This window comes from Pongo pygmaeus, chromosome 2, assembly GCF_028885625.2.
Source record: "Pongo pygmaeus isolate AG05252 chromosome 2, NHGRI_mPonPyg2-v2.0_pri, whole genome shotgun sequence".
NCBI lineage: Eukaryota > Metazoa > Chordata > Mammalia > Primates > Hominidae > Pongo > Pongo pygmaeus.
Window position 1 is genome coordinate 149,737,018 of NC_085930.1, and position 144,179 is coordinate 149,881,196.

Here is a 144,179-nt window from a genome sequence, read left to right on the forward strand (position 1 = left end):
AATCAGGATAGCGGCCAGGCGCGGTGGCTCACGCCTGTAATCCCAGCACTTTGGGAGGCTGAGATGGGTGGATCACGAGGTCAGGAGTTCAAGACCAGCCTGGCCAAAATGGTGAAACCTCGTCTCTACTAAAAATACAAAAAATTAGCCGGGCATGGTGGCAGGTGCCAGTTATTCCAGCTACTCGGGAGACTGAGGCAGAGAATTGCTTGAACCTGGGAGGTGGAGGTTGCAGTGAGCTGAGATGGTGCCACTGCACTCCAGTCTGGGTGACAGAGCAAGACTCCATCCAAAAAAAAAAAAACCAGGATAGTGTTTTTATGTGAAGGGGAGGCAAAAAGATGGGCTAGGAAAGGAGCACCCTGGAAGATGTAGGTGTTGGAAATGTTCTAGGTCTTGGGTTCAGTAGTGGGTTCATGTGTGTTCATTATGTTATGAATAAATACATGAATTAATAAGTCCCATACTTGGGCTAATGTTGACAATGTGTCATGATCAACGATTATGACTAATTCGATTCTGATAATTCAATACCTAAATGGAAGACAGAAATAGAGAGAGACAAGCCAATGGAGCTAGTCTTTCTTCCTTTTTTCCTCCCTCCCTTCCTCCCTGCCTGCCTGTCTTTCTTTTCTTTTCCTTTACCTTTAATTATTCCACAAACATCTACTGTTTGTCAACCGTATACCATGCCCCAGGCTGATAACTAGGAACACTGGGATGAATCAGACACAGTCCTGCCCTAAAGAGTCACCATGTGATGCAAGAGTCTGACAATTCCCCAAAGGTTTTCAAGGTGCTATGACAGATGTAAAGCAACAAGGTGTGGTAGAGCTTACAGAAGGGGCCCTTAATCCAGCCTGGGCTATTTGGGAAGACTGTGGAGCTTTCTGCTTTGAGAAATTAGCAAGAAGAAAATGTGGTTGGGGGTGTAACAGCTATAAAAATGAAAAAGACAGCCTTGCCCTTGAAGTGCTTATATCTTGGGGTGAGGGACAAGAAAGGAGGTCACAACAGTGGGACTTGGGGTTGTGAGAGAGGCAAGCACAGGCTTGAGATGCACATAGGAGGGCACCGTGCTGTGCCTGCAGTGTTAGGAAGGCTTCCTGGAGGAGATGACATGTATACAGGCAAAGAGACAGAGTATGAATTAGAGTTACCTGGAAAGTCTGTACCAGGAAGAAAGGTAAGCACGTACAACAGCCTGTGGCAGGGAGAAAGAGCATGGAGGAGCTCAGGGGGCCCCACTGTGGCCTGGCCCAGAGCGCAAATGAGAGGAGGTGAAACTGGATGGGTGGGCAGGGAGCCAGATTCCATGAAAAAGCATGAAAATTATCCTGTGGGCCATGGGGTACCTCCGAAGGGAGTGGCAAGGGTGATTTTTCCTTCCTGAAGAGAGCCCAGCAGTAGAGTAGAGGTGAGGGGGCTGCTATAACTGCTAGGGAAAGAGATGGTGATGCTTGGGCTGTAGAGAGGAACAGAATTTGAGAGCTGAGCACCTGATGGACAATGCTGCATGGCAGGCTGGGCTCAAACAGGGTTGCTCCTGAGGGGTGGGCAGAGGACATTCAGACCTCACACAACACAGTTCTGTCTTGCCACAGACCTCCTTGGAGCAAGCTTCAAGCTCCAAAATTTCTCAGAACTGAAAGTTTTTCCTCCAACTTCTGTAAAACCATGGCTAGTACTTTTGCAAGACAGAGAAGGAGTCCAAGATTTCAATAGCTAAAAACTGGGAAGTAGACCGTATACCATGTCTTGTGGGAGCAAAGGCAGGAGGAGTGAGGTTCACAGCTTTGCTTTATCCAAGTGGTTCTGGACCCCTGACTCCAGCAGCTCCCTACTGGACCTTCTGCCCTGGGCATTACTTTGCCTTAGTCCAAAAATCCCATGAATGCTACAGATCTTGGTCTACTCCTGAGAAGTAGAAGGAAAAAGATTTATTGTGCACCTACTACACTACAAGCTACAACCCACAACTGTACTCTGGGGACAGTCTTCTGTTCCTGTTTACAAATGAGAAAGCTAGGACCCAAAGGCTTGGAATTGAGATTCAAGCCCAGAGCTGTCTGACTATGCCCATGCAATACTGTACATTCTTTAGAGCAATACTGTGGCTAGTTTTTCACGGTTGTATTTTTAGACTCACTCTTGGACAGTTAAGAACATCTTGTATTAGTTATCTACTGCTGAATAACAAATTACTCCAACATTTAGCTGATTAAAACAACAAACATTTATTATCTTACAGTTTCCATGCATCAGAAATCTAAGCACAGGTAGTTGGTTTCGGTGATTCACAATCTCTCATGAGGCTGCAGTCAAGGCATCACACAGGGCTGTAGTCTCCTATGAAGGCTCAGCTTGGGGGGCAGAGATCTGCTCCCAAGTTCACTCATGTGGTTATCAGCAGGTCTCAGTCACTCACCATACGGGCCTCTCTCCACAGTGCCACTGCAGGATATGGCAGCTGGCTTCTCCAGGGAGGTGATCCCAAAAGAGAGCAAGAGTGTGTGATCAAAACAGAAGCCACAGTCTTTGTATAACCTAATATTGGAAGGAACATCCCATTAGCTCTGCTGTATTCTGTTAGAGAGAAGCAAGTCAGTAAGTCCAGCCCACACTTGAAGGGAAAGAGTTTACACAAGGGAGTATATGCCAGAAGTCAGGGATCACTGGGGGCTATTTAGAAGCTGCTGATCTCAATCCAAAGAATTTTAGTAGCCAGGCTGTCCTGGCTTCTCCCCAAATGGCAAGTTGTTTCCCTTGTTATCCAGAGGCTGGAGGATTTGGGGGTCTACAGGGACACAGTCGGGCCCTGTTTTGGCCCACTCCTTTGTGCCTGGGGCAAAATCTCATTGGGAAAGGTCAGTGTGGTGAACCTAACTGGAGCCCCCAAGGGAGGGGGGGAGTTGTTTTCTCAAACTGTGGCCACTACTCCCTCCCTCCCTTGTCCTTGAAGCTACCGTGATGCTTCCCAGCAAAGAGTGGGAGCAACGGGCATCCTCCACACACACACCCAGCCTGTCAGCCAGATGGGTAGAGAAACCATCAGCATGAACGTCTTCTTTACACTTTTCTTTGCTTCTGAGCTTCTTTCCACAAATTTTCTTTTCTTGCTCCCCAACCACATCCATAACCCCCACAGTAGCTCACAGTAGAGGTGCTCCAGGAGCTTGTCAATAGGAGGTAGGAAGCAAAGACACCAAGTGTGAATGTAGGTCAGCACTGCCACTTAGGGCAGTTCAAATCACATTCACTGTCCTCAGCATCTATCCTATGCTGGTGCAGGGCATCCAGAGATGTGTGAGGTACCTATACTTGCCCTCCAGGGGGGGCTCACAGTTTTAGGAGGGGCAGACATGCAAACAGACAGTAATGAAACCTTAGAATAAGTACAATAAATACGTGTCAATACACACTTTTGTCACCTCATCATGGTTATCTTGGTTCATAAAGCATCATCTTATGCTTAGACTATTACAATAGCTGCCAACCTGGTTTCCTCCATCCATCCATCCACTTGGCTGCTAAGAGGTCTTTCTGGAGTGCAAATCCGACAAGGCCACTACCCTGGTTAAAGGCCTCCCGACGTTATGGGGAAGGTCAAGCTCTTGATACAGTCCCCACCCAAGACCCTAGACACCTACCATCCCTCCAGTTCCGTCATACCCCCTCTGCTCATAGCACAGGCTCTGTGCTGTGATAGGTAGCTCTCCAGGTGACCGTGTTGTACCCCTGCCTCCAGGAGCTAATTCATGTAGACACATTTACTAGGAAACATTCCCAGTTGCCCTTTCCAGTCTGACAAATTCGCCCCAGAACCTCTCTCAAAACGTTTCCATCACAGAGTTGCATTGTCTTTACTTGTTTTCCATGTCCTTGATGAAATGGGCACTCTGCATCTAGACCCTTTGCCTGGTACCTGGCACAGAGAGGGATTGGGTCAGCAAATGACTGCGTAATGGACCTGAAGTCAATTCTGGGAGCACAGACGAGGGCCACCAAACCAAGAACTTTTAATTTCCCCAAGGAAGCGCAGATACCAGAAGCACCCTCGCGGCTTCTGTTTTGGCCACGCCCTTTTCCTCATCGCTCAGTTCAGGCTCCCAATGAGGCGGCCCACCATCAGCGCTGGTAGAGCAAAGAGACCGACTTCCTGCGCCTCGGGTGGGAGGGGAACGCTCCTTGAGCAGGTGCGGTATGAAATTGGACTTTAAGAGATGAGTTGGAACCTGATCTCAAAAATAAAGTGTGGACATGTGTGTGTCTGAGGAAGGGGGATAATAAACCACCCTCTTTTCCTCCCGGCTGCTATTTCCCACGTGCGTTGAGTAAAGGCACCAAAGCTGCCTAGTGACTGGGTGTCTCCTCCCCGTCAGGGGCACCCACCCTGGCGCTCCAGGCGCGCTTGAATGAATCCGGGAGGACCCGCGCGCATGAATGAATGCGAGAGCTAGGGAGTGAGCGGGCGAGCGGGCGGGTGAGTGAATGGCGACTGCGCCGCCGCCTTGGCACAGGGCCGCGGGCGCGGGCTCCACTTCCCTCTCCCGCCAGCTGGTGGCCTCGAGAAGGTGGCGACGCCGGCAGCGGCCCGAGCTGGGACGGCCGGGGCGCGGGATGGTGGGGGAAGGGGCGTTCCCGGCGACCGCGCCTTCAGCGGCTATTGGATTAGTGGCCTTCAGGGATGAGCTCAGCCAGATCGGCTTTCAGCTGCAGCCTCCGGGCCGGCCGGGAAGGCGGGGAGCGGGCGGCGGCGGAGGAGGAGGGGGAGGCGGCGGCGGCTGCAGCATCCAGAGCTGGCCTTGGCGGCCGGCGCGCCCCGCGCACAAAGGCACCCAGCCCCAGGGGAGGGCGATGAACACACCACATCCCGGGCCCAGGCCCCAGCTGCTGCTACCGCTGCGTGCGCTCAGGGCGCTGGGGAAGACGCCCGGCGCGCCGGGGGCCGGCGGCCAAGGCGCGGCCCGTGCGCCCTGAGCGCGGGACTCGTCGCCCTCCGGGTCAGGCGCCAAGCTTCCAAGCGGCTAGAGCGCGGGCCTTGGAGCGCCCCCAGGATCGCTTCAGTAAGGCGCTTCCCCACTCCAGGCCCGACCCCCGGCGCCTGAGCGCCAACTTCGCCAAGAACGCTCCTAACTCCAGGCCATCCTGCAGCGCAGAGGGGGCGCTGCTGCGGGGCATCAGCCGTGAGGACGCGCCCCTGGCCGTGCGGAGAGAGCCGGCATTTGCGGGTCACTCGGGCGCCCCTGAGTGGGCGGCGGCGGCAGCAGACGCCTCTCCCGGGAGTCCAGGACCTGCCAGCGCTGGGGATTCTTCCCGAACAGGCGCTTGCCCTCTTTTTTATGGTGAGTACTCTCCAGCTCCTGGTGAGGGGCGCGCGGGGGCCGGGAGCCGAGATCCGGCTGCACGGACTTTGTGCGGGCCAGCACTCGACACAGCTGGCGCTCCTGGCGTCCCAGTCCCAGAGAATTCCTCTCTGCAGGCTGTGGCAGTTCGAGATGGTTGATTTGCGCGCAGCCCTGGGGCGTTTGGGGCCCGGCCCTTGGTATCATGGGTTCTAAGCCCTTTGCTTCTCTGCGTAGTGGACAACGCACAAAAAACTGCCACCCGATTCACCCGCTTGGGTTTGGATCCAGGATCCGTCACTCACTGGCTGAGTGACCTTGGACAGGGCGTCAAACCTCTGTTTCCTCATCCGTAGGATGGGAATGATAATTGTGCACATCGTATAGGGGTATTGGAAAGATCTATGGGATGGTGCTCGTAGGTAGACATGTGCCGGGCACACAGGAAACACTCAATCATATGTTAGCTAGTATTATTATTAGCTTTGCGAGCCCAAGCTTGTTATCCAACTTTCCGGAGCTGCAGCAGTTCCCTCGTCCGTGTAATGGAGACAATAATTCCTGGGGGTCTGTTCGTCCGGGGTATTCGGAGAGGTGGAAGTAAAGCACGGGTCACGCAATAGGCACCGGTGGCTGTTGTTACCGTTTATTCCTGACGCTGGGGCAGTGAGGTTGGTCGCCTGGCCCGAGAGCGACTCGGGGACCAGTTCCTGGCGTTGCTTGAAGACAAACTTGTCTATGCTCGGGAAGGGAGGGGGTTGGGAGCTCAGGAAACCCTAGGCGCAGGGCTCTGGGAAGGAGGGAGGGGGCCAGAGCCTTGAGCGCGGCAAATGTGTCCGCCCTGGTGGCTCTGTACGCGCCAGGGGCCCCAAGCCAGGAGGGGACGCCGAGCCCCCGACCTCTGACTGGCGGGAGAACCGGGGGAGTGGCTGCTCCCACCGGCCCATGGCCAAGCGCAGACTGCTGCCGACAGGAAGGAGAGGAGGGCACTTCTGTACCGCTGTCGCGAGAAGGTGGAGAGTTCTCAGTTCTGGAGTCAGGCTTGGGTTCGAATCTGTCTCCACCCCCAGCTCGCAGTGTGACCTTGGGCAAGTTCTCTAACCTCCCCCAGCTTGGTTTCCTCTTCTGCGCCCCACTCTCCTCCTTGGGGGGTTGGGGGATGAAGACAGGAGTTCCCTCATCTCAGACTCTGAGCCCTCTATCCTCCCACCCCCTTTCTGCCCCCCTGCCCCCCACCCCCGCAGTTTGATGAGCTTAAGTCTGGAAGACGTAAAATTTGTAAAAGCATGATATAAACATCCTTTACTCAAGGGCATATTCCTCGGAGACACATACCCTCTAATTTATTCCATTTTTAAAAATGGTAATGAAAAGAATTTAACCCACTTTTGGCAAACCACAAACAAAATTCAACTTACTGGTCCTTCTACCCAAATATCTCTCCAGTTTGTATTTTTCGTTTATTTTAAAGATACATTTAATGATATAAAAATAAAATCTGCAAGGAAAAAAAATCACCAGAAACAGTCAAAAGATACATGACAAATTGTCACATATGACATATGCCACTCCTATCACAACAGGCTCATCTCTTTAAATATGTAAAAGATTCCTGAGGTCAACAAACAAAATATCAAACGGGCAAAGACACAATTCATACACGCGAAATAAAATAGAAATGATACTAAAACATATGACAAGACGCCTTACCTCTATAAGAAAAATGCAAGTTAAAATTACAAGATTTTGTTTTTAATGTGTCAAATTAGCAAGTAGTCATAACCATTTATCAGAAGCATCTTTTAAAAATGTAGATCACATTTCTCCCTAGCTCAGGACCTCCTTAAGGCTGCCACAGAGTAAAATCTAGATGATCCCAGGGGTCCTCAGGTCTGGTACTGCCCTTCTCCACCTCTTCCTCACCATTTTCCTCTACCCCCTACCCACCCTCCTAGCCTTCTTCGTTTTACTCCAACACTTCAAAGGCTCATTCACTTGCTATTTCCCCTGCCTAGAATACTTTTCCTCCTAGTTTTTCATACAACTGAAACTTCCTCATCATTTATGTAGAACTGACCTTGGAAGGGCTTCATTTCTATCCCAGAAAGTGGCCAAGCTGCAGTGGCCAGTGCAGAATTCCTTGCCCTTTTGGGGAAAGACCTAGTACAACTCACCATACAGGAATTACTTAATTTCCCCTGAGCTGCCCGACCTGTTGTCACACATCCATGCTCTCGAAAGGTTTTTTTCTCTGTTGATACAGGAGTGAAGGGTCTCGGGCATGAAAATCAGGGGAGTGGCAGGCCCTAGATGGAGATCACCAGAAGTCTCTGCCTATATATGTACTATATAAGTACATAGTATGTACTCTTGATTTATGGGAACATGATCATCTGTGGCAAGAAAAGATCAACTATAAAAAATTTAAAAACCAGCAACACATTTTTAATAAAACATGGTTCCTACATAAGCCAACTAATTTATTTGCTGCTGATCAGTTCAAGAAATAGGGATTTGTTTTGAGGCTATAGGAAAAACAGTTGTGGGTGGTGTGCCCTTTGGGAAAGAGGTGGTATACCTCAAACCAGTTATCATGAACTTTGTGTGGAACTTTAGAAGAACTTTCCTAAGCAGTGTGGATTGCATGTGATTTTTGCTTCACACATTGAGTTCAGAACTTACTCCATTTAAAATGTATACGCGTGGTGGCTCATGCCCGTAATCCCAGCATTTTGGGAGGCCAAGGCGGGCGGATCTCAAGGTCAGGAGATCGAGACTATCCTGGCTAACACGGTGAAACCCCGTCTCTACTAAAAATACAAAAAATTAGCCAGGTGTGGCGGCTTGTGCCTGTAGTCCCAGCTGCTGGGGAGGCTGAGGCAGGAGAATGGCGTGAACCCAGGAGGCAGAGCTTGCAGTGAGCCAAGATGGCACCACTGCACTCCAACCTGGGCAACAGAGCGAGACTCTGTCTCAAAAAAAAAAAAAATGCAGGAGGTATAGAGTGGCTAGTCCTCCTTCAGTCTGACAAGCACTTCTTAATGCAGCCAGAGGTAACAGGTACAAGGCTGTGTACGAGTATTGGAGATAAAGGCTGGTTGGGCACTGGCTCCACTAAGAAATGCAGATATGGTGCAAGAGATAGCAGCAGGAATCAACAGCTAAGATGAAGACAAAGTGGGATGGAGGGCAGAGGGTGCAGTGGGACGTAGGCAAGAGGACGCAATGGGGCGGAGGGAAGAGGATACAGTGGGCTGAGGGGCTGCCACGGAGGGGTGCCCAGTTCTGCTTCTGCTAGAAGGGACAGGGGAGTGAGAGAATGTCAGCCAGGTCAGAGAAGATGGGAAGGGTCCCAGGATGTGCTGACGAGGAGAGTCTGGCATGACTGGTCTGAGGTGGGCCATGATGAGAGACAGTGTGGAAGAAATAAGAGCAGCCTGGAGGGCCCCTGGGTGCCAAGCAAAGAGGTGCAGCTTCTCTCTGGAGAAGCTGCCTGGAGGGTTGAATGAAGAGATTGGTGGGTGTCTTGGTCAAATTTACCTGTTGGCAGCATGGAGAGTGGGTTGACGGGCAAACACTGGAGTCAGGGAAACCTGCTAAGAGACCAGTGGAGTAATCCAGGCAAGGTCTGAACTAGTGGAAAGCTGATGGGGTTGAGTGGTGGGGACCGAGAGACGGGATCCATGGCAGGAACAGTGACATGCAGAGGAACCTGGTATGCGAGAGAGGGAAGAGGCCAGGCTCAGGCTAGGACCTGCAGATTCCGAGGTGCACATGGACCACAGATGTCCCACAGGGCTGAGAGTGTGGGTGTGCCCATGGTAGGAGGCTTATGATGGAAAGAGGTCAGCTGGCCTTACAATGTCATTTGAAACAACAGGCAGGCAGGACTGGCCAGGGGCTTCTAGTAGGTAGGTCTTGTGCTGAGGAGAGAAGGCAGCACTGGAGACCCGGCTTGAGAGTGTTTGCACGGGGCTGGAGATGCAGGTCATAAGAGAAGATGCATGGAGAGAGACAGTGAAAAGCAGAAACTGAAGTTGAAGCAATGGACTTGGGGGTGCCCCATTGATGGGGTAGGCAGGAAGACACTGGAGCCAGGAGGAGGCAGGAAAGCTGCTGTGGTAAGCTCTACACTTCAATGTGCTGGTATGTGTGGTGGGAGACGCTGGAGCAGTGCCAAAGTCATCCATCTGCCCTTTAATGTTGTGAAATGTCGTGTATGGTGAATTGGAGCTCTGCTTTCTCCAGGAGTGAGTGGGCCTTGGCCCGGTTTACTGACCACAGAGACATTCTACCTGTTATCTACCTTCAGGAGACATCTGTTATCTGCATTCTATGAAATGTGCAAGTTGTACAGATTCCTGGGGCTGGAGCAGCTCCCTCCCCGATCCTGCTCCCTTTCTCCTCTCTTCCTCTCATCCTCTCTCCTTTCCTCCTTAGTATCTCAAAAATGCCCCGAGAGATACTGTAGGCTTAACAGAGGGATCTTCAGAAATCCCAGCAAGTCCCTGTTATGACCTAGCTCAAGCCAGAGGCATGAATAGTTCTGCTTTTCTTTTAGGCATTCTGTTTCCAGACAACCAGTTATACCAAGTGGAGAAGGTTCATCTTGGGAGGTAAATGAGGGGTTGGACGCAAACCTTATCATGTTTTCATCATCATTTTCCCCAGAGGGCTTCATTAAATGGCACCCTTCCCATCTTCTCCCTTCATGCTTTGACCCAGCCCAGACATGCTGGGCCTCAGGGAGGCCAGCTGCCCTGCAAACAACCTCCACATGTGCCTGGGGCAGGCCTCTGGGCTCAGGGGTAGCTGTGGTGACCGGGCTGGCCCGGACTGCACGTGGCCTCGCTGTCTCAGTGGTATGTCTCTTTCAAATGACCTTGCAGAGCTTGCTGCCCTGGTCACAGCCTAGCAAACCTCCTTCATCCCATTTGCTGCTCTCCTTGCTGGCTGACAGCCCAGCTTGCACCTTGGGCGCCCCTGGCTTAGTCACGCGTGGGAGGATTCCCATGGAAACCCCAGGAGGAGGAGAGGCTCGGGGAAGCCTCATTGATTCTCGCTCCAGGAAAACAGGCGTGAGATGATTCCACCTGGAACTGGACAGATGGCTCTCTTTGTGAGCTCTTGGGGAAGAAAGGGCTTGCCCAGCCAGTTGTAGCCTGAGCTCCATGTGTGTATAGCAGAGAAAAGCTAATGAATGCCTATGAACAAAACCTTGGGGGTTGTTTAGTTCATACATTGTTGGTGGGTTCATTCTGAATGAGCATCTTTGATAAAACAGCCTCCCTACTTAATATTTGCACAAGAAAAATCTTAAAAACATTCCAGTTAAACTAAGGTCAGGCACCTATCATTGGTACCTTTGCACAGAGTCAAAAATTGAAAAATAAAGACATGAAATAAATAGTCTGAGCTCACAGTGCTCTGCATTCCCAGTTCATTCTTAGGTATTGGTTCTTTCTAAGGCAGTGTATTGCTTTTCTTCATTTGTTCATGCTTGTGCATTCCATAGACGTTCACCCACCACTTTCTCGAAGCCAGGTCCGTGGGGACTCTGATGAGGCAGACCCGGCCCCTGCTCCCAAGTTGCCCCAGTCTGATGGGAGGGAGGCAGCCAAAGAGACATCATGTCCCCTTGTGATAAGAGCTGTGGTGGGCACAAGTACAAGGGCTCTGAGAGCACAGGGGGCTGGGGAGATCCCCAGAGGCACTAATATCTAATATCCTGAAAGCCTCAGAGAACCTGTCGAGGATTTTGAGCAGGAGCGTGATTAGATCAACTGTGTACTTTTACAAGTGCTATAGTATATATTTGAAAGTAATATGCAGTCTATAAAGGAATTCCAGTGGTATCTAACTGAATTTCTTTTTACAGTCTTTGTCATTATTCAGATCTCTCGTGGAGTCTGACCCGTTTGGTGTAGGCTGTCTCCCTAAGGGAAAGTGGTTGAGTCTTATGCTTTTCAGCAGCCTGAGATCCCCAGGGCAGGCATCATTACTGCTGCCTAGATGAAAGAAGAAGACTTGCCCCCACCTCTGGCTCCAGCAAGTCCAAAGCCAGAGGCCACACAGAGAGAAGGGCATTTCACGCAGTCACTACCAATCCCCACAGCAGTCATGTCTTCTTGCAGACCCCGTGCCCATTGAGCTCAGCTAGACAGGCCTCTGTGGCTGTGATTTTGGGTCCCAGGCCTCTGAAGACTGTGCATCATATTTTTCAAACTAATGAGGTTCCTTAAACAGTGTGGCATTGCCACTTCATGTCTCCTCATTTCCCTGTCGGGTAGGAACATCTGCTAGGGTCCTGGGAAGAGCAATTAGCAAATTAGAGTTTTTGTTTTCTTGCTCAGCCATGATTGAAGCCCCAGAGCAGATCCTTCTGGATAATGTCATTAAGCATCCCCATCCAAGCATGACGTAGGAAATTTTGGTTTTGGGGGAAAGTGACGGAGGCACCCTTTGGCATTCTTCAGGATGCTGGCTGCTTACTGGGTTGAGAGATGATGGTATTCCTGTCAGGAAGGTGGATCCTGTTGTATGTCCCATGTGCCTGGCCCAGTGCTGCATGCTGTGGTGGAGATGAGGAGAGGAGAAATGTGCTAAGTGCCCACTCCCTCTGGCTGGAGAGAGAAGGCAGGGATGAGCCTGACTTGGCCACTGCTGTGTCCCTTGCTCTCAGCTGCACAGTGCCTGGCACTGTGTTCACTAAGCATTTTTTGAACGAATAAATGAGGGTTGGAAGAAGGGAAGGATGCAAAGCAGTAGCTAATAAAGGAGTATACTGGATACAGCCAAGAGTCAGCTGCTCAGGAGTGAGAGTCCAACTGTGATAGTGGCATTACTGGGCTTCATGTCCCCATATCCTGACTTTAGCCCTGGCCCTTTCTCTGCTTCATCCTCTGAAAAAGAGCAGAGCATGAGCCCTCCCTGAAGCCCAGCACAACCTCTCCACAGTCCATATGTGTGTTCTGCCCCATGTTCAAAGTACCAGGCTTGTGTCTTGCATGGAGGGAGTGGTGCAGTGGCTGGGGGCACAGAAGTGCTAGTGAAAGCTTCCTGCCATCAGAGGAATGCCCTCAAGGTAGAAAAAAGCAGATCAGTAAGGCCTGAAAGATGTCCCCCTGGCTGGCTCAAGGGCAGACAGAGGTACAGGGCAGGCCCCTGGATGCCTACTGGATCAGGGCAGGCTTCCTAGAGGAGGTGGAGCTCACCCTCATGGACTAATTGTCTCTCAAAGGCTCCACCTCCAAATACTGTCACACTGGGGCTTTGTGTTAGGCCATTTTTGCATTGCTATAAAGAAATACCTAAGACTGAGTAATTTATAATGAAAAGAAGTTTAGTTGGCTTACGGTTCTGCAGGCTTTACAGGAAGCACGGTGCTGGCATCTGCTTGGCTTCTAGAGAGGCCTCAGGAAGCTTACAATCATGGCAGAAGGTGAAGGAGGAGAAGGCATGTTACACGGTGAAACAAGAGCAAGAGGCGGGGGTGGGGAGGTGTCACACACTTTTAAATGAGCAGATCTCTCTCCAGAACTCAGTCACTATCCCTAAGACAGCACCAAGCCATGACAGACTCACCCCCATGACCCAGACAGCTCCCACCAGGCCTCACCTCCAGTACTGAGGATTACAACTCAACATGAGATTTGAGCAGGGACAAATATTCAATCTATATCAGGCTTCAACATGTGAATTTAGGGAGGACACAATCAGTTCATAGCAAGGCACATTCAAGTGGTGAAATGGCAATGTTGGAACACATCCACAATTTAAAAGAGCACTCATCACTTACTGGCAGCCCTGTGATGTGCCAGACTTTACAGGTGTCTGCTCTGATACTTGCAAAGGCAGGTGAGCTTAGCACATAGTTAGCAGCACTGCCAACCAGTCTCAGAGAGATTAAGTCCTGGCCTGGGGTCCAACAGACAGGTGGGGATTCATGTCTAGGTCTCCTGTCCTTCATTAGATTGCCCAGCTGCTAGTTTCCCTTAATGGCTTGCCATTCATGGACATGAGCACTCTGCTGTGCGCCCTGTACTGGGGGAGCAGCAAAGGGGCTGTCTATTTACTTGCCCACCTTGTCACACCACAGTGTGAGCACTCTTCAGGATCTCTGCCTGCCTCTGGTAGGGACAGAGACTTTGAGACTATGATTGCAAAGGAGAGCACTGGGCCCTCAATGACCCAGTATGGGCCAAGCCAAGTACTAGTAAGAGGTCTTCCCTGGGGCTGCTGTTTGGCTGTTGCTTTCAAACATGTTTAAGTGTCTTTTCAACAACAGCAACTCCAAAGTTGGCATGGTTGTGTGCAAGGATAAAGCAGTTTCCCTTAGAAATTTTCTGTGTGGGCCACACAGAGCTGATTACAGTCATTGCCGTGGAGAGGGCATTATTCTAAACAACATGGAGGAAGAAGTAAGAGCACAGGTTTGTCATATGGTAACTCTGGGGTTGATCCCAGTCCTGACACTTCCTGGCTGTGTGACCCCAGGTTATGCAAGTTATGCAACCTCTCTGAGCCCAGGCTGCTATTACAAACAGTGCTGCATATGTATGCATGTGCTGTGTACATAGGTAGTTTTGTGCATTTGAGAACACATCTGAATAAATGCTGAAAGTAGAATTGCTAGGTCAAAGGGTCTGCATATTTGCAATTCTGAAAGATGGTGTTAATTTGCCATTTGCCGAGGCTAAACCAGTTTATATCCACTTTAGCAATGTATGAGTCTGTCTTCTGTTCCACACATTCTCCAAGCATGCATTATCCATTTTTTTGACCTTTAATAAGCTGATAGACAAAAATGGCATTTCAATGGAGTTCTAACTCATTTCTTTTTCAGTATACATTGAGTATCTTTTCAAAGGAACCATTTGTTTTTGTGTAAACTGTTGATATCTTTTCACATTTTGTACTTGTATTCATTTGTAGGAGTTTGTCATATATTTGTTGGTAATTTGTGTTGCAAATTTTTTCCTATGTTAAAACAAGTCTAACTTCTTTTACAAGTGCTTTTAGCTACACCTTTTTGTTATTTCGCATTTTCATTTCTTATTTTACATATCTCTGTCTTCTCCCCCATTAAATGATTATATGGTTTATGTTTTATGTGCTTTTAAAAATTTAGTTACTTAAGTCATGCATTTAAAGTATATTTAGTAATATGTGAAAATGCAAATTACATAATTTTTAGGTGAAATAATCTAAATAAAGACCCATTTTACCAATTTTTAAAAAGAAAATTCATTATAATTTATAGACAAAAAAAAAAAGAGAGAATAAAGCGAAATTCCTCCAAAAGCTGACAATGTTTATATCTGGTTAATGAGATAGGAGAAAGAGGTGAATTCTAGTTTTTGTCCTTTTTTTGTATTCTCTAAAATTTAGATATTTATTTAACCTTTTCTAATTAGCGAGCTTTATTTCTTCAGAATAGTTTAGATCTAAAGAAAAACTAAACAGATAGTACAGAGAGGTCCCATATGCTCACTCCATTTACCATCCTAGTTTCCCCAATTATTAGCATTTTACATTAGTATGGTACATTTATCACAACTAATGAACCAGTATTGATACATTATTATTAACTTATTTTAATAATTAATATTAATAATTAAGTTATTATTATTAACATATTTTTTCAGATTTCCTTTTTTTCTCAGATTTCAGTTTTTACCTAATATCCTTTTTCTTTTCTTTCTTTCTTTTTCTTTCCTTTTCTTTCTTTCTTTCTTTTTTTTTTTTTTTTTTGAGATGGAGTCTCCCTATATCGCCCAAGCTGAAGTGCAGTGGCACGATCTTGGCTTACTGCAACCTCCACCTCCTGGGTTAAAGCAGTCCTCCCACCTCAGCCTCCAAAGTAGCTGGGAATACAGGCATGTGCCGCCACACCTGGCAATTTTTTTTTTTTTTTTTTTTTGTATTTTTAGTAGAGACAGCATTTCACCATGTTGGCCAGGCTGGTCTTGAACTCTTGACCTCAAATGATCCACCTGCCTTGGCCTCCCAAAGTGCTGGGATTACAGGTGTGAGCCACCAAGCCCAGCCCCTAATATCCTTTTTCTGTTCCAGATCCCACTCAGGTTACCACATTATGTGGAATTGTTAGGTCTCCTTAGGGCCCTCTTCACTGTGATGGTTTCTCAGACTTTGGTTCTGATGACCTTGCTGGTTAGGTCAGGTATTTTGTGGGATGGCCTCCAAATAGAATTTGTCCTTTGTTTTTCTCATGATTAGAGTGAGGTTATGGGTTTTGGGGAAGACACCCAAAAGGAAGATTTCATTATATCATGTCAAGGGTACATACTATCAACATGATAGATTAATATAATAGTAATATAATAATATAACATAATATGATACATTACATGATTAGCTTTAATAGTTTATATGTTTTATTGGTTTTGTTTTGTTTTTGTGGTAGTTTTTCCCAAAGAAGCAGCTCTTGAGTTTTTGCTTAGTTCTATTATTTCCCTATTTTATTATGCTCCATTCATTTTTTAAAATTTAATAGCATAAATATACCAGCCATGATTTCTTCTGAGAACTGTTGTAGAGGCACCCCACAGGTTCTAGTATGTGGAATGCTTTTTGTTATTGTTGTATTCCAGATATTCTGCGATTTCTATATGGATTTCTTTTTTGATCCGAGTTGGGGTCAGGTTGTTTAAAGAATTTTTAAAAATGCCCAAGTGATAGGATTTTGTGATCTATAATTTAGTGATTAATTTCTAGTTTTCCTTCTGTGTTATCAGATACTGTATTATTTTTGCTTTTTTTGAAGTTTTATTTGTGACCTAATATATGGGAAAATTTTTTTGATGTTTCCATGAACACTTGAAAAGAACATGCAGTCTTTGTTTTCAAGGTATAGAATTTGATGAACACATTAATTAGATCTGTCTTATTAATTATGTAATTTGGTTTTTCTATGTCTTTGCTTAATTTTGGTCCACTGGTCCATCATGAGCTAGAAGAGGGAAATTAAAATTACATGCCTCTGATGTGTGTCTGTCTAAGGCCCCTCCTTATATTTCCTCTAGCTTTTGCTCTGAATTTTGGTGCTATTTGGTGAGTTCAGTCTTCAATTGTGGATCGCATTCTTTATTAAGTATTCTTGTCTCAGTTAAAAACTTTTGTCCTGAAATCAACTTTACTTGCCTAATATTAAGATTACAGTGCCTGCTTAGTTTGAGTTCACACTTCCCTGTTATGTGTTTGCCCTTCCTTTATTTTCAAAATTGTTAAATCACTTTGCTTTGGGGAATGTCTCTTATATGTAGCATATGGTTGGGGGCTTTGTGTTGTTCCCTAGTCTTATAATCTTTTTTTAGCAGTTTACTATGGCCATTTAATGACATGGTTAATATTTTGGTCTTAGTTTTACTATCATATTTCATGCTTTTATGCCTTTTTGCCTCTCTTGCTTTCTAACAAAATCTTTCAGTATATGATCTGTTTTATTTTGTATTATGTTCAAGGTTTGTATTTGCAAGATGTGTATTTTTATTTTTAGTTCTGGAGGTTACCTTTATAACTAGGCAAAATGGATTTAATCTTTTGTTGAGACCGTGCTAGGTGTCTCCCTTCTGAAATAATCAATCACAAAATTAGTTTACAAATTTCGTTCCCATTTTTACCTGCTTTGTGGCAGCTTTTTTCAGGTGAGTTTGCTTGGTTTGCCATGTTTTGTCCTGTTCATTTATTCCTTTCTTTCTTCTATAGCATCTTTGACTATATCCTGTGCTCGTTCCTCTTTGAAAGAGGTGAACCTTCTTGGATCAGCATTTTGCAGGAGACGCATGTGGAGGAGGTACCAAGAAGAGGGCAGGATTGCTCCCTGGTTCCCAGGAACTTTGTTCACAGGGTTGTCGTAGTGACTTCCTTTAGTCTTTGCTTCTACTCTGTCAGCAGAGTTCTGCAGCTGTGGGCTTCTCCCAATTCAGAGCCCTCCTCTCACTCTGCCTTGCCAACACACTGCTTCCTGTGAAGATGGCGGGTCTGTGGTTTCCTCTGTTGGCCCTGCCCTCCTCTTCCCCCAGGGTGTAGGAGGTAGCTCCCACTACCAGACCACATGCCCTGTTCCCATTTTTTTCTAATAAGGGATCATTAGTTTTTTCCTTCAGGGAATGCCAGCTCCCGGCTGGCTCTGCCAGCTTTCTCTGAGATCTGCCACTACAGGTGTCTTCTCTAGGTGTTTTCTCACAGTATTTTTGATCTTCACTGCTTTTGGTAGCCCTTACCTGTTTTTGGCAGCCTTTCCTTATAAGCTGTGGTTCAGGTTATAAATCTGTTCTAGTTTGCTGAAGAAGGAGCTTGCATTTCTTTTGTTCTCCTGGATTTTGGGTGATTTCGGATATGAAAAGGAGTAACTTTATTCTGCTATCTTAAAACTACCTAGTGTTGCAAATTGTTATGTGTTCTGGTATTCCCTCAGATTGAACATTACCCAGAGCTCTCGGAATAGGGTCAACATCTGCTGAAGCTGGGATCTGACAATAGAAAGGGAAGAACATGAGAGTTAAGAATAAAATGGAATGGTGAAAAACCCACAGGATACTTGTCTGTGCTGTGTGGCAGCAGAGTTCTTTTCGTCCCTACCTGGACTTTGGCTAGGGGTGCACCACTGTCTGGGTGGGAGGTTGAGGCCGGGGAGGGCAGGGCATGAAAAACACCCATCCATCTCCTCATCTGGCTCAGGAGAAGTTGTTCTGGGCCCAGCAGCTCTCAGGCCAGGGAGGGGAGGGCACATGCCTCTGCTCTGGACAGGGCTTGGCTCTCCATCTCTCTCCATACCCAGGGCCCGTCCAGGTAGTCCGAACTCCTTGGGTTCTGGCTGCTTTCCTAGTGATGGTGGCCAATTCCTTCTCCATAAAAACCAGGATCCTGTCTCAGGGAAGGCAGGCTGGGATCAGTGCTGTTAATGGTATTTACATGACCGAAGAAAGAGCTCACCCATCCAAAGGGAGGGGATCCACAGGGGATGCCCAGAGAACAGAGCCAGAGAGGAAAACCTGTTGGCAGAGTTCCAGGACCCTTTATATTATGGTCTCTCAAGTTCCCCCATCACCAGAGGGAGGTGTTTTATCCTCACTTTACTGGCAAGAAATCTGGAATATCCAAGAGGCTAGGAGGATTTCCTGTGGACCCGCAGTAGGAGATGGAGAGAGGGATTTGGATGCAGTTCTGTCTGGCTCCAGAGCCTGGACACCAGCTCCCTTATCATTCCTCCTCACCTCTATTGACCTCCATTCACCTTCCCTTGGAGCCCTCACCCCATCTTCCCACGCTGCCTGATTTCCATGTCCCTGGTGACCCTGCTGCACCCTTGTTCTGTGTCTTGCCTCTCAAGCCTGGCTACATTTTAGGAGGTTATTTAGGGTCCCCAGGACTCCAGGGTTGGGAACCAATGGGCCACACCCTACAGCCCTGTGTCTTGAGCAGCTGTGTGCCCCCCAGCCTTGGCACAAGGCTTGTCCCCTGGGATCAAAAGCACCTGGGTTCTCATCCAGGCTCTGACCTTGAGCAAGTCACAACTGCTCTGGGCTCATGCCTTATTTCTAAAATCAGACTCCCTATGATTGTTCTAGGTCCGGAACACAGACCCTGAAGCCAGATGACCTCGGTTTGAATCTTGGCTCAGTCACTTATTTGTAGTGGGACTTCGGCTAATCGCTTATCCTCTCTCTGCACTTCAGTGTTCTCATCTGTAAATTGTGAATAATAATGTATATCTCTTATAGGGAGATGTTAAGGATTAAACAAACTAATAAACATAAATAATTTAGAACACTGGCATATGGCAGGTGCTAGATTAGTGCCAGATATGAGTGTATGAATTATTACTATTATTGTGCATGCAAAGGGCTCAGCCAAGGCATGGACATAAATGAAGGGATTGGCAACTGGCTGCTGATGCTGCTGCTATAACCCGTGCCCTTTGCTTCCTTCCAGGAGCTTGGGCCCCTGCCGCAGCCCGGTAGAGGCTGTGGAGGTCTACCGTCCGGAAGCCTGGTTCCCAGCCCCGTGGCCCATTCCTGGCTACGGGGAGTGGAGGCTCCCACGAGGTGGCGGTGGCCTGCAGCGGCCCCCTCCCTGCAGTGAAGCATGGGCCAGAAGCTCTCGGGGAGCCTCAAGTCGGTGGAGGTGCGAGAGCCGGCGCTGCGGCCGGCCAAGCGGGAGCTTCGTGGTGCAGAGCCCGGGCGGCCGGCGCGGCTGGACCAGCTGTTGGACATGCCGGCGGCGGGGCTGGCTGTGCAGCTGCGGCACGCGTGGAACCCCGAGGACCGCTCGCTCAATGTCTTCGTCAAGGACGACGACCGGCTCACCTTCCACCGGCACCCAGTGGCCCAGAGCACCGACGGCATCCGCGGCAAGGTGGGCCACGCCCGCGGCCTGCACGCCTGGGAGATCAACTGGCCGGCTCGGCAGCGCGGCACCCACGCTGTAGTTGGTGTGGCCACGGCCCGTGCTCCCCTGCACTCCGTGGGCTACACGGCGCTGGTAGGCAGTGACGCCGAGTCGTGGGGCTGGGACCTGGGCCGCAGCCGCCTCTACCACGACGGCAAGAACCAGCCCGGCGTGGCCTACCCGGCCTTCCTGGGGCCCGACGAGGCCTTCGCGCTGCCCGACTCGCTGCTCGTGGTCCTGGACATGGATGAGGGCACACTCAGCTTCATCGTGGACGGCCAGTACCTGGGCGTGGCCTTCCGAGGTCTCAAGGGCAAGAAGCTGTATCCGGTGGTGAGTGCCGTGTGGGGCCACTGCGAAGTCACCATGCGCTACATCAACGGCCTTGACCGTAAGTTGTGCTGGGCTGGGGGGCAGGGCTTTCAGAGGCTGCCAGGCCCTAGGGAAGCTGGGCAGGCCACACCTCCATCGCCAGTTGGGAGGATCCTGCAGTGTGGAGGAACGGTCAGGACCTGGGTTTCGATCCTGACTCTCTGCTGACTTGGTGATTTGGGGCTGTGCCTTAGTTCTCCCATCGGCAAAAGCATCGCAATGATAGTAATCTAGCTCACAGTTGTAACGATCAAATAAAGTAATAGTAATCTAGCTCACAGTTGTGAAGATCTGGATAACATGTGTGAAGTGCTCAGAACAGTGACTGGCACCCAATAGGGGCTTTGAGTGTTGATGCCAATTACCAATCTTCCAGTCTGTACAAAGGTTGTACCAAATGACCCAAGCTAGTCACAATGGGAAGACAGTGACAAGTCCCCAGTCCCTGCACTTAAATGCCATGTACTCAAGTTATTGATAAGTAGTAAGTAATGATAACCATCCTTTATTGGCCACCTTCTGTATTCGAGAGGCTGAATACCCCAATTCCGGCACTTACGGGCCATCTGTTAAAGGGGGCAGCTGCCTCTCATCTCCAGCCGACTGTCATCTCATGGGAATGAAAACCCTGGGTTGTGGAATCTTGTGACTTTTTCCAAGAGAGCCCAGAAATCTAGATTGTGTGAACTGTTCCAATTTTTAAAGTTGACAGCTGCTGAAAACTCTATATGGGCAAACAAAATACCCTTGCAGGCTATAAACCAGCCCACACGCTGCTGGGGTTGACCCCTGACAACTCTACGGCTTCCTCTCATTTAATATACACAACCATCCGGCAAGATAAAAAGTGTAGGAACAAAGACGGTTACTGGTTTTGGGAGGGAGTCACTCAGGGAGACAGGGTGGCCTCTGGACAGAGGCACACGTGGCTGCCTGTCCTGAGTTGAATCCCAGCTGAGGGGCCAGGAGCCAGGAACTTGTGGGCTTGCACACTCCCCAACATCAGCCCACTAGCACCCATCCAGACTTCCTGCCACACCCCCAATGAAGCTCGCAGAGGTGGAGCTGAAAGCTAGAATTTCTAGTTTATTCATTCTAAATAACAGATGTAATTACCAGCCCCTGAGGCAGATCCTCCTTTTAGAAATAAGAAAACTTAAGAGCAGAGCTACAGAGAGCCGGAATCAGGGTTCCCCCAGTTCTGATGGCCCTGAAGTCCACTCTTTTCCTATGTTCTCCCATTTAGGTGAGGGACTGAGAGTAACACTCCAGAAAAGAGTAACACTTCTCCAGAAAAGAAGTCAAGGACAAGATTTTACTCAAGCAAAATTTACATTTACTGGAGCACAGGAAGGGGACATTTGATAGTTTCCAAGGGTGGCAAGCTAAAGGAAAAGTGGCTGCTGGTATGCTCAGCACTCTGGTATAATTGTCGACATTCTTGCTCACATTTTATTTCCATGGTTGTTGCCTACAATTGCCATTGAATGGCAAAATGTTGTTCCATTTTCTCTGTTTAATGGGTTAAATCTAGGAACTGATGATTATGTCCCTGAGAAGGGCTAATTTAGTCATCACAGTGCCTTGTGGAAAGTGTCTGGAGCCTTCTGAGACATAGTGACCAGGCAAATCCCAGCGGTGAGAAAACTAACAGAAACAACAAACAATCTTATTTAATGGAATTGGAAAACTTATTTGCTGGAATTAATCACTGGACTAGAAGAAAGGCCTTGGTGTACCAAGACTCTGGAGTCTGATGTGACTTATTTCCAAGTGCTCAGTGGTTTTGTGTCTTTGGTGAGTCATTCTTACTCCTTAAGACTCACTTTACTCGTCTGTAAAATAGGATAGTATCAGGTCCCCTTTTTGCTGCTGTAAGCTCTTGTGTGGTAGCACCAATAATATGGTAGCTGAGATTTAAGGCCTGACCTTGACACCCAGTGGGAGCTACCAGAGCCAACAGTTATACTTCTGTTGTAGGCTTCCTCTTGGCTATTAATTCACACTTGGGTTTTATTGGTTGCCTGGTTTTCAGGTACAAAGCCAAGGTGCTAACAGGGTTGCAGCCTGTGGGGCCATGCATATTGGGATCAGGAGCAGGGACCTACCTCAGGGAGATTGGGTGGGGAAAGGCAGTTGTGTTTGGGGTATTTTAAGTTTATGGGTCCTTCAGGTGGTTGAACAAGTTTGGTGGAAGTAAAATGTGAAGTGTTCTATCCTCCTCCTTACTGGCAGTGATTTTTCAGGTTGGCTGAATCTGGAATACTGAATCTAGGAGGAAAGAGAGGCCAGATGTCATGGGATGCAAGCCTGGAGCATCTTCCATTCAGTGATAGGGTTGGCTTATCTGCTATGGTACTAGCCTGTTCTCTAGGTAGGGGTAATGTTCTCTATCTCAGACAGGGGTGTGACTGCAGAAAAGGGAAGCTTAGCTTCTCTGGGCTTGAAAGTCCTATTCATGGCCAGCCTGGGACAATCTCTGACTCCAGAGTGGTCCATAGGAGAAGCTGCAGTGGAGTCTCGCAGGGATAGTTGGGAAGGGACTGTGTGATGCCTATAGCCTGTGTTCTGGGCTGAAGTCCACCATGAATCCCTAGGTTTGGGACTAGTTTGGCTCTAGGGAGTCCCTAAGCAGGGAAGGTGACCCAAGGTGGATCCTGTGGATGGAAAGGATTCTGAGTTAACGTCGGTTGTGGACATGGTGGCAGGTCCCCAAACTCAGACTTGATTGGGGTGTGAGGGACCAGAGTCAAAGACATGCTTGGAAGCAAAAGGCAGGCCAGGTCTCTGGGGTTGCTTCCCCACAGGATCATAGGAGGAGAGAACTCTGCCCGGGGCACCTCACAGAGCCAGGTCAGACCCTGGCCCCAGCACTCAACAAATGGCTGTTGGCGATTTTCTCCTCTTTCTGAACCTCAGTGTTCTCCTTTGAAAAAGGATGAGGATGATAAAGCTCACCGGCACAGAGCAGACACAGCAATTGGTGCCCCTGCATTGATTAACTGGGTGAACTGAGGCAAATTCTGGGGTTCACCTGTGGCTTAAAGCAAAATGGCCTTAATAGAGGCTTTTCCTCTAACATGATGAAAGTGAGGTAATGGATATCACTTTCTCAATTTTTGAATTTTTATTACGGTAAAAGCAAGACTTAGAAAGGGCTCACTACATTTAACTCTGGAAGCATGTATTTATTGAGGGCAAGAACTCCTGGAGGTGTGATTTCCTATTGCAAATGCATAACATTGTCAAACCTTCTGCAAGTGGAATTGTTTTGCTACACTGTGGAGTGAAATGGCTCAGCGTCTCAAAGCTAACTACAAAGAGCTGCAGGACGCACAGGGGCCCTGCCATCTAAGTGAACTGAGAAGTATGGAGCCGAGGCCAGGCAAATGGAGAAGCTGTCCCAGATTGTCCAGGGTGCAAATAATAATAATAATAGCAATAACAGCAACAACTAATACTTATGTAGTGTTTAGTCTGAGTGGGTGAGGGGGGGTGGTATTATAAACACTTTACAATTTTTCTTTTTTTTTTTTCTTTTTGTTTTTGTTTGTTTGTTTTTTAGAGACAGAATCACACCCTGTCACCCAGGCTGGAGTGCAGTGGTGCAATCATAGCTCACTGTAACCTCTCACTCCTGGGCTCAAATGATCCTCCCCTCAGCCTCCTGAGTAGCTGGGGCTACAAGGATATGCCACCACTCCTGGCATATATATAAATATGAATGAAACTGGCTCAGGAGGTAATGGCTAATTTTAAAAAAAAATTGTTTTGTAGAGACAGTGTCTCACTATGTTACCCAGGCTGGTCTTGAATTCCTGGCCTCAAGCAATCCTTCCACCTCTGCCTCCCAAAGCACTGGGATTACAGGCGTGAGACACGTCACCTGGCCATTTTGCAAATTTTAATTAATTTAATTTTTGTAATGACTCTTTGCACTAGTGCTATCTATATTATCATCTTCAGTGTATGATGAAGAAATTGAGGCACAGAGAGCTTGAGTAAGTTGCTGAAGGTGACACTATGAGTAACTGAGGGAGCCTGGATTCAAATGGAGGCACACACGGGCACCTTGTGGAGACATTTACCCTCAAGGCAGGGAGAGAATGCGTAGGAGCATCTGCTCCATCTGACTGGTGACTGTGCAGCCCAGGGCCAGGTCCTTGCCTTCAGCAGTGAGTTTGGGCGAGTCCCTGAGATGCTGTCCCTGTCATTTTTCCTCCTCTGGCTGGCTTTACCTCCAGCCCTCAAAGCTCTTGGCTCAGCATGGAACTCTGCAGGGTGTTCTGAAATGCTAAGTTGTATAAAGGCATCCCCAGCAGTGGCCATGGATCAGGCATGCTTGATCACTAACGGGGGAATGTCACTGCAAATGTCTCGACTGCTGTGAGGTGTGGGCCCCTGGGGTGGGCCAGGCCTTTGGAATCTGCTCTGGGCTGCTTTCTGGAATTGCTCCGTGGCTCCCCAGCTCCTCTCTCCACATGCTGGCGGCGGGAGGGCTGACAGAACGGCTTTGTCTCACATCTCGGAGTTCTTGGGTGGTGAGTGGTGTGTGAGTGACACAGGAAGCGGAGAGGAGTCTCAGACAGAGACAAGCGGACTTGGGGTCCCTGGCAGCTTTGATTTGGGGGTATTGATGACACTTTTGTTGGCTCCCATCCATGTTCTGTGCCCTGGGCTTAGGGTTTTACTCATTTTTTTTTCCTTTTCGTCGCAATAAGCCATGAGGCAATGTGACTGTTATTATCCCCATTTTATAGATGAGGAAACTGTCTTGGAAAGGTAACAAATTTGCCCAAGGCCACACAGCTAGCCAATGACACAGCTGTGCTTATACCCAGCTCTGCCTCCTATGCCTGGGCCAACCTGCCCAAGCCTGCCCACCGCTGAGCATGGCCTGACCCCACAGAACGGATGCCAGTGTCAGGGCTGACTTTCACAGGGTGGAGCTTGGAAATACAGGTATCTTGGGCCTAACTGGCTGAGAGGGCTTTCCCCCTGCACGGAGCCGAGGAAGCTATATTTCCAGACGTCTTTCCTAGATGGTTTAATTGATCTGCCAACAAGTATTTATTGGCTCAATGGCTGAGCAGAGGAGGCTGGCAGCTAGCCAAGGCTTCTGGTATTGATGAAGGCCAGAGAGAGTTTGCTCTCACGATGACTACAAGGACACCGTCTCCTTGCCAGAGCTGCACTCAAGACCTTCTCCCGTGCATCTCCCGGGGTAGTGAGGTCCTCCCAGCCTCCAGGACATCTGGACTTGGCTCCTCTGGGCCTGGTCGCCCCTTTGCCCCCATCCCTTATCAATCTGTCCTGACCCCAGCTCACCCCCAGGCCTCAGCTGAGGACTCTGGCTCTGCATGGGGAGTTTAGCGCTGACTTCTCCTGCATCTGCAGGGTTCACTCATTTTTCCACCCATGCATAGGCCTTCTTTCCCCAAGTGGTTATGAAGTTCCTCAGGGCAGGGATGGAGACCCAGGAGGTATGCATGGTGAACTGGGAAGATTAGGGACGTCATATGTGCCTATTTACTTGATATCGCTTGGATATTTGTTTCCTCCAAATCTCGTGTTGAAATGAGATCCCCCATGTTGGAGGTGGGTGTTGGTGGGAGGTGATTGGGCCGTGGGGGCAGATCCATCATGAATGGCTTGGTGCCCTCCTCGTGGTAATGAGTGAGTTCTCACTATTAGTTCATGTGGGAGCTGGTTGTTTAAAAGAGCCTGGCATCTCTCTTACTGTCTCTTACCATGTGACACACCTACTTTCCCTTTGCCTTTCGTCATGAGTAAAAGCTTCCTGAGGCCCTCAGCAGAAGCCGTGCCATGTTTGTACAGCCTGCAGAGCCCTGAGCCAAATAAACCTCATTTCTTTATAAATTACCCAGCCTCAGATATTTCTTTGTAGTGACACAAAACAGACTAAAACATGACTCTTGAAAGGAAAGCTGTGCATGTGGCAACAGATTTAAATACAACCAAAGGACGTATGGTGAAATAACCCCTCCTCTGTAGCTCGGCCCCCCATCCCCTCCTGCTGGCAGCCACTATTACAGTTTCTTGTCTTTCCAGAGATATTTGTGACAGATAATTTTTAGATTATACTGAAAACATTCCCCTGTATCTTGTTTTCTCCCTTCAATGGACCTTGGCAGTTATCTCCTATCAGTTAATGTAGAGCTGCTTCATTCTTTCTTAGCAGTCGCATGGGTCCATGATATGGTCGTGTTATAATCTAATTACTTAGATCCCCATATTTGGACATTTAGGCAGTTTCCAATCTTTGAGCATACATTTTGATCCCAATTGAAATTTCCTTTCTGCCCCCTCTAGCTAATTAACATCCCCAAGCCTCAGTTTTCCCATCTGTGCAGTGGGAATAATTATATGTACCTTGTAGAGTTGCTGTGAGTATTTGAAGTGATGCAGAAATGAAGCATGGCCCAGCATGTGGCTCACAGTAGGTTAATATTGATATGTGTTCCCTGAATTTCTGATTGCGGTGCTGAGCTCATCTTGTGCACCTGATGAAGGCTCGTGAATGACTTTGTTTCCAGTTTAAAATACAGTAGAATCACATTAATTTTTTCTCTGTTTAAAATTTATTAATTTGATATTAAGGAGGCTTCAGACACATTGTTGGATTAAGATTATTTGAGGTGTCTAATTCAGCCAGTCCTTACATAGTGTGTAGTCAGCATAAGACACCTAGCCCTTTACTTCACAGAATAGGCCCATAATGTGTGTGTTTTGCTTTTCTGTTGTTGCTGCTGGTGCTAATGCTGAAAGTGGTGGCTCTTTGCTGTGGCGACTGCATCTTGGCCTTTTCAACCACCCTATAGCAGCCCTTGCAACAGAGTACATAGTCGGTGCTCAGTAAATGCATATTAATGTCCTGGCCTCCCACCAACTGAATAAGCTTTTCTTTCCTCTGCCACAGGGGGACTTGATTCACAGTTGGCTGGAGCAGAGGGGCTGGCTATGAGCTGCCCCTGAGTGACCCTTTTCCCACCTCTCATTGTGTCCTGTGTACAGCACATCTGTCCCTGCACACAGGCGAAGCAGAGGCTGCTTGATGGGTTAGGCATGTCAATGCAGGATCCTGACGTTCAGAAACTGCCCCCTACCCTTTGTTTGAAAGGAACAGTCTCCCAGTTGAAAAAAGGCCTCGATCAGATGCTGTGGCCCTTCTCTGAAGGAAGTTTTCACATTAACACAGTCATAATTAGGTTCATGGAAGTCTGGCTTGCAGAAAGGTGGCTTTGAAATGCAGGTGACAGCATATGAAATCAGGCTTAATCAGGACAAGCATCACCGTGGGCCACAGCATGGTCTTCTGGGAAGAGCAGGGTTCAGGGGTCTTCCAGCACTGGCTTGGCTTCAGTCCTGACTTGGCTTCTAATTAGCTGTGACCCTGAACAAGTCATTTCACGCCCAAGCCTTCATTTTCTCATCTGAAAAACAGAAACTTATTTTGCTACGAGGTGTCAGGATCATGGATTAATATATAGAAAGTGACTGATCTAGTGCCTAGAACATAGCTACTGAAAAAGCGGTAGGTTTAAAAATGGATAATTATGACTATTACTGCTCTCATAAATTGGTAAAATTAGTTATTAAACATAGAAATCATTATGGTTATTAAATTTTTGTCCACACTGTGAAACTGAAGGATTTCACACTAGGGAATCTGTGATGGTTTGGATGGTCTTGGACTCGTTTCTCTCTAAGATACATGATGGAAATGCCACCTGAGGTTCAGAGGCCATTGTGAGTTTGTTGCAAATGAGCTGGGAGTGTTTAGCCTTCCCTGTGAGCGGTTTCAAATGTTTCCAGCTGCATGTCTTATTCAAGTGTTTCTCTAAAAGGCCGCAGCTCCCAGTGGTGACTTGCCTGGGTGGACATGCATTCACAAGGATACCCAAATGAGCAGCACCTTCACCAGCTGTGTGTAGGCAGACATTCAAAAGGGATGAGCTGCCAAGGTGACGGCCCTGAGGGCCGGCGTCCACCTCTGCGAAAATAGTGACTTGGTCTGGTTGTGGGCTGGCCATTATTGGACCTTTGGGAAAAAGGGAAGGGGAAGAGGTAAAGGGTCTCACCTTTTCAGGCCCTGGCAGAAGGGTGAAGGCAAAGGCCCCAGACACAGGGATAGAAGAGATGGTATCTGGCAGCCAATGCAAGACCCACATTTTACAGATGGGAGCTGACTGGACCAGAGAGCCGGGAGGCTTTGCCCAAGGTTACCTGCCAGTTAGTAGCAGAACCTGAACTAAAACCCAGGCCTCCAATTCTCCTTGAAAATGTTCCCCATCAGAAACAAGGGAGTGAGAATTCAATGCAGTCTATGAGTCTGTATTGAAAAACACAGCTGTGGGAGGATGTAGGAGCTTAGGAGGAGAGTGATTAGGGCCGGGGGTGATGCTGATGGGTCGGACGGACTTTCTGAGGGGAGGCCTTGGAGCTTGGGCAGAGTTTAGACCAGTGTCTCCCCACAACACACACAGATGAAGACCCTCCATGGCTTCTCAGTGCCTCCTGCACGTCAGAGACCCTGTCCTGGCTGCTGCTCAGACCATACAACCAGGGGGTTAGCACAGTCACAGATACCCAGGTAAGAACTGGTCTGCCTGTTTAGTACCTGCATGACCTGGGCATAAGTTTCCTAACTTTGCAGTTCCTCGGTATCCTCACCTGTAAAGTGGATATAGTGATGGCACTTACCCCATAGAGTTGTCAGCAAAGCTTCTCAAACCTCAGTGTGCATTCAAGCCACCTGGTGACCTTGTTAAAATGCTGATTCTGACTTAGTAGGACTGGGTCAGGCCCAAGATTCTGCATTTCTAACAAGCTCCTGGATGATGCTGATGAAGATGTAACACAGAGCAAGGGCCCCAATCACAGCTTATCCCCATGCCCCACCATCCACCTGTCTACCTTCCATGCTGAATGATCCTGCAGCCAAGCTAAAATGCATATTCCAGCCGGGCGTTGTGGCTCACGCTTGTAATCCCAGCACTTTGGGAGGCCAAGGCAGACGGATCGCTTGAGGTCAGGAGTTCGAGACCACCCTGGCCAACACGATGAAACCCTGTCTCTACTAAAAATACAAAAAAAAAAAAAAAAAAAAAAAAAAAAGCCAGGTATAGTACACATGCCTGTAATCCCAGCTACTCGGCAGGCTGAGGCACAAGAATCATTTGAACCCAAAGGTGGAGGTTGCAGTGAGCTGAGATCGAGCCACTGCACTCCACCCTGGGCAACAGAGTGAAACTGTGTCTCAAAAAAGTAAAAAAAAATAAGATAAAATAAAATGCACATTCCTCTGTGCCTTGGTCTGTGTTGCCCTCTTTGTTGGAAATGGCCCACTTCCCTGATTCCAGCTCAGCCTGGCGTTGCCAAGCCTGGCTCTGCCTTTGTCCTTGCCACCTGGCTGACTCCAGACCAGTCTCAGGCCTTGCTTGGCCCTGCTCCCAACAAGGCAGCTATGCCTTCTGCATTTCCTCCTTTTCACGTCCGGCCCCACTTCCCTTTCCAGCTACCAAGTGACTCCATTTATGTGCTCTGGAACCCAAACCCTGGAACCCAAATTCTTATGTTGCCAATGCAGTGTACACGAGTAAATCCACACTCTTATCCATGAATGTTCCTGTGAGGGTGACTTTGTTTGGCAAGGGATTACTGGAAATGGAAACAGCTCTTTGTTAAACAGTCATTGATTGAGCACTCACAAAAGGCCAGACACTACCCAGCTCCACCGCCTTGCACGAAGGCTCGTCAGCACCCTACGCAGCGTAGCTCATTTAATCCCCACAGGTGAGGAGAAGTGCTGGTATCACAGTCCGCACGTGTGGAGATTGGGCCTGAGGGAGATGAAGAGCCAGCACTTGCTTGGGAGGTGTCTGTCCCGAACTTGAGTCCAGGCCCTACTCCAGCACCCACACCTGTAACCTCTGTGCTACTCAGGGTCACATTGAGTCTTCAGTGGTTTTGCAGGTGGTCCCCGGCCTTGGATTGACTGTGCTTAACAGGAGTTTACTGAAGCCAGCATTGGCAGCCCCCAGTACCACAGCACTTAGATACCCTTAAATACAGGACAGCAAACTGCATTCACTCTGAACTCTTCTGACTTGCTGATGATTCTGAGTGGGTGGTGCTGGGAAAGCATTGAACAGAGGAAGCAAATTTGCCGGGTCGGGGGATGGGGTTTAAGTGAGCAGGGAGAGCCAATGGCCTGCCAGGCTGGCGGCAGCCTTTATTTACAAGGTTGGGAGCCAGCTGATTTGCTTTGGTTAAGGCAAGGGGGCGGTTAGCGTGAGTTACGGCCTCGCCCAGACACTAATAAGGCTGCTTGTCTGAGGCCTTCCATAATTCAAGCAAAGGCTGTGCCGCTTAATGGCCCTTCTTCGTCAGATCTTCCAGGACTCGGTGCCTCCTTAATGATTTATTTGCTTGGGATGAAATTAAGCCAAGACAGTGTGAGCTTGGAAAATACTGCCGTGCAGGCTCTCCCTGGTTCTTCATCCTTCGCAGCGGCTGCTTTCTATAAATAGAGCCGTGAGTTCTGCTTCGTGACCCGCCTGCTGGGAGCCCCAGTGGGCACCTGGTGTCTCCCATCCCTCCTGTCTCCCAAGCCCATGAACTCACTAGTGAGCAGCAGGGGGCTGGAACTGCCAGCAAAGACCTTGTCATCGTCCCAGCTTTGAAGTCATTTAAGTAGATGCTTCTGAGTCGATCCAGGGAGCCACAGCTGACTTCCAGATCTTGCCCTCTTTGTTGATGTTTCTCCCTCAAATGCAATTCATGAGGAGGTCCCAGGGTGACAGCGTGTTTGCTTCTGGTGTGTTCTGGAGTAGAGGACAGCTCTCTGCCTGATGTTGGAGCCTCACGAGAAGGAGCATGGGAGATCCCGTTCATCTCCTAAGGGTGAGGGGTCACCTTTCTGGAGTGAGGGGCCACGGGTCACAACTAAGGGCCACTCACAGTGCTTATGCAGAGTCCAGGCCAGGTGCCAAGAGTGGGAGTGGGCTGTTTAGTGAGGGCTCCTTTGGAAGCCCACAACTCACAAGTTGCCTCAGGGAAGTGGTGAGCATAAGGCTGCATGTGGATTGTGGGAGGCGGCAGGTGGTCCAGGAATGAGAAAGCTCTCAGGCACTCCATCACTGCATCAACTGCACATCTGCCGTGGTCTCCCCCCATCTCCTCTATCTTTTCTGTTCCCTCATAATTTGAGGTGCCCCTTGGCTCTGGCTCACGGTGGCCCTGGCAACTTTAATAATGTGCTAGCTGGCATGCTGTGTTCCCAGATCTTGGTTTAAAATCCTGTGAGTGTCTGATGGGCCCAGTGCTTCTCCTCAGGTGCAGGCAGAGGCTCCTATTAGCCCTCCGGTTGGGATGGGCCTAGCTGCTGGTTCCTCAGCTGTGGAAGAGCTTGGCCCTTAGCATACTTGCCTGGACCTCAGTATCCTTCAGGGCATGTGGAAGACACAGATCTCTGCTGTCTCTCACCTGCCGAATGAGAAACCCTTGTAGTGGGGCTTGGAACGTGTGTGTCACAAGCTTCCCAGTTGACTTGTGCCATCAGTCCCTGCACTGGCCAGAAGTCAGCTGCCTGGAATGCCTGGCCGGAAGGAGGGTGTGGGGAGTGCAAGATCCTTAGGGCAGGGTATGATGGAGGGAGCCACAATGCTCCAGATTCCCAGGAACCGGTTGGGGAGCTCAGTCCAGGGCAGAAGCAAGGATCAGGCTCCCAGTATTGGCTGGAACAAGCTTGGGGGACCTGAAGATCCTTTCCATTGACTCTGCCACCAAGGAAAGGTGTGTTTAGCAGAATTCAGTGGCTTTCCTCTCCAAAGGGAAAATGTGTCCATGCAACCTAAGTACCAGTAGTAGGTGCTCTGATTTGAAAAAGCAGCTTCATTTCACTGTTTCTTCCTGGTGCCTCCTGAGGGGCCTCTGGGTTAAGCGCCAAGCACTCTGCCAAAAGCCAGGCCCTCCGCTGCAGTTCCAGGAGGTGCGGTGCTCTTGTGTGCACCACTTCTGCACCCTCAAGATTGTGTAGTACAGCCTCAAGTCCTCCCAGTCACTGCCCTTTTCCCGACAGCAGGGACTGGGCTGTCCTATTTCTCCTGGCATGTAGTGGGTTCTGTGTGTGTTTGTTGAATGAGCTGCTGCATCACTCAGAGGCCACACGGTAGGATGAAAAGCACATTTGGGGCCGGGCGCGGTGGCTCACGCCTGTAATCCCAGCACTTTGGGAGGCCGAGGTGGGCGGATCACAAGGTCAGGAGATCAAGACCATCCTGGCTAACATGGTGAAACCCCGTCTCTACTAAAAATACAAAAAAATAGCCGGGTGTGGTGGCGGGTGCCTGTAGTCCCAGCTAGTTGGGAGGCTGAGGCAGGAGGATGGCATGAACCCGGCAGGCAGAGGTTGCAGTGAGCTGAGATCGCACCACTGCACTCCAGCCTGGGCTCCAGACAGAGCAAGACTCCATCTCAAAAAAAAAAGAAAAGCACATTTGGTTGGCAGCAGAGGCCCAGGGAAAGAGCGCCCGTTTCCCACAGCATCCCACAAAACAGAAAGAGTAAGACAAGCTTCTTACTGAAATTTTGAAGAAGGGAATCCTGAGAAATTTCCAGTTAGCTACTAATAGTAAATTGAAATTCATTGCACCCTGCCCATAGCTACTTAATTTGATATGAGTGTAAAGAAGCCATTGCTGTTTCCTCAATCACATGCAATCCTGCTAGGTCAATCGGCCAAGCAGCATGGGGAGGGCAGTGACACCCAGTCATCTATCCCTGCACCAGTGTTTATGAAGGACCTGTGGTGTGCTGACCCTTAGCCGGGAGCCGGGAAGCAGTGGTGGGCAAGGCAGGTCCAGTTTCCACTCTCATGGAGGAAACAGAGTAAACCAAGAATACATGCTTATGAAAATGCAGATATAGAACAAAGTTGGAGAATATGATAAGGGAGGGAAGTCAGCTGCTGCAGTGGCCTCTTTTGGGGGAGAGGCATTTGAGTGAGACCTAAATGATGAGGTGGAGGGAGCTATGTGAAGATCTAGGGGAAGAGCGAGTCATTGGGGACCAACAGGCAAGCCTGTGGCTGGCAGGGCTGGGGATCATGGAGGGCAGAGTTGGGGTGGTGAGGCTCAGGGGTCAGCAGCAGGGAGACACCAGCATGTCTTTCCATCCTTCAGACTCCAGTCGTTCCACTATTTTTAAAAAAGTTATACACAATCTCATTTTAAAGAAGTAATTCTTACTACCAGTCTCTTTTCCACTGGGACAGGTCTCCCCTGGTGCTAAAAAATGGCACGTTGTTGGAACTTTGGTCAGGGTGGCCTTTGGTTGAGGTGGATGTGGCCATTTGCATTTTACAGACAAGTTGATTGAGGCCCAGAAAGGTTGAGAGACTCTCCTAGGGTTGCACCATGAGTGGTAGAGCTGATTTGAACCTCCATCTTGTGCTTTTCCATCTTGCCATTGCTCCAGAAAACTGAATTCCAGGCTTTTTAAGAAAGCATAGAGTTCCCTGGGTCTACTAAGAACCATCTGGCAGTCCAGCCAAGAAAAGGGGCCTCTGTAAAGCAGTGAACTCAGCGTGAGCCTCGGTAAGTCTCAACTCTGTCCTGTTCTTGGGCAGGGCATTTGTGTTTCAGTCTTCCCTACCTGGGGCAAGTGAGTGAACCAGGGCTTGGAGCCCACCCCGACCTCTGTAGCTGTGATATAGGTCCCCCACCCTGTCCATCATGCTGCAGCCTCTCCACATTCTTGGCTGGACCCTGGGAAGGGCAGCGCCAGGGCAGGGCTCTGCTTGGGTAAGCTCTGCCTTCCCCTTTTGTCACCTGGGATGGTGGAGCTCAAGCTGGCCTGGGCCCTTGTCACCACCATGCTGGGCAAGCCACCCAGGAGAGAAGTGATGAATTGAGGGCTTGTATTTCCTTTTTGGCTGACACAGGCAACCTCCCTTGGATATTTAAGGTGTTCTGCCACAGTGGACTGTTCAGATATGTGAAAGTTAAAAAAGCATACTCAACCTGAACTGAGCTGTTGTACCCAGAGTCTGGTGTGGGGTTATAAAAGAGGCAGGAGGTGGACAGGTCCTGGAAAGAGCACTTGTCTGGGAGCCAGGAAACCTGGCCCAGCGGGCTCCAGCTTGCCCACTTGCTCTGTGACCTCGGGGAAGTCAGCTCCTCTCTTTGTGCCTCAGTTTCTCCACTGCAAGGAGGGGATTGGATAAGATGACCTCAAGTGGTCTCCATCATTCTGCAGTCTCTGAGATGGAGGGACTGCGCATCTGAATTTTTTGGATGACAAACACTTTACACTGTGATGCTACATCAGCTCCACATCTGCCCTATCCAATGTGGGAGCCACTAGCCCTAACCATATGTGGTCGTTTAATTAAAATCAAATGAAGTTAAATGTTCATTTACTTGGTTGTGCTACCCGCATCCAAATGCTCCACAGACACGGCTGGTGGCTGCCCTATTGGATGAGCCCATGTAAACCACTCCGACCGCAGCTCAAAGTTCTAGTGGATGGGGCTGCTTTAGAGCCACTGGAGAGGGCTAAGGAGCCCCAGAGAGAGAGCACAGGCCTCTGTTTTTGCCATGGGACTTCTTCTGGGCCAGTGGTCAGCCGAGTGGCTCCAGGGCCCAAGGAGCGAGTTCAAGTGGGGGCGGGTGTAGGAGAAAGATTTAGCCCAGATACCAGCCAATGAGTGTCAGGCTGCAGGACCAGAAAACCTTAGGAGAATGTCAAAGGTCTTTGGTGGTGGGGGGTGGCCACTGACAGGAGGTATGCCAGGAATGCTGAGGAGGGCCTGGGGGACAGCAGGGGCCAGGAGCTCTGAGGGGGGAGGGGCAGCTGTGCAGAACACAGCGGCAGTTCTGCAGCAGGCCTCTTGCTAGCTCTGTGTCCTTGGGGACATCCTTGAGCCTGCTGAGCCTCCATTTCTTTGTGGGTGAAATGGGAAAAATAAGAAAGAGGGCTGTTATGGAGATGAAAGAAAGCAAAACCTGTGAAAGCCCTTTGTAAATGGCAAAGGCCTGGACGGCGTTAGGGGCTACTTCATATGGCACTATTATTTATCTCAGCTTGTAATCCTAGACTGTCCTCAGTTATGATTTTAAGGTTCTGGGGTGTCCATCCTGTCTTTCTGATGGGGCTGTAGACCATTTAGAGAAGGAGACCAGCCATGTCCCTCCTGTATCCCCAACAGCCATAAACAGCGCTGGTGGCCGCCGTGTGGGGAGCACACGTCTTTCTCTTTTCCTCCTGACCTGGTGGCCTTTCACCAGGCCATATTCCTGCCCTGAGAGTTGTTGAACACATTCCTTGTCCCTGACACATGTGTGCATCTGGCTGGGTCTGGTTGTCATTTGCTGAACCCATGGCCCATCGTGAGCTCCACCACATGAAAACAGTTCGGGGGCAGAGGTCAAAGGCCAGAGCTGGGCTTTGCCAGGTCTCCCAGGGAGTGCGCCTGGTGGGAGGTAGCCCAGTGCCAGGCTGCATCAGGTGGCCCCTCCCCAGGCTGGGCCAGGCTCTCATCTGCATCCATGGTTGGGAGGTGGCATTTCTGGCTGACTAATTGATGATGGATTATCTGCTACACTCTAGCCCTGGGTGGGTTCATTGCTCAGGTCTGGCTTTGGCTTTTCGTGAGGTGCACACCACAGACATGCAGAACACAGAGAAGAGTTTGAGCCCTGCCAGATAAACTTTTTCTGTCACAGAACTGCTGTGCTTTCCAGCAATATTGGCGGTGAAGAAAAGCCAGAGTAACCATTTGATGATTATCTCCTTGCCCCAACCCAGGTGCTATGTATGTATGTATGTATGTATGTATGTATGTATGTATCTTTCTATCTATCTATCTATCTATCTATCTATCTATCTATCTATCTTTCCATTAAATCTTTTTAGCCCCATGTGTGGAGTGTTAATAATATCCCCATTTCACAGATGGGGAAACTGAGGCTGTGAGAGGCTGAAAGGTTTCAGGGCCAGAACTAGAATTTGGACTCTAGTCTGCCTGATTTCAGGCTCAAAGCCTCCCTTTCAGAATGTCCTGAGGGCTCCTTTCTTCCCCTGCTGTCTTCACTCTTGACCATGATGAGCTGCACCAGGCTTTCTAAGTATCTGAAACGCTCTACGCCATCTCTGCTTTCTTTGTTTGGCCTCAGCGTGGTGATCTGGGCTTCCTCAGATTTGTGTTTAAGGCCAGGTTTTGCTGAGCTGTGTGACCTGTGTCCACCATGGACCTCCCCAGACCATGATGAGCTGCACCAGGCTTTCTAAGTATCTGAAACGCTCTAGGCCATCTCTGCTTTCTTTGTTTGGTCTCAACGTGGTGATCTGGGCTTCCTTAGATTTGGATTTAAGGCCAGGTTTTGCTGAGCTGTGTGACCTATGTCCACCACAGACCCTCCCCCAGGTGCCCTCACTAGAGTGGGGGTGCCTGGCTGGCTTATTTGATGGAGGAGATAGAGGGCTAGAGTGACACATGCATGGCTTCCCCAGCTGGTTTGGAGGGCCCATGGGGACTGTATACTGTGATTTTTCCAAGGAGACAATCACTGTTGTCTCCACACTGCCACCCCCCACCCTCTGTAGAGCCTTGGATGGTCCCAGGGCGTGTCCAGCAGAAGATATGAGAAAGGCCCGTGCCCCACTTGGGGCTTAGGTCTGCCCCTTTCTCTGGGCAGGGCCAGGGAGATGACCCTTTTGTGTGGCACCCAGCAACAGAGCCTGCTTCTCCACATCCCCCAGCAGAGGAGTGCGACCTCCCAGCCCTCAGTGCAGCCTCCACATCCCCCGGTGGGCAAGTCTCTGCCTCCATGCTTCTGCTTGTGCTGTGCTCCCTGCCTGACGCTGGCTCACTTCTCCACCTGTCTAAAGCTGTGCTTTCTGGAGGCCCCGAGCAATGCCACCTTAGTTTTTAAAGTCCTCTTTAACGACCTTAGTCCATATTGCCCACTCTGTTCTGTGCTGCCGGAGCACATTTGCAGGGTCTGTGGGGTCTTTATAAGGTATGGCCCCCTTTTTAGTGAGCAATCCTCACAAGCCTTTCTCTGAGACTCCTTGTTTGACTCTGGCCCCTGCTTACCTCCCTCCCCTCTGAACGCCAGAACCCTCTGGAGGCCCTGTAGGGTAGAGGGGAAAGACTGCAGTTGGGCAGAAAGCCTGGGTTTGACTCCCAGCTCTGCCACTGCAGGCTGTGGGACTCTGCTCTTTGGCATCATCATCTGCAGAATGCGGCTAATAATGGCAGAGTGAGGTGGATGAGGCCGCAGTGTGGGAAGCCCGGCGTCGCTGGGTAGAGCTCATGTGGATTTACCTCCTCTCCCAGAGAGTAACAGCATCTGATGCAGACCCAGGGGGACAGTGGGCACACGATAAATACTTCTTGACTTTTTAAATACTTTCTTTTGTGATGTTTCTTTTAAAAGCAACCTGAGGCACTTTATGGCCTGGAGCAGAAGCACAGGGCTTGCTCAGCCTCTGAAGGAGCCTCTAACCGTCTCTTCCCTCCACCTCCCCCACACCCCTCTCCTGGCCTCTCTTTGCCCTCACCCTCATGCCGCCTGGGTGGCTGCACTGGCCTATAAATCAAACGGGTCCCTGGAGACCTTTGACCCAAACCAGATGGCTGTACTATGCCAGCACAGAGTAAGCTTAGCTTCCAACAATGCTTGGCCCCCCTCCCCCTGCCTGCCCTGGGGCTTGGAACTTTTTTAGGCAGCTGCCCTGTCAATCACAAACACTTGGTGATCCCGGCCCGGGCAGCAGCTGAGGGCTGTGACCTCTCCAAGACTTCAGGGACCATCTTGGAGATATTCCATTAAGCCATATAAAGATCTCTGGAGGGTCTGTGGTGTCTACTTGTTATGGCACAGGCATTAACCTGGACCAATAGACCAAGCTGGCATTCCCTGTGCTGCTGTCTCTCCCTCCTCCTCCTCCAAGAAGCTTTTCTGCACTACGGCAGCTGCTGGAGATTCTATAGCTCAGAATGTCTGACCCCTCCAGATGCTCATTCATACCTTGTTCATTCTTTTGCAAACATTTACTGTGCTTCATCTGCCTGGGCCCATGGGGAAGATCAGACGCTGCCCTTGTGCCAGTAGGTCCCAAAGACAGCTATGGATACAGAATTGTAGGAACTGGTCATAGGGGTTGTAATTGAGCAGGAAGGCCAGGGCACTGTGGGAACTCAAGATGGATGCACTGCAGTGTCAGAATCCAGGACAGCTTTCCAGAGAGGAGCACTTGAGCTGAGTCTTGAAGGATGAGTTGGCATTTGCCAAATAGATAGGGTGGCAGAAGGGTGCTTCAGACAGAAGGAACAGCATGTGGAAGGAAGGTACAGGCACAGGATGGGAACCAGCTTGATGGATTCAGGGACCTGCAAGTTGGACAGCATGCTGGAAGTACACCTAGGGGAGAAAATGAGGAGTTGGAACCGTATCAGTGAGAATTAGATCTGCTTGTTTGCAACCAAAAATGCCTAATACTGTGGGCTTAAACAAGAATTTCTCTCTCATGGAAGAGAAGTTTGGAAGCAGGCAGTGCAAGGATGTTGTGGGGCTCCATGATCACTGCCCCAGCCTCCTTCTGCCTGCTGCTCCACCTTCCTACCTGTGGCTTCCATTCCCATAGGTACCTCATTGTCTGGAATGGCTGCTAGAGCTTCAGCCATTGCACCCACATTCCAGGCAGCAGAATGGAAGAGCTAAAGGAGGGCACATGACTCATCTTTTAAAAGATTTTTCTGAAATGCCTTACTATGCTTCTGTGCATAGCCCAATGGCCAGGACACTATCACATGACCACTTTTAGTGCAAGGAAGCTGAGAGATACAGTTCTGATCAGTAGGTGCTGCCTAGAGCACTGTTCTGCAAAGGATTCTGCAGCCCAATCTTAACTTCTGTGGGAAAGAACACTGTGATCAATTAATGATGCCTCCCTTTGGTGTGAGCGTGGAGCCAATAGCATGTGTCTTGCTGGTCTTCTGCCAGAAGGTCCTCTCCCTAGGGATTCCCAAGGTTTGGTGCAGCTCCTGCAAACAGAGCTGGCACATAGCCAGCCATCCCCCAAAGCCCCAAAGCAGAGCGGAATTTAGGTGAAGGGTTTCTTGGTGCTCTGCAGTCTGATTTTATTTCTGATCTGCAGCCTCCTTAAGGCATCCATTGCCCTTCAGCAGGGCTTGCGTCTGCAGAATGGTCTGTGTGGTTGGAGCATGAATTAGGAGGAAAGAAGGAAATACGATGTCACTAATGTAGCTGCAGCCTCATCCCCTGGTGAGAGGTTTTCCAGAATGCGATAATACAGAAAGAATTTGAGGGAAGTTCTGAGCCATTTTATTTTCACACCTGGAAATGCATTGTCTTTTGGTTTAATTTCATTCCTGCTGTGTGTCACAGCCCAGTTTCCTTAGCTGTGAAAGGGGGTAATACTACCTTCCTTGAAGGGTTTTTGAGAGGATCACATGAAATAAAAGAGGGCAAAGCAGGTGGGAGACACAAAGGGTAGCAATTAGGTGCAGAGCTTGTGTTCAAACTGCCTGGGTTCCAGTCTTAGCTTTCCTGCTTGCTTGCTGTGTGGTCCTGCATCTGTTACTTAACCTCTCTGTGCTTCAGTTTCCTTGCCTGTAGAATGGAGATGATGATAATAGTACCCACCTTATGGGGCTGTTTTGAGGCCTGTACATGTGACATATACATAAACATAAGCACACATGGCACACAGTGTGGCCATGTAAGTGCTAATGGCTCTTTGGCCATGGTACAGTATTTGGATCCAACAGGTCTGGGCTAAGATCCTGGGTAAATTACTGTTCTAAGCCCCAGTTTCTTTATTTGAAACAAGGATAATGTGACTTACCTTGCAGAGTGAGGATTACTGACAGAATAACTGTAAAGTCCTGACACATAGGACATACGCAATAAGTAAGAACTATGGTGAAGATTATAAAATAATGATACCATGTCCCAGGCTCTGTTATCAGCACTTTATATGTGTCACCTCTTTTATCTCATAAGAACACTATAGAGGCAGGTGGTGTTAACATTCCTCTTGGGGAAACTGAGGCATAGAGGCTTGCCCAAGGTCATGTAGCTGGTAAGAAAGGAAGCTGAGAGTTGATCTCCTGGGTCAGCTGATCTAGAGCCTGTGCTGTCCTGCTTGGGAACACTGATTCTGCAGAGGAGCAGGCCCTGGGTTTAAGAGCAGAAGGAAGGGGATAAAGGTGGCCCAGAGTTTCAGGGCCAGCTGCCTGGAAGATGACATGCACACAGCACAGAGGACTAGGGCTTCTGAGCCTTCACAGCCAGATTTGCATGCAGGACCCCGACCCTTATTCAGGAGGATGAGCTCTCTGAGCCTATCTTGAGGGGGGCTGTCCTCCTGGGGATGGCATAGCAGGCAGTGTGCACAGCAGGATGGCTGCAGTAGGTTGACAGGCCAGGAGGAGACCTCTAGGAGGCCTGGAGCATGAGGCTGCAGAATTTAGACTGGCTATAGGCAGTGGGAGCCATGGGACAGTCTGGGGGAGCATGATGAAAGGCAGGTGTTAGGAGGATTCTCCTTTAGTGAAGTGGTAGGAAGCACCAGGGGGCCTTGGACAGACAAAATGGAAGAAGGTGGAGGGAGGCAGGCCACATAGGGAGGTAACCCAGGAAGAAGGTCCCAGTGTGGGGTAAAATGTCCAGCATGTGCTGGGGGAGCCCCCAGTTGTAGGGTCCCAATGACGTCAGACACTGTGGCAGCTGCTTCACATCCATGATCTCATTTGATCCTTAAATAGTCCTGGGAAGTGTGTGTGATGTACCCATTTTCCAGAGGAGCAAACAGCCTCAGAAGGTCAAGTGGTGGCTTGAGGTTGCAAGGCCAGGGAGTGGCAGAGCTGGACCAGGGCCCAGGGCTGCATACCAAGCCACAGAGTCCTGCATTCCCCACGTGCCCACCAAGGCAAATGCGGGCAGGGGAGAGGAGGAATGGGAGGGGGTGATGGCAAGTGTCTCTAGTCGCCTGTGAGGAGTTGCTGCCAGATGCGTTCTGGCCTTGTCTGTGGTAGGGGTGGGGAGTGGTGAGATGCTTCTGTACTTCACAACCTTAAATGACAGACTTTTCTTTGGGAAGCAAAAGTTTGGTTGGGCTCAGTGAGCAGGAAAATGCAAGTGACCCCTGAGTGGAGATTTAAAGCGCTGTTGGCCATTTAGGCAGCACTGTGTTTAATAGCTGAGACACAGCATCAGGGTGATAAATCCGCAGTGTGCTGTGGGGTGGAGAATGGCCCAAGGGGGTCTCCCTGCTCTCTGAGTTCCATCTGGTCCTGAAACTCCTTCCCCCAGGGCTGTCTTGGAAATGGACCCAGGAGCTGCCCACCCCTTCCCCTGGACTGCAGAAGCTGTTAGTGCTGGCTTCAAGGGAAGTTGTTGCCAGCGGTACACAGGGACACAGAAAAGGGCACACAGTTAAATGTACTGCATACATCCATGCTACAAAAAATAATGCTGGAAGGTATATTCCAAACAGGCTATTGACGATTACTTCTAGGTGGCAGGATAAGACGTGAATTTTCCTGCCTCTTTGTGCTTTTATGTACTTCCGAATCAACACATACAAAAGGATATAATTGTGAAAATTCTAAAATGCCTCTATCCCCACTTCCTAGCAGACTCTTGGGGTGCCCCCACCACATCCTCTCAGCTCACCTGGTTAGGTACTGCTGTGGGCATCAGTCAGCTTTGTTTTCTCCTAAGCTGCAGGTAGCCACTCAGCCGGATGCAGGCAGCACTGGGATGTGCAGGGGAGTTAATACCCTTGGGGACACCCCTCAATGACTCGGAGACAGGAGTCCATGGTTAAGTGCCCCCAGCTCCCCAGCCTCCAGCGGGACAGTTCTGAGGTCCATCCTACGTAGATGCTCAGAGCATCCTAGTGAATGAGCCCAGGATGCCCACGGTGGTATGCAGCTCATTCATGCATTCTCTCTAGTCTTCCTCCCTTCCCTGTCTCACTTTCTCCGTCTCTCATTTTCGTCTCCTGAGATCCTCCCACAAAGCTATCTGCACCCACATCTTTGTCTCAGGAACCCAAACCAAGGCCCGCTCTGACCAATTTCTCATAGAGCTCCACAGATATATTCTAGGCATATATAAGCACATCTATGTCTATATCCAAACACTGATATATACACTTTCTTTTTCACAGAGTACAAACAGGGCCACACTGAACTCACCAGTGTGCAACTCGCTTCCTTCATGATTGAATGAAACATTGCAGGAGGAATTTCAGGCCAAGGAGCCCTTCCTGGCAGCGTCAATCCTGCTTAGCAGGTCACCCCCATCCTCCAAGGTTGGGACCAACCCAAGCCAGAGGCTACTGGTCCTTAAGGAAGGGGTGTGTGTGACAAGTTTTTGCTCTCTTCAGGTGGACGAGGGTCCAAACACTGGCTGACCTTTCCCCACCTGCACCGGGAGGCCAGACTAGAACGGGGATTTGCAGCCACAAAGATTGGTCAACACGGTTCCAGCCCATACATCCAGCAGGGGTAGAACAGTCCAGTAAGGACCCCAGGTGCCCACAGACCTCAGAAAGGAGACACAGGACACAGAGGAGTCAGGGAGTGAAAGGAGGGCTGTGCAGAGGAGGTGACGCTCTGAGTCCTGAAATCTGGGTATTTGCCTAGTGGAGTAGAGCCTGGAGGAGAAGGAGGGGCCTAGCGGGAAGGCAAGGCAGGCCAGAGGCTAGTTTGAGCAAAGGTGGAGGGAGGAGGTGAGTGTGGGGCAGGTAGACAGTGAGCAGAGGTGGTGTTTCCAACGTCTTGGCCTGTAGTTTTCCTGGATGGCAATGAAGTCTTTTATCAGACTTTCGCAGCCAGGCCTGTGCCGGCAGCCTCAGGGTTGAGAACCAGATGAGATGATGGACGCATTTGGACAGAACCTTTTACCTTATTCTTTGGGGAAATTTGTCAAAAGCCAGTTATCTTTGCAAAACCAATTTTCAGGGATTTCACAGAAATCATTTCACAATTTTTGGGTGTTGACAGCTCTGCCATTAATCAGCTAGGGTGACCTTGGGAAAGTCACTCTAGGTCCTGCTTTAGAATTGCTTTTTTTTGTTGTTTTGAAAGAAGCTGATAAAATCTTGCAGTGGGGTGGGGAGATCTATGAACACTTGTCTGGCTGGTGTTGGCCACTCCCTCCCTCCCCCGTCCCTTGTGTTTTTGCTCCTGCCTCCCTTCCAGACTGCTTATAAATGAAGGGAAATGCTAAGCAGAACAGTTCTTTCTCATCCCCTCTTCTCTCCCTCTCTTCTCCTGCTTCCCAGATTGGGAATGTATTAATATGTTGGTGTTAGCCCAGAATTTAAACTCCCAACTCTGCCACCATATGTCCATGAGAAAGTCCGTTTTTAAATTCACTGAATCTGCACATATTAATTGAGTACCTACTATGTGCCAAGCACTATTCCAGGCACTGAGGACACAAAACAGCAGGGACAAAACAGACAAAAGTCTCTGTCCTCATGAAGCTTATAGTTTAGTAGGTGGAGACAGAAAATCAGTCAATAAATGAACAGTAAAGTGTTAGCTAATGATAAGTGCTGTGTAGAAAAATAAAATGGGGAAGGAGCTGGAGTGTGTTGGAGGAGGCTGGGGCTTCCAATTTTAAATAAGATGGTTGAGAAACTCGTGGAGAAAGTGACATTCAAGCAAAAAAAACTTGAAAGAGGGGAGGGAGTAAGCTATGTGGGTATCTCTGGGGAGGGCTATCCAGGCAGCAGAAACTGCATGTACAAAGGCCCTGTGGCACATGTGTTAGAACCCAAGAGCAAGGGAGAGAGGAGCAGGGTCTGAGACCAGAGAGAAACCAGGCACAGAGGTTAGCCGATCAAGGATGATATTTGGCTTTTTCTCTGAGTGAGATGGGGGGTCACTACAGACTTTTGAGAAGAGGGGTGGCATGATTTGCCTAGGTTTTAAAGGGATCACTTTAACTGCAATCTTGAAAATAGACCGTAGAGGGGCCAGGGCCGAAGTAAGGAGGCCAGCTAGGAAGGAGGCTATTTCAATAAAGGTAAGAGATGCTAGTGGCTTGGATCGGGATGGCAGCAATGAAGATGGTGAGAAGTAGTTGGATGCTGGATTTATTTTGAAAGTGAAGCCAACATAATTTGCTGTAAAGGATAAGAAAAGAGTCAAGGATAACTCCAAGGTTTTGGGCCCAAGCGACTGGAAGGATGGAGGGGCCATTCACCAAGATGGGGAAGACTGTAGGTTGGGGAGTGGCCAGCAGGGGCTCAGATTTGGACATGCTATGGTTGAGATGCCCATCAGACATCCATGAGGAGGTTCTGTGTGGACAGAGCTCAAGCATATAGATTTTTAAAATAGCCATGATGTAGCATGAAATCCCCTGGCGAAGGAGGGTGGCCACTGAAGAGAAGAGGTCCCAGCACCAAGCCCTTGGGCACTGTAATGCTTAGAAACCAAGGCTCAGTTTCTGCTTCTGTAAAATAGGGATAAAAGCCGTAACCACCTCATGAGCATTGTCATGGTGATAAGTGAGACGGTACATGTAATAAAGTGCATACAGTAAGAGTACCAGAAACATGAGTTTCTATTAATGACAGAAATTGTTGTTTCAACAAGCATAATGCTGTCTACTTATAAGTGCTTTTCAACTTTTGAATCTGTTTTCTATTATTTTTGACCATCAAAACTGTCCTGAGAAATAAGGCAGGACATAATTCTTCCCATCTGACAAGTGAGAACCCTGAATTCAGAGAGTGTAAGGGAAGTGCCCAGATCTCCACCACATGTTGGTGACAGAGCCAGGGCTGTCATGGAAACCCCAGACTCCTGCTTCTCTGATCTCTCTGCCACAGCCTGTAAATGCTGACAAATGACTTAATTAAAGTAGTGCAGGTGCTGTTTGCCAGCAATAATGTGGATGCTGACTTCGCTCAGGACAGCCCAATGGTGCTGCCCACTACAGGTGGTACCAGGGGCCCAGATTCATGCTAAAAATGGCCAGGGAACACAGGCTGCAACCTACAGAGGTGGTGACAGGGCAGAGAGACTTCCTTTTGTCAGACAGTTTCCTTTTGGAAGGCAGATGAGCAGGTAGAGCTCATTCCCTACCAGCTCCCTTCAGCAAAGCCTGTGTCTCTGGAGCCTGCTCAGCCCAGATGCTGCTTTTCTCAGTAGTCATTGTAACATGGAACACAGCAGGGAGCAAACTCTGGAGGAAGCTATGAACCCAGAGCTGGCAGCATGGGGACAGGCAAGGTCTGGGTTTGTGGGAAGCAGAATGTCAGTTTTGAATCAGACAGAGCTAGGTTCAAATCTCAGCTTCCTTTATCCTGAGCTGGGAGACCTGGTGCAAGTCATTTCACCCCTCTGAGCTTTGGCTTTCTCTTCTGCAAGATGGGAGGGTAACCCTTGCTTCTCAGCATTGTTTAAGGATTAGAAATAACAATGTAGAGTGAGGGGCACAAACAAGGCCTGCTAAATAGTAGATATTATTATTAGCATTAGCATTAGCATATTAGCAAAAGACTTCCAGGGTGAAATCAAACGACATTCAACCAAAGCCCTTCTCCTTCACTAACCATATCTACCATTCCTGACTATCAATAAATGATCAGTCAAGAAGCATTCATTAGAGCCGACTACACATAAGGCTTTGTTGTTGATACAACTAATATCTCCATGTGCCCCTGTGCACCAGGAGTGGGCCTTGAGGCTAGGATGGAACTGGACTCTGCCAGAATAACTCTGGGCAGCTGGGGCCTGCTCAGGCAGCTACCACCTTTGCCCAGACACCCACCCCTTCCTGTACTGCCCCACCAGCTGGCCCTTTAGAGGCTTGACTGGCATGGGGGCTCAGGCTCTTGCCGTGGGGTTTACTGCTGCTGAGTCAGGGTGAGCAGCCTGGGCACTGTCCCAAGGCAGGGAACGAGGAGGCAACATTCCCTGCACAGGAAGAGAACCTTCCTATATGGCAGTGCACACTCACTGTCTTATCAACTTCCTCACACCTGCGCTGCTGCAGGGAGGGACTGCTCTCCTATTTTACGAGGCTCAGAGGGGTGAAGTGGCATGCCCAAGACCACGCAGCTGTTTCCAGGCTAGTCTGATGGCTTGGGCTCTGCTCTTTTTCTTCTGCCTGCTTTCTCCCTCCCCAGGCCTTGCTCAGAGGAGGCTGTGGTCACACCATGGTTGCTGGCCTGCAGTACAGGCTTCCGGGTGGCTCTGGGAAGGGGGTGGCAATGGGGCTGAGACCGCCTGACAGGAAAAGGTGTCAGAAGCCCTATACCTGGATGGGATGGGAAGAGGTGGTGGAAGATGGGGCAGCTGCAGGGATGTGGGAACATTTGCAGAGGGAGTGCGGGGAGACGAAATGTTTCTCTTTCATAAGAGAGTCTGTAGAGAAAAAAATCAAAGCTTTTTGGAACTTAAACCTAAAAATGCCAGCTGAATATGATAACAACAATAATAAAATATCTAGTAATGCCATACATTGAGGTAAGCACTTTTCATATTGTCAATCTTCCCAGCAAATCTGCAGAGTTGGCCTTAGTTTCTTTTGCACTTGATAGCTCAGAGGGGTCACATAACTTGCCCAAGGTCGCCCAACTAATAAGTGACAGAGCCAGGATCCAAACCTGGATCTGTCTCATTCCAAAACCTTACTTATTCTGCCATACCGAGGTGTAATGCATCACAGTGTTTGAGCTTAGGTGACATAGAGGAGGCCCAGAGAGGTTAAGCCGGGCTTGAGACCCATGGTGGATTAGTCACAGCCAGTGAAGCTTCCGGTTCTCCAGAGCCACCTTCCCACCCTGCGGCGCTGGAGAAGGGCCATGCCGGCTGCCAAGGCTCAGCTGTGCTTCTCTCCCTTCATCCCACATGCATATTAATCACACACATAGACTCTAATGAGCAGTTCAACCTCTGCAGCAGGCTCAGAACAGAAGCCAAGGGTCCTCACCAGCTGGGCATGAAGAGCCCTGTGCCCACTCCTCCAGCCCTCCAGAGCCTGAGCCATGCCTTGCTGAACTCCAGCCTGAGCTGTGCCTTGGCCCCCTCTTCTAATACCACACAGATCTCCCATGTGACCTTGTTCTGGTCACTGCTGTGTTCTGAGCCTCTGTTTCCACCTCTGGGAAGTGGAGGCTAGCAGCACCAGCCCCATGAGATGTCTGCAAAAAAAAAAAGCCAGCCAGGTCCCAGTAGGCAAATTCCCCACTGGCCTGGCCTGGTTCCCTGTAGTTGTTGGCAGCTGGGAGTGCTTGCTGTATCTCTAGAGCGGTTTGCCACAGCCTTGCTGCCTGGGGTCGGCTGGGGCTTAGTGGTCTGCCCTGAGGCTGACACTGCTTATGTCCACCTTCTCTTCCTCCTCTGGCTCCCACAGCTCCCAGTCTCCTCCCGCCATGGCCGTTCTCACCTGACTGTGAGCCTAGTTGGTCTGTGTACCTCTGGCCTCCAGCACTGGGCCAGCACAGAGCAGGTGCATGGGAACTTGGTGAGTGAATGAGTCATTGCATTTGTGCCCGGCTGTTTCCAGATTTGCACTGGCTGCTGTGGGACATCCAGGGGAGAGTCTCTGCTCCTGCCCTCTCCAGGTGACTACGGGGAGATGAGGCAGTTCCTTATCTCTGTCAGTCGCCTCGGAGGGAGCTGAGCTGGACAGCTGTTGCATGCGCTGCTGTGCCCTGAACTCGGAGAATGGCTGGTGAGAGACTCAGGGAAGGCCTCTTAGAGGAGGCAATTTTTTAATGATGACCTGAAGAGAACATGGGTTGGATATTGTGTTTACTCCTGGGCCTTTTTTTAACCACCCCCAAAAGTCGTGTAACAAAACGCTCTCAAGTGGAAACCACGTTATTGCACCCTGAGGAGGAAGCTGATTGCCTGCTAGACTGAGATGCTGGCTTATTTCTTGGCCTGAAGGTTTTCCCTTGCGCCCTGCCTGCCCCCCGCCCCTTTGCCCCCTGGGAGCGGCCCTCAATCACTGTCTGGAGGGTTGGTGTACACATTCTCCAGCCCCCTCACCCTATCCCTTGTGTTGGCTCACCCTGTAGCTGGCTGAGGACAAGCCTCTGCTGCCTGTGCTTCCCTTGTCTCCGAGACCTCATCCATTTTCTCTGTGGCTGCACTGCTCCTCCCAGAGAACATGGGAGATTTAGAAGTACCTTAGAGGCCACTAGGGATGCATTGTATCACATGAGAGAAAAGGCTCCACTGGCTGGCGGTGTATTCTGCTGCCAAACGGGGCGTGTCTCGTCGGTCCCTATTTGAGTTAGAGGTGGGGAAGAGGCCGAGGCAGGCCAGGGGTAGGGGTGAAGACCACTTCAGCCACCGTGCAGAAAGGTGCCTGCGTCCTAGGTGTGCGGGTGATGCCGCAGCCCTCCGCAGTCCCGGGAGAGTTGCTGTGCTGCCGAGACTGCGGAGGGCATGTTCAGGAAGGGATTTCCGGGCTACTCCGAGGCGGAAAATTTGAGACTATAAGCTCCTCGACAGCTGTGTCTTCTGTATTGTTTGGGTCGCTGCCTGGAGCACCATGGCTACAGAATGAATACAAATGCATAATGGAAGAGGCTGTCCTGGGGCGCAGAACAGACTTATTCATTCCCCACTCACCCACCTGCTCCCTTCCCGGCTCCCCTGAGACTTTGCTGGGACTTGGTGTTGTCAAAAGTCATATAAATCCTAATGTCATCTGGCTCTATTGTCCCTGACTGCCCCAGACATCAGGCAGAAGAAGGGAGTTTTTACTTTTCTCTGTGAAAAGGATGGATGAGGAGGGCCTGTGCCCACCCAAACTTTGGGAAGCTGCCAGGACCTGGACCCCTTGTGTCCTGTCCCCTCGGAACATTCTGGAAAATCTATCCCAGTGCTTTCTGCTTATGAAGCTGGGCCTGAGGCTAACCAGGGTGGAGCTGGCACTGTGGGCAGAGGTACTGTCCCAGGATGAGGGAGGCCCAGGGAGGAGATGTGGCAGAGATTATTGGAGATCTTGGATCCAGACTCAGTGGAGAGCCAGGAGACTCCTGAGAGTAAGTCTGGATTGGGGCCCAAGGCCTAGATTTGGGCAAGAAGAGCACAGGTCTTCCTCATCCATCCTTCTTACAGCTAAAAGTAAAAACTCCCTTCTCCTGCCTGATGTCTGGGGCCGTGGGGGACAACAGAGCCAGATGATATTAGGGTTTATATGACTTTTGCCAACACCAAGTCCCAGAAAACTTTCAGGGAAGCCGGGAAGGGACCAGGTGGGTGAGTGGGGAAGAGCAGAGGTAGGAATAACGCCTGAGACAGAAGAACCAGAGGTACCTTCTGCCTCAGCCAGAAGCCTTTTATATGCTTCCATGTAGAAGAGAAGCCAAACCTAGAATGCAACAACCTCCCAGGGCCACAGGGGGAAACAGCTAAATAGTTGAATAAGATGGCACATGAGTTTACTGACCAAAGGAGGTACATGACTTGTTAGACACTTGGGACCTCCTAAAATACAGATTGTAGTAGGACCCTCACCTCCCATCATCTGGACCTTATATTTCTTTTGATGCAGCCTCTGTTAGTCTTAGCTAATTGAACAGCCAGCTCATATTGACCAGTCTCAGAGAACTTGTGACTTTCTGTCATGGAACATATTGCCAGGACAGCTCTCCCTGTCCTGCCAGCTGGATTGATTTCCAAGGCCTAAAAACAGGACTTTACAGTAATCCCTAATGGGTTCCATCTAACTGCACTATGCCAGATTTCCTAGAGTATGGAGACCATTTGGGTTTCTAATTCCATATTCTTTGTGCTGTCTCTCTTTTTCCAGCATGTGCTGCTCACGCATTTGGTAACATCATAGTAAACATATTAAAGTATATAGCATCCTACATTAAACATAATGGACATGTAACTGTGATCCAAGTTGCACGTGACTTCTTGACATAATGCTTTTTTTGGTAGATGTTTAATTAAAACATATTAATTTTAACTTTATGATTTTCTTTCAGTAGTTTTTGAACCAATAAGTTCACCACATGTCTCAAACATTTTTTAAGGTCCTTGAAAAACATGTAGTCCAGAGCCCTGTGCCTGAAATGAGTGCCTCATTTCAGGTTGAAACGGGCCCATGGTTGAAACGGCCCCTTGCCTTCTCCCTGGCATCCTGGTCAGCTGAATGAGCATCCCAGCCAACCTTCCTGTCTCTGGTTTCCTTGTCCTCAATCTATTGTCTTTGTGCATGACTTCTAAATTCATCATCCTGAAATACCCGTTCTTTCCATTTTCACCCTTTCTTGACAGTCTGTGATGGTGACTGGAACCAGGCCATGCCACTCAGCCTGCATGGGGGCTCTCCATCAGCAGCTCCCAGCCCCCATGTGACCCAATGTCCCTCTCTGCCCTTACATAGGCCATTGCTGTAGTCTGGCCAGGGCCTTTGTTGGCCCTTGGACCCGCCATGCTGATTCCTTCATTTCCCCCATTGTTCCTGCTCTTACCTAGACTGAGAATGGGAAGAGCTTCACTAGACCCAGGGATGGTATTTCAACCAAGGCTTTCAAACTACAGAAACTGTTTCTGAGACTGCCCATGTTTTTCTCCAAATTCACACATTTCCCATATTCTGTTTTTGTTTTTGTTTTTGTTTTGAGGCAGAGTTTCCCCATGTTGGCCAGGCTGGTCTTGAACTCCTGACCTCAGGTGATCCACCCACCTCAGCCTCCTGAAGTGCTGGGATTACAGGCGTGAGCCACCGCACTCAGCCACACATTTCCCATATTCTTGATCCTCTCTGAGAACTATCTCCTAATGCCTCTTCACTTTGACTTTCTGCTTGTTTCTCATAGAGTAGAGAGACTGGCCTCCCTCCTGTTCAGTGAGGAGGAATGGTCTCTGGGATATGCAGGTAGCTATATTTGGGAGGCAGGACCTGACAGGGAACTCAGATGTGGCTGGTCCCACAGAGCAAAAGGTCAGTGAGCCTCTGATTCGCTGGCAGATTGATAATATTTAATAATTGAAATAATTTTAAAAGAAAGTGTAATAACCAATAATAAGAAAATTATTGATAATAATAGTGACCCTTTAATGAATAGCCATTGTATTGGAGTTCCTAGTCTGAGCACTTTACATACATTGCCTTACTTAATTCCCACAATATTTACATGAAACAAAAACAGGCTCAGAGCAAATACCAGAGACATCTGAGGTCACATGGGCTGGGAGGACAGCTCAGGCCTGTCTGGTTCTCAAATCCATGCCCTTTCTTCTTCACCAAACCATTTTCTTACTAACCAGCAACTATTTGCCAGTTTCTAGAGAAATGCAGTGTTCCACCGATCCATCTAGTCCTTCACCGGTACCAAGTGATTTTAATTACTGTAATGCTATGGTTAAAAATCTGTTTTAATAGCTGGTAGGACCACTCCCACCTTACTCCTCTTTGCTTTAGATAGTTTCTGTTTCATCTTTTGTGTTTGTTTTCTTGAAGAATTTTAGTTAATTATTTTAGTATGGTCCTCACAAATCCTGTTGGTATTTTTATTGAGATTATATGGCATTTATAGATTATTTTAAGGGATCAATGATATTTTTAAATTGCTGGGTATGCCAATCCAAACATAAATGTCTTTCCATTTATTCAGCTTTTGTTTTATCTTTTAGTATATTTAATTTTTTTCTTACAAGTCTTACATAATTCTTGTCATGTTTATCCCTAAGTATTTAGGGATATAAAATTGTTTTTATTATGAAAGAAGCCTATCTTTCATTATATTTCCTAACTTGTTATTTGTCTAGAAGGAAGCTGATGATTTTTTGTTACCAATTTTGTAATTATCTGCCTCACTGAATTCTACGTTCCTCTAGGAGATTCTTTTTTGATTCTCTAGGGTATTCTAGGCATACCATCAAATCTTCTGCAGATAACGACAATTTTGCCTTCTTTTTTAATATAATTATTTGGCTAATACGTCTAGAACAGTGAAAGGTAATAGTGGTGTTGGTGGGTGTATTAGTTCATTTTCTGCTGCTAGAATAGAATTCCAAAGACTGGGTAATTTATAAAGACAGAAGTTTATTTGTCTCACAGTTCTGGAGGTTGGGAAGTCCAAGAGCATGGCATTGGCATCCAGCGAGGGTCATCCCATGGCAGAAGGTGGAAGCGAGCACATGAAAAAGAGACCAGATGGGGGCCAGACATCCTTTTATCAGGAGGCCCCTCCCAAGATACTAACCCACTCCTATAGTAACAGCATTAACATATTTCTGAGCGTGGACCCCTCAGGACTTCTTACCTCTTAAAGGTCCCATCTCTTAATACTGTTACAATGGCAATTAAATATCGACATGAGTTTTAGTGGGACATTTAAACCATAGTAATGGGATAATATGACTTTTAATGACTAAATAATATGTCACCATTTGGTTATACCATAATCCAATTAATGTCCTTTATTTTGTATGTATAGATTGTTTATAATTTATAAGTAATATTGCAGGGAATGCTCTTACTTATACATTTACCACCCATGTTATTTATATCCGTGTGGTAGATTGTTAGGAGTAAAAATGATGAGTCAAGGAATAAAACTGTTTTTGACATTGCTGATGCTGAATGCCATCTGATTTCTCAGAAAAGATTTCTTTGTTAACCAAAGTGTATACCTCAAAGCTTCAGATGTTGGTTAGTGCCTTGCAGAATCTTAGGATAGTGAGGGGATTTCCTTAGAAGGGAATTTATGTTGTGTGAGCTTGTATGTTAGTCTTGTTGGGAAGGTGTTTTATTGTGAGCTTAGATTTAGTTAAGAACAAGACATCGTGGCACCAGAATGTGCGGGTACTGAGGCCATCCCCCCAACCTGAAGTCAATCAAACAGAGCCTCTGTTTACTTCTTTCTGAGAATCCCCTTCCATTAGGGACTGTTATAAACCATGCAACCATCAGACACATGCCCTAGTATGGTCTTGACTGGTCTTGTCCAAGCCCAAGAAGCCACCGGTTCATGACAGTGGCTGTCATCAGCCATACGGCAGCCATGTGGCCTCCTCCTCTGGCTCCCCATGGCTCTGCCCTCTGTGCTGACTTTGCACAAGTGTCTCATTCTCACTCATTCTCTCTCATTGTTCTCTGGTGGTCAGCCCAACTGCCCTGTAGTCAGCTGTTGGGCTGTGCCCTATTCTTCCCTGGCAGCTCTTGTCTTCCCTTGCAGAAAGTAGACAGAAGTGTTATGAGTTGATTGTGTCCCCTGCAAATTCATATGTTGATGTCCTAACCCCCAGTACCTCAGAAAGTGACCTCATTGGGAAATGAGGTCACTGCAGATGTAATAAGTTAAGATGAGGTCATCAGGGTGGGCCTGAATCTGCTGTGACTGGTGTCCTTATGGAAAGGGGAAATTTGGACATAGACATGCCCACAAGAAGAACACCCTGTAAGCATGAATGCAGAGACCAGGGAGATACATCTATAAGACAAAGAAAGTCAAAGATTGCCGGTAAACCACCGGAAGCCAGGGGAGAAGCATGCATGGAACAGATTCTCTCTCACACTCCTCAGAAGAAACCAACCCTGTAGACACCTTGATCTTGGACTTCCAGCCTCCAGAACTGTGAGGCAATAAATTTCTGTGAAGTTACACAGTCCGTGGCACTTTGTTACAGCGGCCCCAGGAAACTGATACACAGGGTTAGGGTGCATCTCCTCAGCCAGTGTGAAGCAAAGGTTCTCCACTGCTCAGGAATGACTTGTCATGGTGGCTTGAACAGGTGAGGCCAAGGGTGGGGAGGGGGCAGGAGGGGAGAGGAGAGAGAGCCTGTGGAGTGGGTACCCTGAGTCCTGGGGTGTGGTAGCCCTGGGTATGGGCAGGGGCCTAGGGAGAGAAGGGAGGGTGCCCTGGTACCCACATTGTAGCCCTCTGGTGAATGCTTGTTTTATAAACTCAACAAAGGGTCCCTGTGAAGTGGTTGGAGGCCCCTTTTCCAGTGCCCAAGACAGATAGCTGCCCCTCGGGTAGCGGGGATGCATGATGGCCAAGAAGGGAATGGAAACTCCCAGACAGCAGAGGGCTGGGTCCCCCTGACACCTGCAGCTCTGTGAGTGTGGAAGGATGTGGTACGAGTTGTCATGGGTGAATGGCACTGGCCCAAAAAATGCCACCTGGACCTTCTGAGGCTGGCAGTGAAGGAGCCCCCTGAGGAGAATGGTGGGTGGAGCTTAGAGCCCAACTCTTGTCCCCTTGGACACTGCCACGGCTCCCACCAGGTTGACACTGCCATGTTTTAGTGACCTGGCCAGAGTGATCTGAGGGCCCACCATTTGCACCTCCCCTCAGCATCGCACTAAGGCTGGGAGGTCAGGAGAGACAGACCTGGCAGGACCAGGGGCTGGGAACCTTCTTTCCATGATAGCACTTTTGTCTTCAGCCTGGGGACACCTGCCAGGTGGCCCCTGCCCAGCTCCTCATTCTGCAGCTGGGGAAGAGACTTAGGAGTCCAGCTACCGGGGGAAAGCCCAGCTCTTCCCCAAGCTAGTTCTGGAACCATGGCTGAGTTACTCAACCTCTTCAAGCCTCTGTCTTCCCATCTGTAAAATGGAGACAATAATCCCTGCCTCACAAAGTTCTCCTAAGGATTAAATAATAGAATGGGTATAAACTGCCCAGGACGGTGCTGGCACACAGAGGTGATCACCATCAGATGGCTCTTATTATTACCTGTGTAATATTCCCCAAATGATGGATACCTAAATTCTTTCCCATGTATTAATGTTTTTACCTTCCCTTAAGCTAAACAACTGACAGCACACTTAATAGAAGATGCACTGATAACATGTTGCACATCTTAAATTAGTCATAATAGGTTCTGCACTATTCATTTCCGCGCACCAGCCCTCGCTCACTGGAGACTTGTAGGTTTCCCTGAAGCATTTAGAGAGATGCTTGTAAAGTCATCATGCTTCCCTGAAGGCAGTACTCCTTCTCAAGGGCCCTTTCCTCCGGGAATGCTCCTCTAGCCCCACATTTCATGCCTTTCCAGTTGTGCAGTGGATTCTCACATAAATCACCAAAAGTTCTAATAGTTTGTTTATTCATGCTTTCATTGATTCATTCATTCCTTCATCAAAGAGTAGGAATTACTCAAGCAATAAAGGTGTATCCAGGCAGAAAGAGCAAGAAATCGGAGTTATGAGAGGGCTCGGGGTCTTGGGCAGCTCAGTGTGGATAGAGCTGGAGTGAAGGTTGTAGTCACTTAGTAACTGAGTAATATATACAGAGCAGGTACTGTGGCCAGGCCCTGTGCTAGGTACTGAAGATAAGGCAGTGAACAGGTAGCCAGGGATCCTACCCCATGGAACGTACAACTTAGCAAGGAAAACATACAACCAATTACAGAAATTAGCCTGTGGTTACTAGTGTGCAGGGTGGCATGTCGGGAAGGTAGATGGTCCTGGGAGAGTGTATGAGTGGGGCCTGGTCTGTCTTGAGAGCCAGAGAAGGCCAATCTAAGGAACCTCTAAGCTTAGAGGAGGAATTAACAAGTGAGCTGCCTGTTTGGGGGTGAGGGATGAAGAAAAAGGTATTCTAGGCAGCAGCAGCAGCATGTGCAAAGGCCCTGTGGCAAGAGGGAAGCTGGCACAATTTAGGAACTCAGGTGGCAGGTGGCATGCAGGGAGCATGGCAGGAAAAAAAGCTGGAGAAGCAGGCAGGGTCTCACAGAGGATAAAGGAACCAAGCAGGAATGGAAACTTTGTATATATGAAAATTTTTAGTAAGGATAAGTTGGGGTGTGGACAAAATTGCAGACTTACTAACAGGTAAGTGGCCCCTTTGAGATGCCTGGAGGTCAATGTGGTTGCTCAAAGAAAGCATGGCCAAGAGGAGAACACTGCCTGGCAGAACTCCTCAAGCCCTAGGGCAGCCAAGCCTGCCCATGAAGAAGAGGCCACATCTCTGCCTCTACCTCACACTTGGACTCCAGGACTCCTCTCTATTCCCAGACCCTAAAAGAGGATTTCCTGCAGCCCAAACCAGATACAATCACTTACAAAAAAAGGAATGGCTCCCAAGTGGCCGCGCCTGTCCTGGGTGCTGCATAAAGCTGTTTGACATCTCTGTTTTCCCAATACCTAATTGTTAGCAACAAGGCTTTAGGAATCCCAGTGGCAAAGGGGCAGCCTCTGAAGACAGCAGCCTACACTGGCCTGGAGCCATGTCCCCCTCTGAGCTGGCTCCATTTGCAGACCTAGCATGCCCTTTCAAAGTGCAATTAATTCTAAAGCAGGAGCTGATAACAGTGAACCCTGGGGTAGGCCACATCCCCCAAAGCAAGTCAACTGGGACTTGTTACTGAGCTACTCCAGGTAGGCACAGTGTGGACACAGAGGGGCCCCACGACAGGGAACAAAGGGCTTCCCATCCAGCTCACTCATCAACCCAAGGAGATGGCAGCATCAGAACAGCACACACCTTTGGTGCCCTCAGCTCTACACAATCCTGACCCTGAAAATGAATGGAAAAGACTCAGTTGGTGCCTGGGAAGGAATCAGCTTCTGTCCTGAAGTATATTAAAGAAAGGTCTTCTCAGGTGCTACTTGCTTGCAGTTCATTTATACCTGCCTGGTTACCTGCCTCCCATTCCCTCTGCACAACAAACCACAAATGAGAATGAGGGGCAGGTAAGGCCAGAGACAGGCACACCAGCCGCAGCCCTCCAACAGCCAACTGCCTACCCACATAAGGGACACACAACAGCCACAGCAAACAAGAACTCTTAAAGTGCAGCTGTCCATAGCCATTCAGCAAAGGGGCATGAGGCCCAGCCCTCAGGAGCCAGGCAGAGCAAGGTTGTAGTACCAAAAATGACCTTTTTTTTTTTTTTTTTCTAACTCTGAATCCTCCAAAATGGATTCAGTTATGTTTAGGGTGATTGGTTCAAGATGAGGGAATAATGAGTCGTAGAAAAATTCCCACCCAAAGAGATCATGCTCAAAGTAGGTTCGTCACTTAAAAGGACCATTGATCCGACAAATTCACTCATGTTGAGAAAGCTTCCCCAACAGTTTCCAATAAATGAGGTGTCAGTGAAATGATCTCAGCAGTGAAATAAATAATACCAGCATTAAACAATAAAGCAGCCCCTAGAAGGGTGTGATAATCTAGTGAGGGGTACAGACAATGAGTGCCTGCAGGTCCCTGCGGGTGCAGAATGACAGAGGGACTGGGCAGAGAGGAGGACCTTGTGCCCCACTGAAATGGGGCAGGAATGGGCTGGAGGGAGAGGGCGGGGAAAAGCACTCCAGGCAGTGGGAGTGGCAGGAGCAAAGGCAAGGGGCTGGAATGTGCTTCATTTCTTGGGGAAGGGGAAGGAAAGTACATGAGTCTGGCAAGAGGGAAGTTTGTGGGTAAATTCCTTGAGGAGAGCCTGCTGGGGCCAGACTGTGACCCGGACACACTGCAGACACCTCCCGGGTGGCTGCCACTGACCAGCCACAGAAGCTTCTTTGAGGGCCTCCCAGACACACCCCCAAGTATCTCCTCTGCATGGCAGATGGCTGGGGTTGTTTTTGGCAGCTTAGATTCTGGAAGTCTGTGGGAGGAGATGGCCAGGCGGGACTGAAAGGCTGCCAGGCCTCGTGGCCTGCACACAGGTGGCCGGTGTCAGGCAGGCAGTGGTGTCTGCAGACTTTGCTGCCCAGACCTGGGCAGGGCCTGCCAGGGCGTCCTGGGAGCCGGCACAGGCTGCGCGGCCGGCCCATCACAAGTGAGCCTTTGTGGCCCCGGTTTACGAAACCAGCCAAATATTTTCCCTGTCACTTTATGAGGTGCTAGGTCTACCCATTCAAGCTGGGAAAAATAAAGCGTCACATAATTTGCGCCGTTAGAGTTGAGGAGGTTTGAAGTGAACCAATGCTCCTTTTAAAAGAATTCTGTGCCCCTGGGAAGGCCTGTCAGCCTGAGGGGGAGGAGTACACCCAAGATCCCACCTCTGGAAGGGATGGGTACCATCCAAGCCGCCTGCAGGTTTTGCAGACGTAGAGAATGAGGCCCTGAGTCTGGAAAGTCTTCAGCCCACAAGGCGGATGGCGTCAGATGAATGAGGAGACTGAGTTCCTTAAATATCTTTAGCACCATACATTCAGGAACCATTTTAGCCTCTTTTTCACAGGTGAGGCCAGAAAGGCTCACAGAAAAGGGTGGATGGGAATTCTCCTTCAGAACCTCACTGCAAGGCAGAAAGGATTCCAGAAGGGCTTTGAGGCTGAGGTGCATGGTGAAACGGGATGTTACACACTGAAGTTGAAAAGCATCCGCCTTGTGCAGTAAGCCAGTGGGCAGTCACCATTGCGCTGTGATTCCTGGCCTCCCACTGAGTTCCCACATCCCCTACAAAGCCCCATTTCTTACTGCCCATGGCCTATAATTTCATTGGTAGATCTGCTTCCCTTTTGCCTCTAGTAATAAGTATCATTTATTGGGTACTTGCTATATTATGCCAAGCATTCCACTAGGTACCTCATTCATTCATTTAACTGAGATTTATCAAACACCTACTATATGCTATCCCCCGAGGATGCAGCAGCCCTGTCTGGCGTAGTATTGAATCCATTGTTACAGATGGATCATTTGAGCTCAAAGAGAAGTGACTTGCCGAAGACATACAGCTAATACATGGCAGAGTTGAATTTCAAAACCAGGCGGGTCTGACTTCAAGGTATGGCTTCTCTCCACTCCCTCATTGACAGGGTTAGGAAGAGGCAAGTAATTACTAAAGAAGACACAATGTAAGTAATCATAATTCTTTTCTTTGCCTTCAAAGTTATAATAAAATAGATTAAAATTTTAAATGCTTACTGCCTTTTTTAAAAAAATTTCTTTTCCATCTCCCTTTCCTGGTAAATGGCTTATTATCTTTTAGATGAAATAAAGATACACTTTCATAAAAGCGAATCCGTGATGGCCACTTAGAATTCCACACTACATGCGGTAACTCTACATCGCCACCTGGTGGTACAGATTTTGCATAACGGGATGTAAATCAAGAGCAAAGACAACCGCTATGGGCCATTGGAAGGGACTACAATTTGGAAGTGAGAATTCAGAGGTTCTAATCTGTGCTCTGCCCTAGACTGGCCGTGGTGGCACTGAGTCAGCCACTCCAGCCCTCTAGGTGGCAGATCCTTTTTTTGCAGCTCCTGTGTGGGCTGGTGTCCCTGGAGACTCCGTTTTAACTTGGACATTCCCTGACTATTGTCCTCCTATGTTGCACTGAACTCAAAGAAAAATGCTCAGGTGGGTTTTGAGGTACCAGTTGGGGAGATAGTGTGGGGCAAGGCTTTCTGGAGCCCTCGGGCCACTCCATGAAGGTAGCACCTCCTCCTCTAAGTGTGCATCTTGGCCTGGCCTCAGGCATCCCATTATGGCTTCTCACCCTCCCTGGGATCTGCTCTGACTGCAGTCCTCTTAAGGGCAGTTCTCACCCCATGCCTTTCTTCACCAGAGCAGAGACCTTCTACCACACCCTAGGGTATCCATCAGGAATTACCTCCGATCACAGTTCAAGAAACCAAGTTCAGGGTCTAGGATGGGCTTAGCACAGCAGAAGTAGTTTGTTAGTTGTATTCTTTTATAAGGAACAGAAGACCTGACCCCAAACTGCCTTAAGTTAATAAAAGGAATATATGTGCTTTTGTCACTGAGTAATTGTAGTTGCTTTAGCCTCACCTCTATCCCAGGTTCAAACACCATTGGCAGGGTCTGACATCTCTCTCTCCATTTCTCAGCTCTTCTTCCTTCGTGTCTAGTGGCACCTTAGGGGTGTCTTATGGGGCTTTAGGCCCCGCACCCTCAACCTACCTGAAATAACAGGATCTGAGTAGACAGTGTTTCCTAGATCTCCCATCTCACCGACCACCACTCCTGAGCCCCTCCTACATACACATTCTAGAGGCCTCTGTATAGGGTCATCTTTCTCAAGTCCCCAAATGACTTCAAGGAGGCCCTGGGTCCACCTGTTGCTCCTTCTTATTGCAGGCCATGCCCAGCACAAGTCCTGGAATCCATTCTCATGGGCCCCAGTGGGATCTCAGGCTCACCCCTGAACCAATCACGGTGGCCACTAGACTGGAATGTGCTGATTGGCTCAGCCTGGTCAGAGGCTCCACGCCTGGGGTTAGGATGGGGCAAAGCCTCAGGAAAAACACACTCCCCAAGGGATCTGAAATGTTTTACCTAAAGGGCAGGTGGTGGATGCTGGAGGCAAAACCATCAGAAATTCATTAGTAACTAACATAAAGGTTAGTAGAATGGAAGTTCATACATTATTTATCTTTTGAGTAAATCAGAGTGATAAGACTATCTTCATGGTAATGTCGCTTCATTCACTGGAAAGGTGTGTTCATAGGAATGCAAAAGGCTTAGGAAAAAAATAAATAAGACGAGAAAGTCTGTTCAGCGACAGAGAAAACAGAGTTGGGCCTGGCCTCTGTCCTGTCCCCACTATGCTTCCATCCAGGGCAAGGACAGTATTGGTGAAGACATGTTTCAACAATGCCTTCAACTCAGCCCTGAAGAAGAGAGGTAGTCCCTTAGATTTCTGAGTTTCCCTCTGGGAGTCTGTCTTGCATATGAATATCATCCTGTAACTATTGGGACAGCCTTACATCCCCTCTGCTAGTCTCTAAAGTTGACTTGAAGATTTTTATTTGTGCCCGGGCACAGTGGATCAGGCCTGTAATCCCAGCACTTTGGGAGGCCAAGACGGGTGGATCACCTGAGGTTAGGAGTTCAAGACCAGCCTGGGCAACACGGTGAACTTTTCTCTACTAAAAGTACAAAAATTAGCCAGGCATGGTGGCGCAAGCCTGTAATCCCAGCTACTCGGGAGGCTGAGGCACGAGAATCACTTGAACCCAGGAGGTGGAGGTTGCAGTGAACCGAGATCACACCACTGCACTCCAGCCTGGGCAACAGAGTGAGACTCCGTCTCAAAAAAAAAAAACAAAAAAAAAAAATTTTATTTGTCTGCGGTGGCCTCTTTTGCTGTTCTGTCCTCCTTGGGCTAATGTTTAAAATTCCAGATAGAGTGTCCAAGTGGGCAGGGCCTTAGGGACTCTGGTGTAAGCCCCTTCTGCTCTTCTGCTGTGAATGGGGGCCAGCAAGGGTCAGAGTCTTACTGAATTCACAGAGCTAGTTAAATCACCAAGCTCAGGAGCCTCTGCCTGGCAACCCCTTCTCGTGGGAGTCTCATTACCACAGGGTTCCCAAGCAGGCAGACAGAGAGGCAACCAAGGTGAAGGCCTCGATGACACCTTTGCTATGAATAACCCACAAAATCAATTACTGCAGTGGGCAGAGCAGCAGCCAGGCCCTTCACTGTGTGCTGCTGGGCGCATGTACTGAGATCACTTCTTGCTGCAGGGCTTCCCTTCCTAATTGTATTTTGCTCAAACTAATGTTAAAAATTAAGTTTCCCAGCATTCAGATAAGGCCAAAGCGGGAGGTGGAATAAGAGAAAAGACTTAATTTTTAGTGGATAGACCACCAGGGAGCCACCTGGGATAGATGTTCTGTGTGTGTTTGATCTCTCAGAAACGCAGAATATTTACTGAGCAGCATTCTGTGCTAGGTCCTGGGGTACTCCCTAGGATCAGACCCAGGCCATGCCTCAAAGAGCCCCTAGTTTATCGGGTAGCCACACAAGTAACAATAATGATAATTCAGTGAGATGAGCATTAATAAAGAGCTCTGGGTAGTGCAGGAGGCGTGGAGGAAAGAGAGAATATCAGGTGTTTGGGTCAGCTGTGGCATCGAGGAAGTGCAGACAGAGGAGGAATAATTGAATTGAGATTTAAAGACTCAAGTATCCCTTTCTCTAGATGGAGAAGACCGAAAACGGCATTTCAGGGGAGGGTGCAGCATGTGTGAAGGCACAGCGGCTTTAAATTGCACAGCAGCACTCAGGAGGTTGTGAGAAGTCCAAGGTGCATACGACGAGAGAGCAGTCAGCAGAGACCAGATCATGGAGGGTGACCCCACCGCTCTAACTGGTATTTATTCATTCATCAAAACCTGGGCCTTTTGGAGTCCAGTTTTTTAAATTTAGATTTTACTTATTTTGAATACATTTATAAGGTTTTATTAAAACATGACAGTGATCAGTCTTCTGCCCACCCCTGTTTTCAGCCACCCTCCCCAGAGGCAACCGATGCTGTCAGATTCTTGTGTATTCTAAGGTGTTTCCCACAAATACACAAACAGCAGCAGTCTGCTCACACTTTGCCATGCACCTTGCTTCCATCACTTCATATATCTTGGAGGTGATTCAGCACTTGGAGCTTCCACCTTCTCCTTGACAATGGTGGGAGATCAGTTGTTAGTCCTAGCTTAGAGACCTTCTCATTCCACCCCTCATCTTACAGTGGAAAGGCCCAGAGAAGGTGGGGAGCAGCTCCAGCTCACCTGCTGTTCAGGGACTGAGCCAGGTCTGAAACTCACTCCTTTGCCTCCCATACCCACCCTCGGCCAGCCAGATCCACTTCCTTGCTGGCGGTCCCCATTTGCTAGCCCATCAGCTGGGTGAGGCTGCCATTTTTCATAGCCATTACAGGCAGAGAAGCTGGTGTTTCCATCGGCCTCGTGATATGGATTTTAGACTTCCACAGTAATCTTTATCAATGTTTTCTCACTTTTCCTTTCTCTCCCCTCTTCCTCTTCCTCCCCACCTTACATCTCAGCAGCCTTGTATCAAGCCTCTGCCCCATCCTGGTCCCAGCAACTGGTCACCATGGCAACAAGGGCCTTCCATCAAAAAGTGGCCTTCCAGGTATTTTATTTTGAGCCCCAATTAAGCAGGGCAGGCCACAGGCTGGGAGCAGTGCAGAGAAGAGTGTTTTATGGCCTATGAGAGATCCCAGGTGCTATTTATAGCTCCTTAATCGGTGTTGCTAAAATGGGTCTTAACTCACGTCCTGTGGCAACTGCACATTTTCATCACAGAGAATCTCCGCCCCACAGCCTCACTCCCTCCATCTGTTGGCCTGAGGGAGAAATGGTGCCTCCTCTGTGCTCAGCAGCTGTCAGCAGGCCACTTGACCCTTCTGACCTCCTCCTGACACTCTCTGGCCCTTTGCAGCCCTGCCTTTGGGGATATTTGGTCCACAGCAGATGCTTCTGTCAGGAACCCAGAGGCCTCAGCCCTGTCCCAGGGCTGGAATTCTGTCCCCAACCTCCCACCACCTCTTCTCAGCCTCCTCATCAAAGCAGAGTGGTTAAGAGGGACATGTAAGACAATATATCCAGGTTTTTGTGGATACTCCAAAAATTCTTTCCATTAACATCTCATAGGTTAACTAGCAGTTTCACTCATTAAAACAGAGCAAGTTAATGGCTTCTTACAGTTGGAGAAATAGAGGCTGAGAAATGGGAGAGGGAATTAACAGATACCCATTGCCACACACTGCCTTGGAGCTTTATATGTACCATCTCATTCAATCTTCACACAACTTGTTTTATAGAGAAGGAAACTGTACCAGTCAGGATAGCCCAGGTTTTGCTGCTGTAACCGACAATCCCCAAACCTCATTGACTTCAAACAACAAAGGTTTGTTTTTGTCCATACTGTGTGCTCATTGCTGTTCAGCAGGAGGCTTTATTCCACAACGTGTGTCCTCACTTTGGGTCCAGGGCAGAAGGAACAGCCCCTAATGGTGACTAATGAAAAAGTGAAGGTAGCAAAATTCACACTGGCTCCTAAAGTTTCCAAGCAAAAGTAACACACATACTTCTGCTGCCATTTCCTTAGCAAGTCTTATGGCCACACCTAACTTCAAGTGAGTAGGGAAGGATAAGCTGATCATTGCTCAGAGGGCAAGAGCCAGAATATTTGAGAACAACCACATTGACCTCCACAGAAGCTGAGAGTCCCAGAGGTGAAGTGATTTGCCCAGATCCCATGGCTCCAAAGTGGCAGAGCAGGGATTTGAACTGTCAGCTGTTTCCCCCAGAAACCTGTGCATGTAACAAAGTGGTTATAGACTTGGGCTCTAACGTCATACTTCTGGCTTGAACTCTATCTCCAGTATTCACCAGCTATGTTATCCTAATTAGGCAAGTCATTTAACCTCTCAGAGCCTCATTTGTTTGTTAAATGAGGACACTAGTGCAGGACTATGTTCTGAAAACCAAAAGTTTTTTCATAAGTTTGGGGCAAACTCATTTGGCAGCCAGACTCAACTTGAACTGGGTGAGACTATTTATATCATTCCTTATTTCACTTGGCGTGAATATTCATGGGTTTCACTGCAGAAATATTAAAGTGTTTGGTTGCAGGCCACTGGGGACGTTATACCATACATAGCATATGCAACCTAATTACTAAACCCTGGAACTTGCTTTTTTTTTTTTTTTTTTTTGATAAAGGTCAATGGTCCTGTAGTACTTCCCTCATAGGGTCATCATAAGGATTAAGGGAAATGATTTGTCAAAAATTCTGAGCACAGGGCCCAGCACATAGTCAGTGCTCCATGCTTGGTGGTTATTTTTGGTCCCTAGATTGAACTGTTGAGGCAGGAAGAGGCCTGGGCTGTGAGAAACTGCCATACAAGCTGAAACCACAGCAAGAAAAGAGTGGGAACACTCTAGTTTGCACAGAACCCACATCAGCGGGTCTCTCAGTTTCCTCAGTGTTCTGTCCCAGGAAACAGGTTCTTTAGGGCCCCATTAATCCTCTAGGGTGTTTTTGGAATGATTCACTCTGAGAGCAAATGGAGTGTTTGGGTCCTTGGAAAAAGACAAAGTGCTTTGTAAGTATACGGTATTGTTTTCACACTTATTAAATGTGATGTGCCCTTTCCATCAGGCAAGAGTCTAGGGCTTTGTCATATTCATTTCTCAGAATCATGGAACCCAAAACCTGTTCCTCAGAAGACCTCAAAGCCCTGCCTTGTGGTTAGAACCCGAGACCCCACCCTCCACTCTGAGCAGCTTCCCGTCTCTCTGCTAAATAGACTGGAGTTCTGCGTAAGTTTCATTTGGCAAAGGGTTCTGCTGTTTGGAGAAAACCCGCCCTTCTCCTCCCAGCTGGAGAACTGCAGCCCAGGGAGGCACCATGCGTGGCAGTCAGAACCTGGGCTAGGACTGTGGTGGGATCCCCACTGATCACTCACTGGCTCCAAGATGCCCTTAGGTAGGTGGCGACCCCCCTGTGATCCACTTTCTTCATCTGTAAATGAAGATGTCAAGGGTTGTTATGAGGATTAAATGAGCTAATTTACGGAAAGTTCTTAGAACAGTGCCTGGTACAGTAGACGCACTAGTGATGCTAGCTATTAATATTTTCTCACAGCAAGTTTGTGGTAGAGCCAGTACCTGGGCCTTCTGTCAAAAGAGAGAAGGAATCTTGTTCAACTAAATTCATGGATTTGCCCTCTGCCTGCTGACTGGGCTGTCCCATCATGACCCTAGATGGGTTATTGGGTGCCGGACCCTGCTCCTCTCAGTCCTCGGAGTGGCCAGGCAAGGCATGGGGCAGCAGAGCCCATGGATGGACCACTTCTGGCCTCGAGGAGCTTTCCAGGGCCTCTCAGCAAGTGGCCCAAGTAGAGTGGTTCTGACAGGGGCCTCTGAGGTCCCTTTAGATAGCTAGGACAATGGGCAAATGAATTGTTTGACCATGTCTTGGACAAATACCTGGACAGAGCCCCTCCAGGTTACCCCAGCTGTTCTCCCATCTTCTTTGTATCTCATGCTGAGCAAAAGGTCAGGAAGCAGTGCTTTAAATTCAGCGCAAGGATCCAAACCACAGTGAGATGCCACTTCATACCCACTAGGATGGTTATAATTAAAAAGCAAACAAGCAGAACAGAAAATAACAAATGGGGAAGATTTGGAGGAATTCCTGGTGTGAATGTAAAACGATGCAGCTGCTGTGGAAAACAGTTTGGCAGTTCCTCAAAAAGTTAAACATAGAATCACCATATGACCCAGCAATTCCATTCTGAGGTATATACCCAAGAGGAATGAAAACAGGTAGGTATTCAAACAAATACTTATGCATGAATATAGCAGCACCATTCACAATAGCCAAAAGGTGCAAACGGCCCAAAACGTCCACCAGTGGATGAATGGACAAACAAAATGTGGCATATTGATATAATGGAATATTATTTAGCCATAAAAAGGAATGACATTTGGATACATGCTACAACATGGATGAACTTTGAAAACATTGTGCTAAGTGAAAGAAGCCTGATACAAAAGGTCTCATTATATGATTCCATATAATCATATAATATTCCATATTCATATTCTGGGTATGGAATATCCAGAATAGGTAAATTCATAGAGACAGAGAGTAGATTAGTGGTTTTTAGGGTCTGGGGAATGGAGGATGGGACATGACTGCTTAATGGGCAAAGGGTTTTCTTTGGAAGTGATAAAAATGGTTTGGAACTTGACAGAAGTGATTGTTGAATAACACTGTGAATGTATTAAATGCCACTGAATTGTATACTTTAAAATGGTTAATTTAGGCTGAGAATGGTGGCTCACGACTGTAATCTCAGCATTTTGGGAGGCCAAGGTGGGCAGATCGCTTGAGTCCAGGAGTTTGAGACCAGCCTGGTCAACGTGGGGAAACCCCATCTCTACAAAAAATTAGCCAGACATGGTGGCGCATGCCTGTGGTCCTGGCTACTTGAGAGGCTGAGGTGGGAGGATTCCTTCGGCCCAGAAATTTGAGGTTACAGTGAGTTATGATCACACCACTGCACTCTAGCCTGAGTGACAGAGTAAGACTCCGTCTCAAAAACATAAAATAAATGATTAATTTCATGTTATGTAAACTTCACCTCAATTTAAAAATTATAAATAAATTCAGTGCAAGAAGTTGCCACCAGAATTCAGTCAACAGGTCAGCTGTGTTCATGTGGAAAATACCAGGGGTGAATTCAGTCAATCGCCCTGAGCATGGCCCTGGGGCAGCACCCTTCACTCCCCATGACCCCAGGAAACTGTGCGCTCCTCCAGCTGAGGGCATCTCACTCATTTCCAGCTCCCCTGCAGCTGACCTGGCACATGACAAATCCTTAAGAGATTTGGAACTAACTCCTGTGGGTAACTGACGAAACACAGTGAATGCACAGGTGCCTGTCCTCCACTCACCGGCTCTGCAATACTGTGCTAGAAGCTTAATCTCAGCACTTAGTTTTCCTCCCTGTGAAGTAACATGGGACAACAAGGCCGAGTCTAGACCCACTGTGTTGGCCCAGCAACCAGATGCATCTAAACCACCGTGGCCAGCCTGGGCACACTGGCAGGGCTCTGCAGAGGGCAGCTGCCACTGGTCTTAGGTGATTATCATTGTTATCCATGGTCAAGGGCATCTCGGTCTGTGGTCTTTTGAGAAACTGCTTTTGCCACGATCTGAACTAAGGTATTTTTCTGCCTTTTCCCAATTCAAAAAAAGTTCATTTTCTCTATCATTTTTCTCTACCAATATGTTTTTGTCCATAAACCTCTAATGTCTGCTACCCCTTGTCTATGGTAAAATAAGAAAGGAAGTGTCTGGTTTTATGGAAAAAGTAGACATTGTAGGCATTGTACATCAAATATGTGAACGTTCTGGCGTTGACCAGTGTTTTGTGAGGAACACAAGAGTCTTGTGAGCCCAGCAGCCCTGCCAATGTTGCCTAAGTGACCTTGGAAATCACGTGACCTCTTTGTGCCTGAGTTCCTTCATAGGGTGTGAGGAGGACTGAGTAAGTTACTGTAGGTCAAGTGCTTAGCCGGCATCAGTGCAAAGTGAACTTCCCAATCTGGACACTCAGACACTAAACGGGGTTTAAAAGCAGTTCTGGTTTTTTACATAGTTACAGACATCATAGCTAGAGTTGGTTGAGGTATGGAAGAACAATGATCAGATTCCTGGATCCAACTGTGTTTGGGCCTCTGTGGTTGGATCCAATCTCTGGCAGCTTACTGAGGGACAAGCTGTCCCCGGTGGCGTTGGCAGGTACTGACATCCCTAACGGTGGTGGATGAGCTTTATTCTGCAATAGAAGTGACACTGTCAGCTCAGGGCTGGATCTGGGCCTAGAAATATTTTGTTTGGCCATACTAAATTAAAACAACACAGAAATGTCACATAAAAACCTGGATTTTGGAGTTTTCTGGAAAGAGCAGGAAATGCCCCCTGCCCATAGCTTACACCTGCTCCCCACTATTCACTTAGGTTACCTGCCTGGCACCATGGACGCTGGAGTTTGCAGCCTTTGATCTAAATTGCAAATGTATTTGCGGCACTTGAGATAGTTTTCATTAATGCACCAATCATTAACTTTTTAAAAATTTATCTAAAACAAAAAATCATTTGCCTTGAAACTAGAAGCGGAAGTAAAGTAGCTGTTTTTAAATTTGCCAACTATTATTTTGTATCATGGCTCTTTATAAACTGAAAACATTTATTTCAGACTTCATCATTTACCACTTCTTCTTAGACACAATTTTCCTCTTCTGGAGTATCTCATAAATACTGAGTTCCTCTTGGGCCTAATTGGATCATTTGACTAAAGGAGGAGGGGAGCTTGAGTGAGAAAACTGGGCAGACTCCATCCAAGAATTCAGTTTACTCATCAGTTTTGCTTAACTTAAGAAAAACAAGCTTCCACCATCCTCCTCTGGGCCTGTTTCTGAGCTCACACTTGGAAAGGTCAAATAAACACAATAAATCCATTAGAAGGCCTTCATATTAAGCCCCTGGGGCTTATACTATTTAGCAAGAGGCTAAGAGATGACGTTTCCCAAGTAGAGGAAGTTTGCTCAAGCATAGCTGTTTGCTAGAAAACAGGAGTCAACTGTGCCAGTTAGTCTCAGCAGTTGTGAGCACAGCCCCAGCCTGCTTCAGGAAGGGGGCTTGATGGTGGTGGTTCTGGTGGCTGGGTCTGGAGGGGAGAAGACCCCCCTGTGAAGTCCGTGTCAGCTCCCTTTCCCTTTCCAATTTCTTCAGGCCAAATCCCAGTTGGAATTAGTGGATTGAACCCGTTAGTTGCTGCCCACCACTAGGCAGGGTCCCTCACTCTGGCTGAGCTTGGAAAACCAGCTGGCACCACCACATGGAGCAGGGCTGAGGGTCAGGGCCATGGGGCCCCTGGGACTCAGGAACAGAGCTGATAGGGCTGGTGAAGAGGTTTCCTTTGCAGTGACCATCATCCCACTTCTTCAGGGGAGCTGGCAACAGAGAGTGCATCCCAGACCCTGTTGCCCCAGTTCCAATCCCATTCTCACCACTTAACTGTGAGCTTGAGCGAGTGCCTGTCCTCTCAACTGCCTCCATTTCCTCCAGTCTGTAGCTGGGCATTGATAATAGTAACTACCTCATCGGGTTGTTATGAGGATTAAATACAGTAAGACAAAGAAAGTGCTTAGAACGTCTCATGACATAGGAAGTACTATGTAAGCTACAACTTACTACAACTATAATGTTACTATTATTATTGCCAAAAAAATCAGTTGAAGAGTCCAGTAAGAGCACTCAGATGGGCTTTGAAAATATGTCAACACTCATGAGTTTCCCAAGGCCTCTGCTTCTGATGAGAAGATTGGGAGGAGGATCCTGAAGAGTGGAGCAGGCTGATGGGTGTGGCGGAAGCCACGGGTCACACAGAGCTGGCTCTGAGCCCCAGATCTGAGCCCCAGCTCACAGATGCATTAGATGCTGTGTCCTGAACAGGACTCTGTTTGGAATTATCTGTGGTTATTGATGTAGAAGCATCCTACCTGAATGTCTAGTCCTCAGCTCCCTACACCAGCTGCCTATTTTTCACCTTGTCCCAAAGAAGACTAACTTCTCTGAAATATTAATAATAGCTGTCAGTGATTGATTGCCCGCAAAGGACAGGGCCTATGCTGGGTACCTGGACTCTGTCCCTTTTCTAATCCTCCCAGCACTCCCCACGAGGCAGGTGATGTTCCCATTTTACAGAGGAAGCAGCCTGCCCTGTAAAGCCAGAACCTGACTCTAGGTCTTCTAAGTCCTGGCCTGGGCTGCTGTTTCCTTCCAGCTCTGCCTTTGCCCAGCCACACTAAGTTCTAAGCAGGCAAGAGTGACTCCATTATTACTCCTTAGCTAGAATTTATAATTCATCTTCTGGCCAAGCTCTTTGAGTTTGGTTGGGGCCACCTCGTAACTTTCTCATTCACGTTTGTTCTCTTTCTCTGTTTTTATTTTTATTTTTAAGTTCTAGGGCACATGTATACAATGTGCAGGTTTTTTACATAGGTATACATGTGCCATGTTGGTTTGCTGCACCCATCAACTCATCATCTACATTAGGTATTTCTCCTAATGCTATCCCTCCTATAGCCCCCACACCCCACCCGACAGACCCTGGTGTGTGATGTTCCCTGCCCTGTGTCCACGTGTTCTCATTGTTCAACTCCCACTTATGAGTGAGAACATACAGTGTTTGGTTTTCTGTCCTTGTGATAGTTTGCTGAGAATGATGGTTTCCAACTTCATCCATGTCCCTGCAAAGAACATTAACTCATCCTTTTTTATGGCTGCATAGTATTCCATGGTGTATATGTGCCATATGTTCTTAATCTAGTCTATCATTGTTGAACATTTGGATTGGTTCCAAGTCTTTGCTATAGTGGATAGTGCTGCAATAAACATACGTGTGCATGTGTCTTTATTGTAGCATGATTTATAATCCTTTGGGTATATACCCAGTAATGGGATTGCTGGGTCAAATGGTATTTCCAGTTCTAGATCCTTGAGGAATCGCCACACTGTCTTCCACAATGGTTGAACTAATTTACACTCCCACCAACGGTACAAAAGCATTCCTATCTCTCCACATCCTCTCCAGCACCTGTCTTTTTAATGATCGCCATTCTAACTGGTGTGAGATGGTATCTCATTGTGGTTTTGATTTGCATTTCTCTGATGACCAGTGATGATGAGCATTTTTTCCTATGTCTGTTGGCTGCATAAATGTCTTCTTTTGAGAAGTGTCTGTTTATATCCTTTGCCTAATTTTTGATGGGGTTGTTTTTTTCTTGTAAATTTGTTTAAGTTCTTTGTAGATTCTGGATATTAGCCCTTTGTTAGATGAGTAGATTGCAAACATTTTCTCCCATTCTGTAGGTTGCCTGTTCACTCTGATGATAGGTTCTTTTGCTGTGCAGAAGTTCTTTAGTTTAATTAGACGCCATTTGTGTATTTTGGCTTTTGTTGCCATTGCTTTTAGTGTTTTAGTCATGAAGTCTTTGCTCATGCCTATGTCCTGAATGGTATTGCCTAGGTTTTCTTCTAGGGTTTTTATGGTTTTAGGCCTTACATTTAGTTCTTTAATCCATCGTGAGTTAATTTTTGTATAAAGTGTAAGGAAGGGATCCAGTTTCAGCTTTCTACATATGGCTAGCCAGTTTTCCCAGCACCACTGATGAAATAGGGAATCCTTTCCTCATTGCTTGTTTTTGTCAGGTTTGTCAAAGATCAGATGGTTGTAGATGTGCAGTGTTACTTCTGAGTCCTCTGTTCTGTTCCATTGGTCTATATATCTGTTTTGGTACCAGTACCATGCTGTTTTGGTTATGTAGCCTTGTAGTATAGTTTGAAGTCAGGTAGCCTGATGCCTTCAGCTTTGTTCTTTTGGCTTAGGATTGTCTTGGCTATATGGGCTCTTTTTTGGTTCCATATGAACTTTAAAGTAGTTTTTTCCAATTCTGTGAAGAAACTCTTTGGTAGCTTGATGGGGATGGCATTGAATCTATAAATTACCTTGGGTAGTATGACCATTTTCACAATATTGACTCTTCCTATCCATGAGTATGGAATGTTCTTCCATTTGTTTGTGTCCTCTTTTATTTCATTGAGCAGGGGTTTGTAGTTCTCCTTGAAGAGGTCCTTCACATCCCTTGTAAGTTGGATTCCTAGGTATTTTATTCTCTTTGTAGTAATTGTGAATGGGAGTTCACTCATGATTTGGCTCTCTGTTTGTCTGTTGTTGGTGTATAGGAATGCTTGTGATTTTTGCACATTGATTTTGTATCCTGAGACTTTGCTGAAGTTGCTTATCAGCTTAAGGAGATTTTGGGCTGAGACGATGGGGTTTTCCACATATATAATCATGTCTTCTGCAAACAGAGAGAATCTGGTTTCCTCTTTTCCTAATTGAATACCCTTTATTTCTTTCTCTTGCCTGATTGCCCTGGCCAGAACTTCCAACACTATGTTGAACAGGAGTGGTGAGACAAGGCATCCCTGTCTTGTGCCAGTTTTCAAAGGGAATGCTTCCAGTTTTTGCCCATTCAGTATGATATTGGCTGTGGGTTTGTCATAAATAGCTCTTATTATTTATCCAGGAATTTATCCATTTCTTCTAGATTTTCTAGTTTATTTATGTAGAGGTGTTTATAGTATTCTCTGATGTATTGTATTTCTGTGGGATCAGTGGTGATATCCCCTTTATCATTTTTTATTGCATCTATTTGATTCTTCTCTCATTTCTTCTTTATTAGTTTTGCTAGCAGTCTATGTATTTTGTTGATTTTTTCAAAAAACCGGCTCCTGAATTCACTGATTTTTTTTTGAAGGGTTTTTTTGTGTTTCTATCTCCTTCAGTTCTGCTCTGATCTTAGTTATTTCTTGCCTTCTGCTAGCTTTTGAATTTGTTTGCTCTTGCCTCTCTAGTTCTTTTCATTGTGATGTTAGGGTGTCAATTTTAGATCTTTCCTGCTTCCTCTTGTGGGCATTTAGTGCTATAAATTTTCCTCTACACACTGCTTTAAATGTGTCCCAGAGATTCTGGTACATTGTGTCTTTGTTCTCATTGGTTTCAAAGAACTTATTTATTTCTGCCTTCATTTCATTTATTTACCCAGTAGTCATTCAGGAGCAGGTTGTTCAGTTTCCATGTAGTTTTGGGGTTTTGAGTGAGTTTCTTAATCCTGAGTTCAAATTTGATTGCACTCTGGTCTGAGAGACAGTTTGTTGTGATTTCTGTTCTTTTGCATTTGCTGAGGAGTGTTTTACTTCCAATTATGTTGTCAATTTTAGAATAAGTGCAATGTGGTGCTGAGAAGAATGTATATTCTGTTGATTTGGGGTGAAGAATTCTGTAGATGTCTATTAGGTCCACTTGGTCCAGAGCTGAGTTCAAGTCCTGGATATCCTTGTTAACCTTCTGTCTCATTGATCTGTCTAATATTGACAGTGGGGTGTTAAAGTCTCCCATTATTATTGTGTGGGAGTCCAGGTCTCTTTCTGAATGTCTAAGGACTTCCTTTATGAATCTGTGTGCTCCTGTATTGGGTGCATTTATATTTAGGATAGTTAGCTCTTCTTGTTGAATTGATCCCTTTACCATTATGTAATGGCCTTCTTTGTCTCTTTTGATCTTTGTTGGTTTAAAGTGTGTTTTATCAGAGACTAGGATTGCAACCCCTGCTCTTATTTTATTTATTTATTTATTTATTTATTTATTTATTTATTTATTGCTTTCCGTTTGCTTGGTAGATCTTCCTCCATCCCTTTATTTTGTGAGCCTATGTGTGTCTTTGCATGTGAGGTGGATCTCATGAATACAGCACACCAATGGGTCTTGACTTTTTATCCAATTTGCCAGTCTGTGTCTTTTAATTGGGGCATTTAGCCCGTTTACATTTAAGGTTAATATTGTTATGTGTGAATTTGATCCCGTCATTATGATGTTAGCTGGTTATTTTGCCCATTAATTGATGCAGTTTCTTCATAGCATCAATGGTCTTTACAATTTGGCATGTTTTTGCAGTGGCTGGTACTGGTTGTTCCTTTCCATGTTTAGTGCTTCCTTCAGGAGCTCGTGTAAGGCAGGCCTGGTGGTGACAAAATCTCTCAGCATTTGCTTGTCTATAAAGGATTTTATTTCTCCTTCACTTATGAAGCTTAGTTTGGCTGGATATGAAATTGTGGGTTGAAAATTCTTTTCTTTAAGAATGTTGAATATTGGCCCTCAGTCTCTTCTGGCTTGTAGGTTTTTGGCCGAGAGATTCGCTGTTAGTCTGATGGGCTTCCCTTTGTGAATACCCTGACCTTTCTCTCTGGCTGCCCTTAACATTTTTCCTTCATTTCAACCTTCGTGAATCTGACAATTATGTGTCTTGGGGTTGCTCTTCTCGAGGAGTATCTTTGTGGTATTCTCTGTATTTCTTGAATTTGAATGTTGGCCTGCCTTGCTAGGTTGGGGAAGTTCTCCTGGATAATATCCCAAAGAGTGTTTTCTAATTTGGATCCATTCTCCCCATCACTTTCAGGAACACCAATCAAACATAGATGTGGTCTTTTCACATAGTTCCACATTTCTTGGAGGCTTTGTTCGTTTCTTTTCACTCTTTTTGCTCTAATCTTGTCTTCTCGCTATATTTCATTAATTTGATCTTCAATCACTGATATCCTTTCTTCCACTTGATTGAATCGGTTATTGAAGCTTGTGCATGCGTCACGAAGTTCTTGTGCTGTGGTTTTCAGCTCCATCAGGTCATTTAAGGTCTTCTCTACACGGTTTATTCTAGTTAGCCATTCGTCTAACCTTTCTTCAAGGTTTTTAGCTTCCTTGCAATGGGTTAGAACATGCTCCTTTAGCTCGGAGAAGTTTGTTATTACCGACCTTCTGAAGCCTACTTCTATCAACTTGTCAAACTCATTCTCCGTCCAGTTTTGTTCCTTTGCTGGCGAGGAGCTGCGGTCCTTTAGTGGAGAAGAGACACTCTGGTTTTTGGAATTTTCAGCTTTTCTGCTCTGGTTTCTCCCCCTCTTTGTGGTTTTATCTACGTTTGGTCTTTGATGTTGGTGACCTACGGATTGGGTTTTGGTGTGGATGTGCTTTTTGTTGATGTTGATGCTATTCCTTTCTGTTTGTTAGTTTTCCTTCTAACAGTTGGGCCTCTCAGCTGCAGGTCTTTTGGAATTTGCTGGAGGTCTACTCCAGACCCTGTTTGCCTGGGTATCACGAGCAGAGGCTGCAGAACAGCAAATATTGCTGCCTGATTCTTCCTCTGGAAGCTTCGTCCCAGAGGGGTACCTGCCTGTATGAGGTGTCTGTCGGCCCCTACTGGGAGGTAGCTCCCAGTCAGGCTACACAGGGGTCAGGGACCCACTTGAGGAGGCAGTCTGTTCATTCTCAGAGCTCAAACACCGCGCTGGGAGAACCACTGCTCTCTTCAGAGCTGTCAGACAGGGACGTTTAGGTCTGCTGAAGCTGTCTGCTGCCTTTTGTTCTGATATGCCCTGCCCACAGAGGTGGAATCTACAGCAAGGCAGCAGGCCTTGCTGAGCTGTGGTGGGCTCCGCCCAGTTTGAGCTTCCCAGCTTCTTTGTTTACACTGTGAGCATAAAACCGCCTACTCAAGCCTCAGCAATGGCAGACAGTCCTCCCCTTGCCATGCTGCAGCATCGCAGGTCAATCTCAGACTGCTGCAGTAGCAGTGAGCAAGGCTCTGTGGGCGTGGGACCCGCCAAGCCAGGCACGGGAGGGAATTTCCTGGTCTGCCTGTTGCAAAGACTGTGGGAAAAGCGCAGTATTTGGGCAGGAGTGTACCGTTCCTCCAGGTATAGACTGTCACAGCTTCCCTTGGCTAGAAAAGGGAAATCCCCCAACCCTTTGTGCTTCCCTGGTGAGGCGACGCCCTGTCCTGCTTCGGCTTGCCCTCCGTGGGCTGCACCCACTGTCCAACCAGTCCCAATGAGATGAACCAGGTACCTCAGTTGGAAATGCAGAAATCACCCATCTTCTGCGTAAGTCTTGCTGGGAGCTGCAGACCAGAGCTGTTCCTATTTGGCCATCTTGGAAGCCAGACCTAAATCCTCTCTCTGTCTTTGTTTTTAACTGAACTTCTGATACACAGAATTGGATTAAACATAATCCTTAGTTGTAATACACTGTCATCTTTGGTCCCATGCATAGCCCTCTTTAATTCTAATTTCCTTATTTATGTATTTACCCCTTTATAATTTAATGCACACCCATGAATCTACCACCCAACCCAGTGCCTAGAACATTGATAATCAAGCACCTCTGTGCCCCTTGTGTCATCTCCGCCAATCTGCACCCTTGCTGAAAGGCAACCACTCTCAGAATTTTGTGCTTATTATTCCTTTGCTCTTTTCCTTATAGATTTTTTGTACATAGATGTGTGCCTCAATAATGCCTTGTTTCATTTTAGTTGTTCTGCAACTTCCTAAATTACTTACTCCTATGCCAGTAACACTCAGTGTCATTGCTACAGCGTTAAGTAAACTGGTATCTGGTAGGCAAGTCCTGCTGTCCCCAAATTCCTCATTCCTTTTTAGAAGGAGATGCCACAGGGAATTGGGGACCCATTCCTGAGGACTTCACCCTGCCCTGCATGAAATTAGCACCAACTGTCTCTGCAAGCACCCTTCTGCTTCCCCTGCCTGGTCTCCAGTGGTGGATGTGTTTCTTTCAGTACCTATAGGGGCAGCTGGGTTGTTCCAGTGCTGCAGTGACAGGGAACACTGCAGAGGTTGGGAAGATCCATAGAGCAGGGTGCATGCCAACCCAGAGGCACCCCCACCTGACACTTCCCATGTGACAAGGGCTGTCCCATCCAAGGCCAGCATGTCCAACCATTGTGCAGCTCCCCGGGGCAGGCTCCAAGTTAAACACAGTCAGACTTTCTGGGACAATTTTAAGCTGAGTTACGAGTATCCTCTACCAGACCAAGGAACTGGTGCAATATGTTACTAATTCTGTCTGCCTGCAGGACCTTGCCAGGGTTCTTCAGTGGACTCAGGGCAATATGAAAGAGCTACTTTTTATTCATTACCTGCATCAGAGGACCAGGGCTGCATTTTCCTTTGTAGAGATGCAGGCTCATTTCAGCTGCCTCCTCTCTCCCGAACACTGGGTTTCTCATTCTTATTGACCCAGCACCTACAATATCCAAAGCACAGCGGTAAGGGCTGGACAGCTAGCATGAGACCCAGCCCTGCCTGTGGGAGCCCATAGGGGTGAGGACAGCTCCAGCAACAGGGAACAGTTCTACAGAGATTCGGGGTGGTCAGGGATTTCCTGAAGTTTGAGGGCAGGGAGACCACATTTCCCAAACCCCAAATTAGGACAATGAGTTCTGGCAGCAGGACAGAATATTTCAAACCAGGATCGTCTCATAAAACTCTCAGGTTTAGTCACCGTAATGATGAGAACCACTCACGGACCTCTGCCTAGGAGGGTCTGATGAGGATGTGGAGAAGGGCTCACAGCAGCAGGTGTGAGCTGTGTTTCATGGGGACAGGGAAGGGCAAGGAGACCTAGGGAGGCTGCGTTCATAATGGAGTCAGGAAGATAGAAAGGATGGAACACAGAGATATTTAGGACGTGGACATGAAAGCACTTGGGGGGTAGACTGGGCTTGGAGAGCAGAGGAGGGACATCGTGAGTGTGTCTGAAGGTCTCAGCCTGGTAACATGGCTACAAAGACAGGGCTCCCACTAGAGAAGTACAGCAGTAAGGAGGAAGGGCAGGGAACTTGGTTTCACTGCAGAGAGTTGACATGTCTATGAGGCCACGGACAGGGCATGTGGACCAGTGTATTAGAATCACTCAGATCATGTTAAAATGTTGCTTCTGATGCAGTAGGTCAGGGTGGAGCACGAGATCCTGCATTTTCAACAGGCTCCCAGGTGACACTGGTGCTGCCAGTCCACAGATCATGTAGCCAGGCTAATGAGGGTCCCAGACAAGAATCAGGCAGAGATCGCATGTGACAATATCCCAAATTTGGATAAGGAGTTAAGTACATGTTGAATTGAGGCATGTAGTGTCATTTTTCATTTCCCCCCACAAGAAAAATGTCTCGACTTCCAGGAAAACCATTATCGATCACCCTGATCAGAATCCAGGGATGCAAAAATGGAAGGGGAGATGTGCCTTTATATAATTTTTTTCATATGAAGAACTGATTCCTCTAACTTTCACAGGTATGACTTTGGTTGTAAGCAGTTGAGCAAAGCCATATTTTTCTTTCTGCCTCTTCGGAAGTGAATTTTCTGATGAGGTTAGCTCCTTCTCTCCGTTTCACCCATGCACTCACCAGCACAAGGCGGCAAGGTCTGCAATCAGACAGGAAGTGACTGGTGTTGCGGTAATATTAGAGTCAGGGCAGCTCTGTACCTTCATCACATCATGGCAGGGGAAGAATCTGAAGGTTCAGAACCCTGGAGACCGTGACTCCCACGCTTCCTCCCCATAATACCTGGACTCAGGTGTTCTCAGGCATGTCCATTAGTATGAATTGAAGTCAATATGTGCCCCCTGCCAGGGGTCAGTCTCATTCTGAGACCTCAGTCTGCCTGCAGAAATAAGCAGTGAAGGGATTTCAGGCATTGGCCCAAGGTGCAGGGGAATGTATGTGGTTCCTCTGAGAATAAGGAGGCTGTGTCCTGCCCAGGGTTGTCTCTGTAGACACCTCCTCCCTCTGCTCATATTCAGGGAAGGGTTGCAATTCGGCTCTTGTATATTGGTCTCATTTTGAACTTTAATGACACCAAAAACAAAACAAAACAGTTGATTTTGTGACTTGGTTTCCTTTGGGAGTTTTAAATAAATATTACTATAGAAATATCATTCTCCTTGTCCAAGGCTTCTCTTCTAAGAGGTGTGAAGACAGAGGAGAATCATATTGGATCCTGGGCCTTTCCTCCATGGCTTGTGGAGATTTTGTGGGAAGGCCAGTCAAGCATATGGGTGCCCCACGCAGACAGGTTTGAAAGACCTACCTGAGAAGGGGGTTCTGGTTACATCCTTGCCACCCCACCAAATGCTCCCCAAGTCTGTGGGGCTCTATGATTCACCACAAGAGAGTGAGCCCCAGCATTTCAGAACTGACCAGATGCTTAGAGAAAATCTCGTTCAGTGGCTTCAGACAGGAAAGAGAAGCTCAGAGAGGGAAGAAATGTAGCGTCCCAAGGGGTTAATGGAAGAACTGAGGCTCAAACCCCTGTCTCCTGAACCCAGTCACCTCTGCCTCCACCTGCCTGCCTTCCTTGGCCTGAGGAGTGGCATTCACTGCAGCAGCCCACGTCCCAGCCAGCCTTTCATCCCTGAGGCCCTGGGCTCAGGAGATCTCAGACTCAATCCTGAGGAGAGAAGACGGAGCAACCTGTTGGAATGGAAGCTGACCCCAAGTCCACATCCACGGAGATCAAGGCTCCTGGACCGGAGTCCAGTCCTCTGTTTTTCTCCCACTTTCCTTCAGTTTCCAACCAGGGTTCCAGGCTTGCTACCAACATCCCAAGAGTGATATTTTTCGAAGGACACCATCTGCCCATTGTATCAACCCCAGAGGATCTTCTTCCACAGACCCAGGGAGACCAAATAACAACAGCAAACCAAACATTGATGGCATCTGAGCATGTGCCAGGCCATGCTTTAATCCTTTCCATAGGTTACCTCCTTTAATTCGCACAAGCACCATCAGAGACGGGTCCACGAGCTGAGTTTGCTAGGACCTTGGCTGGGATAGGACTTGAATTCCTCTGTGAAAATAGAGCCCACTCCAACCCCTTCCATGGATAGATTAGTGGTGGATCTGCCTCTGCTTTTGATGGTAAGAGGCTACTGAAAGAGTCTGGCTTGGGCCTTGCACTAGGGTGGAGACTGAGCTAGGATTCGCCTCCAATACAGCCCCCCATGCCCCAGCCCGGGCTCTCAAAGGCTGGGCAAGGGATGGGACCTTCTTCCACCTCTTCACTCCCCGCCCAACCCAAACACACAGAGGTTTCTCCAAGATGTGTATGCTTCAAGGTCAAGAAGACCCAACAGTGGTCCAGGACACAAACCCCAGTAGGACCTGAGTCTCCAGCGCCTGCCTGAAGCCAACCATTCTTCCTCACAGCTGGGAGGGGGTCAATAGTGAACACCCTTGTGGCTCAGCAGGGCTGGGGGGTGCAGCAGCAAGCCAGCAAGTGGACAGGCAGCTGAGCGCTGCTGAACTGTTGGCCAGGAAGGCAGAGGCCTGTGGAAGGAAGGCCGCCAGAGAGGGGTTCAGGTCTCCAGACCCCTTGTTCCTTTGACAATGCTGGTGTGAGCCCATGGCTAAAATAAGCCTTACCTGTAAAGCTGAGTGAGGCCTCAGTTCAGCCAGTCCTGCCTTTGATAATAGCAGCAGCTTAGAGCCAGCCCTGCCCTTGGGCCTGATTCAGCCCCACCTCCCCGAGGAAACCTACCTGGCCTCTGTCCAGAGCTCAGAAGCCACATCCCCGGGTCTGCAAGGCTCCTCTAACATTTATCTCACAGGCATCACTTGCCTTGCCATTCACTTTTTCATGTGCATTTTTTTTTCTATCAAATCTAATTTGATTTGGTACAGTCAAGGCTCTTTCACTGCCAGGATTAAATGTGATTTCAGTTCTGCCAAACGTCAACCAGTGGAGAGGAGCCTCAGCCATCATGCCAAGCCATTTGCCACTCTGATGGAGACACAGGCTGGAGAAGGAAGGCGAGGCCACTCTGCCAGCTGGTGGCTGAGACTTGCCAGGCACCCAGGCTCCCAGCTGCCCAGCTGCATGGCAGGTCAGGGAAAGGAGGACAAATATTCTGTTAGGCCCGGCAGTGGAACTGAGGTCTAAGAACTGAGAACTGAACCGAATTCCAGAAGCTCTTTGTTCCCAGTTCATTTCCTAGTCCCTAGCCCTGCCCCTCCCACAGCCCCTCACCGGCTGCCACATTGGCCTGCCTGACCCCATACCCTTGGTTCCTGGGAATAGTGAATTGTTCAACTGGATGAGGAGGGAGGAGAAGAAAAAGAAGGCTGGTGGGTTGAGCAGATCTGAAGAGACGGTCCTGTGGCCTCCAGGTTTCCCTGAGGGGAAATAATGGTTACAGTCGGTGGGGAGGGGGTGGAGTGTGGTGAGTCATTGGTCAGAGACTGGGGTGCAGGAATGGGTTTAGGAGTGATGCTAAGGTTCATGGTGGCCCAGGTAATAGTGGCCGGGTGGAGGAGAGAGTCCCTGAGGATCTGGCAGTCAAGAATCAGGAGCCTGAGTGATGAGAAAGTGATCCCTGTGGAGGAGTCATAAGGGCGTGACAGGTGTGGGTGGAGAGGGGGTGTGGGAGGCCAGGCCAAAGCCCTGACAAACACAGGGCCAGTGGTCAGTGGATGACAGCATCAAGGAGTGGGGAGAGGACTGAGCCAAGTGGTGTGAACCGCACAGGAAGGGAGATTTCTCACAAACAGAAGGTGGGTGTGGAGCTTTGTGTATGGCAGAGGAGCCAGGAGGGGCCCTGCCCTGCCTCCAGGCCTGAGTGAGCATGCAGCCCCCAGAGAAGGTGGAAGGGCAACGGGGTGCCAGGACAGAATGCTTGGTCCAGTTAAGGCAGTTGGGGGGAGCTCACAGAAGAAGCTGGGGTTGCAGTTTTCTGTATGTGGAGTGGCAGTTCCAAAGGGTGCAGTGGAAGATTTGAGTGGTGGGGAAGCTGAGGGCTGGAGTCAGAGGTAAGGGGGACAGAGCATCATGGGGGGATGGCTCTTTAGCAAAGTCAGCTGCTAGAAATAGGTTCTACTAAGCATCAGGATCCAACAGAACTTTAAATTGTTCCATTCTGCCTTCCTTCACTTCAGGGTTACATTCACTCTCCTCTTTTTCTGGAGGTGGGTACCATCCTGTTTCTAGGGCTCCTTTTTCATTTTGCTGGAATGCCTCCTTGAGTAACTTTCAGACTAGGTGGACAGAAGCTCTTCTTTCAGCGCCACTGCACACATCCAAAAAGGAAGCTGCTGTTTGCTCTGCAACAGTGTAGCTCCCCTTAGCCTTGGAGGGTGAGGAGTCTTTGGATGAAAATATTTTGCCAGACACACTCTCCTGTCAGTACTGAGTCAGGGAGCTGACAGGAAGGCCAGACCCTTGAGTTCTTCATCTAAGTGGAGGTGTCTTTCCCACAAATCCTGCCCACCTCTGCTGTGGAGGTTTTGCCCATGCTCTATTCAGCTTCTGTATTGGACCTTGACACCTCCAGGAGCCTCTCCCAAAGGCTGCCCTGCTCAAACAGAGCTGGATCAGGCTCTGCAGCTGGGGCAGACAGGAACACAACTGTCCCAGATGTTGAGATTACAGTTCTTTAAGGATTACCCTATGTTTGCTCCTTGGAGTTTGGGGTTTCTTTGGGACTCTTTTGGTGAGAGCCCTCCACATCCCTGGTATACAAGGCTACTGGTCTCGCTGCTTGATTTCTCCACCATCCTGTCGCACCTGCTTCCTGTCTTCCTGGAATTTACCATAATGTCTGGCTGCTGATGGCCTTTCTTGTTTTCCAGCACTCTTATCCTGTCCCTCATGCACACGCATGCACACATGAGCGAATCTTCTGTCATTTCAGAGAGACGCTGGGTAGGAGGGGTGCAGTGTGTGGGCCCAGGCTGCCCCCTTGATCACACTGCCTTCATCTTTGGAACAGCCCCACACAGTTCAGCTGGAACATTCTAATGGAATTTTTCAAGCACTTCCTGTTCTGGGTTGTCCCCTTTGGAGGTTTCTCACATCCTTGCTTTGCAGCGTTGCTAGGGAAGGCCATGCATTATTTAGGACTATTTTCCTGTGCAACACTCCTCTGTGCACAAGAAGTAACTTGATAGCTCCCTATCCCAGGGAAAATGAGGGCCCCACCTGGGCTGTGGGGACCATCTGTGTGGATGACGCTTGTTGGCACAGAGTTCATCTGAAGATGCTGCTTGTGTCCCAGCTGTAGTCACAACCCTTTTTGCTGGGGAAACAGTGAAGCTTGTCAACAGAAAACTCTCCAAATTCCAAATGCTTCCTAGATGGGAGCTGAGGTCTCTGTTGGCCATGACAGGGCCAGTTGGTATAGGGATGCCATATTTTAGAAGTAGCATTACTACAGGTAATGATACACTTGACAATTTGCATGATTAAGTGGATTGACACCTAACAGGTGCAGACCCTGAGGGCAGAGTAGCCAAGTCATTGAGGAAGAGGTGACACTTGATTTGAGTCTGGAAAGATGAGGCATGTTCCTGGCAGGAAGAACAGGGAATGGTGTTCTAGGCAAAAGGAGCAGCATGAGGGGAGTCTCAGGGGCATGAAAGCAATTCTGAGGCTTCGGACACCAAAACCATAGTCTGTGGATAACTGATGAGCACAGTGTCTGCCACAGAGTGTGTGTGTGCTTGCACATGTGTGTGGCTCCTCCTCGTTTCATTCCCTGAAAACAAACAGTGCCCAGGTCTATTTGAGTTCAGCTTTCAGGGCTGTCACTCAAACCCTCCCCCATCTGCTGACCATTGTCTAAAATTACAAGAGAATTTCACCTCTTGATCCTAAGATGTTGATCTTTTTTCAAAATATAAATACAGGGTTGGGGTAGGGTAGTGACTTGTGTCTTGGCATCTTCTCACTGCAGGCAGAGAAGACTTCAGAGGGCCCAGGGAAGCAGCTTGAGCCACCAATCTCTGCACCAAGATCTCCACCCATTTCCATCACAGAAACAGGCCATGATAACTGGATGCAGTAACTTTCCCCATTTTATTGATAGCTAAACAGAGTCCCTGGAAGTCCAATGGCTCACCTAGGGTTGTGCAGGTGGTTAGTGATGGAAAATTAAGGAATATTCAGGTCACTGGAGAACTTTTGAAATGATTACCTTGTCATATTTTTAGCACAGAACCAGACATCCATCCCTGGCTCCAGGAAATCTTCATCAAGAGCAGAACATTGTTGTCAATTAGGATGATGTACTGAGGCATTTGTAGAACCACAATAAGTAAATTATGATTATTTTTAAGGGTGCTTCTTGGGCTGATGGCCTGAAATAAGACACATTTTAGAGAGAACACCTTTAAGGCAAGGGGCCTGTTATGTCATACCATCATCACAGCAGCCCGTAGATGGAGGTGTTGCTATCCGCATTTTACAGATGATAAAAATGTGGAGCCACATTTTTCTCCTCTATTAAATGGGTGTTGGGAGCAGAAGCTAGGATTCCAAGCCAGCTCCTTCTCCCTCATTTTTCCCATTAGGGCAGGCAGGCAAATGCTTCACTTGTGTTGCGTCTCACCAAGTACTTCTGTCAGTGATTTTTTTTTAATGTAAACTTGTTTTTGAAGTATAAGATATATGTAGACAGCACATAAATCTTAAGGGTGCTGCTTGATGATGTTTACAAACAACACACTAGTAGAACCAGAACTCAATTTAAGCAGCAGAAAATTCCAGCCCCCCCGCAGGAATCCCTCATGCCTCCTCCCCATCACTACTCCCTTAAGGTCATCTCTGCCCTAACTTCATCACCTTGCTTTTGCTTCTATACAGAAGATGTCACACAAAATGTACGTTTTTTCACTCAAAATTATGTCAAAAGATTCCTCCATGCTTTTACATATAATTGTGGTTCCTTCATTCTCGTGGCTGATTAGTGTTCTATATGAAGTTACACAATTTATTTTTACATTCCACTGTTGATGGACAGTAGAATTGTTGCTTTCAGTTTGATGCTGTTACAAGTAATGCTCCTATGAGCATTTGTGAATGTACATTTTGGTGAACATGTATATGCTTTTCTGTTAGGTGTTTACCCAGGAGATTCAGCAGTTTTAGTCAATGCGCCTAGTTTTCCAAAGTGGTTGTGCAGTTCACATTCCCACTAAAAGCATTGTGAGCATTCCAGTTGCTCTACATCCTCATCAGCACTTAATACTATCTTTTTCATTTTCGTCATTCTTTTTTTTTCTTTCTTAATTTCAATAGTTTTGGGGGTACAGGTGGTTTTTGGTTTCATGGAAAAAGTCTTTAGTGGTGATTTCTGAAATTTTGATGCACTGCTCAATGTGTAGTCTTTTATCCCTCAACCCCCTCCCACCCTTTCCCCCAGGTCCCTAAAGTCCATTATATCTTTTTTTTTTTTTTTGAGATGGAGTCTCACTCTGTTGCCCTGGCTGAAGTGCAGGGGCACGATCTCGGCTCACTGCAACCTCCGCCTCCCAGGTTCAAGCGATTCTTCTGCCTCAGCTTCCCGAGTAGCTGGGACTACAGGTGAGCACCACCACGCCCAGCTAATTTTTGTATTTTTAGTAGAGACGGGGTTTCACCATATTGGCCAGGCTGGTCTCAAACTCCTGACCTCGTGATCCACCCGCCTCGGCCCCACAAACTGCTGGGATTACAGGCGTGAGCCACCGTACCCAGCTTCATTGTATTGTTCTTATGACTTTGCATCCTCATACCATAGCTCTCATTTATAAGTGAGAACATAGATGTTTGGTTTTCCATTCCTGAGTTACTTCTCTTAGAATAATGGTCTCCAACTTCATCCAGGTTGCTGTGTTTCATTCTTTTTATGGCTGAGTAGTATTCCAAGGTGTTTGTATATACATATATATTATCATATTTGGTTTATCCACTCATTCATTGATGGGCATTTAGGCTGTTTCCATAATTTTACAATTGTGAATTGTGCTGCTATAAACATGCATGTGCAAGTGTCTTGTTCATATAATGACTTATTTTCCTCTGGGTAGATACCTAGTAGTGAGATTGCTAGATCAAACAGTAGTTCTACTTTTAGTTCTTTAAGGAATCTCCACACTGTTTTCCATAATGGTTGTACTGGTTTACATTCCCACCAGCAGTGTAAAAGTGTTCCATTTTCACCACATCTATACAAACATCTGCTATTTTTTGACATCTGTTATTTCTTAAATTATGGCCATTCTTGCAGGAGTAAGTATTTCATTGTGGTTTTAATTTGCATTTCCCTGATAATTAGTGATGTTGAGCATTTTGTCATATGTTTGTCAGCCATTTGTATATCTTCTTTTGAGAATTTTCTATTCATATCCCTTGACTACTTTTTGATGGATTATTTGGTTTTTTCTTGCTGATTTGCTTGAGTTCCTTGTAGATTCTGGATATTAGTCCTTTGTCAGATGCATAGTTTGTGAATATTTTCTCCCACTCTGTGTTTACTCTGTTGATTATTTCTTTTGCTGAGCAGAAACTTTTTAGTTTAATTAGGTCCCATCTACTTATCTTTGTTTTTATTGCATTTGCTTTTAGGTTCTTGGTCATGAACTTTTTGCCTAAGCCAATGTCTAGAAGAGTTTTTCCTGTTATCTTCTAGAATTTTTATGGTTTCAGGTCTTAGATTTAAGTTTTTGATCCATCTGGAGGTGATTTTTGTATAAGGTGAGAGATGAGGATCCAGCTTCATTCTTCAACATGTGACTTGTCAAATCCCAGCACCATTTGTTGAATAGGTTGTCCTTTTCCCACTTTATGTTTTTGTTTGCTTGGTCAAAGATCAGTTGGCTGTGAGTATTTGGCTTTATCTCTGGGTTCTCTATTCTGGTCCATTGGTCTACATGCCTATTTTTATACCAGTACCATGCTGTTTTGGTAACTATAGCCTTGTAGTATAGTTTGAAGTTGGGTAATATGATGCCTCCAGATTTGTTCTTTTTGCTTAGTCTTGCTTAGGCTATGTGAGCTCTTTTTCAGTTTCATATGAATTTTAGGATTGTTTTCTCTTGTTTTGTGAAGAATGATAATGGTATTTTGATGGGAATTGCATTGAATTTGCAGATTGCTTTTGGCAATATGGTCATCTTCACAATATTGATTCTACCCATCCATGAGCATGGGGTGGGTTTCCATTTGTTTGTGTCATCTATGAATTCTTTCAGCAATGTTTTGTAGTTTTCCTTGTGGAAATCTTTCACATCCTTCATTAGGTATATTCCTAAGTATTTTTCTTTTTTTTTTCTTTTCTGTTCTTTTTTTTTTTGCAGCTGTTGTAAAAGGGATTGAATTCTTGATTTGATTCTCAGCTTGGTCACTGTTGGTGTATAGCAGTGCTACTGATTTGTGTACATTGATTTTGTATACTGAAACTTAACTAAATTCATTTATCAGATCAAGGAGCTTTTTAGATGAGTATTTAGGGTTTTCTAGGTATACAGTCATCGGCAAATAGCAACAGTTTGACTTCCTCTTTACAGATTTAGATGCCCTTTATTTCTTTCTCTTGTCTGACTGTTCTGGCTAGGACTTCCAGTACACTGTTGAAGAGCAGTGGTGAAAGTGGGCATCCTTGTCTTGTTCTAGTTCTCAAGGGGAATGCTTTCAACTTTTCCCCATTCAGTAGTTTAATGTTGGCATGGGTCTGTAATAGATGGCTTTTATTACCTTAAGGTATGTCCCTTCTATGCCAATTTTGCTGAGGCTTTTAATCATAAAGGGATGCTGGATTTTGTCACATGTTTTTTCTGCATCTATTGACATGCTTATATGATTTTTGTTTTTAATTATATTTATGTGATGTATCACATTTATTGACTTTTATATGTTAAACTATCCCTGCATGCCTGGTGTGAAACCTGCTTGATCATGGTTAATTATCTTTTTTGATATGCTGTTGAATTCAGTTAGCTAGTATTTTGTTGAAGATTTTTGCATGTATGTTCATTAGGGATGTTGGTCTGTAGTTTTTGTTTTTTGTTATGTCCTTTCCTGGTTTTGGTATTAGGGTGATACTGGCTTCATAGAATAATTTAAGAAGGATTCCCTCTTTCTCTATCTTTTGGAATAGTTTCTTTTTTTTTTTGCAGCATTATATCAATTTAATTTGTAAATGAGGTATAATAGGTACACTGCAAAAGATAAATAAGCATACTGTTCAGTGAATTCTTAAGTATATACACATGTAATCACCACTCAGATCAATACATAGATTCCCAGCACCAGAACAGGGCTCTCTTATCTTTAATGTCAATAGCAACAACACCCCCAGCCCCACCATCTCACCCCCAAGTAACCACTATTCTCACTTCCATCACCATAGATTAGTTTTGTCTATTTCTGAATTTTGTATAAGTTGAGTAAAATATAATTGTTGTATCATTCTTTTTACGCTATATTATATATGATTTATAAGATCAGTTATGTATAGTAGAAGTTTTTGTTTTGTGTGGCATTCCATTGTATTAATATACCATAATTTATTTATCTACTCTCTGATGTACATTTGGGTTGCTTCCAGTTTTTCTTTTTTTTTTATTATTATTATACTTTAAGTTTTAGGATACATGTGCACAACGTGCAGGTTTGTTACATATGTATACATGTGCCATGTTGGTGTGCTGCACCCATTAACTCCTCATTTAGCATTAGGTATATCTCCTAATGCTATCCCTCCCCCCTCCCCCCACCCCACAATAGTCCCCGGTGTGTGATGTTCCCCTTCCTGTGTCCATGTGTTCTCATTGTTCAATTCCCACCTATGAGTGAGAACATGCAGTGTTTGGTTTTTTGTCCTTGTGATAGTTTGCTGAGAATGATGGTTTCCAGCTTCATCCATTTCCCTACAAAGGACATGAACTCATCATTTTTTATGGCGCATAGTATTCCATGGTGTATATGTGCCACATTTTCTTAATCCAGTCTATCATTGTTGGACATTTGGGTTGGTTCCAAGTCTTTGCTATTGTGAATACTGCCACAATAAACATACGTGTGCATGTGTCTTTATAGCAGCATGATTTATAATCCTTTGGGTATATACCCAGTAATGGGATGGCTGGGTCAAATGGTATTTCCAGTTCCAGATCCCTGAGGAATCACCACACTGACTTCCACAATGGTTGAACTAGTTTACAGTCCCACCAACAGTGTAAAAGTGTTCCTATTTCTCCACATCCTCTCCAGCACCTGTTGTTTCCTGACTTTTTAATGATCGCCATTCTAACTGGTGTGAGATGGTATCTCATTATGGTTTTGATTTGCATTTCTCTGATGGCCAGTGATGATGAGCATTTTTTCATGTGTCTGTTGGCTGCATAAATGTCTTCTTTTGAGAAGTGTGTGTTCATATCCTTCGCCCACTTGTTGATGGGGTTGTTTGTTTTTTTCTTGTAAATTTGTTTGAGTTCATTGTAGATTCTGGATATTAGCCCTTTGTCAGATGAGTAAGTTGCAAAAATGTTCTCCCATTCTGTAGGTTGCCTGTTCACTCTGATGGTGGTTTCTTTTGCTGTGCAGAAGCTCTTGAATTTAATTAGATCCCATTTGTCAATTTTGGCTTTTGTTGCCATTGCTTTTGGTGTTTTAGACATGAAGTCCTTGCACATGCCTGTGCCCTGAATGGTATTGCCTAGGTTTTCTTCTAGGGTTTTTATGGTTTTAGGTCTAACATGTAAGTCTTTAATCCATCTTGAATTAATTTTTGTATAAGGTGCAAGGAAGGGATCCAGTTTCAGCTTTCTGCATATGGCTAGCCAGTTTTCCCAGCACCATTTATTAAATAGGGAATCCTTTCCCCATTGCTCGTTTTTCTCAGGTTTGTCAAAGATCAGATAGTTGTAGATATGCGGCATTATTTCTGAGGGCTCTGTTCTGTTCCATTGGTCTATATCTCTGTTTTGTTACCAGTACCATGCTGTTTTGGTTACTGTAGCCTTGTAGTATAGTTTGAAGTCAGGTAGCATGATGCCTCCAGCTTTGTTCTTTTGGCTTAGGACTGACTTGGCAATGCGGGCTCTTTTTTGGTTCCATATGAACTTTAAAGTAGTTTTTTCCAGTTCTATGAAGAAAGTCATTGGTAGCTTGATGGGGATGGCATTGAATCTATAAATTACTTTAGGTAGTATGGCCATTTTCTCAATATTGATTCTTCCTACCCATGAGCATGGAATGTTCTTCCATTTGTTTGTATCATCTTTTATTTCATTGAGCAGTGGTTTGTAGTTCTCCTTGAAGAGGTCCTTCACATCCCTTGTAAGTTGGATTCCTAGGTATTTTATTCTCTTTGATGCAATTGTGAATGGGAATTCACTCATAATTTGGCTCTCTGTTTGTCGGTTATTGGTGTATAAGAATGCTTGTGATTTTGGCACATTGATTTTATATCCTGAGACTTTGCTGAAGTTGCTTATCAGCTTAAGGAGATTTTGGGCTGAGACAATGGGGTTTTCTAGATATACAATCATGTCATCTGCAAACAGGGACAATTTGACTTCCTCTTTTCCTAATTGAATGCCCACCTTCTCCTGCCTGATTGCCCTGGCCAGAACTTCCAACACTATGTTGAATAGGAGTGGTGAGAGAGGACATCCCTGTCTTGTGCCAGTTTTCAAAGGGAATGCTTCCAGTTTTTGCCCATTTGGTATAATATTGCCTGTGGGTTTGTCATAGATAGCTCTTATTATTTTGAGATATGTCTCATCAATACCTAATTTATTGAGAGTTTTTAGCATGAAGGGTTGTTGAATTTTGTCAAAGGACTTTTCTGTATTTATTGAGATAATCATGTGGTTTTTGTCTTTGGTTCTGTTTATATGCTGGATTATGCTTATTGATTTTCATATGTTGAACCAGACTTGCATCCCAGGGATGAAGCCCACTTGATCATGGTGGATAAGCTTTTTGATGTGTTGCTGGATTCGGTTTGCCAGTATTTTATTGAGGATTTTTGCATCAATGTTCATCAAGGATATTGGTCTAAAATTCTCTTTTTTTGTTGTGTCTCTGCCAGGCTTTGGTACCAGGATGATGCTGGCCTCATAAAATGAGTTAGGTAGGATTCCCTCTTTTTCTATTGATTGGAATAGTTTCAGAAGGAATGGTATTAGCTCCTCCTTGAACCTCTGGTAGAATTCGGCTGTGAATCTATCTGGTCCTAGACTTTTTTTGGTTGGTAAGCTATTAATTATTGCCTCAATTTCAGAGCCTGTTATTGGTCTATTCAGAGACTCAACTTCTTCCTGGTTTAGTCTTGGGAGAGTGTATGTGTTGAGGAATTTATCCATTTCTTCTAGATTTTCTAGTTTATTTGCATAGAGGTGTTTATAGTATTCTCTGATGGTAGTTTGTATTTCTGTGGGATTAGTGGTGATATCCCCTTTGTCATTTTTTATTGCATCTATTTGATTCTTCTCTCTTTTCTTCTTTATTAGTCTTGCTAGTGGTCTATCAATTTTGTTGATCTTTTCCAAAAACCAGCTCCTGGATTCATTGATTTTTTGAAGAGTTTTTTGTGTCTGTATTTCCTTCTGTTCTGCTCTGATCTTAGTTATTTCTTGCCTTCTGCTAGCTTTTGAATGTGTTTGCTCTTGCTTCTCTAGTTCTTTTAATTGTGATGTTAGGGTGTCAATTTTAGATCTTTCCTGCTTTCTCTTGTGGGCATTTAGTGCTATAAATTTCCCTCTACACACTGCTTTGAATGTGTCCCAGAGATTCTGGTATGTTGTGTCTTTGTTCTCGTTGGTTTCAAAGAACATCTTTATTTCTGCCTTCATTTCGTTATGTACCCAGTAGTCATTCAGGAGCAGGTTGTTCAGTTTCCATGTAGTTGAGCAGTTTTGAGTGAGTTTCTTAATCCTGAGTTCTAGTTTGATTGCACTGTGGTCTGAGAGACAGTTTGTTATAATTTCTGTTCTTTTACATTTGCTGAGGAGTGTTTTACTTCCAACTATGTGGTCAATTTTGGAATAGGTGTGGTGTGGTACTGAAAAGAATGTATATTCTGTTGATTTGGGGTGGAGAGTTCTGTAGATGTCTATTAGGTCCACTTGGTGCAGAGCTGAGTTCAATTCCTGGATATCCTTGTTAACTTTCTGTCTCGTTGATCTGTCTAATGTTGACAGTGGGGTGTTAAAGTCTCCCATTATTATTGTGTGGGAGTCTACGTCTCTTTGTAGGTCAGTAAGGACTTCCTTTATGAATCTGTGTGCTCCTGTATTGGGTGCATATATATTTAGGATAGTTAGTTCTTCTTGTTGAATTGATCCCTTTACCATTATGTAATGACCTTCTTTGTCTCTTTTGATCTTTGTTGGTTTAAAGTCTGTTTTATCAGAGACTAGGATTGCAACCCCTGCTTTTTTTTGTTTTCTTTTGCTTGGTAATCTTCCTCCATCCCTTTATTTTGGGCCTATGTGTGTCTCTGCACGTGAGATGGGTTTCCTGAATACAGCACACTGATGGGTCTTGACTCTTTATCCAATTTGCCAGTCTGTGTCTTTTAACTGGGGCATTTACCCCATTTGCATTTAAGATTAGTATTGTTATGTGTGAATTTGATCCTGTCATTATGATGTTAGCTGGTTATTTTGCTTGTTAGTTGATGCAGTTTCTTCCTAGCCTCAATGGTCTTTACAATTTGGCATGTTTTTGCAGTGGCTGGTACCAGTTGTTCCTTTCCATGTTTAGTGCTTCCTTCAGGAGCTCTTGTAGGGCAGGCCTGGTGGTGACAAAATCTCTCAGCATTTGCTTGTCTGTGAAGTATTTTATTTCTCCTTCACTTATGAAGCTTAGTTTGGCTGGATATGAAATTGTGGGTTGAAAATTCTTTTCTTTAAGAATGTTGAATATTGGCCCCCACTCTCTTCTGGCTTGTAGAGTTTCTGCCGAGAGATCAGCTGTTAGTCTGATGAGCTTCCCTTTGTGGGTAACCCAACCTTTCTCTCAGCTGCCCTTAACACTTTTTCCTTCATTTCAACTTTGGTGAATCTGACAATTATGTGTCTTGGAGTTGCTCTTCTCGAGGAGTATCTTTGTGGCATTCTCGGTATTTCCTATATTCGAATGTTGGCCCGCCTTGCTAGATTGGGGAAGTTCTCCTGGATAATATCCTGCAGAGTGTTTTCCAACTTGGTTCCATTCTCCCCGTCACTTTCAGGTACACCAATTAGACGTAGATTTCGTCTTTTCACATAGTCACTTATTTCTTGAAGGCTTTATTCATTTCTTTTTATTCTTTTTTCTCTAAACTTCTCTTCACGCTTCATTTCATTCATTTCGTCTTCCATCGCTGATACCCTTTCTTCCAGTTGATCGCATCAGTTACTGAGGCTTGTGCATTCGTCACGTAGTTCTTGTGCCTTGGTTTTCAGCTCCATCAGGTCCTTTAAGGATTTCTCTGAATTGGTTATTCTAGTTATCCATTCGTCTAATTTTTTTTCAAAGTTTTTAACTTCTTTGCCATTGGTTCAAACTTCCTCCTTTAGCTTGGAGTAGTTTGATCTTCTGAAGCCTTCCTCTCTCAACTCGTCAAAGTCATTCTCCATCCAGCTTTGTTCCATTGCTGGTGAGGAGCTGTGTTCCTTTGGAGGAGGAGAGGTGCTCTGATTTTTAGAGTTTCCGGTTTTTCTGCTCTGTTTTTTCCCCATCTTTGTGGTTTTATCTACGTTTGGTCTTTGATGATGGTGATGTACAGATGGGTTTTTGGTGTGGATGTCCTTTCTGTTTGTTAGTTTTCCTTCTAACAGTCAGGACCCTCAGCTGCAGGTCTGTTGGAGTTTACTGGAGGTCCACTCCAGACCCTGTTTGCCTGGGTATCAGCAGCGGTGGCTGCAGAACAGCGGATATTGGTGAACCGCAAATGCTGCTGCCTGATCGTTTCTTGGGAAGTTTTGTCTCAGAGGAGTACCTGGCCGTGTGAGGTGTCAGTCTGCCCCTACTGGGGTTGCCTCCCATTTAGGCTACTCGGGGGTCAGGGACCCACTTGAAGAGGCAGTCTGCCTATTCTCAGATCTCAAGCTGCGTGCTGGGAGAGCCACTACTCTCTTCAAAGCTGTCAGACAGGGACATTTAAGACTGCAGAGGTTATTGCTGTCTTTTGTTTGTCTGTGCCCTGCGCCCAGAGGTGGAGCCTACAGAGGCAGGCAGGCCTCCTTGCACTGTGCTGGGATCCACCCAGTTCGAGCTTCCTGGCCACTTTGTTTATCTAATCAAGCCTGAGCGATCGTGGGCGCCCCTCCCCCAGCCTTGCTGCTGCCTTGCAGTTTGATCTCAGACTGCTGTGCTAGCAAAGAGCAAGGCTCCATGGGCGTAGGACCCTCCGAGCCAGGTGCGGAATATAATCTCCTGTTGTGCCATTTGTTAAGCCTGTTGGAAGAACGCAGTATTAGGGTGGGAGTGACCCGATTTTCCAGGTGCCATCTGTCACCCCTTTCTTTGACTAGGAAAGGGAATTCCCTGACCCCTTGCACTTCCCAGGCGAGGTGATGCCTCACCCTGCTTCGGCTCATGCACGGCGCACTGCACCCACTGTCCTGCACCCACTGTCCGGCACTCCCCTGTGAGATGAACCCAGTACCTCAGTTGGAAATGCAGAAATCACCCGTCTTCTGCGTCACTCACACTGGGAGCTGTAGATTGGAGCTGTTCCTATTCGGCCATCTTGGCTCCACCCCCCCAGTTTTTCAATATTACATATTAAACTGCTATTGGGTTGTGTCCGCACCAGCCAGGAGCTTTCCCTGACACAGAAGAGGGAGATGATCTGAAAGTCTATAGGCAGCAGCAGCAGCAGTGGAATCGTTTCAGAAAGACTAGTACCAATTCTTTTTTGAATACCTGATAGAATTCAGCTGTGAATCCATCTGGTCCTTGACTTTTTTTTTTGGTGGCAATTTTTTTATTATCATTTCAATTTCACTACTTGTTACTGGTCTGTTCGGAATTTCTATTTCTTCCTGATTTAATCTAGGAAGGTTGTATATTTCAAGAAATTTTTCTATCTCCTTTAAGTTTTCTAGTTTGTATGTGTAAAGGTGTTAATAATTCCTGTGAATGCACTTTTGTATTTCTGTGGTATCAGTTGTAATATCTCCTGTTTTGTTTCTAATTGAACTTATTTGGATCTTCTCTTGTCTTTTCTTGGTTATTCTCATTAATGGTCTATCAATTTTGTTTGTCTTTTCAAAGAACTGGCTTTTTGTTTTATTTATCTTTTGTATTTTTTGTTTCAATTTCATTTAGTTCTGCTGTGATCTTTGTTATTTATTTTCTTCTGCTGAGTTTGAGTTTAGTTTGTTCCTGTTTTCCTAGTTCCTTGAGGTGTGACCTTAGATTGTCTATTCATGTTCTTTCAGCTTTTTGATGTAAGCATTTAATGCTATGAACTTTCCTCTTAGCACTGCTTTGACTGTATCCCAGAGGTTTTTATAAGTTGTGTCACTATTATTGTTCCATTCAAAGAATTTTTACATTTCCATCTTGATTTCATTGTTGACCCAAAGATCATTCAGGAGCAGATTATTTAATTTCCATGTATTTGTATAGTTTTGAGGGTTCCTTTTGGAGTTAATTTCCAATTTTATTCCACTGTAGTCTGAGAGGATACTTGATATAAGTTTGATTTTCTTAAATTTATTGAGACTTGTTTTGTGGCCTATCATGTAGTCTATCTTGGAGAATGTTCCATGGGCTGAAGAAAAGAATGTATATTCTGCAGTTGTTGGGTAGAATGTTCTGTAAATATTTGTTAAGTCCATTTGTTCTAGGGTATAGTTGAACTGCATTGTTTCTTTGTTGACTCTGTCTTGGTGAACTGTCTAGTGCTGTCAGTGGAGCATTGAAGTCCCCCACTATTGTTGTGTAGTTGTCTATCTCATTTCTTATGTCTAGTCATAATTGTTTTATAAATTTGGGAGCTCCTGTGTTAGGTACATATATATTTAGGATTGTGATATTTTCCTCTTGGACTGATCCTTTCATTATGATATAATGTCTCTCTTTGTCTTTTTTTTTTTTTTTTTTTTTTGAGACAGAGTCTCACTCTGTCACCCAGGCTGGAGTGCAGTGGCGTGATCTCAGCTCATTGCAAGCTCCGCCTCCCAGGTTCACGCCATTCTCCTGCCTCAGCCTCCCGAGTAGCTGGGACTACAGGCACCCGCCACCATGCCCGGCTAATTTTTTGTATTTCTAGTAGAAATGGGGTTTCACTGTGTTAGCCAGGATGGTCTCAATCTCCTGACTTTGTGATCTGCCCACCTTGGCCTCCCAATGTGCTGGGATTACAGGTCTGAGCCACCACGCTTGGCCCCCTCTTTGTCTTTTTAAACTGTTGTTGCTTTAAAACCTGTTTTGTCTGATATAAGAATAGCTACTCTTGCTTGCTTCTGGTTTCCATTTGAATGGAATATCTCTTTCCCCACTTTACCTTAAGTTTATGTGAGTCCTTATGTGCTAGGTGAGTCTCTTGAAGACAGCAGATACTTGGTTGGTGGATTTTTATTCACCTTGATGTGGTACTCTCCTGCTTCCCCTAGGGACGGGGCTACCTGAGAGCTGGACTGCAAAGATTGGTATTGCTCTTCTGGGTCTAACCATGCAGTGGGGCTACCAGGCTCTGGGCTGGTGCTGGGAAATGTTTGCAAAGAGTCCTATGATGGGATCTGTCTTCAGGTCTCCCAGCTGTGGATACCAGCACCTGCTCTGGTGGAGGTGGCAGGGGAATGAAGTAGACTCTGTGAGAGTCTTTGGTTATAGATATGTTTAGTGTGCTGGCTTTCTCTAATGCTGGTTATGCTAGCAGTGAGGTTGTAATATGGACAGACTTGGGACCCACTTGCTAGCCAGGATTTGGCAGGCAGTGGAATTAACTCCTGTTTCTCCTTCCTTGGAGCAAGGTTGTTCTGTCATGAGTAGCTGTAATGTCCTGAGTTGGTTGGCCTCCAGCCAGGAGGTGGCGCTTTCAAGAGAGCACCAGAGTTTTTTTCCTGTCTCACAGAATTTGCAGTTTGCCTGCTGCTTCTTTTCATTATGTTATCTTAATTACGTCTGAGAGTTACAGAATGAATAAAAATTTAGAAGTAGACAAACATATGAGTCCTCATTTTTACATTAATATACACATTAAATATAAGTAGACAATAAAAAGTAGAAGAAAAGCCTATTTTTAGAAAAGACCAAATTAATAGCTCCTAACAGTGTCAGGGACATTTATTTGTTCATCAGTTGAGTCTACATAGACAATCTTTGAATCACCACAGCTGTTTGAGCAAACCTGGATTGGAGGACAAGCTATGTAGTTAACTCTGAATTTTGGCTAAATATTTGACAACTTCTAAGCAGATCCTATCAGGCGTCTTCATCACTCCAGACTTCAGTCCCGGGCATCACAGGAAAGAGGATGTCATCATTTTAGTCTTCCTTGTTGGTATGTAGCAGAGTCATATTATGGTATTAATTTCTACTTTCCTGATGATTCATGAAGTTGAGCACTTTTACATATGTTTATTGGCCATTTGGATATTCACCTTTATGAACAGTGATTCTTTTTCAGTTTTATCTTTAGTCAAAAAATAGTTCTAAGAATAGCTCCCATACTGGAAAATTCTGTGCTTCCCTTCCTATCTAGGTGATTATTTCCAAGCTTTGACATTTGGTAGTTCTAAGAAAAGCCTCAAAGCCAGGGGAGGTGAGAAAGAAGAGCCAAGGGAATGGGCGCAGCCAACGTTGGGCATCCTCTGAGCTCTTAAAGTTCCACAGTGGGGGCAGGAACTCAAGGACTTTCTCTGTGCACTTTGGAATTGTTAGTTTACTCTCCCCTCAGAAGTTAGGAGAGATGATTTATATTTCACATTTAGAGCTAGCAACGTACTCTGAACTCCTTTTCTTTCTTCCTTTGGAATTTAGGCTCTAGATTGATTTCAGTGACTGCAGAGAGATGAAGATAAAAGGCATTCTGTCCTCTTCAGCCCTTAATTGGGCAGGCAACACACAGGGAGTTGGGTTTGCTGACAAGGCTAAGCATTTTGGGCGTTGAATACCTATTATATGCCTAGGGCATTAAAGTGATAAGAAAATCTCTTAAAGTCTGCCAATGATTTTGAAACTTTAACAGCTCAGTTTTCCTGATGCCAGATGGGGGACAGGGAGTGGGAGAACTGGGTACAAGGGTGTTGCTGGAGGAGAGATGGGGACACCCTGAGGGAGGGTTGTCAAATGTTGGCCTAGGCACAGTGATTGGGTGACTGGGAGGTGAGCGATCAGCCTTCTGCGCCTGGAAAATAGGGCATGGCTGGGCTTCCCCTGTCCAGCCTCATTTTGTATGAGAATCAATATACTGTCTCCATATTTGACTATTCTGGAGATTTTGTACAAGTGGAATTATACAATAAAAATAATAAATAATTTTTTAAAAAAGAGGATACAAAAAATAAAAAAAAAAAAAAGATAAAAAAGAGGATACAGAGGTGAGTGTTTGAAGCCACTAGTGCTCCCTGCAGATAGCCTTGGGATCTGCCCTCAAGTGAAGGAGAGCTGGATGTACTCTTGTGCACAGCTTCCAAAGCATGCTCCCCGAGCCCCACTTTAATTTTAATGGCTCCCCTTATTAACTCTGCAGCTCAGGTAAATAAAAATTCCTATGAAACATATTCTTGACTCTTGACTACATTCCCATGTAAAAAGTACTTCTCACTGCAGGTCATGATAAAAAAATGTTTGAAAGCTGCAGGCCTTGGGTGGATCTGTAGAGGGCCTTTCTCTGTGGTACTATTCCTATCACAGCTCTTGTGTTAGTATTTACCACTCAACAGTTTTGTTGTATCTTAGTACATTATAGGATGTTTATGAATATCATTTATTCTATTACCAAAAAAGTATTAAGATGCAGGTTCAGGCTTCCAGCATATTCCTGGAGGATTGGGGAAACCAGGCCTGTACAAACCATACCAGATGCCATGTGATCACCATCATCATCTTCCTTCCAGCTGATGCTAACTGATCAGCACTGTTCCTCTCCCCACAAACTTCCAGCCTGTCCTGTTTTATTCCTCCTTTGCCTTTGCCTGTTCTCTCTGCCTAGGATACCCTCCCCACCCTCATGTGCCTTTAACCCTCCTATTCACTCTTCAAAACCCCATAATGTGTCCTCTCTGTGAAGCTTTCAAACAGCTCTTCTATATAAGAAATTCTCGTTTCTGTACCTGTATATTTAGGAATTATTGCATATATTACACTTTATTAAAATGATTCACCTATTTAAAATCCCAGATCATGAGCCTCCACCACCCCCCTGCCCGCCCTCACCCTCTTCCAGAGCTGCCTCTGGTGCTAGCTTAGTTATCCCTGTATCCCCAGGGCTAATCAGAGGGCCTGGACCAGAATAAGAGCTTAATAAGGGTGTCTGCAATAAACCTAGTTAAAGTTGGTTTAACTGGTCCTATGTCCAGTGGTTCCATTATTTATGGATTTTAACTTACAAATTTTTCCAGAACTAGGTCCTGGAAGAAAATGCAACCCGCTGCTGACCATCAAGGAAAGCTATAGGGGAAGTTTCAGGGTTCACAGGCATTTCAGACAGCCTCTCAGAATCTAACCTGTTTGTAGAGGAAACCCCTCTGCAGATCCACCCAAGGCCACCAGCTTTTAAACATTTTCCATCATGACCTGCAGTGAGAAGTCCTTTTCACATTAAGACACACTAGGCCGGGTGCGGTGGCTCACGCCTGTAATCCCAGCACTTTGGGAGGCCGAGAAGGGCGATCACGAGGTCAGGAGATCGAGACCATCCTGGCTAACACAGTGAAACTCTGTCTCTACTAAAAATACAAAAAATTAGCCAGGCTGGTGGCGGGCGCCTGTAGTCCCAGCTACTAGGGAGGCTGAGGCAGGAGAACGGCATGAACCCAGGAGGCGGAGCTTGCAGTGAGCCCAGATTGTGCTACTGCACTCCAGCCTGGGCGACAGAGCAAGACTCCATCTAAAAAAAAAAAAAAGACACGCTGAACACCTACATCAGAGATCAGAGACAAGGCTTTCATGAAACAATATTTATCCTTGCTATGGGTATTGCTCCCATTTTCTCTTTTTTTAAAAAAAATTATTGCTGGTCACCACCCATTGAATTGATTTTGTGACTCTTTAGTCTCACTGGTTGCATTCCACAGTCTAACGAACACTGCTCTAGGCCTTCAGCTTATGTAACCAGAGAAATCTTCTCAGAGGAAAAGCCATTGGCCCTGAAGGCCAGCTCAGAGGAGTGGGCAGGAGGCGGTATGCAGTGGGGGCTGGGATGAGAAGATGCCAGGATGGCACGGGGCACACTCTAACTGCTTCCCTCTCATTGCAGCCGAGCCCCTGCCACTGATGGACCTGTGCCGGAGATCCGTCCGCTCGGCCCTGGGCCGCCAGCGCCTGCAGGACATCAGCTCCCTGCCCCTGCCTCAGTCTCTCAAAAACTATCTGCAGTACCAGTGAGCCGAGCCTGATGGGCAGCACAGACACAGACACACACCGCAGGGCCCGACCCGCCTGTCATGCACAGTCCCATGGCACATAGGAGAAAGGATCTACCCTTCTCCCGACTCCCCAGGACACTCAGTTCTTTCAAAGACCAGAATGTGGTACCAACTTTGGAAACGAAAGGTCTCTTGCCAACAGTATCTACTGCCCTCGAGGCAGCCCTCCCAAGTCAGACACCTCCTTCGGAGCCACAGAGAGCCTGGAGTTTGCACCTCCTGGAAATCCTGCCACCAACCAGGACACAGCAGCCACCGTATTGATCAGAGAGCCTGTTTCCTTATTCAAGAGAATGAATAAAACATTTAGGTGGGAGACTTTCTACTGTGTGCCCCGTTGCAGACAGGGCCAGGGAGAAATTAGCCAGTGCAGGGAGAAAATTGCCTCTGAATAATGAATGATGAAAGCAGCCTGACGCCGTGCCCCTCCTGGCCCACACCCCTTGCCAGGGCAGCAGGATTGTCACACCGTTTTAGGACTTTGTGCCACTTTGAGAGACTGTTCCCAGGCGGCCCAACCGCAGACCTGGCAAGTGGACAGTGCAGTGTGGAGACACCTTCTGGCTTACCTCTTTGAACGTTGTTTACCTACCCCTTTCCACGTGCCCCCCTTCCCAGCCACTGACTCACAGTTCTCTAGATGCCCAGACACCTCTCTTCAGGGAAGATGAGTCTGACTGGTTTGCCCCAGGGAAGAGTGTATCCTTAACATTATTTTAAGTAGCATTTGCATTTTAAAAGAGGAATGCGGAGAGGACAGTACTTAGTCCAAAGGTGCTAATGGGGGTACTGGGGGCATTGTGACACCCAAGTCTGATGTGTCCTGGGTTGGGGGGCCTTCCTGGAGTGTCAGGGTCTCTGGGCAACGTCCATTCAGGGTGCGGCATGGCTGTCACAAAGCTTTATTTGAGCAAATTATTTTTTCACTTTAGGAGACTTCTACGAGTTTGTTTCCTGTTTCAAATGTGTGTGTGATGTGCTGTTTATTTATCAGCTTGAGGTCCGTGGGGGCAGCCTTGTGACTGGAAGGGTGGATATGGGAGACACATTCTCTACCTGCTCCGAGCCTGGTCCTCTCGCAGGAATGCTGCTGCTGCCTCCGCCGCCACTGCTACCGCCACCTTTTATATGTTTCAGACACTCTCTGCCCAGACTCATTTTTAACTGGAAATCATCACAGCAGTGGGATATCAGAGCCCCAGACAGCACTGCCTCTTCCTCCCCGCCCCACTGCCCCCACCTTAATGTGAATTTGACTGATGAATGAGGAGCGTTTCTAATAAAGTTTGTCATTCAGTCCTTCAGCTGCGTATTAAATGTTGTTTGGGGAGGGACCCAGAGAGCTTCTTCCATCAACCTGCCTGGTCCATCAGACTGATAGAAGCCAGGCACGTGAATCCCTCTTTAGACATTTCTTGTCTCTTCTGACTTGTGGTCCTTGCTTGAGCCCAAACTCCAGCTATTTTGCAAAGGCCTGCCCTGGACAAGAGAATGTGCCTGTGTCCTGGGTCCATGCAAAGCTGACCTTATGGTGGAAAAACAACTCAGCCTCCTGTTGCCAGAGCCAAGGGGTAGCCCTGCAAAGGGGCTTAGGGTCAGGCAGGGCAAACCCTATGGAACACCAGTTTCCAAGTGGACTGGAGGTGGGGCTGGATGTGACTGTAGCGAATGCATGTTATCACCAAGGAGCAGCGCAAATTGTTGAAGTGTGAGTGTGAAGAAAGGCCAGGCTCAGAGCTGGTAGCAATTCAGGAGTTAGAGTCAGGATAGGGTCTGGGTAAGCACTGGAATAGCATTCACTCAGGAGTACCAGCCAGCAGCATGCACTATGCCAATTTCCAGGGACCTAGCACCCAGGCTGATATATCTCATCCCCAGAGATGTGTAGTACAGCATAATAAAGTGAGAAGGAGCTCATGAAGAGGGGTGGATGAGAATAGAATATGAAGGGAAGGCTTCCTGGAGGAAGAGGCACTCTCCAGACTTGTTATTTTAAGGGCAGACAACTTTCCTGAGGACCACCAAGAGACCAAACTTGCAGCACCTGCCCCCAGGGGTAATGTTTCCAGCTCTGACCTCAGGGCTGGGCTCTGCATCAGGCAGCTTTCAGTCATTTTGTTTGCCAAAGGCAGCTTCCTGTGGCCATGGCATGGAGGGCTTTGAGGCTTTGTGTGTAGGAAGCCTGGGTTTGAGTCCCAGCTTCATCGTTTATGTGCTATGACCTTGGGGAAGTCACTTCCTTCTGTGCACACTGTGCTGGCTGAGCCAGGTAGCCAGTAACTGGGGACTCTTCCTCTCCCAGCTCATGGAGTCCCCATCTCAGCACCAGCTTTCCAGCTTGGATGCATCTGTCTTATCTCGGCTTCCAAGCCTCACTTATGTGGTTTCCCTCACCCCAACAATGTCCTCCCCATCTTTACCCTCTCAAGGATCTGTCTTAGAGTGGCTTCCTCGAGGAAGACCTCTTTAACTACTCCCCCCATCTCTGCTTCTTCTGAGAATTCAGCTCTTCATGTCCTGACCTGAGGATGCCACTCCTGGGGCCCAGGACCCTCTCCTGAGCACTGGGACTTGAGCTCCTCTGCCCTGTGGTCTCACCTGCCCAGGGAGCTATGGACCTTTGACAGGCAGGGCCTCTGCCTGCTCCTTCCCACACAGCCCAGACCAGACACATGGGCTCAGCGAAGACGGAGTGGTGGGTGAATGTGCCTCTGCAGCTGGGATGACCATGGGAAACTGCAAGGAGGAGCGGGGAGGAGAGGATCCTCCCAGAGCCAAGAACCTGGCCTTGAGGCCTCCCGGATCTCTTGCCCTTTCATTCCCTCACCTTTTCCCAGGTATTTATGAGGCATTTTTCATGCACTCAGCACTAATATGAGAACATGAATAAGGAAATCTGGCCCTGCTGTATCAGAGCTCACATTCTAAGGGAGAGACAGGACACACAAGCAAAGAAACAGATGATGTCAGAGGGTGGAGATAAGAAGTGGGTGGGCTAGAGCCAGGGAGAAAAGGGACCCAGTAATTGAGGGTGATGGGGAGAGGCCCTCTGGGAAGATGCTGAGTACTGAAGAAATGAGAGGGAGCCAAATACCTGAAAGGGCATGGATCTCCAGGTCATGGGGGGACTTCTGGCTCTCCCAACCTTCTCAAAGTGGGAACTCCCGAGCCCCAATGAGTTGAGCTGAGGAAAGGGAGCCCCTGTGCTGCCACTCCTGCCCAAGCTGCAGCTCAGCATCCCTGTGTGTGAGCCCCACACACCTCCAGGCTTGCTTGTGCAATTGTGCTCCCTGCAGGCATGCAAGTGCACCCACACACAGACACACACACGACCAAGGGCCTCTCCCCAGCAGACATCCTGGGAACTCATGACCATTCCCCAGCGCCAGAGTCCATTATAACCCAGGCCCAGCCCCGTCCCATGCTTGGCACATTCTCTAAAGTTTGGCCTCTCCACGACCCATTTCCAGCAGGGGTACTCGCCAAAGCAGTCCCGCTAGTCACTTTGTAATTGTCTACGAATAGAGCATATGGTGGCACCGTCCCCCACAGATCTGATGATCCTCACAAGCACCCTGGTTCACTCTACCCCATTTGACATTCCCATCTTCTGAGTAAAGCCACCCTTTTTCCCTTGCTTTCCTCCTCTGCACTAGCAGCTGGCTCCTGCGTGGGTTATCTCTCACTAGGAAACAAACATTTCATCTCCTTACAGTGTTACAGAAGAAGTGGGAGCAGGTAGCAAGTAACCCCATTATATGGCAGTTGATTTGTGCCAGGGCAGCTGTCTCTGTCCCCAGGGCCTTGGTCCCAGCCACAGCCTCTGAACAGGCGGCGCGTATTTGCCAAGTCAGAGGAACAGGGAACCACACAGCATTACTCTTCAGGTCCCTAACAAGGAGTGGAAATGCCCAGTTTTAGTCCGAAACACAAGAAAATTGATCCACTCTTGCCTATAGTTCTGGGTACTTGGATCTCATTCCAAGTTCTGGGTACTTGGATCTCATTCCAGCCTACAGATTTGTTTTGTTTTCATACTTTGTGTGTGTGTGTGTGTGTGTGTGTGTGTGTGTGTGTGTGTGTGTGTGTGTGTGTTTTAATAAAATTGAGCCTAACAAAAATCAAGTAATTTAATAGAAAAATCCAGATTTCAGACTTCTCTTGAAAAACGGGGAGAGGTGTTAAAGCCAGGCCCACATTCCTTCATGGTGAGGTTGGCCAAAGCTGAGTAGTGGCAGCCCCTTGAGAAGAGGCCTCTGCTCTGTGGTCCAGCCCTACGTCCAACCCTCCCACAACACGGCATTGGGACCTCTCAATGCCGCCACCCTCAAGGGTGTTCACTCCCTGCGTCTGGGCTAAGGCTTCTGAGTTTGCTTCTCTGGACTATTGGTATAAGACACATAAGTGGGTAATAAGTACCCACACGTAGGCATGCACACACATACACACACGCGTGCACACACACACACACTCGACAGAGGGAGGGCTCAGGAGGGGAGAGTCTGCTAGCTCTGCACTTGACTTTGAAGCCTCTCCAGCCTCAGCCACCAATATTCAAGGAGCTCACAGGCACCCAGGATCTTTACTCAGACACCAGATAAACCCAGGTGTTCCTGGCTAGATGGTGAACTCCTAGAGGACAAGGACAAGAATTCTCAGGGCCTATTTGTAATGAGCTGGGTGACATGATTAGACAGCCTGGGTGCACATTAGAATCCCTTGAGAACTTTGTAAAAAGTCCCAGTGTACAGGCCCTTCTTCAGTCCAATTAAATCAGGACCTCTGGGGGTAGGGTCAGCCCATGGCAGTTTTTAAAGCTCCCTAGATGGTTCTAATGCTCAACTAGGGCTGAGAACCACTGGATAAGGCGCTTAATTAAGTCATCTCCTTGAAGAGGTGGTTGACGTTTGTGAGAATGCACATCCTAGACCAGAAAACGCTGGCCCAGGCTCCCTGCATTCCACAGCCGACAGGATACTGAGTGGCGGGAGTCCCCAGTGTGGCCAGGTCCAAAGGCAGGGAGTCCCTCCCAGCCCTTCTTCCCTCTTTCCAGAGATGCCGAGCTGGTTGCTCCTGAGCATGGGGGAGAAAGGACCAGCCACACCTGCCCTGATGCTGCACAATTCTTGACAAATTGGCTGCAGCCCCACTCGCTCCCTGACCTGTGAGGCCCATGCTGTGGGGCAGTCTTCCCAGACAGCATTGTCCTGAGCAATCAGAATAACCTTAGAATCAGAAGTGAAGAGCAGACTGAGAATGGCTTGGTCTTCAATGTACTATTTTGAATAGAAAAATTTGAGCTTATGAGAATTTGAGACAGTGAGTGGTTTGGTTCCTAGCATTTCCAAACCTTGCTTTCTTAAGGCCAGGTAACACATTTGGCCAATAATAAATAATAAATTATAATTATAAATTATATGCTTATCGTTATAATTATAATTAATATTTATATTTGTATTTATAAATTATATAGTTATAATTATAAAATTATGCCCTTCACACACACACTTCTAGGTTTTAGAGTAAAATGAGCCATGAACAAGCCAAGCCTGGCTTGCGGCAGTGTTAGTGTCCCCAGCTGCTCTGCCTCTTCAATAAGCAGGGTTCTTTCCCTGGGAGGAGGCCTGGTACTGGATGAGCGCAGCCCAGTTAGTCCATGGAGAAGGATCAGGGTAGGTCATTTCCCTTCTTCCAACCAGCCCCAGGGGCCTCAGTAACACTGTTCCTATGCCTGGGGATTTCCATCCAAGGGAGATAATATGTTGATGATTTGATGATTTGCTGCACAGTGATGGCATTTAAAAAAAAAAGAGTTGCCTGTTACTTGCCTGATTCAACAAATGGCTCTGTACCAAGCTCTGAGCAAGCTCAAGAACACTCCTGCTGCCCGAGAGCGCCCCTACACCTCAGGGAGACCAACAGGCAAACAGGTGTCAACTGCCTGCTGACAGGATGGGCAGCAGGCCAGTGGAGAGAAGGCACAACAGAAGCAAGTGCTGGAGTGTAGAGAGCCTACAGTGTGGTGGGGAATGTTGAGGAGACAACATTCCATGTCTGGAATGTCTCCCAGACAACAGAGGAGAAGCTACATGGGGTGGCTGGTGGGGGCACACACTGATGAAGGGTGGGGCCTTGCAAGTCACACTCAGGAATAAAGGTTTGGGATTTGTCTTAGTAAGTTCGTGTTGCTATGACAAAGTACCACAGACTGCATAGCTTGTAAACAACAGGAATGTAAATATTCCTCACAGTTTTAGAGGCTGGAAGTCCAAGATCAGGGTGCCAGCATGGTTTCTGGCGAGGGCCCTCTTCCGGGTTGCTGACTGCTGACTTCTCATTGTGTCTTCACATGGCAGAGAGCGAGAGAGCTCCCTAGGGCCTCTTTTATAAGGGCACTAATCCTATTCATAAGGCTCCACTCTCACAACCTAATTAGGTTCCACCTCCTAGTACCATTATGTTGAGGGTTACAATTTCAACATATGAATTTTGGAGGGACACGAATAGTCAGTCCATAACTGTATGGGTCAACGTTCTAGGAGGAAACAGCTAGCACGCTGAAATAGTAGACTGAAGAGAGTTCAATAAGAAAAGGACTATTTACAGAGGCATGGGCAGAGTTCAGGGAAACCAGCAGCTGAGGGTGAGGAACCCTGGGCTGGCAACACTGGGAGCGAAAACCATTAGCATCCCTAGGCTCAAAGGGCCAAGAAAAGGGAGCAGTAACTGGGAAAAGAAAAAAACATAGCTGTAAGAGAGAGCCACCCAACAGGAGATACGAGGTTAGATGGAGGAACACAGCCGCAGTAACTGCCAACCAAAGCCTGGCAAGGAGGAAGCAGGGCATAAATATTCTCACTTTCCCTTGCTCTTCCTCTCATCTCCTGTCTGTGCCTCCCACTGGCTGAAACTCAGGAGCACAGCAGACAAGGGAACCTGACTGGTGTCATCCACAGAGGTCGGCTTTCTACACACAGAGCAGGGCAGAGGAGGAGGGAGAGTGGACGAGTGTCAGGAGAAGAATATATGCAACAGACTTTATCTATAGGATAAACAAAATTGCAAAAATGCAAAACTTAAGTGTATAAATAGATAAAAGGTAATTTGTTTCAAATGTGGGTGGGGGACTTTTGAATCCCACTCCCCTACCTCTCCCATCTGAACATCAGATGCTAAACACCTGAAGCATCTCCAGAGAGCCTTAGGTTATCATCAAAATTACATTCTTCCCAAAGTGCAACCCAAATGTGTGACACAAAGAGGTAGGTCCAGAGCCTAGAACTAGATTTTGTAAATGCTGTTGCAAGAGTGACAGAGGATTTGAAGTGGGAATGATGAGGTCCAGTTTGTGTTTTTGTACAGCCTTCCTGCAGGATCTTTGGATGGTGGCTTAGCAAGTCAGCAGGAGTAGAGGTGGGTAGCAGGCATGGTGGCTCATGCCTGTAATCCCGGCACTTTGCAAGGCCGACACAGGCAGATCACTTGAAGTCAGGAGTTCAAGACAAGCCTGGCGAACATGGAGAAACCCTGTCTCTACTAAAAATACAAAAATTAGCTGGGTGTGGTGGCCCACACCTGTAGCCCCAGCTACTTGGGAGGCTGAGTCAGGAGAATTGCTTGAACCTGGGAGTCAGAGGTTGCAGTGAGCCAAGACTGTGCCATTGCACTCCAGCCAGGGTGATGGAGCAAGACTCCATCTCAAAAAAAAAAAAAAAAAAAAACCAAGAGTACAGGTGGGGAAATTGAGGGAAAGGCTGTTGGTTCTAGGGAGAGAAAGAGGGCCTGAATGAAGTCCATGGGAGTAGGGGCTGGGAAAGAGAGCTGGTGCAAACAGGCCAAGTCCACAGAGATTAGTGACTTGGTGCATGCAGGACTCCGGCAAGAAAAGTGAGGACACTCGCAATCCATTCATTCACTTGTTCTCAATACATTTATTCGGGGCCTGCTATGTGTGAGGCACTGCTGTTGATGCAGAGGACACTACAATGAAGAAAACAAATATAAAATCTGCACCCTTGGAGAGCTTATACTCTAGTAGGAAAGGTACATGGACAGGTAACCTGGTAAATGTAACGTATCTAACATGCATGCTAAGCCAAGAAGAGGAGTAGAGAGAGCAGATGGCTGCGTTGCCACAGTGGTGTGCTTGTAAATGTTTAACAACCATCTCTCTGGGGATAAGTAAAAAGCCCTGATTTGTAGTGTTTGCTGTTTTCCATAATGTAAATACTCCCACCACAACCAATTTTAAGCTCCAACATGATGCCACTGAATGCAGATTGGGAAAAGATGATCAGTAGCCAACCATCATAGAGTGTTTCCAATCATACAGATACAGTAGATGTAAATGATCTGAACAGCAAAGATAATAATGAAATGTAGTAAAATAATTAAAAAGTGATGAGTTTTAAGTATTTATTTGTTTTTAATGTAATTTATTTAATTGTACATTTATATAATTTAATTTTTAATAATGACTGTAATAAACAGCCAGTTTGAAAGATTTCCAAAGTTTTAACCATCAGTTTTTGCAAGCCAGTATGAGCTGGCTCCAGGATACTACTATGTTGCTGAAATTGGGATTATCCCATATTAATTCTGACCTTGTTTGGGTACTCTGCCAAGTTTCAGGACATTTCACTTGGCCTAACATTACAATGGTCCCTTTTCTGACATGCCCCTTGATGAGTGATGAAGATAAGCTGGCTTAGAGTAGATGGGAGTGAGGGAAACCAAGCCTCAATGAAGCTTTCACAGCAATGACCTACACAGAGTCTGACCCATGTATGAGAGTTTATACCTCTAACTATTCCTGGGCACCCAGCATGCACTCAACATTACCAGAGACACTAGTTCAAAACAGAGATGCAAAGATCTGAAAATGTTAGCAAATCAAACTTAGGAATATATATATATATATATAGGTTCATCATGACCAAAGTGAATTGATTTTATGAGTACAAGTTTGGCTTAATAGTCAAAAAGTGATATAATAATATTGTCCAAATTTTAAAAATTTAAAAAATTATCATCTCAATAGAGGTAGGAAAATTATTTGCTAAAATTCAATATCTTGTTTATGATTCTGGAAAAAACTTTCATAAAACTAGGAAGAGATACACTTACTTAAACTAGTAAAGGATATCCATGAGACGCCTACAGCTAATATCATATTTAATGAAAAATTATTGAATGCTTCCTTGTGAGATGAGTAGTAAGAACAGTTGCCCTTTATTATCACTTCTACACAATATTGTATTGGAAACCCTAGGCAGTTTAATAAGCCAAAAAGAAGAAATTAGAAGGTGTAAAAATTGGAAGGAAAGAAACAAAACCACCATCATTTGCAAATGACATCATTGTATACATAGGAAAAAATATAGGAAACTATGAGAATTCATAAGGGAATTTAGAAAATATGAATACAAGGTTAATATTTTAGAAGTTGTATTTCTACATATTAACAACAAACAATTAGAAAATGAAATGTAAAACAATGTCATTTATAGTAACAAAAATAGAAAAATCTAATGAAAAATGTGCAAGACCTCTACACTGAAAATTACAAAACATTGGCAAAAGACATGGAAGAACTAAAGAAATAGAGGGCTCTACCATGTTAATTGGATAATTCAATATTGTTAAAAATGTCAGTTCTACCCAAAGTAATCTGTAAAGTCAATGCAATAACAATACAAATTTTCTGAGCTTTTTTTGTGGAATTGACAAGTTGATTCTAAATTCATTTGGAAATGCAAAGGACCTAAAATAGCTGTAACAATATTAGAAAAGGAAAACAATGTCAGGCCAAGGTGGCCAACTAGAAACAGCTAGTATGTGTGGCTCTCATGGAGAGGAACAGAAGGCGTGAGTAAATACAACACCTTCAATTGAAACAACCTGATACTTGCATTGGGATTAATCAAGGAAACAACTTGACCCATGGAGAATGAACAAAAGCAAGACAGGACGGTGGCCCACCCGGGAGCAACACAGAGCCAGGGAGACCCTCCCCTGCCCAGGGAAGTGGTGAGTGAATGTGAAACCCCAGGAAACCACACTTCTTCCATGGATCTTTGCAACCCTCAGGTCAGGAGATCTCCTTGTGAACCCACTCCACTGGGGCCTTCAGTCTGACAGACAGAGCTATGTGGACTCTTGGCAGAGCAGCTGTTCAGGCATGTATGGAGAGCCTGGAGCCTTAGATACTTGGGCTTTCCAGTAAAGTAGCTGCAGGTCCAACAAAATGGGAAATTAGACTCCCATACATACCCCTAGGAAAGAGGCTGAATCCAGGGGGCTGAGCAGTGACAACCTGCAGGCTCCACTTCCACGGCAGTTCACAAGATAAAACCCACTAACCTGGAATTCCAGCCAGCCACCAGTAGTGGCGTTGCACCTCCATAAGAAGGAGCTCTTAGGGGGAGGGGTTGAACACCATCTTTGCTGTTTGGGCACCTTAGCCATTCCAGCCTTCAGGCTTTGGAGAGTCTGAGCCAACAGGGGCAGAAGGGATCCCCCACAGCACAGTTGCTCTACCAAAACATGGCCAGACTGCTGCTTTAAGCAGATGCCCGATCCTGTTCCTCCTCACTGGGTGGGGCCTCCCAACTGAGCGTCCAGCCACCCCTGCCCATGTTCACCATCTGACAGAGATTTGAATTCTCCTCAGACAGTGCTCCCAGAGGAATGGGTGGGCCACCATCTTTCCTGTTCAGGCCACTTAGCCAATCCAGGCTTCAGGCTTTGGAGAGTGAGCAACTGGGGGCAGAAGGGATCCCCCAGCACAGTACAGCTGCTCTACCAAAATGTGGCCAGACTGCTTTTTTATTGGGTCTTCAATCCCATTCATCTCACTGGGCAGGACCTCCCAACCAGGGTCTCCAGCCACCTCCTACAGGTGCCTTTGAGCTGGCAACAGGCCTGTACGTTTTTGGAATGAAGTTCCCAGAGGGTGGAACAGGCTGCCATCTTTGCTGTTTTGCAGGCTTCACTGGTGATACCTCCAGATACTAGAAAATGTAAGGTGACTGGAGTGACCCTACAGAAAAGCAGCCAGACTGTTACATGGGTGCCCATTCCCATATCTCCTCACCAGGCAAGTCCTCCAGGCCTGGGCCTCCAGCCACCCTACGCCAGAGCTATTGAGCCACTAGCAACTCAGCAATTCCCTGAACAGAGCCTCCAGGGACAACTGAAAGCCTCTCTGCCACTGCCTCTGCAGTGGAACTGCCCTTGCCACCCTCTGACTAACGAAGGTGTAAAGACCCTAAGTGCTTTATCCATACTTCCAACAAGCTGCGGTCAACCTAAGGAGAGAAGGACAGTCTATCTTCCATGGGTTCCACACACCTCCCGCTGCTCGTCACCAGACAGGGAATCCCTTGCTTGGGCCCAGCACATACCCTCCATCCTGGGCTGATTGCACTGAGCAGTTGCTCACCCAAAGCTCTCTGGGGTGGAGTTCCCGGGAGACAAGCAAATGACCCTCGGCCACAACCACTACTAAGATCTCTTCCTCTGCTGCCTTCAAGTTGGGGAAGAAACATAAACACCGAGAGAGCCCCAGAGCTACAGTGAGCAGCCCAAGAGTGCCAAGTCATGACCTACAGTCAGGACTGAAGGGGGAGAGGAACCCAAACTTTCAGAGTGTTGAGAGGGGACTTGGCTGCAATTGTGAGGAAACACAGGGGAGCCACACAACCAAGCAAGAGTCTCCCAACTGACCAATAAGCCTAAGTGCCACCTGCTGAATCACACCCCAAAACTTCAACACCAAAAATACCTCACTAACATACCACTCTCTGAAATGAGGGACAAGAAGTCAGCATCAAATAAAGACCCTGCACAAAGCCTCGGCCCAGTGAAAACATTCAGAATAAAAGTCTATTGACTATAATCAATCTACACTGCAGTCAAAGGAATACCCACATGCAGAGATGAGAAAGAACCAATACAAGAACTCTGGTAACTCAAATGGCCAGAGTGTCATATGTCCTTCAAACAACCATACCAGTTCTCCAACAAGAGTTCTTAACCAGGCCAAACTGGCTGGAATGACAGAAATAGAATTCAGAATATAAATAGGAACAAAGATCATCGAGATTCAGGAGGATGGCAAAACCCAATCCAAGGAAAATAAAAATCATGATAAAGCAATACAGGAGCTGAAGGACAAAATAGTTGGTATATAAAAGAAACTAACAGGTCCAACAGAGCTGACTAACACAATACAAGACTGTTTCTCTGAAATAAGACAGTCAGACAAAAATAAAGAAAAAAGAATGTGAAGGAATGAACAAAACCTCCGAGGAGTATGGGATTCTGTAAAAAGGCCAAATCTATGAATCATTAGCATCCCTGAAAGAGATAAGGGGAAAGCAAACAACTTGGAAAGCATATTTCAGGATATCATACATGAAAACTTCCCTAACCTTGCTAGAGAGGCCATCAGTCAAATTCAGAAAATACAGAGAACTCCTGCAAAATTCTACACAAGAAGTTCATCCCCAAGATACACAATCATCAGATTTTCCAAGGTCGAAATAAGGGAAGAATGTTAAAGGCAGCTAGGGAGAAAAGGTAGGTCACCTACAAAGGGAACCCCATCAGGCTAACAGTGGACCTCTCAGCTGAAACCCTGCAAGCCAGAAGAGGTTGGGGGCTGATATTCAATATTCTTAAAGAAAAACATCTTCAACCAAGAATTTTATATCCAGCCAAACTAAGTTTCCTAAATGAAGAAGAAATAAGATCTTTTTCAGATAAGCAAACGTTGAGGGAATTCATTACTGCCAGATCTGCCTTGCAAGAGATCTTGAAAGGAGCACTAAATATAGAAGGGATAGACCACTACCAGCTAATACAAAAACACACTTAAACTCAGAGACCAGTATCACTGTAAAGCAACCACACAAACAAGCCAACATAATAACCAGCTAAAAACACAATGACAGGATCAAATCCACACATATCAATGGCAACCTTGAATGTAAACAGGCTAAATGCCCCATGTAAAAGACAGAGATTTTAATTCTCCTGAGACGGTGCTCCCAGAGGAAGGGGTGGGCCACCAAGCTGAATTAAAAAAAGCAAGATCCAATGGTATGCTGTCTTTAAGAGACCCATCCCACATTTAATGTCACTCATGGGCTCAAAATAAAGGGATGGAGGAAAACCTACCAAGCAAATGGAAAACAGAAAAAAGAAGAGTTGCAATCCTAATTTCAGACTATTCAACATAGTATCAGAAGTGCAAGCCAGAGCAAAGTCAAGAGAAAGAAAGAAAGGGCATCCAAATAGGAAGAGAGGAAGTTGAACTATCTCTGTTTGCAGAAGACATGTTTCTATATCTAGAAAACCCCATAGTCTCAGCTCAAAAGCTTTTCCTACTGACAAACAACTTCAGCAAAGTTGCAGGATACAAAAATCAATGTACAAAAATCAATGTACAAAAATTACTAGCATTCCTATACACCAACAACAGCCAAACCAAGAGCCAAATCAGAATGGCAATCCCATTCACAATTGTCACAAAAAGAATAAAATACCTAGGAATACAGCTAACCTCTCTACAGTGAGAATTACAAAACACTGCTCAAAAAAATCAGAGAAGACACAAACATCCCATGTTCATGGATAGGAAAAGTCAGTATCATTAAAGCGGCTATATTGCCCAAAGCAATTTACAGATTCATTGCTATTCCTATCAAACTACCAATAACATTCTTCACAAAACTAGAAAAAACTATTTTAAAATTCATATAGAACCTAAGAAGAGCCAAAATAGTGAAGGCAATCCTAAGCAAAAAGAATAAAGCTGGAGGCATCACATTACGTGACTTCAAACTATACTAGAAGGCTACAGTAACCAAAACAGCATGGTACTGGTACAAAAACAGACACATAGACCAATGGAACAGAATAGAGAGCCCAGAAAAAAGGCCACCCATCTATGCCTATCTGATCTTCGACTAAGGTGACAAAAATGAGCAATGGGGAAAAGACCCCCTGTTCAATACATGGTGCTGGGACAACTGGCTAGCCATATGCAGAAGATTGAAACTGGACCCCTTTTTTACAGCATATACAAAAATAAACTGGAGATGGATTAAACACTTAAATGTAAAACTCAAACCTATAAAAACCTTGGAAGACAACCTAGGCAATACCAGTCAGAACATAAGAATGGGCAAAGATTTCATGACAAAGACATTGAAAGCAATTACAACAAAAGCAAAAATTGACAAATGAGATTTAATTAAACTCAAGAGCTTCTGCACAGCAAAAGAAACTATCAACAGAGTAAGCCCAGATTGGGTACTGGACTTAATACCTAGGTAATGCAGTAATATGTACAACAAACCCCTGTGACATGTGTTTACCTGTGTAACCTTCACATGTACCCCCAAACCTGAAATAAATTTATTTTTTTTTTTTTTTGTGAGACAGAATCTCGCTCTGTTGCCCAGGCTGGAGTGCAGTGGCGCAATCTCGGCTCACTGCAACTTCTGCCTCCCGGGCCCAGGTTCATGCCATTCTCCTGCCTCAGCCTCCTGAGTAGCTGGGACTACAGGCACCCGCCACCACACCTGGCTAATTTTTTTTGTATTTTTAGTAGAGGCGGGGTTTCACCGTGTTAGCCAGGATGGTCTCGATCTCCTGACCTCGTGATCCACCCGCCTGGGCCTCCCAAAGTGTTGGGATTACAGGCGTGAGCCACCGTGCCCGGCCAATAAAAGTTTTAAAAGTTAAAAATCTACAGAATAAGAGAAAATAATTGCAAAACCCCTGTGACATGTGTTTACATATGTAACCTTCACATGTACCCCCAAACCTGAAATAAAAGCTTTAAAAAAGTTAAAAAAAATTAAAAAAAAAACCGTACAGAATGGGAGAAAATATTTGCAAACTATGCATCTGACAAAGTCTAATATCCAGCATCTACAAGGGACTTAAACAAATTTATAAGAAAAAATCCAAACAACCCCATTAAAAAGTGGGCAAAGGACGTGAACAGACACATTTCAAAAGAAGACATACATGTGGCCAACAATCATATGAAGAAAAGCTCAATATCACTGATCATTAGAGAAATGCAAATCAAAACCACAATAAGATACCATCTCACACCAATCAAAATGGCTGTTTAAAAAAATTTAAAAATAACAGATGCTGGCAAGGTTGCAGAGAAAAGGGAACACTTACACACTGTTGGTAGGAGTGTAAATTGGTTCAACCATTAGGGGAAGCAATGTGGGGATGCCTCAAAGAGCCAAAAGCAAAACTACCATTTGGCCCAGCAATCCCATTACTGGGTATATATCCAGAGGAATAGAAATCATTCTACCATAAAGACACACGCATGCAAATGTTCATTACAGCACTATTCACAATAGTAAAGACAAGGAATCAACTTAAATGCCCATCAGTGGTAGACTGGATAAAGAAAACGTGGTACGTTCGCACTATAGAATACTATGCAGCCATAAAAACAAATGAGATCATGGCTTTTGTGGGAACATGGATGAAGCTGGAGGCTATTATCCTTAGCAAACTAACACAGGAACAGAAAACCTAATACCACATGTTCTCACTTAAAAGTGGAAGCTAAATGATGAGAACTTATGAACACAAAGAAGGAAACAACAGACACTGGGGTCTACTTGATTGGGGAGGGTGGGAGGAGGAAGAGGAGCAGAAAAGTTAACAATTGTATACTGGGCTTAATGCCTGGGTAATGAAATAATATGTACAGCAAACCCATATGACATGTGTTTACCTATGTAACCTTCACATGTACCCCCAAACCTGAAATAAAAGTTAAAAAATAATAATGAAGAAAAGAAAAACAAAATAGGAAACTTACATTACCAGATACTGAGAAAACTATGAAGATATGATAATTGTTATGGTTTGAATGTGTCCCCCAAAGTTCATGCATTAGAAACTTAATTCCCAATGCAACAATGTTGAGAGATGGGGCTCTTAAGAGGTGGTTAGGTCACGAGGGCAGCCCTCATGGATAGATTAATGTTGTTACCTCGAGAATGAGTTAGTTATCATAGGAGTGGTTTCCTGATAAAAGGATGAGTTTGACCCTCTTCCCTCTCTTTTTCTGGCGTGTACTGTCTTGCCCTTCTGCCTTCTGCCATAGGACGATGCAGCAAGAAGGCCTTCGCCAGATACAGGCCCCTTGACCTTGGACTTCCCGGTGTCCAGAACTGGAAGAAATAAATCTCTATTCTTTACAAATTACCCAGTCTCAGATATTATGTTACAGCTGCACAAAATGGACTAAGAGAGTAATTAAGATAGTTTGATATTGGGGTAAGCATAAAAACAAATAGACCAGTGAATAGAACTGAGTCCAGAAACAGACCCACACTTACATGGTCAATCGTGTTGCTGCAATTCATTGGGGGAAAGATGGTGTTTTCAACAAATGGTACTGGATCAATAGGATATCCATATAGAAAAAAACATGAATCCTCACCCCTACCTTACACCATAGACAAAAACTAAATGGAAAGTGATTATAAACCTAAACATGAAAGGCAAAACAGCAACAACAAAAAAACTCCTAGAATAATACATAGGAAAAAAAAAACCTTTATGTTTTTGGGGTGGTCAAGGCTTTCTTAAACAGAACACAGAATCCAATAACAATTAAGAAAAAGACTAACACAGTGAACTTCATTGAAATTAATAACTCCTTTTCATTAAGAATCACATTGAGAGTGAAAGACAAGGAACAGTCTAAGAAAAGATAGTTGCAATATACATAACTGATAAAAGAGAGTATTCTTAACACTCCCAAATTGGAAACAATCCAAATGGCATCATTGGTAGAAAACAAAAATAAATAGTGGCATATTCATACAGTGGAATACTATACAACAATTTTCAGCAAAAGAAACACACTACTGCTACACACCACATAGATGAAACTCATGGAATGTTGAATAAAAGAAGCTACGCATAAAAGATTATATGATTCTGCTTAGGTGAATTCAAGAACAGGCAAACGTTATCTATGATTGTGGAAGTCAAAATAGTGTTACTCTGGAGGGAGAGAGGCATGTTATTGATTTTGGGAATGAGCATGAGGGAGCTTGCTGGGGTCCCAGAAAAGTTTCACATTTCTATCTGGGTGATGATTATATGAATACATACATATGTAAAAATGCATCAAACTATGTACTTAGGATTCATGTACTTTGTTTACGTATAGTACACCTAAGTTTTTTGTTTGTTTGTTTGTTTTTGTTTTTCTGTGACGGAGTCTCGCTCTGTCGCCCAGGCTGGAGTGCAGTGGCGCTATCTTGGCTCACTGCAAGCTCCGCCTCCCGGGTTCACTCCATTCTCCTGCCTCAGCCTCCTGAGTAGCTGGGACTACAGGCACCCGCCACCACGCCTGGCTAATTTTTTGTATTTTTAGTAGATACGGGGTTTCACCATGTTAGCCAGGATGGTCTTGATCTCTTGACATTGTGATCCGCCTGCCTCGGCCTCCCAAAGTGCTGGGATTACAGGCGTGAGCCACCACACCCAGCCCACCGAAGTTTCTTTTTTTTTTTTAAGGAGGAGGGAGGAGTAACATCCCCAAACTTCTGTGTTTAAAAAGTTACTACCTTCTCACTAGAAATTCTTTGGACTCAATGCAGTGTTTCCCTTGGCAGTAACTGCATCTGAGCAGGGAGATGGTTCCACGGCAGAAAAAAGAAAGGGGGCTGAGAGATTTGAAGGTCTGGAAGAACAAAGAATCCTATTGTCTAGTGAAAACAACTCCCAGAGCTAACGCCCTAGAAGCACTCACAGGAGTTAAACATCTGTTCAGTGACTCCCTGTATCAAGTGACCTCCTATAAAGCAAGTGTGGGTGCTCTCAGGAGCCCAACTGCACACAGGCCATACGTTCTAGAATTGCAAATTTTCATCTAAAATGCACATTCTTTTCCTGGATAATGATTATGTTACACAACAGCCTCTGGGATTTCCACACAGAGCTAAACAGGATATCACTGCCCACTAGCTGGAGAAAAATCAGTCTTTTTTTTTTATTTTGTAAACAGAGAAGATAAGCCTTTTCTTTTTCCTTTTCTTAAAAAAAAAAAAAATCTCCTGGCAAGTAAATCAATTCACTTTTCTCAATGTGTAGGCAGTCCCATATTCCTCACCAATTCCTCCAAAATTTTCAGATGAAGTTGCTAGGACTGGATTTGAATTATTAAAAATATAAAACAGAGACCAAAAAAATCCATTTCTTGTAGAAATACAAACATATCTTCAGATGAAATGGCATGATATTTGGGACTAGGGGCAAGGAGAATGGATGGGGATATAAAGATGAAACAGAATTGTCAAGGGCAGGTGCGGTGGCTCACACCTGTAATCCCAGCACTTTGGGAGTCCAAGGCAGGCGGATCACCTGAGGTCAGGAATTCGAGACCAGCCTAGCCTGACCAACATGGTGAAACCCTGTCTCTACTAAATACACGAAAATTAGCCAGGCGCGGTGGCGGGTGCCTGTAATCCCAGCTATTCGGGGGGCTGAGGCAGGAGAATCTCTTGAACCCAGGAGGCGGAGGTTGCAGTGAGCAGAAATGCCACTGCACTCCAGCCTGAGTGACAGAGCAAGACTCTGTCAGAAAAAAAAAAAAACAAAACAGAATTGTCAATGAATTGAAAATTGAAGCTGGGTGATGAGAACATGAGAGTTTATTATACTCTTTGTTCTAATCTTGTTTGAAATTGCTCGTAATAATTATAATAAAAGAATTCTCTGCGGGTGAATTGATTTGAAAGGTTGAGCATTTACATACGATCACGAGTTTATAATCAAGGAGATTCTGACTGATTTAATCAACTTGCCGTTTCTTATCAAGCTTGGGAAATGAAAATAAAATTCCCTGATTTGATACCCAAGTCCCTAATTATTTTCTTCTTTCAATTGTTCTTCACTAACTGGCGTCCAAGCTTTGAGTTTAATATCTTGTTATTTTCATTTTTGATTGCTGAAGAACATATTGGTTCTTCTGTACTCTTTTTTACCTGAATTCTTTCAGTTAAATAACAGCATAATTACACGTTTTTAATGTGTAGCAACAGTAAATTCCTTTTTATTGCTGAGTAGTATTTCATTGGATAGATATACTACAATTTGTTTATCTGCTCACCATTGATGGGCATTTGGGTTGCTTCTGGTTTGGGGCCATTACAAATAAGGCAACTGTGAGCATTCATGTTCTGACATAGACTTTCTTTTCTCTTGGGTAAATACCTAGGTGTGGAATGGCTGGATCAAATGAGTGGTGTATGTTTAACTTTTTAGGAAACTGCCAAACTGCTTTCCAAAGTTGTGTCATTTTACATTCCCACCAACAGTGTATGAGGGTTTTACTTCCTTCACATCTTTGCCAACATTTGATGTGATCAGACTTTGTAGTTTTAAATATGAAGTGGTATTTCATTGAGTTTTTAATTTGCAGATCCTTAATAACTAATGAGGTTGAGCATCTTTTCATATGTTTATTTAGTACTCATACATCTTTTTTGCCGAAATATCTGCTCAAATCTTTTTCCCATTTTTAATTGGTTTGTTTGTTTTTAATTAAGTTTTGAGAGTTCTTTACATATTCTGGATGCATATTCTTTATAAGATATATGCTTTATTTTCTCCCAGTGTGTGACTTGTCTTTTCATTCTCTTAACAGTGTCTTTCAAGAACAGAAGTTTTTTACTTTAATAAGGTCCAGATCAATAATATGTTCTTTTATAGACTATGCTTTTAGTGTCTTATTAAAGAAATCTTTGCCTTACTCATGATTCCAAAGACTTACGTCTGTATTTTCTTCCAGAAATTTTACAGCTTTAGGTTTTATATTTAGGTATTTGATCCACTTCGAGGAAATTTCTGTATATTTTACCTTAGAGGAATTGATCAAAGTCATTTTATTGAGCGCATATATCCAAAAGTTCCGGCACCATTTGTTGAAAAGACTGTCCTTTCTCCACCCAATTGCCTTTGCATCTTTGTAAAAACTGAGTTGTCCCTATGTGTATGGTCTTTTTATGGACTCTTTATTCTGTTCCATTGATCTATTTGTCTTTCCTGATGCCAATATTATGCTATCTTGACTACTGTAGCTTTATAATAGGTCTTGAAATCAGATAGTATTAATCCTCCAACCTTGTTCTTTATGAAAGTCATTTTGGCTATTCTAAGTCTTTTGTTTTGTTTGTTTTGTTTTGTTTTTTTCAAGTTTGGTATTAACTTTATTCTATTTTCTGTATAACTTTAAGTACATAAAGGTTTATTTCCACAGACCTGAGGAAATGGGTAGAAATCACAGGACAATCTCTCTTCCCACCAATAAAAAGTTGCATATTTTGGTAAGTGTTTGTCCTAGAGGGGAAAAACTGAAATTTACATTAGCCGTGCTGTGCAAGATTCTTACATAAGTCAAGACCTAAAACCAGCCTGGAGGTTTTAGTCCTCTGTTCAGGTGCTTGGACAGAAGCCATAAACTGATGAGCATGACAGGGAAAAAGAGGCAGTGAAGACAGGTGACAGGCACCTGGCAGGCAAGGAGGATTCAGGAATGCCAGACTCCTTGAAATGGTGTGTTTTTTTGTTTTTTGTTTTTTGGGGTTTTTTGGGGGGGTTTTGTTTTTGGTTTTTTTTTTCCTTTTAAAGTCATCTCTGTAGGAAGGTGCTGGGCAGGGATCCCAGAGAAAGAAAGGGTCCAAGACTCCATTAACTGCCCTGGATGAAGGGCACTGCTACAGCAGCTAGTACCAGAGACTCTGCTATCTCATGGTTGAGGCAGACCCAGGATAGAATAGAGAATAAAAGGAATGCTTATAGGAAACAATTTCGCATGGAATGCTAGATGGCCAAGCCTCAGCCTTTGGTCCAGTGCGACCCTTGCCTGGCTTGTTAACAGTGAAAAATTAGTTTGGTTAGAAGAACCATCTGGAAACACACCAGCTTCTGCTACCTTCATGCTCATTGTTAAAAAGAGATTAACCAGTGTGAACATTCTGATCTGTTAATTCCTGGGACTGTGTTTTCTTTCCAATGGACTGTTTGTTGGTAGAATAACCCCCAAAAGCTCAAAGCTAAAATGCATCATCAGTCCTAGTTGGCAGTTCCTTAAGAATGGACTGGCGGTGTGGTTGAGCTGATACAGAAAAGCTGCATCTTCCTGCAGAAGATCAACTGACCTGCTATCCCACCCCAAATTTCAGCCTGAGGTATATTTCAGTGAAGGCAGGTAGCCGTGCTTCTCAGAGCAGAGAAGCAATTTTAAGAGCAGAAAGGTAGAGGAAATCTAGAAAAGAACCATCTTGACACAGATTTATCCCATGGTGTGAAGGGAGGGCAAAGAACCCAGTGGCACTTCGCTTATCCAGCAATTTCTGTCACTGTGGTGACCAACTTCTGCCCATGCCATAGGATCTTGAACTGCTCAGAACCTGGGAATTCATTAAAGTCACCACCTTCTGTAGGAATGAGGACGTTTGTCTCGGAAGATTTGGCACTGACTATTTCACAATCCAGGGAATTCTTGCTCAGGTAAGCATGGCAGCCATCTGTTTTGTTGATGGATATGGTTGGCACTTTACCCATTACCTGAACTTTGACATCCCTACTGTTGATTATCTCCACAATGCCCACCACGTCATCGAATACCAGACCAAGTTTCTTACGGTTATCTACTGTAATGGAGTTAATTTTGCCCTCGATTTGCAATGTCGTGTTGACACACTTGTATATGTAAGCCACCTGTTTCAGCTCTGTGTCCTCAATCACCAGGTTGGAAACATTTTCCTGATTTTCCACTCTCCAATTCTTGCCCTCCAGTTCAAGTACAGCTGGCTCCTTCTTTGTGGCTGGTTTGGGGGTGGGCTGGTTTGGGGTTTAGGTGCAGAGAATGGCTTGGGGCCACTGCATAGTGGACCACTCTGAGCCTTCAGGGCAGGGTTCTTGTGAGTCTTCATGTCATCAGATAATGTTTCAGGGCATGTGTGATGCTTTCCCCCTGGTTAATATGCGCAAACAGTGCTGAGTGGGAAGCGGACTCATCTGCGCCTGAACTGGTAGAGACTGGGGGAGAAGGGGAGCCTGGTGGAGGGGCAGGAGGACCTGATCCAGCAGAGGGTCCAGATGGCAGTCCACTCAGTTCTTTTGCCACAGGCCCCGTTTTGCTCCAGGCCAGTCTGGTGGTATGGAACTCCTTAATGTAAGCCTGCAGCTCTGTCCATATACTTAAATAAGCTTTAACCCAGTCTACATGCTTCTTATCCACATCTTTGTACTCTTTGAGGACTTGGTTTGTATAAAACATGGCAGCGTCATTCATTTCTTTCACATAAGGGCCAGGCTTGGGAGCCATAGCCACCCAGCCCCGGGCCTGGATACTTTCGCTGACAGCTGACAGGTGATTAAACAACTTGCTACCTCGGTTCTTCTCCCGAAAGGTTATCACTTCTTTGATCTGCTCTGAGATGGGTGCCAAAATATCGGAAAGCTTATTATCTGCTGGCTGTTGACACTGAGAAGCTGTAACCAACAGTGCTCACTCCAACTTCAAACCTGTGTGGACCATCTCCACATGTTTCTGCACGTCTCCCCCAATCTCTTTACTGATCTTCAAGTACTCTGCCACAGGACCAGCAAGCAGCGAGTCAAATGCCTGCACATATAGAGCTGCTCCTACTTTTGAAGGACTGTCTCCATACCCATGGTGCATGTCAGAGGTATGAGATACTGCCTCCAGGTGGCCCACTGCCCTCTCCAATCTTTCTGTTAGATTTTGCATGTCAGCCATAATGGACCACCTCAGAGTTCTGCCTCACCTCCGGACTGCGATCAGCTGCTCTCCTAAGTCTTTTGTATTTCCATATAAACTGTAGAATCAGCTTGCCAATATCTCCCAAAAAGAAAATTTACTTGGATTTCAGTAGAAATTGTATTGCATCTATAGATCAGTTGTGGAGACAGTTGACATCTTAACATTATTGAGTCTTCTACTTTGTGAAAAAAGAATACCTTTCCATTTATTTAGGTCTTTTTTAATTTCTCCCAAAAGTGTTTACTAGTTTTAGTGGACAAGCCTTGCACTTCTTTTGATAGATTCACCCCCAGATATTTAATATTAATTTAATATTAAATTGGTGTAAAAGTAATGGCAGTTTTTGCCATTACATTTTAAAAACTGCAATTACTTTTGCACCAGCCTAATATTTGTTGATGTCATTGTAAATTTTTAAACAATTTTCTACTTTGGATTTTTGGTTGCTGACATATAGAAAACCAACTGATTTTTATATATTGATTTTGTATCCTGCCAACGTTGCCAGAGTAGAAAATTTTTACCTATTAATTCCATTGTCTTTTTGTAGATTTCACTAGTTTTTATACATAATCAATCACGGTGTCTGCAAATAAGGACAGCTCTACTTCTTCATTACCAATCAAGATGCCTTTTATTTCCTTGCCTTGCCTTATTGCATTGGCCAGACCCTCCAGTACAATGTTGAATAGAAGCAGTGAGGGAGGACATTCTTGTTTCATACCTGCTTTTAGTGACATAAGTATTCAGTCTTCCACTGTTAACTAAAATGTTAGCTGTTTGTCATAGATGGCTTTTAACAAGTTGAGAACATTCCCTTTAGAAGAAATGCTAGTTTGTTGTGAGTTTTGATCTGGAGTGGATATTGGATTTTATCAAATTTTTTTCTGCATGTACTGAGATGATTATATGGTTTGGTTTTGTTTTTAGTTTGTTTATTATTTATTTATTTATTTATTCATTTATTTATCGAGACAGGCTTTCATTCTGTTGCCTAGGCTGGAGTGCAGTGACAGGATTATAGCTCACTGCAGCCTCAGATTCCTGGGCTCAAGCAATCCTCCCACCTCAGCCACCCCAGTAGCCAGGACTACAAGTGCATACCACCACATCCAGCTACTTTTAAATTTTTTTTGTAGACCTAGAGTCTCACTATGTTGCACAGGCTGGTCTTGAACTCCTGATTTCAACCAACCTTCCCACCTCCCCAAATTTTCGGAATACAGGCATGAGCCACCACACCTGGCTGTTGTTAGTTTATTAATGGGGAAAATTGCATTAATCAATTGTGACATGTTAAACTAACCTTGCATTCCTGAGATAAACCCTACTTGGTAATAATTTGTTATCTCTTTTTACACATTTTTATTAATTTGCTAACATTTTGTTTTAAAGTTTTGTATTTGTGTTTGTGAGGGATACTAGTCTGTAGTTAATATCTCTTGTAATGTCTCTTATCTGGTTTTATGAAAGGGTAATATTGGCCTCAAAATGAGTTGGCAAGGATTCCCTCCTTTTCAATTTTCTGGAAGAGTTTGTGTATAATTTTAATACTACTTTTTTCTTGACTATTTTATACATTTCATCAGTGAAGCCAACTCTGCCTGAATTTAATACCTGTTATGGGGATCTATGATCAGTAATCTTTGATGTTACTATTGTTTTGGGACACCATGAACCAAACCCATATAAGATGGCGAACTTAATCAATAAATGTATGTGTTCTGACTGTTCTACTGACCAGCCATTCTCTGTCTCTCTTTCTTCAGGCCTCCCTCTTCCCTGAGAAACAACAATATTGCAATTAGGGCAATTAACCCTACAATGGCTTCTAAGTGTTCAACATTTCTCACTTTAAAAGTTAGAAATAATTAAGTTTAGTGAAAAAGGCGTGCTAAAAGCCAAGACAAGCAAAAATCTAGGCCTTTTTCACCAAATAGCCAAGTGGTAAGTGCAAATGAAAAGTTCTTGAAGAAAGTTAAAAGTGTTACGTCAGTGAACGCATGAATGGTAAGACAGCAAAACAGGCTTATTGCTAATATGGAGAAGTCTGAGTGGTCTGGAAAGAAGATCAAACCAGCCACATTTCCTTAAGCCAAAGTTTAATCCAAAGTAAGGCTCTAACCTAATTTTATGAAGCCTGAGAGAGAGATGAGGAAGGTGCAGAAGAAAAGTTGGAAGCTAGCAGAGATTGGTTCCTGAGGTTTAAGGAAAAAAGCCATCTCCAAACAAAACTGTAAGATGAAGCAGGAAGTGCTGCTGAAGAAGCCACAGAAAGTTATTCAGAAGATTTAGCTAAGATAATTGATGAAGATGGCTACACTAAACAACAGATTTTCAATGTAGACAAAACAGCCTTCTATTAAAAGAAGATGCCATTTAGGACTTTCATAGCTATAGAGAAGTCAATGCCTGGTTTCAAAGCTTCATAGGACAGGCTGACTCTCTTGTTAGGAGCTAATGCAGCTGGTGACTTTAAGTTGAAGCCAGTGCTCATTTACCATTTCAAAAACCCTGGAGCCCTCAATAATTATGGTAAGTCTACTCTTTCTGGATGATAGCACAACTGTTTCCAGCATGGTTTACTGAATGAGTATCTTAAGCCCATTGTTGAGACCTACTGCTCAGAAAAAAAAACCTTTTAAAATACTCCTGCTCATTGACAACACACTTGGTCACCAAGAGCTCTGATGAACATGTACAAGGAGATTAATGTTGTTTTCCTGCCTGCTAACATGACATCCATTCTGCAGCCCTGATCAAGGAGTAATTTTTAACTCTCAAGTATTATTATTTAAGAAACACATTTCATAAGGCGGTGGCTGCCATAAATAGTGATTCCTCTGATTGATCTAGGCAAACAAATTGAAAACCTTCTGGAAAGGATTCACCATTCTAGATTCCCTTAAGAACATTCATGATTCATGGGAGGAGGTCAAATATCAACATTAACAGGAGTTTGAAAGAAGTTAATTCGAACCCTCATGGATGACTTTGAGGGGTTCAAGATTTCAGTGGAGGAAGTAACTGTAGATGTAATGGAAATAGCAAGAGAACTAGAATTACAAGTGGAGCCTGAAGATGGGACTGAATTGCTGCAACGTCATGATAAAACTTGAGCAGATGAGGAGTTGCTTCTTATAGGTGACTAGAGAAAGTGGTTTCTTAAGATGGAATCTTCTCCTGGTGAAGATGCTATGAATATTGTTGAAATGACAACAAAGGATTTAGGATATTACATAAACTTAGTTGATAAAACAGCAGCAGGGTTTGAGAGGACTGACTCCAAATTTGAAAGAAAGACTGTTGTGGGTAAAATATTATCAACTAGCATTTCATGTGACAGAGAAATTTTTCATAAAAAGAAGAGTCAACCCATGCAGTAAACTTCACTGTTTTCTTATTTTAAGAAATTGCCACGGCCACACCAACCTTCAGCAACCACCACTCTAACCAGTCTGCAGCCAACAACATTGAGGCAAGACCTTCTACCAGGAAAAAGATGACGACTCTTTAAAAACTAAGATGATCATTAGCAAGTTTAGCAATAAAGTATTTTTAAATTAAGGCATGTACATTTTTTAGACATAATGCTATTTGTGTAGTGTATATAAATGTTATGTTTATACTATACCATAGTCTGCCATAATAGATTATGGGCGAGCTAGCCTGGTGACTAGCTATGTTACGTTTATACTCTACCATAGTCTACTGGTGACTCACCATAATAGACTATGGTATAGTATAAATATTTATATACACTAGAAAGACAAAAAAATTGTGCACCTCACTTTATTGTGATATGTACCTTATTGCTGGGGACTGGAACTGAACCCACAGTATCTCTAAGGTACATCTGTACTTGAGGGAGTTCCCCCTGTCCATTACCAGGTTCTTTCTCTGTGCCACTCCCTCCTCTTCAGTGCTCTGCCCTGTGAACTCTATCCACCTTGGCCTCTCTGGACTAGCAGCTCCATGTCCTCAAGTGCAGAGATACCACCAGGCTCCACTCGGGGTTGTTCTCTTTGCACCATGTCCTGGAGCCTCTCTTAAGGCAGTAAGCTGGTGCAATTCTAGGCCTCACCTTGTATCTCTTCTGTCTTCCAGAGAACATTGTCCTTTGTTGCCTGATGTACAGTGTCTTATTTCATATGTCTTGTCTATATTTTTGTTTGCTTGGGGTTTTTTGCTTCAGAGAGGAAGTTCAATCCAGTCCCTGGCCCTCCGTTTTTTTCTGAAAGAATTATCGATCAACTGATTTTCAACAACATTGTCAAGTGCAGGAGCACGAAAAGTATAGAAGGCTCTCTAATTTCTTCTCTCCCTAAAAATGTTTCACTTGCTGTTCTTGCTTCCCTCACGAATTCTTTGGGCCACTTCAGCTCAAATAGAGCCAATATATAGAGGGATTACATTTATAAAGATTATTGAAAAATGACAAAAATGCTCCTGTCCCAGGCATTCAGGGCCAGACTGGTGTCAGAAGATGTGGTCATTGTCTGTGGAATTAACCTTAAGTGCTTGCAGCTCATGCATGAATTCTCAACCTTCTTTGGATCCACTCTTAGCTCACCAATTATCCACAACTCAAGCCAACTATGTGTCAGACCAAGAAATCCAGGGGGAGATGATGATGACGATGATGATGATGATAACAGCAATACTAATATCTATTAATAATATTTGATGAGCACTTTTACTCCAAACATGACTCTAAATGCTTCACATTATTTTATTTAATTCTCACAATATCCCCATGAAAGCAATACTATTTTATGCTCATTTTAAAGATGAGGAAATAGAAATCCTGAGAGATTTTCTACTGAAAATGCCCAAGGTCACACAGCTAGTAAGTGGTGAAGTAAAGGTCTAGTTCTAACCCCCATGCCACCCTGCCTTTTGAGAGCAGCTGCCTATGAGGCAGGGAATACAGCAGCCAGGCTCCAGCTGTTAGTGCCTCTGTAGGAGGTATTGGTGCTTCTCAAGCTCACACATTGAGGAAGACCCTTCTCTCCGTCATCCAAGGAGGTAAATTATCATCAACATCTGTAACAGATAACTGACTGAATTGTCATTCTGGCTCTTACTTTCTTGGACTTCTTCAACATTCTCTTGGCTTCTCTTTTTACCAAAGGTTGGAAGCATGTTTCCTTGCAACTAAATGAATGGACTGGAGTAAAATGAAAATAAAACTTTCTTTAAAATCTCTCAATTAGTTGTTTTATTTTTAAATAAATCCATGCTTGTCTAGAGCCCTGTGGGTGTGCTGGCAGCATTTGAGAAAATCCTGGGCCTGGGAGCCAGCAGACACCTGTGAACAATAATGAACCAGGATCCTCTGCAACCTGAGCTTCTAAAACAATCTCGTTGCTTGCCAGACAATGGGAAAATATGCCTATTGACCTCCCTGCTTCCCTGGCCAGGCCAGGGTTCCAGGAAGCCCAGTGGTGTGTATGCATCTGAGCAGGGGAGGGGGCAGGAGGTGCTGGGGGATGGGAATTTTTGTGCAGAGTGGGTGCATATGCCCATGGAATATGGGGAAGGAAATCCATATAAATAGATGATGTGCCCAAGTCTTGGCCAGTGCAAATGCCCCATGGAGCCTGTGGTTCAGTGCGTGATGGCTTGTGGCCTCCTTCCCCACCCAGTGTTTCCCTGCTACCCTTTCCTACAGGAATCAGGCAGGACATCAACAAACCCGGTTTGTTGATGCTTTATATTTCCTCACATGTTCCAGTGATAAGGGCTTCTATCTGTTGAGCTCACCAAGAATCAGGCACTTCATACACAGTTACGATATTTCTACATGAGGACTTTGAGTCTGCCCATGTAACAAAATGGAGGCTTAGAAATTTGGTGAAGGTTCAGAGTCAGCAAATGGTGGAGCTGAGCTAGGCCCAGGTCTTTCTGATGAGAAAATGTCTATGTTTTCTCTGTATATACACAGCACCCAGGAAGGCATGGCTGCCTCCAGCTTGGTGACACCCAAGACCACACCAGGCTCAACTCCACCAGCAAACACAGTGTTGAACAGGGTCACAGAGGGACTGGTAAGAGTAGGGGTGAGGAAGAGAAGAGCAGAGGAATAGTGCAAGAAACATTTCAATAATAATAATAACTGAAAATGATATCCAGTCATAATTGACTGCTTACTATAGTTAAAGCAAATAAGAAGGAGACCATTAGCCTAAGGTTGTCTGTATATCTGGAGCTCTTACAGAGTTAACCCAAAACTTAACTTGGAGGCATTTCTTGTAACCAATTTAAAACAACAACAACAACAACAACAAAACTGAGCTTTATCCAATCACAGGCAGCCAACTAGCTAGTCCATTATATAGCTAGGGATCTCCCCTTGAACTATACCCAGATAAAGCAAATGCTCAGCTGTAGCCAATCAAGTAATTTTGTCAACTTTACTTTTGCATTCAGCTTATAAAAGCTGGTTGCTCATGCTGCTGTGGTGGAGCTCTCTGAACCTCTTCTGGTTTTGAGTGCTGCCCAACTCATGAACTGTTCTTTGCTCAAATAAACTCTGTTAAATTTATTTTGTCTAAAGTTTCACTTTTAACATGCTGTGCCAGACACTATGCAAAGCACTTTACATTATCTCCTCTAAAAGAAATAAATTCCTTAAACTAGCCACCTATGTGGGCAGGAAGAGTAAAAAGTCTCCTCTGCTAGATGGCATGGCTGAAGAATCTACCTCACGAAGATCCAGACCTCATGAACAATAGACACCCTTTACAGGTATGAGAACTCACTGAGCTGCACAGGCAGGTGGATGATTCCTCCCACCAGACTCTCTCTCTCTGGTGGAGATATAGATGCCTTTCCCACCCACTCTTAGGAAGGCTCTGCTTTCCTGTAGACATGTCTGGCCACCGTGATTATCCAAGAGTTAGAATATTATCTCAGGGCTGGCCTGAGACATGTGCATGTCTCAGACAGGCTAATGAATCTGAGACCCCTTCAATAGCTTAACAATATTTGTTCCATATGTGTCAGATAAGTGTTCTCAATGAATATTTAAATGTCCCCTAGTATGCTTTCTGTCTCAACAGAAGTGGACCATGGTACGTTTTGCCACATTTGTGTGGTGTCGAGTGCAGACATCTGAATTAACTGGTACCATGTTTTCCATTTATTCTGCTGCTGTCTTAGTGGTCCTTGTAGATTGACACCTCAGACCCATCAGCCTGCCCTTTTGTATGATTCCACTGGCTGTAGTGGTTTTGTGAGGGTCATAAATGTCCTTCAATCAGAGACAGGTGCCCCAAAATGCATTCTGCTAGTAACATTCCTGCCTTTGCCAATTGTGAATTCCTCCTAGCCTTTCTTGAACCTGTCTCCATTTCCAGCCTGTGCTATCTCTCAAAGTGACAGGTTGCCCTTGGGGAAATAGGATTTCCTTCTCTGTGTTTTAAAGTTCTCCTGAGTGTCTAGATTTTTGTCATAAGATCCAAGTCCTGTTCTACACCTTCTCCATTATTTCACACACTTTGTAAGTCTCTAAGGATGAAAGAGGCAACTTCTTTGCCTCTCTTTCTTAAAAATTACACTCCGCTATTGCTCTAGTTTCTTGATGCTATTTTTTTTCTCACTGCAAAGGAGACCCCTCTTCTTGTGTACCTGTGCTTGACATCAGGATTTAAATACAACTGCTTGCCTTTGGTATTGTGGCCTCACATTCCAGGCTTCCCTCATGTCTGATTTCAAAACTGAATCCACTCCAACCACTGAAATGGATTTGCACTTCCACCACAACACTCAAGAGCAAGAAACATTGCATTACTTTCTTTTTTCCTAATTCAAATTCCATCTGGCTCTCAGTCCCTACTTCCCTGGGCAGTGAAATGCCCAACATAACTCACTACTGGGGATACCTTTTCTTCCCTAGGGTCACCTAAGAAGCCAGTGAGACTCTCATAGTCTTGAAAACTTGGGGAAGGACCTCTCTGGTCTTCAGCCTACCACTAAGATTCTCATTGCCCATGTTGTCTATTTAAAATGGGTAGTGTCACATTTTATATGGGGCGCAGTGTTTGTTTGCTGCTACTCCCAACATCACATCCTTTAGGGCCCAGTAACTGACAACTGTGTATAATCCCCTGGAGGCCTTGACACAAAGGTGAGGTGCCATTTTCACCATGTATGGACCTCACCATCACCTTCTCCTCCACCTCCAGGAGTCACCCCAAACACCAGGCACCAGCTTCCACCTCCTTCTCCTCAGGCAGAACCAAGCTTGGGCCCCTAGTGTAGAAGGGCTATCTTCTGGGTGCCAGGTGCAGCAATCACTCTAGGTGTCTGCTGCTAAGCCCAGAACTCACCTTTCCAGGGACTAAGCTTCTGCTTGAGGACTTTCATAGCCGCAGGGGTGTGCTTAGCTCACTGTGCAAGCCAAAAGTACCTGGAAGTTAATGACCTGGAAGCAACCTCAATCAATGACTTGAGGATAAATACATCAGCTCCTGGTCCCTATGGTGGAACAACACAGGGAGCTGTGTTTCACACAACCTCCCAGTGGGATGGAGCCCGAGGTGCCCTCAGCAGTAACCTGCTGGTCAACACACCCTGCATTAGCTGCCCTCCATGCCTGGGCTCACTTCTCCACTCTGCCTACTGTGTGCCTCCTGTGGTCACCTCCCAGATTGCCCACAAACTCTTGTCCTAAGGTCTGCTTCAGGGAACCCCAACCTAGGAGCCCTGGTAGCTTCTGTTCTGGGCTCTGAAACCCAAAAGCTATCAACATCTCCAGAGGCAAATGAGTCCAGACCTAGTCTGCCCTTATCTGTTAATAAAGAAAAGAGAAGAAAGAAAAATGACCTTTTTCTCCTTCTGGAGTCTCCTCCACAAAGAGGATAAGAGAAATGAACAACACCATATATTTTACCGCCATAGAACAATTACTAACTGAGCACCTACTGTGAGGCCAGCCTGGCCCACAGCCATCTAGGGGATAAAGAAGAAAAATTAGAAGGTGCTGATGACCCAGATCTCAGGAGAAGAAAATCAACATTCTTGGTGTGGGAATGAACAACAGTGGAGTACTGACTCTGAGACACATGTCCTATATTCACATCCTCAGGTATTTGTTGGGAAAATTAGGCCTCAAGGGAATGCAGTGACTTGCTCAAGCTGAAGGTCACCTAATCCAACCATGGTGTGACCACGCCTTGGCCAGCAGGGTCTCTTGCCCTGATATAGGGGGCTCTGGTTGGCAAGGAGAGGACTTTGGCAGTAGTAGTAGGCCCTACATTTGACAGGACCCAAACAGGGCTTCTCTAGGGCTGAGTTTTCAAAACCATGTACTTCAGCTCCACCCAGCCCTTCTAGGGAAGGTGCAATTCAGAGAAGCTACAACAAACACTCACAAAATGGGTTAATAACAGTATGGCAAACCCCAAATTAATTGCCCACGCAAGTAATGCAGTCCATATGGGGGCCCTGGAGAGCAGAGACAATGGGTGGATTCTCTCCCTGTACTCAGCAGGAGTCAAAGTCACTGAGATTGAGGATCCAAAGTTCTCCCAGAGCCATGAGTGGTGGCTTCATCTTATTCTGGCCTCCTTGCCTTTAACTTCTATAAAGAGAGTTTTGCAGGGCTTGAAGTCATTGCTGAGACAAAGTGGAGGTTGTGTTTTGTTGCGCTGTGAGCACTTTCTCAAAGAGAGGGTCTGTTTGGAGTTCTGCTTCCCTGGCTTTCCTCTACTAAAGGTCAAGAGCTTGCAAACACTGCAACGTGAACTATGCATTAAAATTTTATACACTGATATATATTTTACTGAACTTTTTAATAACCCTGGGAGAAATAGCTTTAAATAATTCAATATGGTGTTGGCCCCGAGCTGAACTATGCTACAAGTAACCATGTATAAAATATGACACTAATATTGCATACCTTAATATAATAAATGTTTATCTTGATAATAAGCCATTTGAATTCTAGTAATGTGTGAGTTACGGTTGCTATGGCACAGTCTTGTTAAGGTTTTAAATGAGACATCAACAGCAAAAGCAACATAAATGTACACATTAATCTACTTGCTATTTATAAACGAACCGACTGGACAGTGAATAGCTTATTCACAAATAAAAGCTTTAAATGCCATTTATGAGGCAAGTGAATGACTGGAGGAAGTTTGCTGCCAGTAATGTATGTTTTCCTCAGAGCTACCTTTGGGATTTTATAGATAGTCCAGCATGAGGACAGAGGTCAGTTTCCCCACCCAACAAGGAGGCCATTGTCAGAGGAAGGAGCCATTGATGCATAGTAGGTGTTCAATAAATTCTTATTGGAAGACTTTAAGTGGCTGCCTCAGGAAGAAGAATTTAAGAATTTGAGTGGTTTCCAAACCTGGCTATGAATCAAAATTACCTGGACGTTGTGTTAAAAATACAGATCTCCAAGTCCCGCCCAGATACAGAGTTAGAATCTTCAGATTTTCAGCCTAGGAATCTCACCCCAAGTCTACAGTCAATTTGCCTTTTAAAAAATTTTTTAAATTCTACAAGTTTTTTTTATTTTGTTTTGTTTTATTGTTGTTTTGTGAGGAGCTAGGGGTTTGTTTGTTTGTTTGTTTTTAGAAACAAGGCCCCACTGTGTTGCCCAGGCTGAACTCAAACTCCTGGGCTCAAGCAGTTCTCCCACCTTAGCCTCCCAAGTAGCTGGGATTACAGGTGTGTGCCCTGCACCCAGCTCTATGGGATTTTTAAGGAGAGAATCTTAAAGTTGGAAGAAACCCTGGTGATTATCTAATCCAAACTCTAAAATCACATAGCAGGTTTGTGGGCAAGCTAGGACCCATCTGCGTTCTGATCCCATACCAATGTCCCAACATTGTTTTCACCAGGCCTGTGTCTCTAAGCTGGGGCATGTGTCCACTAGTTGGATTAGTCAGGACTTGAATTTTAGTTACAAGTGAAAATAACCTAAGGCAAATCAATTTAACCGAGAAATTACATGGCTTTAGGTACAGCTAGATCCCAGGATTAAAATGATGTCATTGGGGTTTACCTCTTTCCACCCTTCACTTATGCTTTCCTTTGGGTTGGTTCATTCCCAGGCAGTTTCCTCTACTAGCGACCTTGAAATTTCTAGGCTACATACCAGCGGTTTACCCGCCCAAGCTGAAATAGGCCTTCTCTGTTGCAAGAGTAGCAGCAGACGCCCAAGGGCTGATACTCATTGGTCTGCTTGGGCCACATGTTAATTTTTTTTTTTTTTTTGAGGTGGAGTCTCGCTCTGTCGCCCAGGCTGGAGAGCAGTGCCATCTCAGCTCACTCCAACCTCCACTTCCTGGGGTCAAGCGATTCTGCTGCCTCATCCTTCCCAGTAGCTGGGATTATAGGCATGCACCACCACACCCAGCTAATTTTTTTTTTTTTTTTTTTTTTTTTAGTAGAGATGGGGTTTCGCCACATTGGCCACGCTGGTCTCAAACTCCTGACCTCAGATGATCCAACTGCCTTGGCCTCCCAAAGTGCTGGGATTACAGGTGTGAGCCACCATGCCCGGCCCCTGTGTTCATTTCTGAAGCAAGCATTGCACTCAGAGGAATGTAACCTGAGTTACGGGTATACCTGGGACAGGGCAGGGTCCAGCCATGGACAGAGAGTGGGGAGGGGTGGTTCCCCCAGAGAGAAATTGAGCCGCTGGTACCAGAAAGGGAATAGAGGCAGGGCAGGAAAAGCAACAGAGCAGCTGTCTCCTCACCAACACTGTGCCAGCCACATGCGAAGTGACAGGTGAATGCAGGCGTCTTCTGCAGCTCCCATCTTACTCACAAAAAGTAGCTTAACACATCAATATTACGTTAAAACAAGCCCAGAAGTAGAGTGCAAAATTCTCATGAATTTTTTAGAGGAAACGAGTAATTTCAAAGAGCCCTCAAGCTTGCAGCAGCCGATGCCGGCTCACCCCAGACTCCCAAGGGCGCGGAAAGGGAGCTCAGTAGGCACATTCACTGGCGGAGTCTGGGAAGCCTGAACTGCAGGGTCTGGCCCTGAAATGATCCGCTGCTTAAATTATTCATTATTTGTTCTCTTGATAAATCTAATATCTCTCCAGTCCGATTGTAATTCCCTCATGGCAGGGCCTGTTCCCTTGCCCCTCCTCGATCTTCCCTTGTATAGAAGGACCTGAAGGTCCCACTCTCCACTCCAGCCTCAGACACTTTGCCAAGATTGGGTCCTACTGGAGGGCAGACATGGGGTAGTCAATGTGCTCTAAGCCCAAGCTAGGGAGAGCTTCAGACTGAAACAGGTTTAGCCCTGGCACCACCAGACAGGCCAAGCACTGTCACCCCGGATTCCTTTTCTCTGATTTTGGCAGCTGGGCTGGAGGACATGGGCATGAGGCCATCCATTTGTCCCACTGGGTGATCCTGTTCTTGGCCACTATGATAGAGATGAGCATGAGCATCTTTGCCTTCAAGGTGCCCCTACTCTAAGCAGAGAATGGGGCAGGATCTTGAGCATCAGGACACCATGTGTGGTTGTACAGGTTGAGCACTGCACAAATGTCCCAACTCAGGGGGCCAGTCAGCACTCACTTGCTCATCTGTGAACTCTGGCACAGGGCTATCTGCCCACAGGAAGAGATACAAAACCACCATAGGGCTAAGTGGCAGCCCTAAGGATGTCATGTTCCTAAGACCAGAGTCAGGTCTGAGGAAGAAGCTGGGAAGCGGAGTCATGGGAGTCTGAGGCACCAGCCCCAATACTGGATCCCCAAACCCAGCAATAGGGAGAGGAGGGAGCAATTGTGTGTTAGTAAAAGAGCAGAAACCTTAGTTAGAAGCCAGAAAGAGCCTGGAAGCCAAGAGAGACAATGAGAAGTCAGAGGAAGTAGGCAGGTCAGGGAAAAGCTGGGAGAATCTATGAACTGCATATTTACCTCTAACCCATTCCTTGCCCTTCTCCTGCCTGCTCGGTGTTGCAGGGAACTGCCTTCCCCAGGCTCTCTAGTTCTCTGACTTCTGGGTAGTGTTGTGTGCAAAATCTCTCTTTACTGTTCCAACTCTGGCTACATGCTGTTCCCTTCATCCAGAATATCCTTCTCCACCAGCCTAAATTTTTCAGAACTCAACTTAGGTACCACCTTCTCTAGGAAGTATTTCTACCCACACAGTCTGAATTGCACACGTTTTCTTCAAGCCCAACAGCGTCCTGTGCTTCCCTGTCATAACAGACCATATTGTGTTGTTCATCCGCTGATATAATCTATTCCCATCCCACCTCACATGGGCTCTGAACTTTCAGAAGGCAGGGTGTCATCTCTCATCTCTGTATCCCCAACATCTAGCACAGAGGAGGGGTCCAATAAATGTTGGTTGGATGCTTACTCTTTATCAAGGGATTTGCATATGTTTTCTCATTGAATAATCACATAACCTGGCATGGCACAAACTGTCATTATCATTCTCACTTCACAGATGAGTCTAAGTGACTTTCCCAAAGTTGCCCTATTAAAAGGTAGTTCTTGGCTGGGAAGGGTGGCTCTTGTCTGTAATCCTAGCACTTTGGGAGGCCGAGTTAGGCAAATCACCTGAAGTCGGGAGTTCGAGAGCAGCCTGGCCAACATGGTGAAACCCCGTCTCTACTAAAAATACAAAAATTAGCTGGGTATGGTGGCACATGCCTGTAATCCCAGCTACCCAGGAGGCTGAGGAAGGAGAACAGTTGGAACCTGGGAGGCAGAGGTTGCAGTGAGAAGAGATCGCACCACTGCACTCCAGCCTAGGTGACAGAGTGAGACTCTATCTCAAAAAAAAAAAAAAAAAGTGGTTCTTGAACCCAAATTCCCCCTTGTCTTCAGCCCTTCCCAGCTCCTGAACAGCTTCTCCTACTTGAATGTTTTCCTAAGAGTCTTAGCAAAATCCGCCCCTCCCACCCCACCCCAAGATGGATAACACCATTGCTAACCTCAGCCTTGAGATCTATGAGTTTTCTGGAGTTAGAATACTACCTAGGTTTAAATCTCTGTTCTGCTATTTGCTAGATAACCTTAGGGAAGTTGCTTAATCTCTCCAAACTTTAGCTTCTTTATCTATAAAATGGGTTCAAAAGAGTCTCTACCTTGTAAAGCTGTGTGAAACTTAAATAAGATGAGATATGCAAAGTCTTAGCATACCACCTGGACCATAGAAAGAATTTTAAAAAGTCAGCTAGTAGTAATAGAGTAAGTTGATTAATCAGATTATGTATTCTAACTCACTGCTTCTTAAACTTCAATGTGACCGTGAATAAATTGGGGGTTTCCTTAAAATGCAGATTCTGACACAGGAGGTCTGGGGTAGAGCCCCAATTTTGCATTTCCAATAAGCTCCTGAGTAACGCTTCTGCTGCAGGTTCACCAGCCACCCTTTGAGTACCAAGGCTCTAGGTCAATTAGGAGCAGGACCTTGAGAGTCAGGGGCTTAAAGGGGAGTGGAGGTGTATTATTTTGGAGTCAGGGGTCCTACCTGAGGTGGGATGAAACTGTGAATTCGGGAGGGGGTTCTGCGCTGGACCAAAAGGCAAATAATAAGAGGGCAGAAGGGTGCCCTGCAGACCAGTGTCCTCAGCTTTTCAGATTGTGGCAGAGGGGCAAGAGGAGAGGAAAGAAGGATTGGGACTTCCTTCCTGGGACCTGCCCTCTCACCTGCAGAGGGGTGAGTCTTACAACACATGTGCATGTATCTAGCTGCCAACTGCTGCCTCCATCTGTCCTCAGGGAGGAGTGCTGGGGCCACAGAATGGCCAAGAGGCTGGGAACAACTGGTCCAGAAAGCAAGTAGCCCTGGGTTCCTGTTCACTGGGCAGTAATGGCCCATCTCTCTGCCCTGCATCCCAGCTAGGGGTATGCAGGAGGTGTAGGGAGGCCCCGAATGGCTGAGCTCCTGAGGTCTGAGTCTAGTCTGGCTCCCCGTCTGCCCCCCGCAGGCAGCACATATACCCCACCCAGAGAAGGGCCCGCAATTTCTTTCTGACCTTAATAGTGGCCTTCCAGCCCTGGCACCCCACCTGGTCATTTTGCTCAGGCCTCGCTTGATGAAGCCTAATAGGGGCTTCATCCTAGGCCCACCATGCCCCAAGGTTTTTGGGGAGGGAGTGTGAACTGCAACAGATTTCTAAGGGAAGCATGTCTGTCAATAAAGTTTAGATTCTAGGAACTGCCTATGAATGGAGTGTTGTCAAATAGCCGCCACCACATCCTATGTGATGACCAAAAGGCTCCTTTTGCTGGCTTTGGGTTTTTAGCATATGCACATCATTTTTTAAAAAGTCAGGGAGCACAGAAGAAATTATAAAAGAAGGCCCCAGATATCACCCTCCCTCCCCTCCCAGTGGGGCCACTCTGGACTCTTCCAGTTACTTCTGAGGGTATTTCCCTCCAAGTCTCCAGATAATATGATTTTAACATACTTTCTAGACTTAATGATTTTAGGCATTATTTCTTAGTGCACATGACTAAACTCAGGTTACGCAGGAAACTATTTTAAATTTCTCATTTTGATGTCTTTATAAGTGTAAATACCACCTTTATACTTCTGCTCCTAGGGCCACCATGCCTCCAGAGTGTCTCTTGACTCTCCCTTGGCAAGCTAAAGATATTAACTTCTCTCCTTACTCTCCCTACTCCTTCCTACCAACCCAAGATGGCTTTACTTTAAGTTTTCTTTTCTTTTCTTTTTCTTTCTTTTCTTTCTTTTTTTTTTTTTTTTTTTTTTTTTTTTTTTGAGATAGGCTGTCACTCTGTCACCCATGCTGGAGTGCAGTTCTGTGATCTTGGCTCACTGCAAACTCTGCCTCCTGGGTTCAAGCAATTCAAGTAGCTGGGATTACTGGCACGCGCCACCACGCCCGACTAATTTTTGTATTTTTAGAAGAGATGGGGTTTCACAATGTTGGCCCAGTTGGTCTCAAACTCCTGACCTGAAGTGCCTCGCCTGCCTCGGCCTCCCAAAGTGCTGGGATTACAGGTGTGAGCCACTGCATCCAGCCTTACATTATGTTTTCAAGATTGATATTCTGTTCTACAACTACAATTAAGGTTTATGTTCTTTGTTTACAGGCTGAATCTAACAACTGAAAATCAAGAAGCAATGTTTACATCATTATGACTAGGCAAATATTGATGGCAATTCAGCCGATACGGTAAAGTATTATGAGCACATTGCTTTCCTTGCAAACTTTGTTTTTCCTGGAGTTTCTATTTATCTTTCTTTTCTCTTGTCCTATTTGCTTATATCACGTCCTCACTTTTTTCAAACTTTCCATCATATCAAATATTCTAAGAATTATACTAAAAACATTTAATCACCAACCAACCCAATTTAATTCCATTTATGGGGATCACTTTATAGCAGAGACCAATCAGAATAGACAGAGCCCTTGTCACCAAAGCACCAAGGCAGGGTGCTGGAAGCCCCTGGTTGTGCCCGCCATGAACTTCTCAGAATCCAGATCATGGCAAGGTCCAGGAGATCTCAGGAAGGTGCTGGCCAATGGAAGAATGGTGGCTCTTGTTAGCTGCTATTTACAAACCCACTCAGAAGTACTTAAAATGGCACATCCTGGCTAGCCATCGGGCCTGCTAACAAGTCATTTTCCCTGTGCCCTCCCCTCATTTCCATCTAAACTTGCTGCATTCTGGACTTGCTCTCCAGCCCCCTTCCCCACCCTGCTGTGCTGCAAGGGATCCCCTGTGTCCTAGACCCCATGTCTTCTTTCTTGGTTTATCCCTCTTGTTTTGCTAAATAGAAGATTAAGTTTTACTATTTTATATTCAATTCAGAGGATGATCTTAAACATATTTAACCACCAACTCATTAAAAAATTTTAATCACTGGGCATCTTGTTACAAAGTTACACAAAGACTCTAATATTTGAAAATCTCGTTTTCCTAAAGTTACCACCAGTGACATCCTATAGTTGAAAAATTGCTGTTTTGCAATTGCCTGAAAGTCAGAAAACAAGAGAGGAGGCCACAGTAGGCCATCGTTGGTGTGGAATTCCCATCTTCCTCTTGGGATGCTTCATGTACCAGGGTGATGCAGGGGTATACAATACATCAGCTACATCATTATCAATCTAGGTGTTAAATACCAATAGATGATTAATTGTGTTCTTGTGATTTAGTTAAAAATTAAATGCAAATGGAAGTTCTAAAATTGTCCCCCTGGATCTCAGTGGGTCATCTTTCACAAGACCTGAGGTGCCCAGAATCCTACTTCTGGTACCACTGCTTTATTCAACACGCAGTTACTGAGTGTTTCTTATACCCCTGTCTCCTGTTCTCCGGGAGCTCACTATTTAGAAGTGGGCACAGACAAAACAACACACCATGACACCAAGAGTGATCAGTAATGTGATAGAGAGAAGCACAAATGACTGTGGGGGCACTAACGAGGGACCTCACCCAAAGGAAGCAAAGTCTAATCAATTGCTTAGATGGATGTACAGATAAGTGGGTGCATAGGTGGATGGACGGATGCATGGATACATGGATGGATGGATGTATGGATGGATAGGTAGGTGGGCAGGTGGATGAATAGGTGGGTAGATAAATGGATGGATGGATGAATGGATTGATGGATGGATGGATGGATGGATGGATGGATGGATGGATGGATGGATGGATGAGTGGATGGATGGATGGATGGATGGATGGATGGATGGATTAGTGGATGGATGGATGGATGGATGGATGGATGGATGGATGGATGGATGGGCGGGTGAGTGGATGGTTGGGTGAGTTGGTGGGTGGGTCAATGAATGGATGAATGGATGAGGAAACATCACAGAAGGCAGTAGAGAATGAGGGCTCAGTCCTGATTGGAGCAATCATCCCTTCCCTAGACTGTAAGGGGTGGAGACAATATATGAGTCATCTCTGGATTCCAGTGCCTGGCACAAGCCTGACACATGGTAGGCATTCAATAAATGTTTGTCAAGTGTATGAATCAATGAGAGCTAATGAACACCAGGCATTGAGAGAGTTCAGCCAAATGTCTTCCCCTTTCTGGGCCTCAGTTTCCCTCCGTGTAAATTAGATATGAAAACACCCACCACCAGAATTTATAACACTACTGGTGCTGCAAAAGGTAGACTATGCTTGTGAATCTGCTTTTGAATTCACTGTGCAGCAGGCCTCAGAGAAGCAGCATCTTTTACTTCACCCAGTTTAGCACTCCACCCTTTGATATGTATGCATTAGCTTGATGCCTAACTATCGCAACGTTGGGATATGTATTGTTATGATCATGTCCCTTTGACAGATGAGGCTACTGAGGCTTGAATGGATGGATAAGCAACCTTGAAGCCAGACCCACCAATCCTGGCTCTGCTGTGTAAATCTGGGCAGATTACTTTACTTCTCTGAATCTCTCAAAGATGTAAAGATTAAACGAGATAAAGCATGTAAAGTGCCTGGCATGCAGGAGGTAATTAATGGTGTTTCTCTTTGTTGCCCAAGCCAGGAAGTTGCAGAGACTGGATTGTGTTCTTTTTACCAAAGCATAATGCTACTGATGCTTTTAAGTTAATCAACGAAAAAGATTAAAGTTCTGGTTGCCATATGGTGCTTCAATACTTGTAGGGAAGATTTCAGTAACACACTGTGGAACCTGTAATATTTAGAACAACTCACATTGTCAGCGAGCTGCTGTAGCCGTCCCCATTTGCTGCTCCACCACTCCTTGCGTGCAATATGTGTCATTTCTTTTCCCCGCCTGCCCCCTGGTGGTAAATTTGGGGACCACAGGCTCAGCCTCTTACCAACAGGCCTTGCAGGCGAGCCAGGCTCACGGCCGCCCCGCATCGCCCTCTGGTGACTGCTGCTAGCTAGCACTTTGCAGAGAAGGAAAGGAGGAATACTGTATGTGCCAAGGAAAGGATTGAAAATGCGCTGGCTGGATCTCACTCCCCTGCTCCATCGTTCACTGGTTGTGTGACCTTGGGCGTATCACTTAACTTCCCTGCACATTAGTTTCCCTTATTGGCAAAATGGGTAATACACCCACTCAGAGTTTTTGTGGTGAATAAGATAACTGAGGTAAAACACCTAGCACAAAGTAGATGCTCCATAAAATGTAACTTCTTTCCTAACAAAATGAAAAATAAACAGTACATCATCAATTATTACAAACTGTCTTACCAGTTTCATAGCAGAGTCAAGTATCTTGATAGATTGGGCCACAGGGTAGGTCAGTTTAGAGGGCAGGGGGAGATAGACAAAAGGGGATTGTTAGGAAAATTCAAGGCTTGAGTTACAGCTGAGGATTGCAGGTGAAGATTCAAGAAGACATTGAAGATCTCTAGTCTAGGGGGAGTGGCCAAGATGGCCGACTAGGAGCAGCTAGTGTGTGTGGCTCTTAGGAAGAGGAACAGAAGGGGTGAATAAATACGCACCTTCAACAGAAACCTCCAGATACTCGCATTGGGACTAATCAAGGAGACAACTCAACCGGGGAGGATAGAGAAAAGCAAGGCAGGACGACAGCCCACCTAGGAGCAACATAGAGCCAAGGGAACCTCCCCTGCCCAGGGAAGCAATGAGTGAATGGGCGACCCCAGTAAACCACATTTCTCCCACAGTTCTTTGCAACCCTTGAATCAGGATACCCCTTGTGAACCCACTTAGTCAGGGCCTTCAGCCTGACACACGAAGCTATGTGGAGTCTCAGCAGAGCACCCACTGAGGCACGCGTGCATGGAGACCCAGGAGCTTTAGATACTCCAGCTCCGGGCTTCCCAGCAAAAGTAACTGCAACTCTGACAAAGTAGGTTTGACCCATATACATACACCTAGGAAAAAGGCTGAATCCAGGGGGCCAAGCACTAATGGTCTGCAGGCCCCACTTCCACAGTGCCTCACAGGATAAAAATTCCAGCCAGCCACCAGTAGCAGCATTGCGCCTCCCTGGGATGGAGCTCCTGGGGGTAGGGCAGGCTGCCATGTTTGCTGTTAGGGCAACTTAGGTGTTCCAGTCTGTGGGCTTTGGAGAGTCCAAACTGACCAGGGGCAGAAGGGATCCCCCAGCACAGCACAGCTGCTCTACCAAAACATGGCCAGACTGTTGTTCTTTAAGCAAGTTCCCAATCCATTCCTCCTCACCAGGCAGGACCTCCTAACCAGAGCCTCCAGCCACCCCACCAATGTTCTCTGGCCAACAGAGATTTGAAAACTCCCTGGGACAGAGCTTTCAGAAGGAAGGGTGGGCCACCATTTTTGTTGTTTGAGTGACTTAGCCGTTCCAGCCTGCAGTCTTTGGAGAGCCCAAGCTGACCAGGGCAGAAGGTACCCCAACATAACACAGCTGCTCTATGAAAGTGTGGCCAGACTGCTTTTTTCTTTTTTTTTTTTCTTTTTGAGATGGAGTCTCGCTTTGTCACCCAGGCTGGAGTGCAGTGGTGCGACCTCAGCTCACTGAAAGCTCTGCCTCCTGGGTTCATGCCATTCTCCCCCGTCAGCCTCCCAAGTATCTGGGACTACAGGCGCCTGCCGCCACATCCGGCTAATTTTTTGTATTTTTAGTAGAGACAGGGTTTCAACATGTTAGCCAGGATGGTCTCGATCTCCTGACCTCATGATCCACCCGCCTCGGCCTCCCAAAGTGCTGGGATTACAGGTGTGAGCCACCGCACCCAGCCACCAGACTGCTTCTTTAAAGCAGGTTCCTGATCCCGTTCCCCCTCACTGGGCAGAACCTCCCAAATGGGACCTCCAGCCACCCCTGCCGGTGTTCTCTGCCCAACAGAGATTTGAAAACTCCCCGGGACAGATTTCCAGAGGGAGGGGTAGGCCACCATTTTTGCTGTTTAGGAGACTTAGCCGTTCCAGCCTCTGGGCTCTGGAGAGCCCAAGCTGACTGGGGGAAAGAGAGGTACCCCAGCACAGCACAGCCGCTCTATGAAAGCATGGCCACACTGTCTCTTTAAGCAGTCCCTGATCCCCTTCCTCCTCACTGGGCAGAACCTCCCAACCGGAGCCTCCAGCCACCCCCACCGGTGTTCTTCAGCCTGCAGAAATTTGAAAACTCCCTGGGACAGAACTCCCAGAGGGAGGGGTGGGCCACCATCTTTGCTGTTTGGGTGACTTAGGAGTTCCAGCCTTCAGGCTTTAGAGAGTCCAAGCCAACCGG

General features: G+C 46.1%; 1 protein-coding gene and 1 pseudogene across 2 annotated transcripts; one reads left to right on the plus strand and one right to left on the minus strand.

The window, feature by feature from the left end:
- The first annotated feature begins 4,699 nt into the window (after window positions 1–4,699).
- SPSB4 (splA/ryanodine receptor domain and SOCS box containing 4) lies at window positions 4,700–101,494 on the plus strand. Of its 2 annotated transcripts, XR_010125768.1 has the most exons (4): window positions 4,761–5,345; window positions 19,302–20,148; window positions 33,630–33,748; window positions 100,022–100,108. XR_010125768.1 is itself a non-coding variant. In XM_054480141.1 (3 exons), exons 2-3 carry the CDS (start codon window positions 19,455–19,457, stop codon window positions 100,147–100,149), a joined length of 822 nt encoding a protein of 273 aa, XP_054336116.1. In that variant the 5' UTR covers window positions 4,700–5,345; window positions 19,302–19,454; the 3' UTR covers window positions 100,150–101,494. The 2 variants fall into 2 exon arrangements, 1 of the variants encoding a protein (XP_054336116.1); XM_054480141.1 differs by lacking the exon at window positions 33,630–33,748 and having other exon boundaries at window positions 4,700–5,345; window positions 100,022–101,494.
- A 19,372-nt stretch (window positions 101,495–120,866) lies between these two features.
- On the minus strand, window positions 120,867–123,064 carry LOC129032618 (adenylyl cyclase-associated protein 1-like; annotated as a pseudogene).
- Window positions 123,065–144,179: the final 21,115 nt, after the last annotated feature.

Excerpts from the sequence above, each read along its gene's own strand:
- SPSB4 (XM_054480141.1), top strand. The coding sequence starts at position 19,455 with ATGGGCCAGAAGCTCTCGGGGAGCCTCAAGTCGGTGGAGGTGCGAGAG. Across the intron at positions 20,149-100,021 it reads CTACATCAACGGCCTTGACC|CCGAGCCCCTGCCACTGATG; the intron begins GTAAGTTGTGCT and ends CTCTCATTGCAG.